Genomic DNA, 104,219 nt, shown 5'->3' with positions numbered 1-104,219 from the left:
GACCTCACAGGTATTTCAGGTTAAACAGATATGCAAATCTTCATGGGATTAAGTCCTCAGAGTCTGTAGGAACAACCTTTTGATCAACACCAGATGAGGAAAAATGCGGTCAAATATAAACCATCCATTCCAACATTAAAAACACGGCTCTTTTACAGTTGTACTGACAAATGTTGAATTAACTAAAAAATTACATAACAGTTCATTCATGAGTGATACAGCACAGGCACAACAAATGAAACCCAGAAAGGTCTATCTATGTTCTCAGGCTGATTCCAATAAAGGGAACAAGCCAAATGTCCTGCAAATACTCCATGCTGTCTTCAAAACCACTGTGCAGTGGATTCTGCACAGGAAGGAAGTGCTCCTAGACTCCGTGGCAGTACAACATTAGAAGTGAATAGAGTTGGGCTGAAAGGTACGTTAAAACCTCTCATTGCCTTGGGTCTGGAAAGCAATTACTTTGTTAAATTATGGTTCGTACCGTGTTGGGCACCCTGTCGAATAAACAAATACATACCCTCTCCAGCAGAAAGGCCGCGAGTCCAACGTGTCAACTTCTGGAGCGTTCCTCAACGGAAGCTGCAACGATCCTCATCTACCCCGCACCACCGGATCCATCCCCCAGGGCAGCCTCACCACTGGCGCTGGGTACGAGGCGGGGTGTCCCGGGAGCGAGCTCCCAGGATGCTGGTGAGCACGGCGGGAGCACGGCGCCATGGAGGTGTCACGCCGTCAGGCGAGTGCTGTGGCATGGTGGCGCCGAGGCGGGAGCACCGTGTCGTGGCCAGGCCCGCCAGAGAGCCTCGGCCTGCTGGAGTGTGAGGCGAGGCGAAGCGAGGTGAGGCGAGGCGAGGCCCACCGGGCCGCAGCGGGTCACCGCCACCAGCCGCCGACCACAGACCGGGCCTGGCAGCCATGCCACGAGGTCACGGGCCCTGTGGCCACCATGGGGCCACTCGAGGCCTGCCAAAACCCAGAGCGTCCCGGGGCGAGCCTTGCGCCTCCTGCCCCGAGCACGGCCCGGGGGTGCCGGTGCCGGTGCTGGGCCGCTCCCCGGGCCCCCCCCCCGGGCCCTGGCGCTCTGGGGGAGCCACCCAGCCTGGCCCTGAGGAGGCGCCCCCCCCACACACACACACTGCGCCTGCGCGGAGAGGAGGGAGGGGGGAGCCGGGAGGCGGGGACGCGCCGCCGTGCGCAGGCGCGCGGCGCATGCGCGCTGGGGCCCCGCGCTGGGCTTGTCGTTGCAGCTTTAAGAGGGCTCGCGGCCTGGCGGGTCCGACCCCCCCCCCGCCGCCCTGAGGGAGCCGCCGGGCCCCCCCCCCCCCCCCCCGCGTCAGCCCCCTCCTGCCGCAGCACGGCGCGGGGGCGGCCCCGGCACCCCGCCGACCCTCTCCCCGGCGCCCCCCGAAGGGGGGGGGGGGGGAAAGACTGAGAGGGAGTGACCCCCGGCCCCTCGCCCCGGGCTGGGACAGCTGAGGGGGGGGGGGCGCAACATGGCGGAGGCCAAGGAGGAGGGGCCCGGCCCCCGCGCCAGGGTGAGTGGGGGGGCGTGAGGGGAGGTCAAAGGGGAGGGGTCAGGGGGCGGGAGGGCGGGGGGGCCGGGGCGACCGGGGCATCGCCGCCGGCCGCGGGGATGCGGCGTGCGAGGCGCGGCGGCTGCCGCCGCTGTCCAGGGCCCTGACAGGCGGTCCAGGCGGTCCCCGGGCGCCGAACGGCCGGAGCCGGCGTGCGGGCCCCCCCCTCCAGCCCCGGGGCAGGCGGCCCCCGGCCGGTGCGTTGCAGCTGCCCGCTGGCTCCAGGCCGGAGAGCGGTGCTGGCCCTTCTGGCCTCGGAGCCACGCTGCCTCTCCGGGTTTCTTCAGTTTTCGCTTAGTTCTCCTTCAGGAGAGTGTCCGGGCGTCGTTCTCGTAAGCGTCTTGGCATCACTTAGGTAATAAACTCACTGCTAACTAGGGTTCGTCGTCGCCGTCCGTCTCCTTGTTTGAAACACAGTGTTCTTGCTGCTCTCTTGAAATTTATTTCAATTGTCCGTGTCAAACCATAGCGAGTCAAGATGGCAGTTTCATCCAGTTCTTAGGTACTCCGGCCGTAACCGCGGTGTGAGTACCATTAGCCACGCCAATCCTGAGACTTGGTCCTTCATTGTCACGGCTTGGTCTGTAAGTACACTGGGCACGCTCATCTACTTGAAGAAATACTTCGTCTTTTAAACGAGTGGAAGGTTTTTTGTGGACCACGCCTTGTAGCCTGCGAAGTAACTGAGGGAGAATAACTTTTTAAGCAGTGCTCAAAATAGTCTTGGAACAAGTCACGTCCTCTTTCCTGTGTGCGTGTCACTTTTGATGGAATGCTTTCTGATAGGAATGAGGTTAAGTCACATTTGCAGTTGTGTGGAAGAGTCCATAGTCCACTACAAGACTCTGAGCTGTCCAGTTCCCTTCTCCCAAAGACGAAGAAGTTTTCCCATTCTCCAGCCTTGAGAAAGACAAGAACACGAGGCTCAAGTTTTTCATGCCTATGTGTGAGAGAAGTTCAATTCGTTGAATTTATTTCAGGGAACATGAAACTTGTGATTGCGGTGGAACTAAGTGTTGCTAAAGAGAACAGTTGGCCTTCCAAGGTCTAATTGGAGGAGTTGTGCAGACGTTGTTTGACTGCTCTGCAGTTAGGAAAATGAACATCATCACTGAATTGTCTCAGACCCATGTCTTTCAGACACTTGCGCTTATTTACGAGCAAACTCAAGGAATTTTGCAGAATTGCTCACAGACTTTACATAAATGTGTAAGTCTTTGGGGGATCAAGATTTTGGCTATCTGCAAGAAGTTTAAAGTGAAGTGGCTGCATGTAGGACAACAGCTTAAGAAATCTTAAATTAAACTTCATTCCCAGTACTTGAAATGTTAGTGGACATAAGAAAATATGTTTGCACCATCCGGACAGTGAAGCATTGGAATAGGTTGCTCAGAGAGGTTGTGCAGTCTCTATCCTGGTGTGTAGTAGTCTCTTCATGCTCATTGCCTGGATATGCTCAATTTATCTGTCGAGTCACCTGGTATTACCAGCAGAAAAAAAAAGAAGATTGCCTTTTTTCTTCTTAAGCTTGCCAATTACCTGCTAAGGAATAACAAAAAAGTGTTGTCAAGTTAGTGTCATCTTCATTGGTCTCAGGAGAAATGATTTCTCTGTCGGTTGGCTAGTTATCCACTAGGTCGTAAGTCCAGAAGTCTCCCATCAATTATTGCTCCACATGTCCCTGTACATTATGGAAAGCCCCCCATGCTGTTGGCATTGACAACATTCTCCACTCCTGCAGAAGCAGAGAACTTGTTTGGTAAAATTTAGGGATGATCCAGGAAAGTGGAGTTGTCCGAGGCAAGTAAGTAAGGAAAGGGGAAACGCAACTTGCCAGTCTAGCTTGAAGGAAAATACCTTCCTGGTCCCAAGTCTGACAGCGAGGTTAATCTTAATTGTGCCAGAAAGGCTCCTGTGAGATTTTAAAAAGAAATAGTAGCACCAGTGCACTGCATTCTATCAGTTTGTAATCTTCCGAGCCTGAGAGGTGAATTTCTTCATCTCCCCTCCCATCCCAAAACCAGTTTATACACCAAGATGTTCTTGAGGAATGTGGAGAGAAGTGAATACCTCCTGGCTGCTGACTGATGGAACCTGTGAAGAATGAGATTAGCATACCATAAATACAGCACGCTTACATATCTTCCATTAAAGCCGTAATTAATGAGGTCTTGGAAGACCTGCATATCCCATTTCTCCTCCACACAGTGGTCCAGTTCCCATTTTACAGGAGGTCATGATGATGAACTCTTCCAAATCCTGTGCGTAAGGAATAATGAGCATTTCTTATAAAGACTTATTTTCCTTCGTATGGAAAAAAATAAAGACTAATTTAATAATTTCTTCAGAGAGGAACTTAGCAAGTGCTTGTGTATTCAGAATTGTTCTTTTCAATATTAAAATCTTTTGCAGATATTATTATTCCAGAAGCATATATACTGAAACTGGCATTTTGCAAAACCCATTGATAAGCAGTTGCCATCGTTTAGGTCAATCCATGATAATGAGCAGCAAACTAAAAAAGAAAGTTTTTGCCAGACTGACATAGAAGTTTGGCTAGTTTTGATTTTTAATAGTACCTGTAGAGTTTTTATGGCTAAACTGTTATTTTAGAGAAGGTTAATTTCTGCCCAAAATCAAACCTGTTGTATTTCCTAAGGAAAATGTATCAACATATTTAACTTTTCATACTTACTGAGTAGTATCAAGATCAAATTGAAAGGTGGCTGCTTGTATGTATTTTTAATTTAGTTTATAAAAAGATTTGTAGCAGTTCAACTTTAATTTATATATAATATCATTGTCTTGAACAGTTTATGTTTTGAATAGCATGTTCATTTATTTATGACAATACTCTCTCAACCCATTGAACTAGACAGGACAATTTGGGCTGTACAGTGCTAACTACTGAAATTTGACACTTGGGCTCTTGGAAATCAATTTGGTGTGAATAGGTGAACACTTGGGTGTCTACATCAATGAGACAGATGTTTGGAAAAGATTTTTAATTTTGCATGGCTTTAATTAAAAATTGAAGGAGATCGTCTCATTTAGAAAGTTTTGTTACTGAACTACTCTTGAATGGTACAAAGACGATGAAAACATTTTGCTGCAAAGGCTTGTGCACTTTTCAAAGGATGCTTTGATGTCATAATCTTTGAATTCACCATCTGAAAATAAGCATAATGGATCTCAGTCTTTTACATTAGGACTTTTCACGTTGTATAAAATACAGGAAAGTTAAGTAAGCTCTTTATGCCCACTTCAAGGCCCCTTGCATGATTAGGATAGTGGAAATTAGTTCTGAAATCACTCCCAATGTTCTTGAAGAGGTTATCTCAACTTTTCTCTCATTTAATGAGAGCTGTATCCTATCATTCCTTCCAGACATTCCAATTCACGTGGGCCTTTCCTTAAACAGGTCTTGTAGCAAGTTTCATCTAGTGAATTTTCTTCAAGGTTTTCTGTCAATGACTGACTCTGTTCAGGTGATTTCCATCATCCATTTTATAAGTGTTCTAACGGCTTAAAAGCAGTGCTGTTGTACCTCACTCCTGCTTTTGCTCCTAACACTTATTCTCTGCGATCATCTAAGCTCTTCAAAATAAGGCTTCTCCAGCAGTGAATATTTCATCAAAGGCATGTTAGCAGAATCGTGTGTGCTCTCAGTGTCTATCATCTTAGCCTATGTTCTGCCTTACGTTCTTTGATAGAAAAAGTTGTGTTTCCGCAGGGGCAAAAGAGGGAGGTGGGTAGAGCACACCCGCCAAAGTTGGTTTTTTTTAATTAGTTGTCCAGTGAAAACATAAAAAAGAGAGTGAGCAAGAGTCACTCTGGGAAAATAACTTGGGGATAAAATGAACTCTGTTATTGGAAAGGACCAGTAGAGTGTTTCATGAATACTGTAGGTGTGAGGCTGCGATAGACTAATCCTTGCGTGTTGCTGATCCCAGGGGCGGTTACTTTATTTCTAGAAGCTCATACCAGGCTGAAGCAAAAGCCACGTGACAGCTGAGTTCGAAAGAGATTGAAATCTGCTATCACGAGCTGCCCTTGAACCTTATCAGGAAAAGGGAGACCGATTTAAGTGTCGAGCAGGCTGCAGATTGGTGCTAACCTTATGACCTAGCATAGATGACCTGTATCGCCATACTCTTTTCCTTTAACTCTGACTCTGTGGAAGTGCTACTTAGAAATTTCAAGAGAAATAAAAAGTTTAAAAGACTGTAACTTTGCTTTACCAAGCTGGTACTGATCCAAAAATTGCATGATATATTCTGTTCTTTCTGTAAATACTGACTGAAGAATGATGGTAATGTATTTAGTTTTGGTTACCATATTTGCTGTCTGCTTTAGATATATCTGTTTAATTTTAAAAGTAGCTTGAAGTATTACAGGGCTTACATATGCATTATATAGTTTTTAAGTGTGCTGTGTCTAATACCTTTGAAGTTTTTATAAAAAATGTATGATATTCAATTACCATTATAACCAAAGTTTATTACGTCAGATTTTTGGTAACAAAACCAAAACTTAAATTTTATATTTGGTCCTTTCCCCTTTGGATAGGTGGTCCAGATTCAGAAAAATATTTGGAAGTCTTCTAAGAGCTTGGAGTAGTTTAGCATCAAAAATCTGAGTCTTGGTCCTGAGTTAGCTAAGTACTTGGATCTGAAAGCCATCAAGATTAGCAGTTACTTAAGACCCAGTCTTTACATCTTAGACTTCTGCTGTCCACAGTGGTGGTCAGAAAGCACAAACTCCCCCAGAGGGTGACACAGGAGAGCACAAGCAAGGTGCAAGAATCCTGGACTCTTCTGAACCAACAAACACTGTGAAGTTGCCTTTGTGTGTCAGTCTGCTGTGTCTGTGCTGAAATGGTCTTTGCAGACTGTGTCGTATAGTAGGTGAAAAATACAGGACAGATAGTTGTGATTAGTTGAGATTCTTGTTTTTACTTCCTTAGCAGTGTAAAGGAGAGTGTAGAAATAAATGTTTTCCATTTGCAATCTTTACACTATGAGCTGTACCCACAAAATAGTTATCTGTCTAGTCTCGCCCAGCTTCTCTGGACTCTTTCTGCCATCAGTGTTAAGAGATGGGAATCTCTGAAAGATCATCTGCCCAGTCCCAGGGCAGGATGAATTGCTGCTGCAGGAATCTCTTCATTTCCATTGGAAAGAGAGGAAACCTGAATCACTAGCCTAATAGACAAATGTTTAGTTGTCTAAATTTAGGTGAGAAGAACCTGAGATGGTATTAGCACATCTGTACAGAGTTTTTCCTAGAGGAGAAATTTTGGAGTACTTGCTTTCTTTTATTATTTTTTTAATAACTTATTTGTGTAGTTTTTGGAATCTTGATATTTGTTAAAGCAGGCTAAAAGTGGAAAGATTTCATCTTAATTAAATGGTGCTATTTGCTCAAGAAAGCTTTTATGAAATACAGTTTAGTTAATACAGGCTATTAACAGGTCTTTATTATGTTTAATATTGCCTGGTAGGAGTTGTTACAGTGCTTTATGAAAAAATTACACTTTTTTGTGTTTTTTGGCAAAATTTCTGCTAAGAAACTTAGCAAATTGATTGGTTAAATATGTTTTAAGAAAGTTTCATTGGGGGAAAGATGCCTATATAAGGCAAGTTTTACCTCCATCACTTATTTGCAGGCAGAAGAATCAAGCAGACATGGGTCAGTATTTTTTACTGTCTCACTGTGATAGTTGTTCCTGTCCTTGCAGGCGTTTTGTGCAGTCTTGTTTGTTCGTGTAACAGGGCAGTTCTCGAGTGCTCCATGAAGCAATCATAGGAGCTTTGCTGAGAGCTCTGATCACATAGTACTAGTGTTTTTTCTGCCTGTTTTTACAGGTGTTCAGGCATTTCATTCTGAAGAGCCTTGGATACTTATAATAATATCTGCAAAGAAGGTGGAACATCCAACTAAGCTGCCTGTTGTAAGAACCACTTCTTGATAGGAAAAGAAAAAGTAGAAGCCAACTGGAATTGTAGCCACCTGAAAGAGAGAGATACCAGTTTTTGTAAGAGCAGGAGGGGAGGAAATTGTAGAACTATACAGGAATGTGAAAGAGAAGTGGAACAGGCAAAAAGGAAGCCTGAGTTAGGAAGGCACTTTGAAGAATAAAGTAGATCACATGACTGCTTTTCTGTCTTTTAAGAACAGAAATACTGAAATAGAGAGAACTGAATATACATACAGGCTCCCCGGTTTTCACCACCGATTGTTGTTGTTGGCACCGAACTCTTATGAGAATGGAAAAGACTTGCAGTACCTAATGGTAGATGGCATGATTCACCAGTGTGGGCCTATTAACATATAAACCATTCTGTGAAGGAGGGCTGATAATCCCTGCTGTGTTTATCAACAAGCAGAAGGTGCTACATTTGTAAATTTTCCTGATTTGCATGCAAAGCCATCTTGTAGGCTTCTTATTTGAGAACAAATTATAATGAAAAGCAGATGACTTAGGTTTTATACATGTTTCACTTTCTTTAAAGATTAATTTACAGAGGGTTTTTTTTTCCTATTAGTAACATAACTAGTAGCAAGCAATTACTAACATGGTTAATTATCCTCTTGGGGGAGACATTGAGTAGAGGGATCTTTCTGAGGTTATAGTGCTGGTCCTCCACCCCAGATTGTTACCCTCATTGCTTCTTAGTTGTATTATATGGACTGGCTTTCCCTTAAAAGACATCGTGATGGCTCTCTCTTAATGAGCTACTCAGCTTCTGAGTTAAGTGGAATTAAGGGGATTGCATGATTTGCAGAACATAATGTCTAAACTCCTATACTTTTGAAAGCTTTGGCCAAAAGTACACATTTGTAATCTGGAAAATGCTATCTTTCTTTTGGGATGCTAAAATATGTAACTGAACTGGAATACTTGGTTTGGAATAATTGCTTGCTGAGTATCACAGCAGAAACATACATTGTTATGATAGGGACCCTGCTCTGATTTTGGTGATTTTTACACCCATGTAAGTTCAGTTTAGATTTTCTGACTTACGCTGTGTGAAATAGGAATTTTTGTGTTTTCAGCTGACTTACAGATTTAATGTAACCAAAATCCCACCGTCAACGGTTGTTTGTAGAGTGTCTTAACCAGTAATAGGAAAGTTCAGTGTGTAGCCAGGGGTGAGGTTTTGAGGGGAGAAGTTCTTGTTTTTAAAAGAAAGCCTTTATTGTGGATGTCTTGGTTTGTTTGCTTGATGTGTGTTCTGTGTCTGTGTGTGTCTCTTAATTTGCAAAGCCCACACGTCTAGCAGTCTTCAGATGAGCACATCAAACTGGTGTCTTTGCAAGTACCGTTGCAAGGTGAAGCCTTCCTGTGGGGAGCTGCTTCCTTCTCAAATCCACCTTTTTGTGGGCAGATGGGAGAAGGGCTTGGATCCCCCTCTGTCATTCGTTCAATCATTCAGAAAAAGTAAAGCACACTGTGACTTTCTGTGTGTTTGACAGTCTCATGTACTTGGCACCATATAGGTTGGTAGCAGTATGCAGCTTGTGTGTGTGTGTGTGTTTGGTGGATATAGAAACCATAAGGTCGACAGGGCCTTTGCTTGGAATCGACCTGTGAATATTCAGAAAACTTGGGAATGTCAGAAAAACCTGGGGACAGAAAGGGGCGATACGCCTACGTGCTGAACCGCTCCCCATGATTTCTAGTAAATCGTTCAGAATTCTAAAAATGCACAAATGAAGCGGCAGCAGCACGTTTCACTAAATCTTCTTTCTTGAAACTTAAAAATCGAAGATGTAGGTGAGATGCGAGGTAGAACCGTGTTTCTTGAACAGAAAGATAGGGAGCCACAAGAAGCTGGAAAATGCCTGCCTTTTGTCTTTTTACACGTACAGACGATTGTTTGGGATGTGCCTTTAAAAATACCCACCATACTATCCCTTTAATTACCCTTAGACTAGAACAGTGATAAAAGAGAATCTTTTGAAGTCTGGAGCGTGGCTTAGCCGCCCTCAAGGACATACCTCGCAAAATCTGCCAAGCTCACGCTCTCCCTCTCCCCACGCGCGCCTCTGAACTCATTCTCCCCTACGAAGAGCAACGCGCGGCCGCCCACCAGCGAACCGCAGGGGTTCCCGGGGTGCCAGGCCACTCGTTGGCCGAAGCGGGCGGCTGTCCGGCACGGAGGTCCGGCGCAGAGCCGGGGCGGCTAGGGGGCTCTGCAGGCCCAGCACCGCACACCAAGCTCTATGGCTCGCCTGACCCCGCCGGGTTCTCTTCCTGCCGCAGCGGTTCTTTTCCTGTAGCAGGTATCTGCAGCAGGCTGGCTCTTTGTTACCCTCTGCTCTTCCCTCCCCAGGTGCTCCGAAGGTATGAATCGATAGGTCTGTCTGTTTCGGTGGAAAGCAGCTCTGGGAGAGGCCCGCTGCTTAATTCTGCTCGTGCCGCGGAGTTTTCCCGTCGCAGAGGTGCAGCGCGGTTGGCTGGCTGCCTGGCATCCCTTCCAGGGATGTCATGTGTAAAAGGTCAGGGGATGCTTCCTGAGCTCCCCGCACCTGGTTCAAGAATAGAAATTACAATTTAAATTACTTCTTTTTTTTTAAAATGGTGTCTTCCTTATCAGTTTAATGAATTCTGAAGTGGGGGGTTATGCTGTGTATATAGGGACAAGGGAACTGTACAGACAAGAAACTGAGAATCATCTCTGACTATTTTTAATTGCAGTTTTCTTAGCATCTGCTTCCTTTCCACAGTTTGCTTATGGATGCAGTAAAACCTAGGATCAAACTTCAGAAGGCTTGTTAGAAAGATATGTGCCTGTATATGCAAAGTTGTTACATTGTTTTGTTTATTTTTTTAAAGAAATTCTCTATTTTGCATACAAAACAAGGTTGTAGCCATAGGCAGCTTCTCTCTTTATATTGCACAAAAATCATCTGTTAATTATTTGATTTATGGATGCTGTGGCAACTTTGAACGCCATTAAAGTATTGAACAGGTTTTTAGTTACTTCAGATTAGCACATTGTATTATAGTGTAAACAGCGTCCTTCCAGGTTAGCACTTAGGATGTAACACTGTTCCCCTGGAGTCTAACATGCAATTATAAAAAACCAGCCATATACCTAGTGGATTTTTTTTTTTTTTAATAAAAGCAGTACTGTCTTTATGTAAAGAGTAGTTAATTTAAAGCAAAACACATTGCTTCTAGGAATACCTAATTGTTTTGTCACCATTTCTGTATTCTTGTTTCATTTATGTATTTATTACAATCTGAGTAGACAGAGCATTGCTTTGTGTACAATGCTAGCCAATGAGACAGTCACTAAGAAAGATATATCCTAAAACATTTAATTTTGCTAATATCAAACTTAAACTGTTCTGTCTTAAACTCTTAGCTAACGTTCACTACTTAAAAGCACTGAGTATCATTAAGTTATTCTCTGGCAAAATATCAGCCAAAGTGATTGAGTGAAGGTGTTTTAAAATATGATATTTTTGAGGTTTGTTTTACAACTGCAAGTGCATTTTGAGGACTGTGTTGAGGAGTTGAAGCCGAGAGAATTTTAACAGAAAGCTTTCTGTTCCTGGTACTTTCCATTCTGTAGTTATCTAGGACTTAATCTGGGATATTGAGGTGCCTCTTCTTAGATCTGTCAAAAATGACCCATAGGAAATGCCATCTGATGAATCAGTTTCATGTTTGTTTCTAGAGTACTTTTGTTCCACTAATCACCAAATCTGAAAAAATCTGAGCAGAAGAAATAAAGGGAATTAAGAGTGATGACAGCTAATCAAAGGGGGAAGTATGAGGACTAGTGAGAGAGGGAATTGCCTTGCAGAAATGTAATAGAATAAAATAGATATAGTTAAGTTGGGCATTATTACTTACATTTCTGTGTGATACAAGACCATAATCCAGTGAAAGCCAATTTATATGACTGCTTAAGGTGATATGTTTTTATGTAACTGTTGATATACAAAATTTCCTCCTGAGATGGCATTAAACAAGACTGTAATAGGATTCAGGAAGGGAAAAGAAGCGTATATAATTGAGAGAATACCCCATGCTAATTCAGAAAAAAAGTACATGATCCCTCAGTTCAGGGCATAGTCCAGTTATAGATTGTTATGGAATTAGTGATTTATTGGGCATATATATGTATTTTTATATGTATGTAGATACATATGTATACACACACACAAGCATACAAACACTTCCCCTAGTTTTCTCTCTTTGGATTTACACCATGTGGGAGTTGTGGTGCTGTTCACCATCAGAAACTAGATGGTGGCTTAAATGAGACTGCTAGTATTATCAGATGCTGAAGTTCCTGTTTTATAAACATTTCCAATGGGAGCTTTCAACCACAAACACAGATCTTCCTCTGTACCCTAAAGCCTTTTAAAGGAAGAAAATACTCAAGATGATCTCTTATTTTGATAGCCTCACAAAAGAAAGAGAAAAGAAGTAGAGGGGTTTTTTTCCTAGGAAGACCTTGTACTTGAGAAGTGTCTTGGATTCCTTCCAGGTAGATTGTAAATGTTTTCCAACTTGTCCAAAATATTTATGGTAGTCCCTAATGCACTCTCACAGATGGCCCCTTGTGCTGACTTGCATGTTGTAATTTCTTTGAATGAAACAGTTAGAGAGGTCTAGACTGCAAAATGTATTCTCTTCCTAATAACAGCATTTCTGTTTCGGCACCCATTATTAAAAGATTTGTTATCACGAGAGGAGGAGGAATACCTAGGGTTTGGATGTATAAGGAAACCAGGATTGTGGTAGAACCCAGAATACTTTCCTACAGGTACTCTTGATCTCAAAAGAGTAAAAGAACTACTTTGATACAAACCTACTTTGAGAAAAGGATGGTCTAATGCTTTATCTCAACTGAAAATTTATCTCACCCGACCAGCAAATTGTCTGAGACATTTTTGGAGAAGAAAGAGCATTACTGACAGGAAGCAAGAAAAGGATCAAGGAAGGTCAGCATAGAGAAAAGGACCTAGTTCCTTTTCTCTAAAAATCCACTAGGTATATGGCTGGTTTTTTGTAATTGTATATTAGGCTGCAGGAGAACAGTGTTACATCCTAAGTGCTAACCTGGAAGGACACTGTTTACACTATAATACAATGTGCTAATTTGAAGTAACTATCGGTCTTGCCCCCCAAGGCTTCATACTCTGATATTACTGTCAAAGGGCAACAAGTTCCTTTTTCTGTTATTCTGTAAAAACTGTACACCACCGCTATCCTTGTCCTCAGCATCTGGTATCAGCACTAAGTATATCCAATATTTATGGGAATTAACTTTACACTAGTGTAAACCTAGTTGGCTACAAGTGGACTTCTAGATCAACATTAAACTTGAGACATTCCTAGGAGCATTAGAGCAGTAACAGAACTTGGGCCTTGAAAACCTTCCTGGAATGTGTTTCTGTACTCTTTTTTCCTCTAGAAAATTACAGTGAAGAGACTTGCATCAGCCTTGTGGAAAAGTGTAACTTTTTTTTTTCTTTTGGTTCTGTATTTCACTTTTCCAGCCTCAACTATCTGCTTAGAGAAGCTGGAAAGTTTTGGTGCAGTATCATTTGTCTTGATATTCATAGTGCTGGACAGGTCCTCACTATTCCATGTGTGTCAAATTAAGCTGAAGGAGCTAACTTGTCTTTGTAGATCGGCAAGTGATGCTGGAAACAGACTGATGGACTTTTTGCCATCAGATGAACCCTGGGACAGTATGTTGTCATCCTTTCCTGGAGCTGGCTGCTACTAAACTGATAGTTCCCACCACAGTCCTGTGGAATATCGGATTTATCAACTAAATGACTTGAGTTAAATGAAATTAGAGATCATCCCTTTGCTACCAAATCCCATTACTTTCCTTAAGATGGCTTAAGAATTGAAGTGTGAGCAGGATCTACCAGAAAAGGAAGCATAGGGCTGGAGACGTAGAGAAAGGAGAGATGACTTAAATGAATTGCTGTTATCTTTTAGGCAGAAAGGAAGGATGCTAATGAGTTGGACATTCCAAAGGAAACTTTAATTATGCTGAATGCACATACTTCTTCAGACAGCATTCAAGCATGCTGTCAACTTTAATGTCTGTCAGAGAATGCTTAATGTAAACAGATGTTTTGTACAGCACTCAGAGTCATCATCTGGTTCTTCTTTGGTTACGCTCATGCTGACACTCATTGTCTTGTTACTGTTAGGAAGCTAAGCATTACATTTCACTGTTCCTGGAAAGGGGACATTCCCTGTTAGAGAGGTGAAGCCTTTGGATCTGTGCAGCCCATGTCAGTGGAAGCTGTATATGCTGCTATTTTTCCATTTATAGCCTTCAGAGGAAATAAAGGCTCGTAGAGTGTCAAAGAGGGCAGAATCTATGACCTTGACCTGGTACAAGTATCTCACGTAGAAGTGAAAATTTTGACATTCCCTTCCCTCCCCTCTCTCCTCCACCTTCTCTGGGAAGCAGCGCTAATTCTAAATTGTCCTTGTGTGCTTTTTCTATATACTTCTGAACTTGTTAGGGTAAATGTGACTTCTCACTAATGAAACAGTCTTAATTTGTAGAACTTTGCTTGGGGCAAGAAGGGAAGGAGGAGGAATTATGACCCTTCTTGTTGGTTTTGGTTTTGATCGGATACTTTTTAGCAAAGTACATGGCAGCTGACCAAGATAATGATACAGTGCTTTCCTTTTTACAGTTTGAAGATAAATCTGATGCGGTATTTGATATTACAGAAAAATGTAAGTATTCTTATTTATTTATATAAGGCCATAATTTCACAAAACATTTCTTAGAAGTATCATTGCTGCTGAAAAAGACTATTTTGCCCTTCTCCTAGCCCTTGGTCCTCATTCCCTCCCTGCATTGCCTTCTCCACAAGTGTTACAAATGAGATCAATGGAAGTTAATGTTTTTTCTTTCTTTGGTTAGTTTTACTCAGGTTAGTTTTACTCAGTTTAACTACTGCTTCACTGCGTGGTGAGTGGGACAGAACTGTTTCTTACATCAGCAATGTTTTATCAGTAATGTTGGCCCAAGAAGACTTAGAGTATTCAAGGAACTAACTGCAGCATCAGACAGAATAGCAAAGGACACTTAACACTTGTCCTTTGTTACACATGAAGTTGGTGAATTTTCTGACTGGTTATGTTTTTTTTTCTCCTTAGGTGGTGAAATTCTGGATGCAGAAATGTCTGAGGACACTGACCACAACTTAACACCTGCCCTTGACGGCATATCTTATGGAATACAGAATCGAACAGGATCTGAAAACTCACTGCTGGATGACGATGATGACGATTATTTTCTGAACTCTGGGGATCTTGCAGGCATACCTGTTGTTGGGAGTGACAACGAAGATGATCAAAATTTCACTCCAAAAGACACTCTTTCTTCAGCGATTCATGATGAAGACCATCTGGAAGAGGGCAAGAGAGTTACAGAACATGAATTGGACAGTGAAAAAGAAATTCAGATTCAGAATGCAATCCAAAAGGATCTCGCTTCACCATTTGAGCAGGGCCCTGTATTTAAATCAATTCGAAAAGATTTTAGCATAACAAGAGATAATGGCAAAGAGACTTTTTCAGCAAAGGACAAGAATAGAGAAGGACATTTTCAAGAACGTGAAAAACGGTTGGAAAAAGTCCCTAAAGATATGGATTCTAGATTGAAAAGCAGTTTTCTTGACAAAGCAGGTAACTGTTGACATTGTAGACCTGGCTACGCAGCAAAGAGGAAGAAAGAACTAGACAGAAATTAGCAACAGGGCTAGTTATTAAAAACATCACCTTGTTGAAGAGAATATGCATAGCTGTACTTAGGGAAGCATTTTATAAAGAACCCTGAAATAAAATGAACTCTGTATTAGGACTAGGATTTGCAAAAGGCCCTGGCAGCATTAGGGGATGTCTCCTCCACAGCTTGTTTCAAAGCCTCAACATATCCTTTGTTGTTGTGGTTTACTAAACCAAGCTGGGTGACAATTCAAGCTTCCTTTTGTTTTTTCTCACTGTTTGTTATAGACCTTGGAACTCCTTAGAAGAAATGATGATGAAGTTTAGGTTAAGTTGATGACCAGGAAAGATTTTTTTGAGCAAAGTACCAATTCTTCATTAATGTATATGTATTTAAAGCAGTACACATTTGATAGTAACATTGTGGAAAGTCTTGCTAGAAATGTATTAGTGTCTGCAGGAAGTAAGCCAGAGAGTAATTTGAGATGTGCTTTTCCTGGGAGACTCCTCTCCTTCTTCCTCAGATACTTGTGTCTTGGACTTTGTCCAGCCAACATGGAGAGAACCAAAGATGCCTGTAATCCATTTCTCATTTGAGGGAGCCTGACAGTCACCAGTAGGTCTTGCTGCCCACACACTTGTTTTTGACTTCCCAAGCTCTGAAAATTACAGTAGAACAGTGAATGAAGGAAGTAAGAATAACCGGGCTGGAACATGCGATTTAATTTTATTCAGAAGACTGTATGGAGAGAGGGTTGGCCAGCAAGTGAGAGCCTCCTGGCTACTTGTTCAGATTCACAGCTTACAGTTCTGGTATTTAAACTTTGTATGTTTAGTAACAGCATCTTAAATCAGTGCTTCCAGGTTGCACAAATGATAGAGAAGCAATACAGGTGTTTTTGAAATAAAGAAGAGTTAAAGATGTATCTTTACTTTTACCTTCAGGTAGAAATCAAGTGAAGAACATTTCTGTGCAAAAGACATATTTCAGAAAATTGTAAATACTTAAAGTTATAAGATTGTGGCTGAAAGCTATGCAGCCTCAGGTAGAGTAGCCAGTAATTGAAACAGCAATAGTAAATGTTCACGGGCAGCATCCAGTATCCAGGAAAATCCAGAATTTTAAAAAGATACATGCTAAAAAAGCATAAGCTACTATCTCCTGAGAAGGGGGGAAAAGGCAAAAGACCAGAACAGCAAAGAAAAGGTTGAAGGTTGTTGCTCTGAAAAATATTTTCTGATTTAAATGTCAGAACATGGGAGAGTTCAGAACCCACTGGGGTATAGAAAATTCTGAATTAACAATTCACCTCAGAATTTTACAACCATTTTGCTGGAATGGGAAAATAATGACCCAATAGAATAACAAAAAGATGTCAATTCTGTTTAAGGATTACCATTTTATTTGCAGGGAGGAGAAAGGGAGTAGTTTAATACTTCTGAGGTGCTATTGGACTATGGGGTTGGGGATCAGTATGAGACTCTAGATAGTTTTAAAGGAAATGCGTTGGACTCTGTATTCATTTATATTTAATGTATATGTTTTCCTCAGTTCATAATCAAGTAGAAGAAACATTACGGACGCAGTTAGCGCCACAAACTCCAGAAACTAACTTCAGGGTAAGCTATAGATCTTTCAAACACTTTTGCAAGTGCAGCAATATACTGGAATAATTCAAAATACGTATTTTGTATTTGAGTGTAAATTTGAGTATCAAGAAAACTGATCTTCTGACTCTTAGACATCTTTGCTACTTAAACAGTGCATATAATTTTGTAAAATTTTGCTGACCCTCTCTTTGGATTGAGGATTCTTTTGATAGCCACTTTCATGTTCAGCATGGTCTGACTGACTGGTGAGCCGAATCTAGACCTGGATGCATCCATCTGACCTGCTGCCTTTTTTCCAGATGAGACAGGGAACAGCTGTATCAACAGGAGACACTGCCCAAACAACCGAATGCCCCTACTGACAACCAACTTAGAGAGCTGGGTGGCTTCTGCTTTGTCCAGAGGAGTGAAAAGGATTGGGGGTGGGATGGCAGAGGGTGCTGCAGGGACATAGAGGCAGCAGCTGCTGCCCATCATTTCTCCCACCTTCCAGTGGCAGGACCCATTTCTTTTGGTCTGCAACAGAAACTCCCCTTGGCAGCAGCCCAACTCCTAATGGCAGATGCAGGAGGGTGAATTCTTTTTCATATTATTGTTTCAGGAGTCTAGCTACCTATTTTCTAGTAAGGAATCTATTGGACAAGAGCTGGGGAATTCCTTTGCACCAAATATTAGAATTAAGGAGGAGCCTTTGGATGACGAATATGATAAAGCTATGGCCCCACAGCAGGGACTATTAGACAAAATTAAAGATGAACCTGATAATTCCGAGGTAAGTTTCCCATTGCATTTCTCATTTTGGTCTGACAGCTGACCGCATAAGCTGGACGTAAATTCAGCAGTTTATTTGGTTTGTTGACCGAAATTTAACTTGAAGAACATAGTTTAGTAGAAGGATTTTTCCCTCTTTTACTACCACGAAACCCAAACCCCCAACTTTTTGATGTCATATTACCATGTCACTGAAAATGTTCTGCTTTTCAGTTAGAGACAAAGCAAAGTGCTGTAAAACTTTCAATATTAAATCTGTGGCAATATAGACACTTTATCTCAGCTTGGTCTCACTAGGAAGTAAAATGTAAATCGTGTTTTACGGAATACTTTGTGAGTAGTCACAGTTAGAGATGTGTAGTTGAAACAGTGCTATTCCTGCTACTTCCCTCTTAAAGGTTATCTTTGCGAGTACAGTGGTTCGTTGTTTGTTCTTGTTTTAAATTAACACTTAGAGGTCTTATGTTAGCAAAATATTTAAATATGTACATGTCAGTGAAGTCAATTTAAGCATGTGTTAAAGTGACTTTCTCATTTGAGACTGACAGTTTTTATGATGATACAGGTAAAAGTTCAGTAATTGCAAAATGGAGAAAGTCTGACCTATGGATTGAGCAGTGCTGGGGCGAGGATTGCTGAGCTCTAACTGGTCTCCTTGCCACTGGTTTGCCATGTGACACCAGGGAAATGATCTGTGTTGCAATTCGTGTCTCCTCACTGCTAATATTTGGGTTACGTGCATTTGGGTTACATGCCAAACTTTACATGCAGTGAAAGGTGTGCAAAGCTTCCCAAGGTGATTCATCCCACTTGGAGCAACACAAGAGTGCTGGTGTTCTTATGCAGGCATTAGTTTTTCTAGCATCATTCTGTGTACTTGTGCTAAACCTCCTCTTCTCTCTGGGCCTCTCTTCCCAACAATTTTTCTTTTTTTTCCCAAAATACTGTTGGCTTAATAAAATAAAGAAGTAAACTAAGTGTTTGAAACTATTCAGATTTCACTGCCCTTCTGATTTGTTCAGTGTCCGTGAGATTGTTTGGTTTTATTTTTCCTTAAGCATATATAATGTCAAACCACGTGTAGGTTAGTTAAATCTGTCTGTTATTTTGTCCTCCCAAGATGGCATCTGCTGTGTGGATTTGTGTGGAATGCAATGCAAGATGTCTGTGGTTATCAAAGATCATATTAATAAATAAAAGTAAAGACTTGAAGAATTTAAATATCTAATATCGTATTGTTCAAAATATTAATTCTTGGAGTAAAATCCTGTAATTATCAACTCTGCCTGATACTGCAAAAGTATGAGAACTGATGAAGGTTCATTTTGTTTTGCTTTAGATTGGAATTAATGTGGGGGGTTTTTGTTTTTTTCACCCATCCTGAAAGATAAGAGCATTTCTTGCTGTAACCGATAGTGGGAGCCGAAGGTGCTTGGCTTTCAACACTGTTACACTGCTGTGAAACTATGCACAGTTGATGTCAGGATTTGCCTCCATTTCTCTTACTAGTATTGACAAAGGATGAAACTGCAGTTAAAATGCTTAAAAAACTGTATGTCTGCAAATAACTAGTTTTTAAATAGTTATATTTTTAAAAAATGGTGCTTTAAACCCCATCATCACAGCATGCCCATACACAGCTTAAAAGCTTCTCTTACTTGAGATTTGAATGCTTCAGTCTGATGGTTCATAGGATGAACAAATACCATTGCCTGTTCTCCTGGGAAACCTGTTGAGAAATAGTTCGGTTGTCTTAGTATAGAAACTTTTAATTTTGCCACAGGAGTAAGAGAAGTGTTAAGTTTAAGCATACATTATGTGGATGTTAGTGTGTGATTTTAAGAGATGGCTTAAGGTGAGGGAGCAGTTCACTGCCACTGAGAAGTAAGAGCTTAATTTTGCTTAGTGATTTTGAATTGGCTTACCTTGCAGCCAGACAGCAACTGTGAATTTAGCTCAATCATAACATGACATCATGCCCTCACTACTCTCAAATGACTGTAAGTAGGTTAAATCTTATCATCTCTGTAGTTCCAAGAGATTATGCTTTTCAGCCTACTAAGATTTACGTGTAGAGTGTTAGAAGCTGCTTTATGGTTCAGATTTCTAGGGAGAGCATGGGCAGGAAGCGTGGTGTCAAAGTATGAATAGCTGCTAGTAATTTATAGTAAGGTAGTAATTTATAGTATGTCAGCTATTCCACAAGCGACTGTCTGTAGGGATTTTCTCGTCCTGTAGAAAGTGTGAGGTTATTCCCCTCTCACTGAAGCCAGTCTAAGCAGGGACTGTGATGGTCTGGCTCTAGTAGTGCCAGCTTTGATCTGCTGCAAAGCTTCACCTTAGGCTCCTCCAAGGTACTTAACTCATGGTTAAGTACAGAATGCTTCTCACCATCTAGGTCCCAGTCTTTATTTCATTATTATCATCTATGAATGTGAAGATAAAGCTTGTTTCACGCAATTGGGACAAGGACTGCAAAGCACTTCTAGATGGAAAGTTTGTGTGAGAGGAAAGCAGAGATTTCTCTTAAACTTTGTCTGGCTGAATTCTGAGGTGTCTTGGAGTACAGCTGGAAAGGGGAATGCACCAGGCAGCTGCACTTTTCCATTTCTACATGACACCCTCCATTGTACTTTGCTGTCAACGTCTGACCAGGTTCTGTGTGTGGTGCTTATACAGCAACATCCGTAAACCTGGCTTTTGGAGCAGGCGTAGGAGACTCTCTCTTCCTTAAGATTCAATACAGCATTATGAAAGAATGGAAATCATGTAACCTGTTATTACATGTGTGTATTTGTTCTCCTTTTCCTTTCCCTTTGTTTTAGGAGTACGGCCAACAGCCAAAAACTCAGGAAGGGGAGCTGAAAATCAGTGCTGTATTTTCAGTCAGTGGCAGTCCTCTTGGTAAGGAATAGGCAAGACTAACTTTATTTAAATCTGTAAAATATATCACCTTTGCAAATAGTCTTGCAGTTTATTCTGCATTTTGTTTGCCATGTCTGACCCCAGTAGGAAAAAAATAGTCTGTTTTAGAGACAATGAAATTCAGAGATTGAAAAATAATTGTATTTTTGAGGCAAAGGAAAATTGAATATGAAAGGGACGTTAAAAGTGCATTCTCAGTCTTAAGAGTAGTTTAAACAATCTACTATGCAGAAAACCAGCACAGGGCATGTATTTGTGGCAAGTTCATCTGCTACTTAATTCTCCCTTAGACCCTGACAACCCAGTGAAGTCATAAGCTTTGTGCTTGCCCCCTGCACAGAAGTAAATTACGTATAATACATATATAACAGTTACTCTATGTTTTCTCTGTGGTTTTTTTTTTTTTTAGCTCCACAGCTGTCATCAGGTTTCCAGCCTGCTGTGGCATCCTCTGGCATGAGTAAAATGCTTCCTTCAGTTCCAACCACAGCTGTTCGGGTTTCCTGTTCTGGCTGTAAAAAAATCCTGCAGAAGGGGCAAACTGCATACCAGAGGAAAGGCTCTACCCAGCTCTTCTGCTCCACACTGTGCCTCACTGGATACACTGTTCCAGCTTCTCGCCCACCAGCTTCTACCAAGAAAACCTGCTCAAGCTGCTCAAAGTAGGACAGTGTTTTAATTTGTTCTAGTAATAATTGATATTCAAGCAGATAATGAAAGGCGCCAATTCTCTTTTTACACAACACGCTGTTTCTGTAATGTCCGCTTCTGTTATGCTTCCCTTCAAAAAATCGTGGCCGATACTGTTACTTGTTAATTGGTCTGTCCGCTTTCAGTTCCATTTCATTAATCAGATTTTACATTCACATAGATTTAAAAGCCTTAGTTGTGAAGTGTGCATCTTGTCTTTTTTTGATTTAAATGAGCCAAATATGAAAAACTGTATTTTAAAAGGTACTACATTTTTCTGCCATTTAAAAATGTCGTTGCACTCTCAGAACCACTAACGAGTACATTTAAAAAAAATATGTTATGTGTTATTACTTCTAGATGAAAATAGATTTACCGAATCCCTGAAATGAAATAAAACATAGGTAAAGTAATATATTTGAGGCAGGATATTTCCTTAGATTCTAAAAAAAAACCCTAACTTTTCAGTCTGGCTCCATTCTGTGCGCTTAGATTTCTGTAGGTCTTAGCTCTTCAGAATATGTCACTGCTGCTTTCATAAGATGTAGAGAGATTAAATTTATTAAGAATTGAGTTTTTTAGGTAGTTGGGGTTTCACCACCCCAATCAGTTACTTTCTACCTAGGCCTAGAGTGGAAAGGCGAGGTTTGCTTTTCTGAGCCTACTTATTTTGTGTTCATTTGTATTATTATGTCCCAATTAGCAAAAGGAGACCTTTGTGGCTGGGTCTTTAAGACGTCATATTACTATACCATTAACTTGAGGCAAATAACTTTGCAGACTGATTGTGCTGCAGTCTGTTTATAGAGGAGAATTATTCATATATATTATTTTTAGTTATTTAGAAAGTTACTTTGCAAAAGGAATGCTGCTTTGTTCATCATTTCTTCAACAACAAATTTATTACTTTCAGTTTTACAAGGTCAACTGACTTTAAACTTGAGACTTCAATTAATTATTCTTTTCACTTGCTGTCTCAGTGTGAAAAGGCCTTGTAAGAAAGTTTAGCAGTCTTGGCTGTAATTTGTATTTATTCTGTTGAAAAATGGTTTACCTCTGGCAAGACAAGTGAGAAGGAGGCATCCTTCCAACCAAGAAAATTATATAAATACTTCCTCCTATTTTTTTGACTTAAGGGCTTTGAAACTTTTCTGCGAGTGACTGTTTCAAAAGAGAGAAAATACAAGTAGAAAGTTCAGTTTGTTAAATCCGGCAACAAATAAACAAAACCGTAGATGGAGGTAACAGATGGAAAGTTACAATACTAGTCAGATCGTTTTGGACTGAACTACATAGGGATTAGAAATTGTGACCTTTCGTTTTTCCCTTTTTTTTCCCTACCCCATTCTGATCGGTATTTTCATTGTTGAAGGGAATTATTCCACATATCCTGCTTTCTAAATTTTTTTTTTAGTAAAGACTGTACAGAACAGTTATCTTTTCCCAGTTCCTTTTGAAAAGATTTAATGATACAGCTTGATGTATTTATAGGCCACTCCTAAGTCCAGGTGCGAAATGTTTCACAAAATATCTGCTTGAGAATTGTATTTCTTAACTATTTTCCTAATAGGAAAAGAAAAATGAAGTCAGGTACTTAGATCAGCAAAAAGAAAAGCTTTAAATTAAGTGAATCCACCCTCTTCTGGAGAATGTTTAGTCTGCAGAAAAAGAAAGGACAGCAAGTTGACATGAAACCAACATTAATTCTCTCTCTCTTTGTTTGTTTGTTTTTCTTTTTTGCATAGAGACATTCTAAATCCAAAGGATGTAATCACTGCCCAATTTGACAACACAAACTCCAGTAAGGATTTCTGCAGCCAGTCTTGTCTTTCTACGTATGAACTGAAAAGGAAACCTGTTGTTACTATTCATACTAACAGCATTTCAACCAAGTGCAGCATGTGCCAGAAGAATGCAGTGGTAATTGCCAACTGTCATTTGAATTTCCTTTATATCAGGACAACTTGCCATCTCAGAGATGAACATACATATTCTTTCTATTCTTGTTATATATTTTTTCTTTTCTTCCAGATTAGACACGAAGTGAATTACCAGAACGTTGTACACAAGCTCTGCAGCGATGCCTGCTTCTCCAAGTTCCGTTCGGCTAACAACTTGACCATGAATTGCTGTGAGAATTGCGGAGGGTACTGCTACAGTGGCTCTGGCCAATGTCACATGCTTCAGATAGAAGGACAGTCAAAAAAGTTCTGCAGTTCAACATGTGTGACAGCATACAAGCAGGTATATTTTGACTGAATATTAAAAATATGTCTTTGATTAGATTTTGGGTGTTTTAAGAAACACCCAATCTATTAGTTGATTATTTCAGTTACTCGCTTGGTCTAAGATAACTCCTTTTGCCGTTTGCTGCTTAATCTTTGCCCAAACACGTTGCTGTGTTTCCCTTACCACTGAAGTGGTTACCAGAGTATTCCAGTGTGAGAGAAGACACAGTGGGACCACTCAGCAGCAGTTCACTCACTTTTTTTCAGCCTTTGAGATGTCCCTGTTTGAGTATTCTCTATTAAATTATAGCATTAGAATTAAGTGGAGAAGAAAAGTAACAATTAGTTGATAATTTTGATTTTTATTTTTAAATTTTTAATATTTTAATTTTTATTATAATGGAGCCCCTTAAAGAGCTGAGCAGTTGAGAGAACCTTAATTTATTATAATAGCTCAATTATTTTTGACTGACTTATTTTAATGCAATTACTTTAGGAAAAATTTCCCTCTGATAAGACAGTGTAACTTCATTTTGTGACTTGCCTCTGCTGCCCCATTATTCAGTCCACTTAGGCCAAGAAAGGCCTAATGAATTAAAAAAAAAAATCTGGTTAAAGTATTTCATCCAGAAAATTATCTACAACATTAGGTGTCCTCTGAAACAAATCTGGAAATTAAATTAAATAACCTGGAAAGGAGAGGGATTTCATGCTGCTTTTGCATCTCTAATCAAAACCCCATATATGTCAGTCTTCCTGAAAATACAGGACGTTCAAAGCTTATAAGGTTAAGTCTAATCTATTTTTTATTGATTTTTAAACAGCATTCAACTCAATTGTCAGATACATTCTGATAATTTCTGGGGGCTTGTGGGTGTTTTTAAATCCTTAGAAACATATACTCTGTTCTGTCCTTCTGTGAAGATCTAGAATAGCTGTTGATAGAATAAAGTGCATTTTTAAGGCTGTCATAACAAAATGATCTGGTGCACTAGTTCTAAAAGTTTTTTCCAAACTTAAAGACCTTAAAAACCTTTCACTGTTGTAAACACAGGAAATGTGTCTATGTAAGGTAGGCTTCTTTTTGTGTCTCTTTTTAAAAGTAGTCTGCAGACCATAGGTTGAAAACTGTGATGACTACTAGGAGATACATCTCTCCCCTATTTTGCTACCAAATACATCTTCAGGGAACCTGCTTCTCTCTGTTTCTTGTTTTCTCATCTATTAAATAGGAATATTGCTTACATACATAGCTGATGTATTAAAAATCATAAGCAAAATGTTACTTCTCAGCAAAAATATTGAAGTCGTCTGATACAAGGTGCTTGATACGTGCTATTACAACACATAGTGTTGATTGCACTTGTAGGCCTTCGCCCTGACAGCCTGGGTACTGTTTAAACTGGCCTGCAAAGGTAGCGCTTACCCTGAATGAGAGATAGCCCAAGCCTCAGGTGGTCAAAGTGTGAATATAGCAAGCATACTGGAGAACTCAATTAAGTGTACCTGCATCATAAATACTACAGCTGTAAAATTAGTGGTGTTTCAAGTGCACTGGCAGTCACTTTTATACACATTTTATACGTTAGCAATTTATTTCCAGGTTAATAAAAATACTAAGTTTCAAATGAATGACCGGATTTCCATGTTTCCACAGAAGTCAGCTAAAATTACACCTTGCACACTGTGTAAATCTTTGAGATCTTCAGCTGAGATGATAGAGAGCACAAATAACTTGGGAAAAACTGAACTGTTTTGCTCTGTTAACTGCTTGTCAGCGTATAGAGTAAAAATGGTTACTTCTGCAGGTAAGTTTATCCTTTTACTTCTTTAGAACCATAATTTTATGAAGCTCATCTCCAGACCTAATTTGTCTTGAAAGTTAAGGCTGATACTCTCTTTTGGGAGGGTGGGAAGTGGCTTTATTTTTTAAAGGGAGGAGCTGAGATGGGAGCATAAGGACTTCCTACCATAGGTAAACCTAACAGTGACAGTACAGCCATTTCAGCTTTGTTTTTAGAGAGCTTAAACATGATAATAAACCTTAATCTATTTTCTGCTCTTGCAAGTGCAGCTGGTGGGTTTCCCAGCTAGACAAATCCACTTCTGTGGACATATGCCATACCACTGCTGTGACTATTCTGCCCGTTGTTCTCCAGGGTGATTAGCTTAGTTACCTCTGCCTAATGTTGTGTTGAGCTAGGCGAACATATTCTCAGCTATTTTTCTTGTAAAATAGAAGAATGCTTACTGACATCCTAGGGATACTGGGAGATTAATTAAAGGATCTGGCAAGCAACAGGCACCACAGCTGCAGTGTCTGCTTCTGAATCTGTAGAAACTTCCTCTTGGGCTTCTGTGTGTACCTTGGCTTGTCATTCAGATTCTCTGTTTTTGTATGCACAGTGCAAAATTATCTGCAATACAACTTGATGTTGCATAAATCACTTTTTCTTCTCTGTTTCACTCTCAGGTGTTCAAGTTCAGTGCAACAGCTGTAAAACTTCATCAAACCCTCAGTATCACTTGGCTATGTCAGATGGGAGCATACGCAATTTTTGCAGCTACAGTTGTGTAGTAGCTTTTCAGGTGTGACATCTAGGATTTCTTCTTAGCTGAATTAACAGAATAATAAATTGATGGTGTAAATATCTGGGATGTCGGGTAAAATATGTAATATTGTAAAATAAAGTCTATTCCTCAATTTGCTTTCCTGCAGAATTTGTTCAACAAGCCTGCAGGAATGAACTCCTCAGTGGTACCTCTGTCGCAAGGTCAAGTCATTGTAAGCATTCCCTCGGGGGCAACGGTATCGGCAGGTGGCACCACCTCGACTGTGTCCCCCAGCTCCATGAGCAGTTCAGCTGCAGCTGGTCTACAAAGGCTGGCTGCCCAGTCCCAGCAAGTCACTTTTGCCCGCCCTGTTGTAAAACTCAGGTGTCAGCACTGCAACAGATTGTTTGCAACCAAGCCAGAACTGCTTGACTACAAGGTAATAAAGGTTAGGGCTTTTCAAGCTCGTGTTTCTCAACAGAAACCCAAGAAATTGTAGCTTATATGCAATGGTCTGTCAGTACTGCTCTGTTGCTTACTATGACCTGCTATGGAGGAATTTGGAACTGATTTTGGTATCATTTACCCAGTATCAAAATTAATACTGATAGTAGCTCTTTGATCTTAAAAACAGAAAAAAAACCAAACTCAAAAAACCCCCAAACCCTATGATTGCCTGGCTGGGTAAGCGCATTCCTGATTCTTGGTCCCAGAGATGATCCTTTTAATTCCAGGACAAAGCACATGGGTGAGGGCTTTCTGCAGAAAATTGTGCTGTCTGTTATAAAGCTAAATGGGGAGACTTATTTGCTAGTGCTGTCTGTTGTTGAGTTCCAAGGGCATAAATACGCTTCTGAGTTTTTATTAACAATTAAAATGTATTATCTGGGATTTGAAACATTGAAACCAAAACGTTCTGGCTGTGTTGCAGGGTAAAACGTTCCAGTTCTGTGGGAAGACCTGCTGTGATGAATATAAGAAGAGGAGCAGTGTAATTGCGATGTGTGAATACTGCAAAATTGAGAAAATTATCAAGGAGACAGTGCGATTCTCAGGCATAGATAAACCATTCTGTAGTGAAGGTAAGAAAGGGCAAGACTGTTTCTCAGACAAATCAAGTCAGAAGTGTTTTCCCTTAAAATTACTGGTGATACTAAGAGAAACCTAATCTTTTTAGGTTAGAAAACTGGTTTTTAGGTTCAGAAAAACAAAACTTTGTTCACACTTTACATTTTAATGGTACGTTTCAACAAATTATTACAGACATAACTGAATACTAGAAGTGCTGAGCAAATGTCATTTTGATATTGAAGGATGTTTTTCGTTTTTTGCTATTTTCTCTTATTTTAGGTTGTAAACTGCTCTATAAACATGACTTGGCTAAGCGCTGGGGAAACCACTGTAAAATGTGCAGTTACTGTTTACAGGCTTCCCCCAAACTGGTCCAGAATCACTTTGGGGGGAAAATGGAGGAATTTTGCTCAGAGGAGTGCATGTCTAAATTCACAGTTTTGTTTTACCAGGTAAGCAATATTCTCACATAGCATCCTGTAGTACACAAATGTGTTAGCAAAAGAACCTTTGTACATTAGGAGCTATGTGAACTGCCTGTAGTTGACTTCCGTGTCCATGGAATATATTGCATATATGTGAGAGATGAGTAAATCCTTCTTTTTTGAGTACCAGTATTCTATATAGAGAAAACCTAATAAGGGTCATGGGAAAACAGACACTGAATGTTCTGCTGCTTTGTGTTACACTGCAAAAATGATGTGCCCTTACAGATTTCTTTATGCTGTATTTGCTGAGCAGGGTGCAAAGAGGTTTTTATACACATACTCTTTGTTGCTGTTTACAAGTGTGTTTAATTTCTCCCTCACTCTGTTTTCCTAGATGGCAAAGTGTGATGGTTGTAAGAGACAAGGTAAACTCAGTGAGTCCATGAAATGGCAAGGGGAGATCAAGCATTTTTGCAATCTGCTTTGTATTCTGTTGTTCTGTAATCAGCAAAGTGTTTCTGACCCTCCACCCCCAAACAACACAGGTAAAATAGGCTGGGAATAGTATTGCCTTTTGGTGTGCATGATAGTGATATGAACATTTATTTGGAAACTCGATTCAGTGAACTTTTTAAGATATATCTTCTACTGGGGGGCTTGCCTATTGCCATTGAATGGGTTCAGTTTTAGATCTCTCTCTTACTTCAGACAGTCTCAGAGTTCTGCAGGTATGAAATGAGATTGCTTCATGCACCAAACCTAGATTGTGGTTTTAAAGAAGATGAAACAAAAGCACTTGCTTTTCAATCACTTCCATAAAACAAAGGCCCATTTTATAGGGGTAAAATGTACTGGTATCTATTGAAGACATGTTAAATACCTAGCTTGTCTCCTGTACTTGATAACTCATAGCCAGATACGGTAGAATGTTAATGTTCATTTAACAAAAAAAATCAAGTAGTGAAATTAGTAGACTTACTGGTTGTAAATACAGACTTCCGAATATGCACTTAAAATAGCCCGTTCTGTGTAGTCTGTAGGCATACAAAGAGTTACCATTTCTATGTCATTGAGTGTTGATTCTTGAAGTATCAATGCCAAGATTAATGTGTGCTGTAGCTGTTTCCTTGCTCATTATTTTAGCAGCTGGAATGGGAAGGAGGGTGGGAATGAAGCCTACAGGAATAGGAACTGTGAGTTTCTGTAGGGAATGAAATGCAAAGGGAAGAAAGGAAGAAAGGCCCACAAAGACAGGAAGAGGAAACGAAACAAAGGGCAGAAATAGCACTGATCCTAAAGAGGGCCATAATCTCCCACTGAGTGATGGTGACTGCAACAGTAAGGTACACAACAAGCAATAAAGAATATTAACTGAAAGTTTATAGTATGCACCAGGCCATATTCAACTCTTCAACTTTGTGCACATCTGCTGCTTACATTGGTAGGAGCTGTTTTCCCTGATTAAGAGTAATACATAAGTAACTTCATACTTTCAGGCCATAACTATACCATGTGACATTCCTGGTCTCGTCAGCACATTTGGCTGTTGGTAAGGATAGCAAAATGTATGGTGGGCCTGCTTCTCCAGAAGTGTGCCTGCAACTTCAGCTGAGGCAAGTGCAACACCTTTGCAAAACTGGTCTCCAGGCATCTCTCTGAACTGGGGGCTGCCAGATTAATGGAGTGCCTCACAACAGTATTTTCTGATGAAATGTGGTAATTCATGGTGATGTGGTAAGGAATGGTGCTTTCAAATGGAAAGAACCTAAGAATTCCTCTAACTGTGAGCACCTCATAAAATCCACCTCATTCATTATTTGTCAGGATCTCAGCTGTCTCCTATACTACGTATGTTTGGTACCAAGCACAGTGAGGCATCCAGTCCTCTTGTCTCCTGAGTGCTGCTGTAATACATATACTGTTAGAAAGAGAAAGCTGCTTTTCATACTATGGTGAACTTGTGAAATGTTTCAGTGACTGGGAAACATCTTAAGTTTGCTTGTGGAACCAGCTCCTATTTAAACTGAAACGCTGCAGTTTGACACCTACATTCCCTTCTTGTACAGCAGGCTTTTTCATTTGAAGATAAATCTGGAGGGTGGGTGTTGTTTGAGAAATGCTGTTTTATAAATTATCTTATTACTTATTTTAGTTTTCTTCTGTTCACTCTGTCCAGCAAACCTTTCTATGGCACCAGCTTCCTCATCAGGCCCTCCTTCTTTGAGAAAGGACTCAACCCCTGTCATAGCAAATGTGGTGTCCCTTGCAAGCACCCCTGCTGCCCAGCCTACGGTTAACTCCAACAATGTTTTACAGGGTAAGACTGCTGAATATGATGCCTGTATTTTTAAATCTCTATTCCTGAACATTTATATTTGTTCAGGGATCTTTTCCACTGAGGACAACAGCCACTTCTTCATTATGCTTCACATCAGTGCAGATGGTTGCAGTTTTGTCCTTCCTTTTACATAGGTATAAATAATGACTTAAATTTATGTACGTACACCAGGGAATGAGGTTTAATGGGAATTCTTTTTATTGACCTTGGCAGAGTATGGGTTATGGTCCTTGATGATAAGTACACAGGCTATTGTATGGTTTTTTTCTTCACAGGTGCAGTCCCTACTGTGACAGCAAAAATAATAGGAGATGTAAGTTTTACGAGAGACTCTTTTTCTCACTTTCGTCCAGATTGTATCAATAACAAGTAAAGTATCCAAGAATTTTGCACCGTCATTTTGTAACTGCTTTTCCTGGTTGTGATTGGGATTTAAAATTCATCCAGCTTGCAGATTCTTTTTTTAAAATGAATAGAACTTGTGTGGTATAAAAGTCTTTTTGTGTCCACTGACAGATTGATAAGATGTTTTAAGGCAAAGCTTGTCAAATTGTAGCTCTTGAGATGGTTGTAGTTCTCAAGCAATTCATGTGTGGCTTCTGTACTTGAGGCTACTTTTTGTGCCCAGAAGTGGGATGTGATGTCAAAAGGACTAGCATGGGAGGAAAGGGACCAGCATGGGCTGCTGGGGCTGACGTGACCAAGCTCTTGCAGCTTAGCTTTCCTTCCCCACTCCCTAGTAGTGTGGTAGCAGAGCTGTGGGGAACCTGATTGTCACCACTTATCTGTGAATAACTCCTAGAGTTCCTATTCTTGAGCTCTTTGAGGTATGTGGTATACACGTTGCAACTCTCTTAAAATATGAAGATTTTATTATGTAGCTCTTAGGTTCTTGAAGACTGTCACCCTTGCTTTTAGCTGAACTGTCATTTATGGATTATGGTATGAATTTTCCCTAATGAAATAGATCCTGTTATTTGAATGCATGACTGAAAATTACAGTTAGCAGGACATGAAATTAGTACAAGCACAAATAGTCAGTCTGTGTGTAATCAGGAAGTGATACTGATACTGCCAGCATTTGTGTTCATTTTTTACTTTTATTTCCTTTCAGTGGTTTCACATCAGTTTACTAAGTTTTTTGGGTGTCTGTATCAGCCAGACTTTTAGTCATCAAAAGTATCTTAATGTAACTCCTCTTTATATCTTTGCCATAAGTAAGATTCCACGGTCAAAAGTTTATAGAGGTTATTTGACTACAGAACCAAACATTCTTGCAGATCTGTTCACTGCACTGTTAATAAAAAAAAAAAAAAAGCCTATTGTTTGATTAAAATAAATTGAGGTGAAGACCAGAAAGCACCAAATACATTAGCAAGCTGTTTTTGCAATAGTTTCTAAATGATCAGTTTTATCAGCAAGGAGAGTTTTAAATTGTTCAACCTCCCATAGCAGAGAACAAATACTAATCTTACGATATCCTTCAAACCAATACTGACTCTGCCCTCGTTTGTATTTTTCCAAACAGGCTAGTACTCAGACAGATGCCCTAAAGCTACCACCATCACAACCACCTAGGCTTCTAAAAAACAAAGCATTATTGTGCAAGCCAATCACACAGACTAAGGCCACCTCCTGCAAACCTCACACACAAAACAAAGAATGCCAGACAGGTATGTCTCTAATCTCCTACCCATTTTATAAAAGTCTATATTGCTGTTGAGAGAGTAATACATGATTTGTGTAACAGAGAATATTTTTTAATATATTTTAAAACCTTAAATAGTTTTCAGGTTATTGTATGGTATTTTCCAAGTAGCAGCTTGCCTTACAGATGTAAAATATTTGATATTCTTTGAAATCTGTAGAGCTTCATGTGTGATGAATCTTGAGATTTGCTTTAGATCATCTTTAGCATTCTGCAATCATCTTAACTATGGGGAATGAAGTGCAATGGTTAAGTGACATGCAAAAGGCTATGGAGGGAACTTGTCTTCCTGACGACAGAATTTGTGAGTTCTTAGCTCTCATAGCTCAAGCCACAAGAGCAGGCTCATTTTGATAAAGTGCATGATTTTTTCAAAGATTATTTCAACTCTCTCTTTCCTTTAGTTATTAGATACAGATACTAAGAATCTCTGAAAATTAAGTCCCTATTTCTAAGATCATTTCATTAGATTCATATTTGCTCTAAGCTCCCTCTGTGGGAGGGCTAGGAGGAAACAGAAACACCTTCAAAGGCTATTACATAGTCCAGATTGCCATTGAGGAGTGCTTTTTTCATCATTGTTACTATATAAAGAGCTTGGGGTATCTAGCCTTGATGTAAACCTCTTAGTGAGGAAAATGAAGTTAAGTGGGAAGATTGTAGTTGGTTTTTTAATGGTACCTTCTTGTGGTCTTGTAGTTAGTTGTGAGATAATTGCAATAACACGCCATTTACTTGGGTGCAGACCTTAGTATTTAATACTTACTTCCACTCTCTTCCTTTCCAGTATCGTGTATGTAGTCACAGTGCTGTTTATTTCCAAACTGTAGTATTAATACTTGGTACAACAGTGCTAAAGTGAAAGATGACTATGAAACAAGACACAATGCTGTGCACACTGAGTTACAAGCAGAAGTCCAAACAATTATCATGGACAATCTGGAGTGTACTGGATAGTCATACGGTTAAACATTTTTTGTTTTGTTCTATCTTTGGTATAACAGAAGAAGAAGAAGAAGTTCAACCCCATATCATTGTGGTACCTGTTCCTGTACCAGTGTTTGTGCCAGTGCCCCTTCACCTCTACACTCAATACACACCAGTTCCACTTGGAATGCCAGTACCTGTAAGTTCTACTTCAGTTCACTAGAGAAGTGGTTTACAGTCTTGTTTCTGAACAGGACGCAGGGCAGTGTCATTGGGTTTTGTCATGAGCCATGCAAGTGGTATTTGGAGTTGTTGAAGCCATTTCTTTCCTTATCGCATCATGTTTGGTTAAGCATCATCACACAAAACTACTAATTTGTAAGATTATTGCAGAAATGAAACAAGTTGTCCAGTCTGGAGTTACTTTAAAATTAAATTTAGTAGTCCTAAAATATATGTAAGGTTAAATGAGAGTAAATCTCCTTTGTGTATTTGCTGTTTCCCTTCACCCCCAAATATGCTCTAATCATGTGTTCTGTAGGTACCAGTTCCCATGCTCTTCCCAACTACCCTGGATAATGCTGATAAGATCATTGAAACTATTCAGGATATCAAGGAAAAGATTCCCACAAATCCATTTGAAGCTGATCTGCTTCAGATGGCAGAAATGATTGCTGAAGATGAGGAGAAAGAAAAAACACATTCTCACGGTGGTATGTGGTGTTTTTAAAAAGGAAACTAAATGCAGTGAGATGAAGGTCCTCTCATCATGGAAGATAGATAGAGAAATAGATGTAGGGCCTATATTGGCTACTTCCCAAGTATGCATACCAAGTTAAATGGTCCTGTTGTCTTACCAACATTTATTTTCCACAGTGAAAGTGTTCATGCAGGTAAAGTGCTAACCTAGACAGAACTATAATGCTTATGTCATGTGTTAGCAATTTTGATTACTTATTCTTTTAAAATGAGGAGGCCTTCTGAGAATTCAGCTGAACAGTATATTTGGAGATAATTTTGCCTCTGTGTACAATATTCTATTCTTTGTTTTGAAAACCTATTTTCTTTTAAGATTAATTCATTCTTCCTCCATCATTCCTGTCTCAGGTGCTGGTTATAGTTGCACCTTTCTGAAGCTTTTGTAATCTCACAGAGGTTTGAGCCAACATTCAGTAGAGCTGTGCTTAACATAGAACCCACATTAGATACTGAGCACTGACAGTGGTTTAAATGTCTGTGCGTTCCCTTTCCCTGATCCTAGGTGCTGATTTGACTTTTGTTGACAGTAACAGGTTACTAGAGGTGGTAATCTCCAGATCAGTACATTATGCATTAGCAGAAGGAGTCAAAATCAAGAAGACAGAGCAGCTGCTTTACAAGAATATTTTCCTATCAGGCTTTTTATGGTGGATTCTTGGAGGGTGTTGCAGGTTAGAGTGTGTTGGCTAGTGATCATCCCGTGTAATAAAAGTGAAACAAGCTGAAAAGAACAAAATATCTTACTTGTCTACCAATGACTCAAACACAGAGGGATGGAAACATTTGGAAAAGCAAACACGGGTTAGTTCTGCATTTCTGTTTCTCCCATAACAGCAGGACCAAGGTAGAAAGCTGTTAGGAGATCTCTAGTGGAGGAGAAGACATATCGCGTGTGTTAGTATTATGACCTAATACATAGGTTTTTGGTGTTCAAAGTATTTTATGTTAGTTATGTAAGCTGTCAGACATTTGTACATATGGATTTCCTCCTTTTTCTAAAGGATCTCAAACATCTGAGCATGAGCTCTTCCTGGATCCCAAGATATTTGAGAAAGGTCAGTTAGATTTTTTTTTTTTTTTTTTGCAAATGGATTTTGATCCTGCTGCATCTTTTCTTGCAAACTCCTCTTTTTTCTGCCCTTTTCTATAGCACATGGTATATCTGATCACTCTCATTACAGACCAAGGTAGCACTTACAGTGGAGATCTAGAATCAGAAGCAGTGTCCACTCCACACAGCTGGGAGGATGAATTAAATCACTATGCCTTACGATCAAATGCCCTGCCAGAACCAGATCCAGAACTGAAGCAGTTCTCCAAAGGTGATGTGGAACAGGACCTGGAGGCAGATTTTCCATCAGGTCTGTATAGTGTGAAGAAAAATGCATTGTTGTATAAAAGTACGCACAATTTTCTGACTAAGCATAGTACCAGCAGTCTGCTTATGAAGGGTATGTGTTTTCATTTAGTAAAACTGGATATTTAAAGCTGCAGTAATGTATCAGCTCTACTAAAAATTACTATTTTAAAAATATTATTGCTGTCTTTAAAGACAGCATTCTACAGAACCCCAGACAGGAGTAGCAGGTAGTCTTGCTTGACTCCTTTGAATTTATCGCTTCTGTGTCCCTAGGTATAATCCATGCGAGTGGTGCAGAAGAATGTAAGCTTGCCTGAATAAGTACAGCCACTGTTTGGGGCATAGGCTTTTTTCCTCTTCTGAGAATTTACTTTCTTTATACAGAAGGTATATATATTGCCTAATTATTCAAAGGTGAAGCATTATTTGAATATACAGGTGTGATTGCCAACTGTAAGGTATCCATGGTATCTAAGTGACACTTCTACCTGGGCTGTTAATTCATATAATTAAACTCTTAATGGTGTTGATTTGACTTCAGACTCATTTGACCCTCTCAGTAAAGGACTGGGTTTGCATTCACGTTCACGAGCAAGACGGAGACATAGAGATGGCTTCCCACAGCCAAAAAGACGGGTAAGAAAGTACTTCTGGAACACAAGTTCCTTGCATTTCAAATAACAACATTATGTGCATGCTTATTCTAAGAAGTAAAAAAATACTGCTCCAGGGTGAAAATGAGAATTCGATTTAACTACACTATATATTTTTTCCTGTTCTGCTATATGAGATAAGATTTTCTTTCGTGCCCCTCTGCAACTAGGTAGAATAAATGCTCTTTTTAGTGCAGAACATTTTTTAAATGTGTATCGTTTCAAAAAACTCCAAAAGAGATGTCTTTTAAGTAGTGTCATAATGTACAGGAAAGAATCTTTCCTTGTGTGGCTAGAGAGGAATATATTTCTGTGCATATTTATCACAGAGAGATTTATTGTATTTTATTGCACCTTTTCTGTAAAATGTGGTTAATATTTGTCTACGTATTAAAAATACATATATATCCACTCAGATTCTGTCATGGGAGTAGGATTTTGTTATCATGTCAGTATAATGGCCTTTTTATGTGAGATCAAGTTAAACACCCATAGATGAAGAGCTTATTAAATGTTTATTTGTTTGTTTGCCTGTAGGGACGGAAGAAGTCTGTAGTTTCTGTAGAGCCCCGGAACCTGATGCAGGGCTCCTACCCAGGATGCTCTGTTTCTGGGATGACCCTAAAGTATATGTACGGGGTAAACGCCTGGAAAAACTGGGTCCAATGGAAAAACGCACAGGAGGAACAAGGGGACCTGAAGTTTTCGGGTAATTTTTTTCTCTCTCAGGGGAAACAGAAATACTTAGTTGAAGAGCAATTGGCGTGATATGTTCAAATAAAAATTAGGATCAGATACTACTGAGTTTTAAAATATCCATGAGTGGAGAAAAGATTTTATGGAATACTGTCTTACATCTTTTCATGCATTTAAAAATCATAGCTATTACATTCTTAATTGATCTGTTACCTATAAAAACAGGCTCTAAAATACCAGATTTCTTTTCAACATTAGAAATGTTAGTCTTTTAACCTCCAGTTTGTGTTCATTTGCATGTAGTAATTCTTCATTTGTAGAAGAGATGCTTTATGCAGCTGCAGGGCCTTTACTGAGCTGTTATCAAGCCCGAATACTAAGTTGACAGCACTAACTTGGCCCCATCTTTTTTGTCTGTAGCTAACGCATTCACAAAGTATATGTTTGTCAGCATAACTGTTTGCTGTAAAAAAAATTGTGTGCTACAACATTAAAATCTTAACACCTTATTTCTAGGCTTCACAGCTGGAAAGAAACCTTCCAAAAGTCTACCCATTCTGTGCTGCACCCTGCCTGAAACTAGCCTTAGAAGTGTGATAGATAATAATGACAATATAAATGTCACTTTTGTTTGTTTTTCTAATTATGGATTGTTGGTGGTTTTTTTTTTTTTTTACAAAAACACAGCAGTCCTGGGATTTGGCAGTGTCTAAGTCCCCTTTTCCCTGGTCTCAAATCTGTCTTACATGCTTGCACTGAGAGTTTTGTGGGCAAATCTTCAGAGTCAAGCAGAGAATTTAAGTTAGGAATATAACTGAGCTTTTGGGGGATGGTGGGGAAGAGAGCAAACCATATTAAATACTTCTGCAATGTAAAGAAATAAGAGTGCCAGGGCTTATATAAGAAAGATCTCAAAGAGAAAAATTCTAGGTAGAACGAGATCTGCTTTTTCCTCTCTTATTTGGAATTTTTGTTGTCATTACATGAGAACAGCTGGCGTTTGTCTCCCGGAAGAAGAGTAATCACATGAGTTACTGTGTTTTGTTCTTGTGGCTAAGGAAGCAAATATTACAGTCAGTTCCAGGAAACTGTGTCTATCCCCAACCCCTCCCAGAAAGGTTCCCTGCTTAGTCCCAGGGAGGCACTTTTGTAAGGTGTGGAGCAGCCAAGCCTGGTAATTTCATTGCAGATCCTTTGATCGATCGATTCCCTGGTTGCTCTGCTTCCCTTTCCAAATCCCATGCATGTCCCATTAAACTCCTCATTCCTTCTCCCTTTAAGGAGTCAAATATGCTGTGCTCAGCTCATGTCCAGAACTATTAGGAAATACATGAGATCTTTCCCTCACTCAGGATTCCTCTGAGTCCAGCTATAGAGGTGAAACCTATTTACGAACCCAGCGCTGCCAGCCTTGAGTACACGCAGCCATTGCCATGCCACATCTTTGGGGTCAGCAGACTCCCTAACATTTAGATGTCTTAGCTTTAAATACCTGCAGCCTTATTACTCAGTTGCGGCGTTTGTACTGGTTGCACATGCAGGTGGTTTGTTTTTTATTGGCCAAATCCTCATTTAATTGTTAGCCAACAGGTAGGAAATAGTTCACAAGTTTAGTCATACAGGGTGCTTCATGTATGAGATAGAAGATTTAATATTTCTGCCTACATGAAATAATAAGGAATGTGTGAAGATTTAATCTGTTGAATTAAGTTAATTTTCTAATAATTTTCTTGGCCACAGTTCGTCCTGTGAAACTCAAGGAGGACATTCTCTCATGCACTTTTGCTGAGCTGAGTTTTGGCTTGTGCCAGTTTATTCAAGAGGTGCGGAGACCAAATGGAGAAAAATATGATCCTGACAGCATCTTATATTTGTGCCTTGGAATTCAGCAGGTAACTCAAGAGAATTAGGGCATTGCTGAGAACATACAAAACTTGCTCTTGTTATTTATGCTTTACATCCATAGTCCCATGTAGCTGTTTGGGTTTTGTAGAAGAGGCAAGAATGTATCTTTTTTTGTGCTTTATTCTTAGTCTGTCTTAATCACATGTTTGACTAATTTGTCTGGACCTTTTTATGATCAGAGTGAACAGGCTTGTTCTGTACTTGGGAGGAATATGGCATGGAGGGCTAGGTGTTTCTACCTAGACTCAAATCTTTGGGTTTGGTACCTTTTTGATCCTTTTTCATGTATAGGAATGATTTGCTCCTCAGAAATATTTGCTTTATGATGGAATGTTTTAGATCTAAAACAGTTGCACAATGCTCTTCTAATAGACAAGTTTACATGGAAGAGGTTACTCAGCAAAGTCTGAGCTCCTTCAGTGGCTAGACACATACCTGCTGTGTTGGCAATATTTACAGAAAAAATACAATGGGAATAATAACATTGTATTTAATGAATGCTAAGAGTAATGTATTAAGTCCTTGCTACCTGCCTTGTTACCTGCCTTGAAACTGTTGCAGTACAAGACTAGTATAGTATTAACTTCTGTTTAAATGTCAATGTTCAGTATATTTCTGTTAGGGGGGCTTTTTTTTTTCTTTTTAGCATAGCTTGCTTGTTCCTTTCCTTAAACAGTCATTTGGAGGTAAGGAATCAAAAGCTACAGAAGTAGCTGTCATTTGACTAGGCATGGAGTTATATATTTTTTTTTTTCTGGCTATGCTTGAAAAAAATGTAGAAAGGGTTAAAATTCACAGTGCCATTGATAAGTTCTAGGAGTATCAGCAATTCTTGTTTGTTCCAGTTTTGACTTATTTATTGATACACACACCTGACTTGTAGAAAACTTTTTGTAACTGCTGCTTTACAAGAATTTAAGGGACTTTTACACTGATGCTGTAAGTTGAGCTACTTCAGCAGCCTAGTGCTGGGCCTATATCTGTTGTCAGGAAGCATGTGAAGTTCTTTTCAACAGAAAAATACTCAATAACTCTTCTGCTTTTTATAGGCAGACTTTTTTTGATAATATTCAACGCTTAGAGGATGATGATTTTTCAGCAAACAGCTCTAGAGCTTGGAATATTAACAATAATTCTTGGCTAGATCTCTCATTTCATACTGGGGAGGTCCCAGTCCCTGCAGAAAAGTTTATTTGGTGTCTCACTGAAGATTTCAACAAAGTGTTTTGGACCATAAGACACTGGGACATAAGAAAGGAAAAGAATTGATGTCCTGTATCTTCTCTGCAGTGTTACATAATCACAAACTATGTCTTCATTTTTTTCTCTTGTAGTACCTGTTTGAGAATGGTAGAATAGATAACATTTTTACCGAGCCCTATTCCAGGTTTATGATTGAACTTACAAAACTTTTGAAAATCTGGGAACCTACAATTCTTCCAAACGGTAGGACAATTATTTTGTTTTGTGTAGCTGCATGAAAAAGCCGTATTATAAATATATTTTCTCAATGCCTTGAAGAAGAATGTGATCTGAGGCATTCACATTAGTCTCCTCTTTCTCCACCATGTAATTGTTTGTGGTAGACTAGCATCATGGATTTTATGTCTGTCTCTGCCAGTTACAGATTACACTTAAATATATTTTTGCCTCTGATCAATCGCTCAACTCCTTTGAAAGAAAGGCTTCCCATTCCAGTAGTCAACATGCTAGGTCTTCTCTTCCCTCAAGTTTTGGCTAATCTTTTTTGAATACAAGTAGCCAGAATTGTGTATAGTATTTGAGATGAGTTACTGCAAATACCATGTACAGTTGCACTGGTATTTCCCTATTAGTACTGGAAATACTCCTTCTGATAAATCCAAGGATCACATCAGCAAATCAATGGAATCTTGTCTCAGCTCCTCAATTCCACGTTCTTCTCACCTCAGTCACTTCCAAACAAAGAGTTCCCAAATTCTGCAGATATTTTTAATTGATCTTCAAGTATGATCCTGCAGTTTATAAAGCTGGACACCAGCTGTTTTAGTACGTAAAATCTTTTTCAGAATATCAGTGAAACTTGAGTGATGTTGGCAACTCCATGCATGTATCCATGACTAGCTTTTTGTTTAGAAAATGAACTTTTTATTTAATACAGAAATAATCCAATTACTTAGAGAGTGCTGCATACAGTGATGGTTTGGGTTGGTTTTTTTTTTTTTCACAACAAACCTCTTATAACCCCCCATATCTCCTTTTCCTAGCTGACTTATGATAATCACAATGGGGTATTTGTATATAAAGATGGTACGTTTTAAACTCATGCTCCATGTCTTAGGAATTACACATTTTTGCAGTTGGCTGACTGTGGTTTAATACAGTGAAATTAGAACTTAGTGAGATTCTGCTGGTGTCTGCAATCTTCCTTTATATCCTTCTCTCCATTCTTCAGGTATTGGAAGATCATGCTGTTCCACAGCTTGGTTCTCCATGCTCCCTCTTATGTTCGTGCATGCAATGTTTTTGGTTTTATTGGATTTAGAATTGCTTATGATGGGTACAAATTTGATCTGATATGCGGTTCATTAATATAGAAGGTTAGCTGAAAGAGGACTTACATGCATCTCTGGCAAAATCTGCCTACTTAATTTTACTCATTTCTGCCTTCCCACCCTGCTCATGTATGATGTTTTCATTGCTTTTGGAAAATTCTGAAAATCTGCTAGGTTAGATGCAGCCTGTAAAAGCTGTTCATTTGTAACTGAATGTGGAGACAGCCCTAAAATTGCATAAGTAACTGTATTTTTTCTTTGCCCATTGTTTCTAGGTTATATGTTCTCAAGAATTGAAGAGGAACACTTGTGGGAATGTAAACAGCTGGGTGCATATTCCCCTATTGTTTTATTGAACACACTTCTATTCTTCAACACCAAATACTTCCAACTAAAGAATGTCAGTGAGCACCTGAAACTATCCTTTGCCCATGTTAGGAGACGCACCCGAACTCTGAAGTATAATACTAAGATGACATATTTACGTTTTTTCCCACCCTTTCAAAAACAAGAGGTAGAATCAGGTAAGTGAGTGCTTTCTGATCATCTGAATTTTGGCAATCATATTTGTAGTGTCTCCTCCTTTTTTTAAAAAAGACTGGGGAGAAAAATATGTTCTGCAGTAAGCAGAGCGATGAATATGCTATTATCCTATACATTTTCAAAATTTTTTTCACTCCAGTAAGGTTTAAAGAGAAATTGTGCATGAGCCAAGGCATCCAGTCGAAACTTAGAAAAGAGGTGCCGCACATTCGGCTGCAAATTTGTTTAATAGTCTTTTATAACATCCTAGGCTTGCATAAAGCTTCACTAACTACTGCATGAGTTAAGGCCTTTTCTGAAGTCCTTTTCTCAGGACTTCATATTCTTGAGGTCCAGACCCTTGTCGTGCCCTTTTAATTCCCAGATTTATCCCAGGTCTGTGCAGTGAATAAACAAGGCACCCCAAATGGAGAACAGCAGTTTAGATGAAGCTAGGGGCTTGCACATGAGTAGGGACTATCCTCTTGACCTCAGAGGCAAAGACAGACAGATTTTTGTTTGCAGTTATTTTCTGGTATTTGGAAGAGGGAAGTCTTTGATCCTATCGACTTCTTCGGTTAATAGTTCCATTGTGTTACGTGAACTCTGCTTTATTAAGAAAAATTATATCCTCCCTATTTTTCTGCTAGATACTGGTTCTTGTTGGCTTTCTAAAAGAGGAATGGGCTGTGGACAGCCTGTAGCCTATGCAATCTTTTGCCCAGCCAGCAGAGCAAACCAGTTGACTTGCATCTGACATAATCAGTTCAAGTAGTGTCTTTCCGTGTGATGCAAAGTCCCGTCGCTAGATGCTAGGCTAGGTGACTAGGGCTTATTCTTGAAGGCACTGTTTTTCGCTGAACTTCTGTGATGCCATTTTTGTGTATCCAGATAAATTATCTGTAGGCAAAAGGAAACGCAGTGAAGATGAGGAGATTCCAACAGCAGTGGAAATGGCTGAAAATACGGATAATCCCCTGCGATGTCCAGTCCGACTTTATGAATTTTACTTATCAAAATGGTAAGTGGCAGAACTTGATTTTTGATCTGTATGTAGACTGGAACAGGCATTTGAGCAAGGATCCCACTCAGACCTTTTGTGCCTGTGCTGTGGGCTCCTCTCTCCAGTTCCTGGTCCCTCAGTGTGAATGGAACCATGCTGATAGGAATTCCAGCATCAGCACTGCTGTTAAACTCAGCAAATAGGTAGTATTTGTTACTGAGTCAAGAGTAGAGTTACAGAGAGAGATGTATTCTTTAAACGTCTGTTTACACATCCCCAGGGTGTAAATATGAACAGAGAGCATTACTACAGTGACCATGGCATTCTCATCTCCCTTAATTCCTGTACAGGATCCTTCTTTTGAGAAGATTATAACTAATACCCTGACATCATGTTCCTTGTGAAAGAGGGTGGGAAAAGTGTGAATTAGGTAAAACTGCTGATGGCTTTTGCCTGCTGAGATGTGAGATTAACTTATATTTGGGAGTTAGAAAGGAGACTATATAGCAAGGACATAGATATAAATCATTTTGTCTCTCCTGTTTCTATATAAACTTTAGTTAGATCATTGAGCAGGTGGAATGTGATGTTCTTCTCTCTTCAAAGAAAATACACATGCAAAATGAAACAGCATCTCATTAGTGTCAGCTAAAACTCAAATAAATCACCCTCAAAAATGCACCTACTGAGCTTACTACAAATAGCCCCATTACTTAGGCAAAGGTGTGTGTAGCAGCTGTCCTGACTCTGTCTCCCTCTTCATACCTTCCTTGTCTTCAATTGCTTATCATTAGAAGCTTTTAGCTGTCCTTGGGCTGGGAAAACATTTTCATGCTCCTCATCATATATCATAGCTGAGCCCCTGCGGTGGTGCAAGCAGCAGTAAAAATTCACTTTGCTGTTTTAATGTGAATATTCCAAAGCCGGGCAGGAGGGATCCTTGCTCTAGAGGGCTTTGTGTCTTCCTACCAGAGCCTGAAAGCTGCCTCAGAGTCAGACGGTCAGTCTTTCAAGCAGATGGGCTTACCATTCTGCACCATGAGCAGGCAAGCTAGAATTTAGTTTTGCTAGCTCTTGAACATTCCTTGTGCCAAAGTGCACAGCAATTCTGGAACACTAGGACCAGTTTCATTCAGAGATTGAATGTTAAATGCATCTATCAATCATATCAAGATGTTAGTACCATTAATTGGATGATATTATGACGGAAGAACCATATCTGTAAAGAAGTCACTCTAATTTTCTTTATAAGCCACTAATGTTAAGTGACCTGGAAATAACTTAACTGTTCCCTAAGTTGAAGGGGGGAAACCAAGTCACTAAAAAAATATTTGAATTATGCTGTTTAAATTACAGTGGTGTTGTCTCAATGTAACTTTCATTTTCTTTGCTGTTTCTCCTTAATGTTTTTGTGAGTAGGGATGTTAACACTGCCTTCCGATAATGTGCTCTTCTTTTCTTTACGTTGACAGTTCTGAAAGCGTGAAGCAGAGAAGTGATGTATTTTACCTTCAACCTGAGCGCTCCTGTGTACCCAATAGCCCCATGTGGTATTCCACATTGCCCATAGACCCAGGAACCTTGGACATCATGTTAACTCGTATTCTTATGGTGAGGGAGGTACACGAAGAACTTGCCAAAGTCAAATCAGAAGACTCTGATATTGAGTTATCAGACTAACTGAAGTGGGGTATTTTCCTTTGAATACACATCAGAAGCACCAAACTGTGAATACGTCCAGCCTTTGGAAAATGTGTATCAAATAAGCCAAGATAGAGTCACCTACAGGCATATGTTGAACCACAGTGGATGTACAAACTGGAACTGGAAGGAAGCAAGCTGTGTAAGCTGCAAAAAACAACGTCCTGTGGCACCGATAAATCCTCTGAACAAATTCAAGATGAACTAACCTATTTGAGTGGTGCATAAATCCTTTATCTGTTTAGGATTTTAAAAAGTTGTGAGATATTTTTAAAGAAAATGGTTATGTAAAATCTACCATAACAATGTTGGGCATGGAGAGCTAGACTGTGGCTCACGTGACTTCTCAGCCTGATGGCTGGCAGTCCTTGCTGCCAAAGAACATGTGGAGATCCTAGAGCTCTTCACGAGGACAGGAGAGAAAGTGGTGGTATTTAGACAAAGACGCCTTCCGTTATAAATATACGTACACATATGCTTTTATAATTTTTTTGAAACTGGGATCAAATGTTAGGAAGGCAGAAGCCGCTGGCATGTCTGCCAGGGAAGCTATCTAAATGGACAACTGTCTGGCTGCTGTTAAATGGTCACACGATGCCAGAATCTAGCTCTCGGTCCAGGCTGATACCAACTCTAGCTCTGTTCCGTCTTCAGTGTGGAAGAGGTGCTGTAGGTCAAACTTCAGAGCGATTATGTTACGGGATGAACATTTCTGGGGTATGTACAGGAGAGTGACTGTCCTGGGGTATGTGCAGAAAATCCCTTACCTAGCCCAGTAGCTCTGCAGTCTGTCGATATAATCTAGCAAATACTGTGGTGCGCGGAAATTTTTTTTCCCTTAAGGCAGCTTTCCTTTCTCCTCTTTCCCTACTCCTATGTTTTTGGTTATTTTATAAGGCAAATCTGGAGGGCCTTGTCATTTCAAATGAAAGATCCATGCACTCTTTCTCTTTCCACCTTTGCAACGCGTGCAGTGTTGTACAAAGGATGCAGTATTACTTTTGACAACAGAACTGTGGTAGAAAATTACCATGTGTGTTTTTTTCCCACCCCACCCAAAGAGATATAGTCATAGTGCTGGAAATTGAAAGAGATTTTTTTAAGGCTTGGCTGTTACTGCGTCTTTTTGAAGAGAAAAGCTCCCACTTTGTGTTTAGAGGACAGGACATTATCAGATACTGTCTGTATCTCCGTTTTCTCAAGCTATAGATGTGTGTTTCTGATGACCAGTGGTCACAAATTCATTGGAAACCCAAACTATTTTTAAAGAAGAGAATTGTATGGTTTTTATCTAGCTCTGGTCAGTTATCCATCTTCTGTAACAGGGGTCTGATATTTGATCTTGTCACTAAAATTTCAAGAGATGAAAATCAACAGCCTTGAATTATATTTCCTTTTTTTGTTTTGTTTTGTTTGTTTTCATTTTTTAATTATTTTTTTAGCAGTAACAAAAGTAATTTAACAAAAATAAAATCAGAAAGTAGTCTATTGACGTTGTGTACTCGGTAGTCCTGTCCCTGCCTGTAACAGATTTCACTGATGTATTTTTTAATACAGAAAACTATGTGAAAAGTAAACCTGCCCCTGATTCTGTCTGATCAAAGCCCATCTGTGTCTGTCATTTCTGATCAAAGATACTGCTTTCTCCATGTCCTGGCCTAGCACTCCCGGGGGAGATGTTTCGGCCATAATACGTACCCTGCCAGGAAACTACCCGGCACTTGGAGGCTCAGGGATGCTTCTCTAGGCTGATTTCTTGTTCTGTGAACACTAACCTGTCCCTCCCCATAGTTATACTAAATAGTGAAGTAGCAGGCACGGTATTTTGGATTGGGATGGTTGATAGAACATTTCAGGGAAAATAAAATCCTTTTGGAAAGATTAGTGTGTAGGTCTGTAAAGGGTAGAAGAAGTCCAAGCGGTGTCTGTTGCACGCAGGTGTGCCCAGAACCTCGATGTCAGTAGGAGAGGGGAAGGATCCAGGAATTTCTGTATTTCCTGGGCATCCCCTGCAAGAGTGCAGCTGTTCTTGGCTGCAGCAGGCTGCCTTTGCCTGCTCCCTCCTTCCCTGACCACCCCCAGGGAAAAAGCAAGGCAGCAGTTAGGACAAGCTGTTGGGAGGGCAGGCTTTCATTATGTGGGGGTCATCTAAAAAATAATACCACATCTGAGTTTTCCCTTAATAGACATTAACAGAAATATTCCCATTTAATAAAGTAGTATATTTATATCTTATGAGTAATGTACTCTTTTTTTTTTTTTTTTTTTTTTTTCTCTGAAGACCCTCACTCGTTCTTGTCTGTGAACACTTTCACATACGTTAATCTTTTCCAGGTACTTGGAATGAAGGATATTTGCTTTTCATATTCTCTCAGCAGGGAAAGTTAAATTGCTTTAAGCTTGACTGGCTGAAAGTAAAGTTGTGGTAAGTCCTTTTACTTAGTGACTCTGAGATGAGAAAGGTTTCAGTGCAGTTCAATGATACAATTAACAGAACAAGTAGTTTTAGTTTCAGTTTCTCTGATCAGATACCTTCTGCTTGGAGGCCCTTTGGCAAGGCTGTGCGTTGTCCGGAGTGTGCCTGGGCTATCTTTGCCTCTCAAGGTGTTTCTAGTCAGCCTGGCTAGAGTTCACACTGACTTACAAGATGGATTACCTTGAATGCTTAAAATCTATTTATAGACTATACACATAGGATCGAAGTTCTGAACACTTAGACAAAGTTGTTTATAATAAACTTACCTGAATCATTTGCTGACCATGCAACAATGTTTATTACTTGAAATATTCTTTTAAGGAGAAGGCTGTAGTCTCATTGTGGACAGAGAAACGACAAAGACCAGTGTGAGAAAGAAAAATAGAAGATGATGCTTCCTGGTAACAGGGTTTCTATCGCTTGCTATGCCTTCCCACTGCTAGACACATGTTGTTTAACTCCCCTTCATTTTCAGTGTGCAGGGGCGATGCCATAGCTCTGCAGACCCGTGTGAGAGCTTGGAAGTGAGTGTGTCGCGTTACTCGTTACCCAGTATTCACAGTTCTGGCTGCTAACACAAGTCTTTGGATTTTGCAGAGATTTTTGTTTAAAATGCTTCTGGAATGTGGCTATTACCTGCACAGCGCTGACAGTTTCCCGGCAGTTCTCACTGTGAGAGGTGCTCGGTGCAAACCTGCTGCTCTCTCCTGGCTTTGTTTGACTAAGGAATGAAACCAGGGGCATGTTGAATGCCACAGAATTAGGTGCAAAAAGAAGTTAATGTATCTGTCTTATGAATTATTCTGCCAACTACTGATCTAGAAGAAACCCCTGGACTTCTCTGGCAGTAGTCTCCATCTGAGTGATGGCTCCTCAGAGACTTGAAATAAAACGGCAGCAAAGTCAGTCATTTCACGTTTCCCCAGGGTGTGCTCCCACAACAGCAAGGCTCCACTGGTGCCGGTTTAGTACTAGGGTCACAGGAGTGACTCTGAATGTGCAATAAAGTCTTTGTTTTTTGGTAACAATCTCAGTAACGCTTCTCAGTCCCTTGAGCAATAGTTTCACTGTTGCCTTAAAAGAAGAAAACAGAACAAATGCTCGTGTATAAAATCCTTATGTTGCTCTTCTCAAGCCACCAGCACCGTGTTCACTGTCTATGTTGGACTTTTTTGCTCCCGTCAGCACAACAGGTTCTTTTTCTTTCATTTGTCATCCATTTTAAACATTCCTAACAGAGCAGAGGCAAAATTAAGATTTGCTGTCTTCTATTAAACAGCTGCTCATCTGCAGCATGTCCCCTGTAGCATCATCAGCCTTGCAAGATTTAAAGAAATAACAAGCTTTGAGCAGTTGAGCTACTGAGCAGTTGTTCCTTTCTCTTGTGAGAGAAACTATCCAGTTTTGAGGACGGTGTTTTGTAACCAAGTACGAGCACCAAAAATGTGTAAAAATCATGGTCCATTGCTGAGGAGAAAGTCTAGAAGGAGTTTTAGGAGCAATGAAGCTGAACAAGAGTGTACTCTGCTCTTAGAGTTGCAGGTCTTGCCTCACTGAGGGTTGATATGAGTGGAGCCAGTGTGAGCCACTGCTTTTCATCCCCTCATCCTTGGGAGATGAAATGGCAAGACTAGTCCCTACACAATCACCTCCTTTCTTGTCTTATGGTGGTCAGCTGCTTGAGAGAAATCTCTTTCACCCAGCGTGATGGCTGCAGATTTGTTGGGCAGGTAGGACTAACTCTCCTTTTATATCTTCCCCAGGAGGAAACAATTGGCTTGAAAGGAGGGGGGGGGGGGTGGGGGGGGGGGGGGGGCAGGTAGAGTGGTTTTGCATAATATTATTGTATTTGTTAAGAAGTTGACTCCAGCCCTTTTTTTAGAAGGTGGATTTTTTTAAACTAAGGGGGAAATTACACATTTAGTCTGACCACTGGCATGAACAGATCCCCTCTAACTTCATCCCATGGCTCCCATGTCAAGCCCATAGCACCTGGCTGAGCTGTAAGATCTTGCATTTTTATCTTCAGTTTCCTCCCCCCACCAATTCCAAGAAGCGTTCGATAACTTTTCTTTTGTGTCGTGCTTTATAAGGAAACTGTTTTGGATGTGCCAGAAAAAGTGAGTAGTAACGGAGCAAGCAGTGGCAGAGGAGCCGTTGCAGGGTGCCAGGAAGGGTGCTTTGGGCAGGTGGGTGATTGTATGCGGCAAGAAACTAATATGAATAATTAAGTAAGTGTCTAGGTTTCATCATTTTATATTCCAGGCATCTCAGTTGGATGCTATTAAGAAAAACTAGCAAATCTGGGCATGGATCACAGATGGGGCAAACTTAGAGACCTGAATTTGAAAGCATTTCAGTTCCTGCACCTAGCGTGCTAGCTCTTCTGCTGTCTCATGGCAAATTGCAAAATCTGCGACAGCTTTTTTATTTTTCAATTTTTATCAATAGATGCTGCTGCCGTGGAGGTCATTAGCACTCAGTCAATGGCATCAGTGCTAGCTCTGGTCCAGGGAGTGTTTCAGAGTTGTAGAATGGTTTGTAGAGTCATAAAGGCTCAAAAGAACTCGGGCATCTTGAATTCTTCTAGCCACAGAACTTAAATTTCCATTGGACGTAACATTCACTAAGCTAAGGGTTTTTCGGCCGAGATACAGTTTTTATTAAAGAAACAAAACCCAAAATATCTTAGATTATCACCTGCTTGGAGGGAAAGAGGGAATTTATTACAATTAAACAGTCAAGCTAAACAAAGCATCAAACACCAAATCTCAGAAGGCATCCCAAGTGCACAATTTTAACACAAGTCCAGTCCAACTTCCTGGTGTTCAGACTTACGGATGCAGGCTGCAACAGCCACATGAACTGTGGCTTGCTTAATTCTGTGGTTCATAGTCGACTATTGGATACACCAACGAATGGCATCCCTAGGGTCTTAGGTCTACAAGTCTTGGACTTCTTATTCTCTTTTCTACATATTTATAACACAAAAAGCCAGAACCATTTGAAAAGGTCTTTCCAACCTGCTGGGAGCCAGGCTTCTTCCTTTAAGAGAAGGGTGTGGGTGACAACTCTTGACTTTGTCCCATTAAGCCACTGACTCATTATATAGCCCAGGATCCAGCGTACACGTCACGTCACTACTGTTGTATCGATGATGCCTCATGTTTTGTCCCTTGCCAATCTGTAGCTCAGTTGTACCCATTTGTAAATTGGCCAGACTTTCCTACCTCGTTTGGGCATTATGAGGCTAAATTCTGTAGGATGCTTTGCAGCCCCGTGATGAAAGGTGCTATATAACTGCAAAGTGTTACTTCAAAAGATTTAAATAGGTCACCAGTGCATCATAACCTATATTAAAAAGACTTTTTCTTATATGAGAATTTATAGAGTTCAATGTATGGTATTAATAAGTGAATTATTGAGACCCCAAAAATAGTTTTTGTTTGAATCGTATCTGTATTCTGGAAAAGTGATTAAAAACCTTTAACCTTAATAAAAGAGTACATCCTCATTTCCTGTATGATGTTGGAATCTAAGTTTAAAAGCAGAATCTCACAGATTTGGGGGGGGGGGGGGGGGGTAGTTGTTTTTCAGCCAGCATTAAAATAGCAGCTTAATAGCTTCAGAGCAAGGCTTAGTCTTTCCCACATGGCTGTACAGCAGCTCACACTGAGTTTTGCTCCTCTTCAAAGCCTCTGGGAGCGGCTGTAATTAGATCAATCACCAGCAGAGTTTTTTAGACGCCTCCCCCCAACCCAAATGCAGGGGAACCCGTGGCTGCTCGAGCAGTGCCCGACGCTGTCAGCGAGCAGGAGAGTCCTCGGGACCGAACATGGCCTTTGCTCTGTTGCCCTGAAATGCCAGAATCGCCCAAGAGCTACAGTAACACGGAAACACCATCGCTCACCTGAGCGCCTCATTGTACAGCACTTGGTCTGGCTTCCAGTAAGGGCAGGGAAAGTCTCGTGGGTTTCTGAGTGAGGTCCCTAAGGCTCTTCTGTGTTGGGAGCCACCAGACCTTTACTCAGTGCAGTTTTTAATGTCCTGATCATGCAGCTGGTTTACACTTATTTTGAACTGTGCTGGCGCACCCACAGCCAGGTGAGTGCCTGTGAAGCCAGTGTAGCCTTTGGGTTTTAAAGAAGCTGCTGAGGAAACAGATACAGGCAATCACAAGCAAAAAAAATTTACATGAGTGCTGATTAAATGTTCCCAGCAGCCTGAACAATGAGCATCCAAAATTACGCACACGCCGGTGCAGCCACGATCACCAGCAGGCATTGTGGATGCATCGTATGAGTGTCTGGGGGTGCAAGGGAGAGTATTTGTTTTAATGGAGTCATTATTATTATTATTATTATTATTATTATGCAGCTGACACTTTCATACCATCATTTGAGGCGAGCTGGGCTTGCACAGGGATAGCTGGTATTCACTTCAGGAGACAAGGAAAATTGGAAATACAATTAAGAATGATGGTGTGTGAAGTGCAGAACTGGTAGGGAAATACCGTGTCTGCTTGTTGACTAACGCTATCGCTTAACGCATTTATTTTAGGTAATTATTATAGACAGTATAGTAACTGAAACCCAGCTGATTGTCAGGGAGAGCCTTGTACACCCATGCTTGGGACACAGTATGGGACACGTGCCACATGTCAGTCCAGTCTGTCATCCGTCACCAGGCACAATGCGAATTAAACACAGTTTATAACAAACCTGTCAGCAGCCTTGCCAGCGTCTCAGCTTTTCAGGGGAAGAGAGTGCAGGACTGAAAACACTGCAAGTTTGGGTCTGTTCCCGGACCACTGTGAATCCAGAGGTACTTGGTGGATACCTGGGCCCCGACCGCATACCAGCCACCACAACACTCCCACCTGCAAACCACCTTTATTGGTTTCAATGCACTCATTGCTCAAGTCGATCCACAGATCTTAAAAGGGCGGCCGAGTAGCTGGGGGGTCTGCAGGGGCTTCCCAGCGCCTGCCACGCTGCCTGGCAGAAACCTCGGGCTCAGGCACCTTCTTGGCTTCACTTGCGTTTGTCACCTGGAGTTGTCTTCCCCTTGAACAGCTTGGCACCAGCTGCAGCACCGAGCGGCCCCAGGGTGGTCGTCAGCCCAATTTTGGAACCAAGAGAGAAACCTGCAGCCCCTGCAAAGACAGAAAGAGGCCTGATGCCCCGGGAGCATCGGTGCTGCCTGCTGAGGGGACTGAGCACCGGGCAGAGGTAGCCAAGGACCTCTCCTGAGTGTGCCGGGGAGCGGGCTCTGCTCCCCGAGCACAGCCAGCCCCTTTCTGCTGTCCCTTTCTGGCTCCGGCCAGCACTGCCGACGAATGCAGGCGTTGTTCTTGCCAGAAGAGCAGACGCCCACCTGCACGTTCCCCTGATGTCCCCAGCCTTGGTGCCCTACCCCAGCGAGTCCTGACTCTTCCTACCACATCGTGGATTTAGGGTGTTTGGGGTGATTCAGACCAACGATGGGTTAAAGGGCTGGTTTGGCCCTACAGCAAGCCGAGTGTATAACCCTGTGCAACCCTCCGGGGATGGACCCAGCGCAGCTCAGCTCCCCTGCCCTCCCCGCTCACCGACGGACTGCAGCACCGACACCATGCTGCCGGCAGCCACTCCTCCGTTGTTGGCAATGGCAGCCGCTGACATCATCTTGGCAGCCATGGACCCAGCGGCGATGCCAGTTCCCGTAAACCCCAGCGCCCAGATGCCCGCCGGGATGCCAACGAGTGCCACTCCTGCAGGCAGGACACTGGGGTGTTAGGGTGGTCTCTGCGACCCACATCCCCCCTGCCACCAGTGCGCCGGATCCGGCCTCCCAGAAAGGACAGACGTGTCAGAGTGGGGAGCAAGGGCAGTGGGGTGCAGGGATGGGAACACCCCATCCTCGGGGAGGAGAGGAGAGGCGAGGCGAGGCATGCAGGGCCGCAGCGGTGGATGCAGACAGATTTCCAGGGCCGCAGCAGTGGGTGCAGACAGATTTCCAGGGCTGCAGACAGACAGATTTCCAGGGCCGCAGCAGTGGATGCAGACAGATTTCCAGCGCTGCCCCCTCCCTCGCAGCAGCACCCGAAGTCTCCCCGGCACTCGCAGCCCCCCCCCAGCCCGGCCAGGTCCCCCACTACCAGCCTGGGAATGGGACCGGGCAGCGAACCCGAGCGCTGCTCACCCAACGCCAGACCCTCACCTACTCCCACAGCGGCTCCCACGGCTGCTCTTTTGACCGTGTTTTCCATCGCTAAGAAAGAAAAAGGCAGGCAGGAGGGCGGGCAGGCAGGAAACCTTCCCTCCGGCGGGGCCGGCAGCAGCTCCCCCAGCCCGCAACCCCCCCCCCCGGCCCCGGTTTCAGCCCCCCCCCCCCCTCCCCGGGAGGCGGCCAAGCGACGGGAGCGGCCCCGCTGCTCCCGGGCCGAGGGGAGAGGGGAGAAGGGGGGAACCCCGGGGGCACCCCCCCCCCCCCCGTGGCCACCGTGCCTACCTCCCTGCCCGCCGACCCGGACCGGTACCGGAGCTGAAGCCGGAGCTGGGGCCGCCCCGTCCCGCCCCGTCCCCGCCCCGGGGCCGCCCCCGCCCGGTGCATCACGACCCGGAGGAGGAGGAGGAGATCTGCCTTGGGGAGTCTTTATTTGGGGGTCAGGGACAGCGGGGAGGGGAGAGATGCAGGGGGTCGCAGCGGGGGCGGGGGGAGTGTCAGGGCAGACATCAGTGAGGGTCCCGGTGGAGATCCGGGGGGGTCACAGCAGGGCTGTCACAGCAAGCCCGATGGCCGCCCCGATGGCTAACAGGGCAACCTTCACGGCTGTGGGGACTCCTGCTGCCCCTGAGGAAGAGGAGGAGAAATCAGCCCGAGCCCCCCCCCCCCGCCCAGACCCAACCCCAGCCCCAGCATGGGGCCCCCACTGTGCCCCATTAGCCTGGGGGAGCACCCCGAGGAGGAGCAGCCCCCCCCCAGACCTCACCTCCCTGCCGCCAGGCCAGCACAGCCAGCGGGGCCACCCCAGAGCAGGTGGGATCCCGGCGGGGGGGGTCCCCGCTCCCGCGACCACCCCAGGTTCTCGCCACGCTGCTGGTACTGCCCAGGGAGGCCAAAACACGGGGCCCCCCGTGGTGACCCCACGGGCACCCCACTGCGAGCACTCACCGAGCGACTGCGCTATGGCCACCAGGCTCTCGGCGGCCACCCCCCCGCCATTGGCCCTGGCAGCCAGAGACATCATTCTGGCGGCCACGGATCCGACTGTAATTCCTGCTTTGGTGAAGCCCAGAGCGTACAGGGCTGCCGGCACCACAACCACGGAGAGTCCTGCATCGGAGAGCAGCGGCGGTGACACTCCTGCAGGCACGCAGGCTGCAAAACCCTCAGCCCTGGGTCGCTCCTCAGCCACGCGTGTCCTCCTGCCCCGAAACGGGGGGTGTGTGGAGGCAGAGCTCCAGCTCGCCTGGGACAGCCGGGAGCAGAGCGGCTGGTGCAGGGTCCTGGGGCCAGACCTCCCTAGCTGGGGCATCGATGGGGTCCTGCACTCGGGCTTCCTGGGACAGGCCAAGACGCAGCTTTTTGGGGAGGGGGCGGCACCCCCCGAGAGGGGTCTGTGTGTGCAAAGCAGCAGTATGAAGCCCTGGGAAAGTGATTTATTTCCACGTGGTGTCAGCCATCCCTGTGCCCACCAGTGCCTTACCGATCCCTGCGGTCGCCCCGATGGCAGAGCCAACAAAACCTGTAACAAAGGAGAGATCGAGGGCGGTCAGGCGGCAGGGCTGAAAGCGAAGGCGAGCTGCTGCCCTCGCTCTGGGCAGCACGGCAAGGGGCTCCTCCATCCCCTGCCCGCACCCCCAGGCCCCCTCCTGCCCACTGGAGCAGCATGTGCCCCGTGCCGGGAGCATCCCGGCACCTCACACCACCGGGACAGTGGCTGCATCCTCTCCAAAATGCCGGGGAAGCGAGTCCTTGCCGGCACAGCCCTGATGCCCGTGGCCAGCCCTGGCCCCGTCCCACGAGAGCCCTGAGCCCCCCTGTGCCTTCGCTCACAAGCAAAGGGAGGTTTGCTGTGCACCCAGGGGCCGGTGCCCCGTGTCCCCCACGCTGTCCCGCTGCGGGGCCCGTGCCCCTGACCCCATGAGCTTACCCATGGTGGGCTGGCCTGGGGGGCAGCTGCCGGAGCAAGAGGTGTGCTGGGTCCAGTCTGAGCCTGGTCCTTCAGGGAGCAAGAACAAAAGTTTCTTCTTAGAGTGGTGCAGGTGGTGAGCAGGGCCAGTGGGGTCTTGTTCTCCTGCCCGGGTGTCCGCAGCCACCCCCCTCCCACCCCATCCTGCCCGCAAGAGCCCCCAGCCACCCCACAACAGCAGAGACCCACCAGACCCTGTGTTTCTTTCCCAGCCCAGGGCTCCCTAGCCACTCTGCCAGCCCAGCGGGTTGAGCAGCCCCCCCTGCTTTTGTCCCCCCCCGCCTTGGAAAAGGGGTGCTGTCCCCAAACCCCCATCGTGGGATCCCAGCACCCCAAACCCCCATCGTGGGACCCCGGCACCTTGCACTACCAACCTGTCTGTCTGCCACCGACGAAGAGGGCAGTGCTGCCTGCCGCTGTTAGCAGGGGCCCCGGGTGACGTCAGGACAGCAAATTTCCAAGAAACCGCTCTGCTGGGTTTCGGTTTCCCGAATTCTTGGTCCATCTTGGTGTTTACTCTTGGTATGCCTGGTTCTGCTAGAGCAGGAGGCGGCCGGGCAGCGGGGCTGTGGCTCCCCAGTCCCTGGGGGTCGGACCCTGGGGCTGCCCCCCGCGGGGAGCCCTCTCTCCCCTCGACCCCCTCACGGGGACGTGGGGACGGGAGGTGCCGGGGCTGCGGTGGGGAGGACGTGCTGGGCGGGGGGAGGCTCCTCACGCCTGTGCCGTGGTGGCTGGGGCCTTATGGGGCATTTCCCGGCCAGGTTTGGGACCAGTGAAGCTCTGTGGTTTTTGACGAGGACTACGGGCAGCCTGGGCAGCGCAATTTCCACCGGCCAGCAGCGGAGGTGCAGCCCCTCTGGCTGCCTCCCCTCCACCCGCGCAACCTCAAAAACCAGCCAAAATCCCATTTTGCAAACCTCCTTTTCCCCCGCTCCCTGCACCCACTCCAAGCCCCGAGCCCCCTCGGGGCAGGACGCATCCAGCCCACCCGGCGGCAGCCCCTCCAGGCCGGGGCGGCGAGGGCGCAGCGGGTGCCGTAGCGCATGCGCCGCTGCAGCTGGTTGAAGGGGACCAAATCCAGTTGCAAGTTGATCTGGTTCCTTTTTACCAGCCCCAGGGACGCACCGTTTCTCCAGAGGCGCCGCCTGGGCCAGTGCTGGTGGGTCCCGGCGTGGGGGTCCCAGCCCAAAAATACATACTTCTTAACATTCCATAACGCCGGCCGACTCCATATGGGCATATGAAGAAGTATGTAGGGTTGGGAGGGAGAGGCGGGTGGCGTGGGGCTGGGCACGGGGGGCTGCGTTCCCACAGGGTGGGAACCTGGAAGGAGTCGGTGGCCGCGGTGAAGCCCGAGGCTGGGCAGGGGCTGTGGGGAGCACCTCCTGCCCACCCCCGGACCCGGCCTCTGCCTGCACCCGGTCCCGGGTGCATCCCGGCGGTGGCACTGCCCGTACGGTCCCGTAGTGCCCGCGGCCGTGCCAGAGCGAGGTTCCCGCGTGTTTGGAGAGCTAGACAGTGCCGCAGCCAACGCGCGTGCCTGGGACCCGTAGTCTCTGCACCGGCCCCAGGGTGCTCAGGCTGGTAATGCACCCGCCGCCCCGTATTTTGGCCGGTGGGTGCCCTTCGCGGGCGGTGGGACACCTCAGGATGCGTCCGAGGCTCGGCAGTTTGGGCCGTGGGGTGCCGGGGGGGGCTGCACCTCCAAGGAGACGGGGCCACGGCCAAGTGCCGTGTCCCGTGAGCCCGCACGGGCCAGCTCGGATGGCGGAGGTGCGTGCCCGCGCCCGGAGCCAGGGGCTCCTCCGTTGGCCCTGGCTCTTGGCAGAGGTCCCCACTGTTGCTGCTGCGCTGGTTTAGGATGCACCAGCTGCACCCCCCACACACCCCCCACGCTGCCCCAAGACCCTGCAGCACCCCAGCACCCCCCCGGGATCCCCCTGCACCCCACACCCCCCTGTCCCCCTCCCTTGCTGCAGCCCGTGTGCCAGAGCAGTGGTTGCAGCTCGGTGCAGCTGTGGCCAGCGCTGGGGGGGACGACACCCACCTCCCACACCCCCGCTCGTCCTGCCTGGCTCGTTTGCAAGGCTGGGAGAAGGACCTGGGGGTCCGGGCGCCCCGCACGCCCTCCCCACGCCACAGATCTGGGCAGGGGAGGCCAGAGACGCCTTTGTCCAGGGGAGGGGGGGTTCAGCTGACATCTCAGGGGCTTGAGACCATAACAGGGTGGCGGGGGGACTCCCCAGCCCCGGCACAGCGTGGCCAGGGCAGGGCGACTGAGGGGGGCGAGTGTCACCGCAGCCCATCCGTGCCTTGACCCCAGTGACCTTCCTACCCCTAAATTCGCGGCTGGAGCGGTGCGATGGCGGGTGCAGGGAGCCCTCGCGGGGGTCCCGGTCCTGCCCCCCTCCCAGGATTGGGGGGCGAGGGGTGCACGGGGGGGCCCGGCCATGGGCAGGAGGGACGCGGCGCTGGCCAGGCCCGGCGCGGCCGTGACTCAGCGCCGGGAGCTGTGGCCACACGCGCTGCAGCTCTCTGCAAGGAGCCGGTGGGTGCCAAGTACACGCTCACCGCACCGGCCCCGCTCGTGGCACCCCCAGGCAGCGGAGACGCTGCTCGGTGGCCCCCCCCCCCCAAGCCACCAGCCATCGCTGCGGGGTGCAGCGCTGCTGCCAGCATGGCCACAGTCCCCCCCAGGATGCTCCACCAGCACCCCAGGGCCTCCCGCATGGCCGGTCCCCAGGGACCCGGTGCTGGGGACCCCAGAGACACAGCTCCCGGGATCTAAGTCCCCAGCCCAGCAGTAGTGGTAGGGCAGAGCATGTCTGGCTGGACCAGCACCCCCGTTCCCCCCCAAAAAGCAGACTGAGCGGGTGTCCCGAGGCCAGAGGTTGCAGAGATGCACCCGCTTAACCCTTCAGGCTCCGCTGGCCCTGCAGCACAGTGGGTCGCTGCCGCACAGTTTTGCTGTAGGGGTGCAGGGGACCCCAGACACCGGCGGGGCTGTCGGGGCGCAGCGGGAGCTGAAAGCCGGCGGCTGTGCCCACCCTGAACCCCCAGAGCCAGGGCACAGGGTCGGGGCTCTCGCATCCCAGCCCAGTTCAGCTCCAGCCGCCTCGGCTGACCTTGGGCAGCCTCCCAGGACTGCGGTACCAGGAGTAGCCCAGGCTGGGGGGGGGGCCCACACAGCCCCATCCCACGGCACGGTCCCCGCAGCCCTCGGCCGGGCTCTCCCAGTGACCTTGGAGGGCCTCCCCCAGCGCCGCAGGATGCTCGCCGCAGCCGGGGTGCCTCATCTCCCCCAACCCTAGCCCAGGCCACCCCTGCTCGCTCCCACCACCCCGCCTTACCCCTTCCCTGCCCCGTGGCCCGTCCCTGCGCCCAGATGCTCCAGGTCATCAGCGCAAAGCCCCTCTGCAGCCCTGAGGGTGCCCCCACTGCCGCAGGCAGCCCCCAGCCCTCCCCGGCCCCAGCACTGCCCTTGTCGCCCCAGCCGAAGCCTTCCAGGGAGCTCTGCCCCGGGGCAGCCCCTCTCGTATGGCTCCTCCGTACCCCGAGACCGGCTGGGAGCCCCCAACCTGGGCAGCCCCCTGGTCCACCTCCTGCCCCGAGAGCAGCTCCCTGCTCCAGGCAGGGTGGCTTGTGGGCACCGGGGGCAAACAGCCTTGCAGCGGAGAGGCGGAGGAGCCGGGGGGGGGGGCTGCTGGGGCTGGCTGTGGTGGCACCCACACACTTGCACAGCACCCAACAGCCCCAGCCTGTCTATAAAAGGAAGCGTCTTTTTTCCCTGCTCCCCCCCAGCACTGCGTGCCCGGCCGTGCTCTGCAGTCGCTGCCTCGCAGGGGCCTTTCCAAGTTTTACTATTCAGGGCTGCCCCCCCCAGCCGGCTCCCCCCCGGCTCATCCATCCCTGGCAAACCCACTGCAGCAGCCACTCCAGCCACTGAGCGGCTTAAAAAAATACCAAGAGGCCCAGTGAGGAGGAGGGAGGTGGGTGCAAGGAGAGCGCTGGCAGAGGGTGCCTGGGGGAGCACCCCGGCCCCCGTCCTGCCGCCCCTTCGCCTGTGGGCATTGCCCGTTTCGGGGCTGCGGGCATGTGGCCCGAGGAGCCCTGGTGCACCCGGCCGCGGTGGTCAGTGCTTCCCCCCATGCGTGTCCAAAATACGACGCCGAGATGCCCGGGAGTTGGGCTTCCCTTCCCGCCCCATCCCACCGGCGTGGGGCATCCCCTCTTTGCGCGGCCGAGGGCACCCCGGCTCCCCGGGGAGGGGGTGACCAGCCCCGTTGCAGGGGGTCACCCGCAGGCAGATGGGCCGGGCTCTGCCCCGCTGCACTGCCCGTGGACCCAAGCACCCAGCACCCACCACCCCACTGCAACTGGGACCTGCCGGGGGTACCCCATTGCCCCCCCCCCCCCGCAACCCCACAGAGAGTTTGCTGCTGCCCCCGCTCCTCCGCCTCCACCAGGGCTGGCCAAAAGCGGTGGGGGGCTGCGGTGACCCCCAGCCCTGGGTCTGCCCCCTCCCTGCCCACGCCGACCCGCTGCCAGGAGCCAAACGTGGGGCTGCGAGAGCGGCGGCAGCATCCCCAGCCCGAGCGGGGCTCGGCACCAGCCGGGCTCGCTGAAGGTTAAACGCCGGCAGCGGGGAAAGCCCCGCTGCCTCCCGCAGACCCCGAACCTCTCGTCCCGCATGGCCACTTACGGTCTTGGAGGTGACACCGGCCGGGTGCGAGCTTGGTTGGCGGCAGCGGGCTGCGGTGACACCCGGCACGAGCACGCCGCTTCCCCGCTCGCCTTGACTTTGCCACAGGACTCCTCCGGCTCGTCCGCAGGAGCTTGCAGCATCCTCCAGTTCAGCGGGAGAAGTTCCTCGCCAGGGAGGGAGGGAGGGAGGGATTTAAGGCAGACTCTGACTGGGATGCGGACGTCTCCGGGCACAGGTGAAGACCCTCCGCTCGCTGGGGACCCCGCGGCCCCCTCCTCGTACATCCCATCCCGGGCTCGGTGTCCCGGCACACGGCTCGCGGTGTGCCCAGCTCCAGGGATGCTGCGTGGGTGATCTCTGCTGAAGAAACCCTCTCCCTCCTGGATGAGAGCTGCCACCGGCACGCGGCCAGCCACCTCTGCCCTCCGCCGCCTGCCCCGCGTCCCGTGGGTGCCCGGTGGGGGTCCCAGAGCAACGCCGTGGGGAGAGCCGACATGCGTTACTGGGCCCAGCAGCAGCCCGGGGCAGCTCGGAGGGCGAAGCGGAGTCTGTGGGGCGACCGGGAGGGTGAAACCTGTCGCCGCTGCAGCCACAGGGGCTCCCCTAGGCCGGGGGGGGGAACCCCACGGGGATGGGGATCCCCGGGCTGTCCCAGGCCACCCGGGTCTGGGTGTCCCCGACACCCACGGGGCGGCTGTTCTAGCGTCCGGAGCAGCAAACCCCAGGGGTACGGGGCTGCTCTGCCCACCCTGGGACCCCGCCGCCCCCGGGCTCCTGCCCGTCCTACCTCTGCCTGCGGAGAGCTGGCGGGGCGAGGGGGACCCCCCGCTCGGGGCTGTGGCGGGGGCAGAATGCCGGGAGACACCTTATTGTGGTTCCCAAGGGGAAAAGCCAGAAAAAGCAGCGCGGCGTCCCTCCCGCGGCGGTCCCGGCGGCTCCCTGCCTGCCACGACGCCCTCCCCACCCCGGGTGCGCTCTGTTTGCCTGCTATTTTTGGCAGCCTCCTAAGAGCTCCTCTCAGGCTATTAATAATGAGAGTGCGAAATTCGTTTGGCCTCTCCTATATAAGGAAAGGTAGAGGCTTAGAGGCAGCTAAATATACTGGCGCGTGCGGGAGCAAGCGGGGAGGCTTTGGCACCGAGTGTGGAAAAGAGATTGTTTGAACAATGGAAAGACGGACTCACTCGGCGCACGGGGCCCTGCACGGACGGACGGATGGACGGAGGGTGATGGTACCCATGGGCCTGCACCACAGCACCCGCATCGCGCCCCGATGCCGCCGGGGCCCTGCTTCTGCAGGACAAGCGATGGGAGAGGGGAGGAGGTGCCTGCAGCAGGGATGCTGTGCAAAGCCACCGTCCCGAGCCAGCCGTGCTCTCCCCAAAATGCCTATAACTAACTCACTGGGCCAGCGGTGACCCAGGGACAATCGCTGGGTCTGTGCCCAGCCAGGAGGGATGTGCAGGGTGCCTTTGGTGGGGAGCAGGGTGGGCTGTGGCAGGGCGACCAGTTCGCACTGGGACACAGCCAGCACAGGGTCGCTCCTCCAGCTGAGCCCCTGCAAATCCCGGCGTCAGGGCAGCGACCGAACGCTCCTGCCCCGGCTCTGCCGCCCTGGCACGGCCCCGGGGGCAGCTCCCGCGGTCAGGGGCCATGCTGGGGTGCCAGCAGTGCCACAGTGTCCCCAGGAGCCACCAGCATCCCTGCAGTGCCCTTTGCTTGCAGGGGCTGCCCACACCCATCATCACAGGGATGCTTAACGAGCACATATCGTTACCGTGACCGTGTCACTCCTGCGGCTGCAGGGGCCCCAGGCGAGGTGTGGGAGCTCCTGTCAGTGCGGCCACGGAGGCTGGGGAGAGCCCAGCTGGAAGAGGTAAAGCAGCAGCAATTCAGGGAATCCTAATGACAGGAAGGCACTGGGGAGCAGTGCCAAATCCACATGGTCGGAGCAAGGACAGCGCAAGCAGAGGGGTGAGAACATGTGCAGAGAGAAAAAAACGTGCTCTCTCCCAAGGCTCCAGCAAGAGCCTTTTTCTTTTTTAACTCCTCCTAGCCACAGGCGCTGCTTAAGGAGGGAGAAGCAGAGCCAGGGAGCTCGGTGTCGTATTTGCAATTACACTGAGCTCCCTGGCTCGGTCGCGGTCTCAGCCTCAGCCGGCTGCAGCACCGCAGTGCCAGTGGCCGCATCCACGCACCCCCTTCCCCGAGGGGCCCCGGGGCTTCCCCGGGCTGCCGAGCCACTGAAATGCCGGGACAGCCACGGCAGTGGTAGGCAGAGTCCTTAAGCTGCCATCACCGCTGCTCTGCCCGTCCCTGCCCTCCCTCAGCCAGGCAGGGACCTCCTGCCACGCACATCCCCCTGCCTCAGTTTCTCAAGCTGTGACATTCCTGCAACCAAATCCGTTTCTCTGGGATTTCTCTCAAATAACCATCCTGGAGTTGCTCTGAGGGTCCAGACCAGACCCAGATCCCCCCCCGAGGAGGTGACCCAGCTGTAGGCAGGAGCAGCTGTTTGCCCTCAGGGCAGTGGGAAATCCTGGCTCTTCTCTCCCCACCCTGCCCTGGGGCTGGTGCAAGCTTTCCCCCCCCAGAAGCAGAGCCTCGAGAGCCACAGCTGGGGGACATGGGGGTCCCTCAGCCATGGCCACCACCTCTGTCCTTCGCCCCGAGTAAGCACTTGCTGGGTTTCCTCCCGCACCTCTGCAAGGAGCCAGCAAATGTTAAGTGATGCTGAGCAGACAGCAAATGGAAAGGGCAGCCCTTCAGAGAGCTTCCCGCAGGGACAGTGAGCGAGAAGGAAAAAAAGAAATAGCAGAGGAGGGTGACACAAACCAGAGAGCATGAACACAAAGGGAAGGGACCCAGCTGAGCACCGATGGTGAAGGGGCAGCAGGCAGGAGCCTTCTGCTGCTTCAGATTTCCAGAGACAAGGGCTGCTCCCAGCCAGGTTTCTGTTGGGGGACAGTGTGGGGCTACACCTGCCCTGATGCCAGGGAGAGGTGTGCTGCAGCATCAGCAGCTGTTTGATGCCCAGAAAGGGTTGAGGTGGCTTTATTTTGAAGGCAGCTGCTGCCATGCTTGTGGGCAGAGGCAGTAGGCTGGGGAGCCCAGCAGATTTGGCTTCTCGTGTCCTTAGGTGACATTGAGCAGCATGAACTCCAAGGGCTCCAGCACAACCCATAGACCACGTGAGATGCGAATGGACAGAAGGGCAGCTCTGAAGGTGAGTCTCCTCCCCTCTCTGAAAAATCCATGTCCCGTGGTGCCATCAGGTCCCTTCTGGCTGCCGTGGTGCTAAAGTGTGTTCCCTACAGCAGCCAGACACAGTGACAGCTGGGCAGCCTTCTTAATCTCCTTCAAGGACTCCACTAATTAATAAGTGTTCCTCTGCTGCATTAGGAGGTACAGTTATCCCAGGCGTGGGTGAAGCTTGAGCCCCAACACTGCTGCTATTTTGCTTTCCAGTGAAATCAACAGTCAGCTCCTGCCTCAGCGGTCAGGGAACAGCCCTGGGCAGGTCAGGGAACTCCGTACCTGGTCAGCAGAAGACGAGGCACAAGAGCCCTTGGGGGATTAGGCTGAAAGTTGACTTCAAGTAGCAGAAGCTAATTATGGTTGTTCTAAAGCAGGGGCAGACAAACAAACCAGGGGTCAAAAGACAAGCACAGGGCCTGTAGCATGAGGCTTGGCATCTCATGGAGGTTGCTGCACCGGTCGCTGAGCAAGGAGCGGACTTGGCTGTCTGTCAAGCAAGCTCTTGGCAGCCCCGTTAGCTGCGCAGGCAGTAGAGCCCCACCGCACACTACAGTGGCTGGAGCAAAGGCAGTTCCTTGTCCAGCAGCACCCGCTGAGACCCCGCTGCCAGGCCCTGGGTGAGAGGAACGAGAGAGGACTTCCAATTCTTACACAAAGAGCACAGTAGTCGTAGGAGGAACTGTCCCACAGCTGAAACTGGAGAAAGAAGCAAGCTGAGCAGCAGCAAAACATCTTCCCTGTTTATTTGCAAGAAACATTTCATTTAAAAAAATTACTTTTAGTCTTGATCCAAGTAACACTGCAATCAACAAACATTGTTAAACCAAAGTTCAGACAGGTTGGGCAGCCCCCGCTACAGAGAAGAACGAAGAAAAGATTTAAGAGCAAACTATTTTAAAACTAGAATGCAACATTTGCCTCAAACATCTTAACCAGTGTTTGAATGTTAAAGAAGAAAACAAAATCAAGTGAAGCTGATGGTTCATATAACAGATGTCTCAGCTTTTAACTTCCACACATGGGTAACTTGTAGCCAGTGTCTCTAATTGTGAAATCATAATGCATAGCAATGCAGAAACCTTCCCGAGCAAGGTCAGCCCCGCTCATGGTGCTCGGGCAACAAACCAGCAGCGATATTAGTGATGCCACGGGGGAGGAGGAAACAGTGGCAAGGGATTTCAAAATAACGCGTTTGCTCTATGTGCACACACCTTGGGAGAGCTCTGCATCAATGGTGCACTAAAGCAGACAGTCTGGGTCGGGGGGTTCCTACGCCGGGCCAAGAGTTACTGCCTGGGAGGGTCTCCTCGCCTCCGTCAGCTTCACAGGCCCTCGTGCTCCCATGAGGCCGGGGTCCGGGTGCTGCGTGTCCCCGTTTCTTGCAGCCCTGCGAGGGCTCAGCGGCACCAAGGGTTAACACGTGGAGCGAGGAAGAACGCTGCACAGCCAGGGAATACTAATGGGAGCCAGAAGTCTAACGGGAGCTTGCGCTATGCTCTGTCACAAACCTGCACTCAGCGATGACAAATGACTAACGAGCCATCCTAACCGAGCCGCTCGGCGCAGAGGGAACGCCACAGCCCACCGCAAAACCCAGCCTTCGCAGGCACTGCTGCCAGCTGACTAAAGCACCCCAACCCAAATGTTTGCTAACCCTCAGTGAAATGTAAGGATAAAATTACCCCAGCTAAACAAGGGTGGGGTAACAGCTGCACAGATTTTAATTCCCTCTTCCGTAACAAGAAGCCAGGCTTGCCTGAAAGCACGCTCTGCATCTCCTGAGAGGGGTGCCGATCTCTGCAGCAATGAACGCCCGATGGCTGAACCACCGCACCCAGCCCCTATCTACTGCAAGGGAGACTTCCCCGGGACAGGCAGGAGCAAGAGGCTCAAAAAGCACAAGTCCCAGGGACCAGAATCAGCGAGAGTCCAACAGCTCTCCTCTAACAGCACAAACCGCTTTCAGGCACAGTCCCACGACCACGTCTGATCCATCCCTGCAGCTTCAAAACCTCATTTTCTTGTAGTCTGCTCATCTTACATCCAAACGAAGGGAAACGCATCAGAGGGTGGCGTCACCCAAGAGTTAAGTGTCCGGCCATCATACAGCTCCCAACAGCAGCTGCAGCCAGCACCGGGCTCTGCCCCTTTGAGGCACAACACGGGGAACATCCTGCTGTCAGCCCTTCCCGTCCCAGTGTGTGGTCCCAGGCCGGCTTGGAGGGAAGGAGCCGTTGGGAGAGCGGGTGCAGGAGCAGCCCGGGAAGGGGAAGCCTGGCTCGGAACAGCGGCTGTGCACGAGACAGACAAGCCGGAGGGTGGCCTGTGCTGTGACGCAGGCAAGCAAGAGGCAAGCCCCGTGCCTGCCACGGAGTCGGGAGGGCATGAGGGTAATGCCTCAGTACTCAGGAGAGCAGCAGGCTCCAGTGCTGGTGCCTGAGGAAGACAGCTGATTGCCCAGAAAAATAAACTTAGCAGCAGCCATGACTACATTCAGCGAGGGAACATTCCCTCGCATTCAATAGTGTTTAATCTTCATCTAGCTCAACACAAATCAGTAGTGCAGCAATATAAATACAACCAAGGAAGTTAAAGCCTTTTGGCTTTCATAGCTCAAAAAAAAAGCCAATGAAACAAGTTTCCAGTTTTTAAATTAAACACCAAGAAAGGCAATAAACTGCCCACCCATCCACAGAGGAGCAGTGGCATCCTTCATGCCAGCAAGCGGCTGATTTCTGCCCAAGGACAGGGGTGCAATTTATGAAAGCAGCACAAGTGAGGTAAAGAAGCAGGTATGGGAAAGGACCACCACACACCTGCCTCCCTGAGCCCAGGCAGCAGAGACACACGGCCGCTTGCTGCTGGCACTCACCATGTGATGCCCTCGGGTACCGAGAGTTCCCTTTTCCACCGACTAAAGAACACCAAGTGTGTACTTCGCACTGCGTTAGGAGCAGGCAGGGCTCTTCAGCCGTAACAAGAGGCCACTAAGCTGCCAGCCAGAGGGAGCAGCCAGCTGCTGGGAACTGAAGGTATCAACCCCTGTTTGCCCAGTTTGTGCAAATTTTAGGGAAAAAAAAAAAAAAACAAACCCACAGTATATAGCATTCCATAACTGAGATATGGTTAATGTCCAGACTCACGGACGGCTTGGCGACCAACAGAAGGTGCTGGGGCCACTGAACAACATCTCACAGCTTTGGAATTAAGCCAGACATTAGACACAGGTACCAAAGGTGGGTGTCCCCTCCCGGCTCTGGTACCCAGCAGAAGAGCTTGCTGCAGGAGGGGGTCTCCTAGCCCAGCCAATTACCACAGACAGGTCAGCTTTTCACATCTGAACAGGCACCATGTCATCAACACTCCCAGGGAGAAGAGCCTGACAGTAATTTAGAATAGCTACAAAACCCTCTCCTACCTGCAAGCTGATGGAGTGTGACCACAGTGTTTAGATTCCCCCTCCTCTACACTCCAAAAGCAGCCAAGTGCATGTGAGAGGACAAGTCTAAATTAAAATAGTGCTTAAACCATTAGGGAAGGTGGGAGTAAAAGAGAAGAAAGCTGTTCGACAGCAAAAGTAGCCCGTGGTAGGCTACTGGAGCCTGAAGGGAGCTCAGAGCACAGCTCAAAGCATAGCCTTGACCTTCCTTCTCTGAGGAGCTCCCAAGGCAAGTGAGCTGCAGGTCCATAGGTGTTTCCTCCACTGCAGTCTGAGGTGGGCTAGGAGGGTCCTGCACATTCACAGTTGCTTCAAGTGGTTCTGTCCTGCCGCTCTCCAGATGCCAGCTCTGTCCTCTTCTGATGCTTCGCCTGGGGTTCACAGTTGCCTTCTCCTCCCTTTGATTTCCCTTGAAGTTCAAATTCAAGTACAACCAGTTTTAACTGAATGAAAAGAAACCCACAAAACCAAAGTTATTTTCTGTGAAACGAGTTAGCAGCGTTGTCCTAATCAAACTGGCCTCCAAAGGCCTTTGTAGGATAGGGACGGGAGTGGCCTTTCCCACTGAGCTCCAGCAAAAGGCCACCTGAGGGGAGCTATAGGATTTCCTCCCTCTGATTCTTGGGTTTGAGCATCACTTGTCCATTGCGCAAGGAGCCATTCTGGCTACGGAGCAGTTTCCCTTTTTCACGGTCAGGCCACGTGAAGATGGCTTCATCGCTGTCCAGTTCAGACTCCGAGTGCATCAGGCTAGTGTTGAGGACCTGGGCTTTCTGTCTGCCACCTTTGGAGGAGAGAGATTCCCAGGTTAAAAATACTTTTAATACTGGTCAACCACCTCACCTTACTCCATTCCCTCTTTAAGTTTCCTTTTCCTATCATGTCAAAGGGGCAGCCTCATCAGACTTTCCTGTGTCTGTCACTTATTCCTTCAAATGCTGAAGCCAAAGTGATCCTGTTTCAGATACTCTGGCATGACAGAGGTCACACAGACACTTCAAGTAGCGCAAAGCAAAACGAACAGGTAGGAAAGCAAATTATGTTACCAGAAGGGGCTGTGAGTATACATGGGAGCTTTGTCTCCCTGACCTTGCTCAGAGCATTGCCTAGAAAGCTCTCTGAGGGCTAACGGCTGTAGTAAAGAGAATATGCAGGTGCGAGGGGGAAGATAGCCGTGTTCTTACTACCCTCCCTACTCCCATCTCTGCTTCTCTTGCCTGCAAGGGAAGAGAGATAAATTAGCGGGCTGAATTTAGATTAATGCACAAGGACAGGAGAGACACATTTACTGATATTGTCAGCAAAGGAAATATTTAAATTTAGCTTTTCCTTAATGGAGAAATGCAACATTTCCTCTGTTAGCAGAATGCTCACTGGACATATCTAGCAGGGAAAAAGACTTTAGTCAGCAGCCAGCCTCAGAAGAAGCAAGATGAGTTTAGTTACCAGAGAGCAAATGGTTGAGGCACATTTGCTACAGACTGCAGAACAATGAACCCTTTCTTTAACAGTGGGGCTCTTCTGCTCGAGGTGACAGATGGTCAGATTAAAGCAGAGTTGGGTGCTGAGGGAGGAAAACACACCCGGTTTTTCTTCAAGGGTATCTGTATTTGTGCAGTTGGGATGGCTGGGTTCTCAGAGGAATTGTCTGATCAGCTCTGTTGCTGCAATGCCCTCCAATGCTGCTGTTAGGCACTGTTCACTTTGCTGGAACACCATTAAATGGGATAATACTAGGATGAGCAGTTATTTTCCACTAGCAAACAAGGATCAGGGACTATTTTCCACACACAGTTAAAATAACCCCTCCTCTAAACAAAACCAGGATGCACACTCTTATTTGAAACATGTATTTCAGCAGCTGAAGTGCTCCCTGGCATTTGGTGGGGCTGTGCTTTGCACATACATTCCCACATTTCCCTCCTTTCTGGTCAGTCAGCAGGTGAGCACAGCTCAGTTCAGGTATCAGATACAATCGCAGCAAAAATGCTCCAGCCTGAAATAACTCAACGATCTTTCCAAATCACCTGACAAGCACTCTCCAGGACAGCAATGCAGGAAAATGCTGGCTAAGAACACTGAAGACAAACGACTGCCTTTCTGGAATGGGCCAACAGGCCTGTAGCCACACAGAGCACTGAAGACTTCATGGGTCTCCCTCCTAAGATAAGCATCTGCTTCCTGGAAAAATTAGACTATGAGCTAAAGCGTGAAACTTTCAGAGCCTGATGCTCACAAGGGCAAAAATGAATAAATTTAGGAACAAATCACATGGCGTGGGAGAGCAGGGGGGCAGAAATAAACATCGCGCTCTCCAGTCCACGAGTATTTTCAGGTTGCTTTCAGGTGCCCCTTTGCTTACCAGCCAAAGTCGATCAGTTTAGTGAAATGCTTAGTGACACTGAATTCATGCTTTGCTGTAGAGCATGGCCAAGGAATTGCATGTTGGCAAGAAGCAAACTACCTGAACCCGGTGGAAAAAACTTTAGAGCAAGAGAAATTATAGTAAAGACCCAGTTTGGGGCTTCCTGGATCATACCGGTCTCTGCATAGCTTACACGCATCCACTTACTACTTCTGTGATACTAAGTGGAGACATCAGGACCAGGCCAGTTTCACTCCCAACTTCTAAACCAAAGCAGTTAGATAACTTGACTAAATACCCTGTATACAGATCTGAAACAAGCTCTTAGATCTTCTGAGACTCGTCTGTCAGTGCCTAACACCACGTTTGTTTCACTCTGTGATTTTAAGTCCACTGAGGAAGAGTATTCTTAGTCAGCATTCTGGAAACGCTGAGCTCTTCCCTCTCATGTTTTACCTGCTTTGGGATTTGGTTTTAACTCCAGGCTTTCTTGATCCGTTGCATCCAAAATCTTGTATTTGCTTTTTCTTTTGGATTTTCCTTTTCGTCTAAAGAGGAAGAAAAGGAATTAAGAGGCAGTCCATTTCTAAAAAAGCCAGAAGAAAAAACAACTCTGATCTTCAAAGCTAGAGTACTTATTTCAGATTATGTTCATATCACAAAGCAAAACATTAAAAACATTGCTTTAGTTGCACATTTATAGGCTAATCCAAATCTTGCTTCTTAACTAAACCCAGAGTTCTAGGACTTCAATGTTTCACTTGAAACACCAAGTGACAAAAACTAACATCCCAGGGCTAAGCAGATGACCTGCTGGGATGACGGGTTTGAATCTTTCACCTCCTAATGCAGCTACTTGGCTCTGAAGCACTGATACAGTGGGGGTTATGGCCTCAGTCCCACCTCTTGCAACAGCAGATCACCATCCAGGATAAGATTCCAAAGGCAACCACAATGACGAAAGATGCAATGATCACATACAGCACACTCCACTCTGAAAGCAAAACACCCCAGAGATAAAGACGTTTTGGCACCTCATACAGTTGACAGTGTGCGCTTTAGATGACTATTCTTGGGGAAGAAAAAGGCAGGCCTGACCCTTTGCAGAATTAGAGGCTAGTATCCATCACTGACAGGACCACTAACTCACCTACAGAAGCCAGAGGCTTGAGATCCAGCATGCAGACTCGCTGCACAATAGCATTTTTCAATGTGTGTTGATTTATAAAATTTGCTTTCCTGTGGCAGGAAAGACTCTGTAGAGGCATGACAGAAAAGAGGTGTGATTTATACACTAAGAATGGACTCAACTCTTTGTGAGTGTTCACTGAGAGGATCTGAAAAGGAGTCGCTCCCCTATCAAATATCGCCTGCCTAGAAGGTACGTGTAGCGAGACCAGGGCAGGGACTATCTCCTTGCGTGAGCATCACGTCAGAGATACTGGGAGAAAGCAGGTACCTGTTACTCTGCCTACCCTGGGTTTCAAACACTGCTTTCTTTCCGAAGATGAACAATCCCAGGGAGGTTGCACGTACCACAGTTGCTTTCGCCGTCCCCCATCTGCACCCTGATGAAGTTCTCCATCCAGAAGGGGTCACAGATGCAACGCTTGGTGAAGGAGTCACAGCGCCCATGCTCAGAGCAGTTCAGCTGACACGCTAGGGACCAAAATCAGCAAGGTGAACTAAATAACTCGCATGTGAGGCAAAAATGGGATAGTATAGTTCAATACAGCCAACCCCCCGTAGGCTCTAACTTGAATCTAGTCACTCTGTAGTTCATCCATAGCTTAGCCATAATTGCAAGCAGTAAGAAGTGCAAATGTAAGCACCTAGGCCTCACGCCAAACTAAGAAGCCCCACCTCACTAAGAATGTAACACACAACATGCTAAGAAAAAACATGATTTATTAGGCAAAATTTAATATAGAAGTTATGGTATTTGTGTATTTGTTAAGTAAACATTTTAAAATAAGGTTTTGATTTTCAAATTCAAACCCAGCCAGGGAGACAGACAAGAAACAAACAGATCCTTTAGAGGGACCAAACAGAACCAAAGAGTGGCTTTTGAAGGCCACAAAATTGTAAGATCAGGAAGTCATTTAAATAATAACGTAATTCTAGTTTAGAATATCTAGCTGATCAGCAAATATTCCTCACAGGATGGAGCTCATAGAAGAAAAACAGTGCTAATGTAAAATTGTAAAAAAAATGATAGAAGGGAAACATTTCCTTCACTTATGCACGTGCTGCAGAGAAAACAAGTATGTTCGCAGCTACCAAGACCTGTAGTTTTATTCTTTTCAGTATGACAGTCATTTCATTGGCTGTATTGCATTAACACTATATTTTAGTGTCTTAAGTATCAATCTTCTTTTGATTTTGTGAATTCTTATCTTCCCAGCAACATTACAAGTAACCATTTATACGAAGCTGAATAGTGAACAGACAGAATCAATTAGTAAATAACTGATTAATGTATAGTCCAACAGACTTATTTTTCTGTATCCCATTTACTAACATATGAAAGCTACTGGAGTGAGTGTATGTGTGTGTGCATGCAGGTGTTTTTAAGCACACATGAAGGTCCTTATTCTGGGAGGCATCTGAGAAGGGAAAAGATGTTAGCTTGTATCACAGACTCTTACTTACTGACTGTATTAATTTCTAATGCTCGGAAGATGAGGAAGTCTGACTGTTGTTTCCGTAGTTCGTTTTTTAGCGTCCAGGCTACCTCTCGTCCTTTGAATATCTGATGTGGAGGCTGGTTCTGCACAAAAAACACCATCTTCGTGCTGGAAGTCAGACAAAAATGATTATCTGCTGCTTCTCCAAACATCAGGTAGAGAGCCGTTTTCCCCAGTCTGTCATTAGAGGGACTTATTTAGAATCCCAAATTTATTCTAAGATTAGACTTCTGGCTCCATCTTGAAAGCAATAAAGGTAGACCCAGTCATACAGTAGAAAACCGCTTCAGGACATCTGATCCGTCCATATTTTCAAAGCTAGGGCTGGACTGTTCTTGAGCTTGCTAATGGTTTGCTAATATCAAGCACATCTTTGAACATTCATGCTAAGCATACAAATCTCCAAACTTTAAGGTACCACCATTTTCATAATCTCCTCCCTCCCTCACTGTGGGATCCTTAGACCTTACTACACATGGAACTTGGGGGTTCATTTAACTGCTCACCACAGACCTCCAGCATCAGAGAAGTCAGTGAGGGTTTACTGCCTTTTGCAAAGCTTAGTTTGAATGCGCAAAGTGTTAGAGCCAGAAAAAAGCACAGGTGTAGAGGATACTGTATTCTGCATCTTTTATTGCATTAACTTTATGATAGAAGAACTTGCTCCCCTAGGCTTGCTAGCCTTGCAGAGCTCTGTGTATCCTTCAGATGCACAAAAGGATGCATGGATGTTTCAGATTTATTATTACCAGTGAGCCTATGAGTCAACAGGATATTAGTGAAGCCCTCAGAGTATGTGGAAAAAAACAGCAGTTGGGGGAAAAAGATCTTTTTTAAACAGTACAAGTTACTTTGATAGTTGAGGCAAAAATGGGATCTTAAAGCCATCTGTCAGAAAATAATCTCTGCTCTTTTATAACACTTCCCACTCTTTTGTCTACTTAATAAACATATAAACAGATGAAGCATTAATTACAAAAATCCTTTACTTGCCTTACTCAGTGAAGAACAGTGGCAACTGGGCTGGCCATGGCAGAGATAGAAAGGTATTACAACAGAAAGTGCTGGCTCTTCTGTTCTGAGCTCTTTAGGTTTGCACGGACAATGAATTCTGATTTTACTGCTACAGCAGGCAACATGGACATGAAGGAATCGATACATTACTGAACTCAGGGAAGTCTAAAGTATAACTGCAGATTTATTGCTGACTTGCTGCCTGACTTAAAGCACGGAAAAAGATTTAAGGGACATGCTTAATCTACCTTAAAACTACTCCACTTTTAGTAAAAATTAAGTGCAATATTGCACTTATTTCAACAGATTACCACTCTGCCCTTGGGAAGCTTCATGCTATGCCACTCACATGCACGTTCAGGCATCCTCAAACACACCTACAGTAACGATGGACTGCTGTTAGTATGGAGATATGTGCAGCTGTTGCTGTGACAACGCTACAGCACCAGTCGCTGAAGTTTTCTGCAGAACAGTGAATTTCCCAGACCAGCCATTTCTGCAGAGGTGGAAAGCTGAACTTGATCAGGTAGTTTCACGACAAAGCAGCATGGCCAGGATCCAGCTGGGCTGAACCATCCCTTGTATGACTTACTGATTGCTGTACTTGGAGCTGAGCAACATTGTCCAGGCAGGCAACATGACCCTGGCCTACAGCCCTTCCTATAAGCAAACTTCCACTTGTTTAGAAGAGACCAGCTAAATAGCAATCAAACCCAAGTTCTCCTCATCTCTTCAAACAAAAATTACATTGGTTTTCAACATTTTATTTTACATTAAATTGAAGCAGTTGTGCAGGCAGTAAAGCTAATGTAAAACTACAAAGCTGGCATGCAGGGCTACTGCTAAGGGGATTGTTATACCACCACCTCTGGTGTGGCATCAGTGTTTTACCAAACTACTCCTGTACCAAGCCCCATTATTTCTCCAGTTATAAATGACAGCTGTATAACATCCTTCAGATAGTCTTCACAATTTTCAAAAACAAGTAAGATTAGTTCTTATTTCACAGATTTGGGGGGCAAAAACATTTGCAGCAGCAAACGGCTTTTGAGGACAATGCACCATCTCCAGAGGGGAAAGATACCCAAGACCTGCTTGGCAACACACCTTCACCTACCCGAGCAAGCAGGAATATCAATTTTAAGCAACATCTCCACACATTCCGATTATCCAATCTGCTTCCCAAAAGAAAACAGCCCTTGGTTTACTAAAGCCTCAAGCAATCCCCCTCCATGTACACTCACAGAAGAACCCTACCTTTGTTCAGTGTATGGCTGGATCTTCTGCACAGTAATGTCCGAGTCGAGGACCCCCAACAGAACGCCTATTTGTCGGATGAACATACCCTTCTGCCTCTCAGTCAGCTGGCTGACATTAACATCCAGAATTATCTCCACAAGGTTATTTTTCCTAGGATCTAGTGAGAATGTAGATAATGCAGATCTTTAGCAATTCTTTTTAACAGTCTGGGTACAATTCAGGTTTCTAGTATCCTTCCAGAACGTTTCTGCTTTGAACACAAAATTACAGAATCTCAATGTAGGAAGGGATACAAGTCTATGACTTTCACAGGTAATGGCAAGCAGTAAGAGTCAGCCCCCCAGAACCACACGAAAACACAATCACATCCCCCAAAACCTTTGACCTTTTATAGTTCTGAGCTGGACTAGACTACACACTTTATCTCAGTACACTGTATCCAGACGAACAGAGGGCTTGCTAGTGCACTGTAGGCGAATGTGGTACAGCACAGAACCCAGCCTCACCAGGTTTGACTTCCACTGTGGTCCTTTCCACATCACTCTCTCCTTTGGCATCTGTTACTCTGAGGTGGAATGTGTAGGTCCCTTCTACCAGATTGGACAGGAGAAGTACAGGATGATGGTCTGAATTATTTAAGACTTCCTGGAATGCAGAGCAAAATAAATATCAGGAAACAAAAGGATCAAACTAGCACGATATATCATCATACTTAAGGATATCACTAAAAGATAACAGGTGCAATGATCAGCTTTACATTTCCTCAGGAGCTGACAATGCTACCTCTCACTGATTTTTGTGAAGCTGCAGACTACCATTTAAAAAAGAAACCTCACCCCAGCTGCAGGGCTCCCCTCATCCCGGGTCCACAAGTAGCTGACAATTCCCTTATCATCAGAGGACTTCGATCCATCCAACTCAGCTGTATTTGTGGGCAAGGTGATTACAACATTACCAGCAATCTTTGCAACTGGTGGCTTGTTTATCTCTAATTAAACAGAAAGAAAGCAGTTGGAGAAAAATCTGGTAACACCCAATCAAAACCTACTGCATTAGGTCTCCAATGTAACCCAGAAATCCCTATCTAACCCTGGGGGAAGAGAAGGGAAATCACATACTGTGGGATTCAGCTGAAGATACTGTTTCCCCAGAAAAGGTTAAACCCCCGACTTAAGGAAGGCCATTTTGGTGCTCTCGACATTATTTTTCACCCATTCCTTACTCTTATTGTGCCTCTGAACACAGGTTTTGCTGAACTGCTCAGAGATAACCTGTGTCTCAGGCCGCTCTGCTCATGGCTGGACATACCTTCTTTGACAATGACGTTGACCGAGCTTTGGCTCTGCAAGTTCCTTTCATCTTTAACTGTTAGAGTAAACTCGTATGTCCCAACTTGAAGGCCTGTTACAGTGGCAATGCTGCTGTTGGCATTCTCCAGCTTGACACCATCTGGGCCCCTAACCAAAGCACAAGAGGATCAGTTTAAACTTTGCATAGACCATGGGAGCTAGCCTCACACCAAACAGGAGGCTCAAGCTCAAGCAGAGTTTACGGGGATGCAAACAGACAGGTGCCTGGAAATACAGAGTCCATGACAAAATGCAAAATTTTTTTCATAGAATTATAGAATGGTTTGGGTTGGAAGGGACCTTAAAGATTGTAATTTTCTCCAGTTACAGCAAGATAATCAGAAAAGGAAGTGCAACATCCAGAACAAAAAGCATAATTTCTGGTGGTTTAATATTTTGGTTATTTTTAAACCAGGGGAGCACCGATACCAGCATTTAAGTAGGGTTTACAAAAAGTGGTACTTTCAGCAAAATTGGCTCGTGAACTGCACAATAAGACAATTTTTTTAAGAACAGGTATACAGCAAAAATAGTTCCTTCATTTATAAGAGCTTTGCACAGACTTTGCATTAGCAAACAGAAAAAGCTACTGCAAGTTGCTCATAGGCTTTTTCCTGAATTCCCTAAAGCACTTCAGGGAATTTAGAATCTGAAGGGAAGCATGACAATGAGAAGAACACTGCCTCATTCAAACATACTGAAAAAACATCAAGTTAGAAGACCCTGCTGTTGTTTGATTACAAGAGTCACTCTCTTCATAAGACCAAGACCACATGTGAATCAAACATGGTTGGTCTCCTTTACAAGCCACAACCATGCTGAGAATGGGAATCAGGCCTAGAGATGAAGGCAAAGCTATTTCTAATGCTCAAACAAAACTCCACGCCTCCCCAATAAATCATAAATCCTTGTCTCATTCTAGTCACTGGTAAAGCTTATCAGGCCCAATGTGACCAGGATTTAACACAAGGGAGGTACGTGGGTGTGTGTATTGTTTTAAATGAAAGACCCAGATACTTGCATAAGAACAGTCCGGAAGATGCTACACACCGTGTTTTTTCCCAAAGAAAAGAGACTATCTTCTGGTCATCTGAGCTCTTGCTGCCATCTAGAGTGGTGCTGTCCACAGGAAGAGTTAACTCTTTATCTGGCCCAGCATCTGCCTTTGGGGGCTTATTGTTCTCTGAAAAAGGATGCAATATTTTTTCATACACATGCCATAAAAGGTTGAGCTTAAAACCCCAGCATTAAGAATTTTCCCCATGGTCCCTAGTATATTTCTTGCCCACTGTCTCAACCTTGTACTCAGAGAAAGTGAGGTTAAAAGCAGTTAAGAGTTCAGATCAGTGTTTCATTCAGACATCTGCAATAAAATGAGAATGAAATCTAGAAGTTCTGATTTTTGCTCTTGTTCTCTAAGTACTACTCCACTTTTCCTGCTCCTGTCCCAGGACCTAGCACTGTGGGTAGAGACAGCTGCTTGGAAATACAATCCTGCCATTATGGTGAGATAACATCAGTTAGACTACATTGTGTAAAATAAGAGAACAGCCTAGAAAGGTAATATGCCTAGAAACTTTCTTTTGTTCATTTATCAGTAATATACCAGCCCAGAATGGTCCTAAGTTAGAGCAGCTTTTCTGAAAGCAGCACAAAGCTACCATAAGGGCTAGAGTATGTCAACAGATTGATGCTCGCCTCTAACCCCTGGAATAGAAGTGGCAAAAGCAGCTAAAGGCAGCTTACCTGGCTGGACTATCACAGTGACCTCTGCAGTGGACTGGTGCCCAGCAGAATCAGTCACTATTAGCTGGTAAGTGTAATCACCTTCTTGCATTGCAGAGAGCTGCAAGACTGGTGTCCTCACCCCCTTAGAGAAAAACATATTCATGTATTAAAAACCATCCTTACACAGATGATGATAAACCAGAAGACTCTGCTTCTAAAACAACTATAATCAGCAGATTCTAGGGGCTTATTACTAACTCCTGCTATGGGGCCAGAAGTCTGTGCCACTTAAGCATGCAAGACACTTAGAGCTAAATTTATGCACAGCAACAAGGACGCTGTTATGGAACGTAACAAGCGTAATGCCATATAGGTGTTCAGACCTTCTGAGATTCAATAATTAGCAACTCAAGCAAAACCTCTGGGAAACCCTGTGCAAACCATATAGATTGTGAACGTGATTCATGGCCTTTCTTATTCCATAAATGCGACAGTAGTAATAATCTTTAAAAGAAAGCACGTTCCAGGTTTTACTGTTTAGGACTGAGGTGTGTTTGGCCAGTATCAAAGTTTAGACTCCAAGGTTCAACTCAAAAGATCCAGTCCATTGTGTCTGCCCAGCTTAGGAAATGCACAACCTGGCACAATGGGTTATCCTGTGCATCTAAATGCCATCCTGACTGATAGTTACCTAAAAGATCACACAGTCTGGCTTCCATACCTGCTGATAGCACTTAAGCATCCCTACTACATCATCATCGATTTAGCTATCACTGATGTTCTGAGAAGTCAGCAACTGAACAGAGAAAGAACACACTTCCCTAGCAGCCACATAAGTTAAAGTGAGATACATGGGTGTGACCACGTTGTGCTGAGACCTGTTGTGTGGGACATCAGAACCCAAAGCCATCAAGTTCCCACCTCTCTCAATCATCCGTTCTTCAGCAATATTTAAAACTGCATTGCTCAAGAAAGGAAACAGGATGCCAGTGAAAACCTATGGATAGATTGGTGCACCAGCTCAGCCACTAAGCCAATACCAGCTTCATGTGGATTTAGTTGTAAGTATATATTTAATTATTGCATGCTTGCTCTGTACGATTATAAGCAACATTTGCTAACAGTCAATTAAAAATCGTTTGATTATAGAAAAAAAATAGCTAGAGAGTAATCCAGGTTAAGTACCAGCCACCTGCACTGACCTGCATCTCCATCACCTTCCCTTTGCTGTTGGGGCTGAGCAGCCACTCATAGCTGACGATGCTGTGATCATCAGTGCTCTGATTCCCGTAGAGGGTGATGGAGTTCTGAGGCAGGGTGATCACTTGGTTTGGGCCCGCGTTTGCCACTGGAGGATAATCCACTGCTTTGTTCACAGTCAAGTTTGCAGTGGTTGAGTTGCTGGCACCGTCTGAGTCCACTACTGTTAGACTGAAGAAGGGAAAAAAAAAAAAAGTGAAAGCAGTGAAGAGTCATGATTATCAGAGCTGAATACAAAACACTGGCTGGAGTTAACTGAAATGCAAAAGAAGAGTTAGAAAATTAAGACACTTTTAAGGACAGGATAGTATTTTTTTTCCAGAATGAAACACACCTATGGTTTGAGGCAACTGTCCTTTTTCTGAATAGAATCTCCCCCCAAATGCCCAATTATCAGCCTCAAAGCAATGCAAGAAATTGAATAGTCACATCCACCTACCAACTAGTTCCAAGATAAAACTAGTGAAAGATCATCAGCTTTCACATACACAGTTGTGATGGAAAAGACCTCCCTGAGTATGACACTGCCTCCCAATAGGAGGCGTTCATTAGCATGGACACAGAAGTTCATTACTAATCCACAAATGGCCTGAACACAGTATGCCTCCTCAGGTAGGCTAGTACCACAAAATAGAACTGCTTTTTGCTAAATCTAGATCTGAAGATTGATCAGATTAGTTCATATACCAACTGCTTAAGATGAAAACTGTTCAGTTATAGGTACTCAGGTTCATTTTATTTTAAATAGATCTGCTGATGCAGTGCATGGACATCACACCAAAAGGCATACAAAAGGAAAAACACAGAAGTAACATGAAAGTAAAATGAGCTACTATCTACTACTCAGGTATGTGCGTAAAACCATTAGGCCTCATTCACTTATCTGGGACAAACACATTGCATTTAAAAACTGGATTTAAAGACTGCATTTCTTCCTAAGCCTTTACCCAAACAGTTTAGATTTGACATTTCAAGAGACATTTTGTAGCGCTGGCAGACCATTTGTTCCCTTCCACCATCATCTTAAACCAGTGCTACAACTTAAGAATAAAAAGTGGCTTGATAGCTTATCTCTTCTGAAGTGAAAAGCTATGAAACTACCTGAAAGTGTAGGAGTGGAGAGAAAGAGCATATCACAAAATAAGAGTTCTCTCCCTGTTGTTTGTTTTTGTTTGGTTTGTGTTTTGTTGTTGTTTTTTTAAAACCAGACTAACACTTCAGGAATCCAGAAATCTTGTACATTTTACTCTTAATGGATGAGAACTGATCAACTCCTCCAGATGTAACCTACCTGAATGTGTAATTCCCAGGTACCAGGTTGGTCAGCGTCAATATGGCAGTATCGCTAGAAACCTTCTCCTCCCGCAAAGGACCCTTCAGTTCTTCCCAGTGATAGCTGACAATTTTATCATCATCAGTGCTTTCTGTTTCAATCACACAAGAAAATGAACATACAAGGAGTTAGAAAATGCTGCTTCACAAGCCCCAGACGTTCAGTCCCCTACTTCAGTACTGGGCTTAGTGGGTAAAGGCATTTTTGGTCCAAGCCCAGAGGTCTCCACCATGCTCAGATACACAAACTGTATGCTCTCTTCTACCCTGTTCATAAGCATACTCAAACACCCTTAATCCCAGGTTTGTAGTGTGCTGGGGGAAGACAAAACAACCCCAAAACAAAACACTAACAAAATAATACTAGTTGGGAGTAAGACAACCTGAACATATTTAAAGAAACTCCTGAAAAACTCTAGTGCAGGCCAGGATCAGTAAAGGTGGTGTGTTAGCTAACTAATACATTTGAAGCTTAACGCAAGAGGCCAGTAATTTTGACTGACAGTAATTTTTTTTATTCTAAGCAGCAACCTCTAGAGCTTTTCCTTTTTTAGGAGATTGGCTCAGGCCAGTGCCCTTCAGAAGGAAACATGGAGAGGTGCTGTCATGTGCATATTCCCCTCTCCTGGCAAGAGAGGCTGATTCTTTTCACTGAAGTGTGTTTGACAGCATCACAGCCAGTTCCTCTTAAACTTTATCCAAAGGGCCAGCCCAGAACCAAACACACAGAAACCAGGCTTGCTAGACTACTGCATTTAAAACTGCAGGTACTCACGGCTGCCATCAATAACAGTTGAAATGGTTGGCAGTGAAATCTCCTGGAACTGTGGGGACACGATGGCAACAGGAGGCTGATTCACCCGAGGCTCTGCGACAATAACCGAGCTGTTACAATGACATCTACAGGCAGATCACGATAAAAAGCCCTGGCCAAGGAACTCTGCAAAACTACTCTGCCTTTGTGCGCCTGGAGTAGCAAACAGAATACATATTGCACATCCTCTTCCCAGCCCTACCTACACCCTCAGTCCTGCAGTCAGCAAGTCCAGGAGAGGAGTCCAAAGTGTGGAATTGCTGTGCCACACAGCTCCAAGACAGCCACCGATCAGACTGACTGCAGAGAACTGCACAGTCAACAACAGTGATCCATGCTTTCAGCAAGTTATGCACCAATTTGGGGAAACAGTGCTAACCAAAGGGATTTAAAAAAGAAAGAAGGTGAACTGCCACCACACTTGTACTCTGGAAACGGCTGCACTGCATCAGTTGTCCCATACTGGGTCAAGCATTCAAGCACAGACCATTCTAACAGAGCAGCACCTACAGCTTCTTGCCGAAGTTTGGCTGCTGCTCTGAAAAATGAATGATTTTGATGCATGCTGCCAGCTGCAGATTCACTGCTTATAAGGAAATGATCGGCAACAGCATCCAGAAGGCCAGCCACACACCCTTGCTAATTTAAGGAGCGCAAGAGCACTTCTTTGCCCACAAAGGTTGTGGAAAGAGTCTTGCTGAAGTATGCAAAATAAAGGGGTTTTTGCATAAAAGGAAATGCAGAACCTGCGGTTGCCTCTTTATACAGGGCATCTAAAAAGTCAAGCACAAGCTACTGTATCTACACCAGCTCATCTGCAAACCCTGTCTTACAGTAAGGAATGAGATTTGATTTTACCTGCCTGTGGTTGGGAATGATATTCTTTACTGGACAGGGAAGAAAAGAACCTCTAAAGGAGCTTCAAAGCCCTGGCTTCCTTTCATTTTTTGCTCATGCTGCTATAAGCATTTTACCAGGTTACAGCTAGTTTTTATTGAAGCAGTGGCCTTCCAGGGTGAGGCATTTGCCAAGCACTTTTGTATCAGCATTCCAGCTCTTTTATTGAGTGGTTGGCCTGTATGCAGTATAGCAGAAATAGCTATGTGTATTAGCAATAGTTTCACATCTCAGGAAATGACTTAATACACATACATATATACCGAGTTCACAGCACAACAAATTTTCACTACGTAAAACCAAGGTCCAGTCAAATAAGCAAAACACCATGATACAGGTATCATGGCTTGTCAGAGACAGATGAAGTTAAGAAAAGATAATTCCACCAACTCACTTGGATTCACTGTTACGTTCACGTAACCCTCTCCATGTGCATTTTCCCCATCAACGACGACTTTGAATTCATACAGACCAACAGTAAGCTGGAAGTAAACACAAAAGATTTACCTTCAGGATGGTAGCACCTTGTCAGGAGCTATTAGAAGGTCAAGTTACCATGCTTTGGCACAGTAGCACATTAGCAGCATAAAACACAGGCAATTATGCTTCAACCTACGCATACACAGCAAAGGAGGGTTTCCATGACAAAATGGTATTACATATCTTTTAGTTTACAATGGCTATGCAGAAACCAAAGACTAATATTTCTTTCTACCACAGGATTGTCAGTCTAGCTTTATTTTCTAGCAACAATAGGCAAACAGAAGAGAGATAACAGAGATTAGTTCAGGTTGTCTGGCCACAGGAATCTGTACTAGCAGATTGCATTTGAGATGAGAAAGGCTGCGTGTAAGAGAAGAAAAATATCTTCTTGTGTGTTTTTACAAAGGAAAGTATTTCTTCTCTTCCTTCTAGGTGACATGAGTCAGGCAGCCACCCCCTCATCATTCAGTGCTGAGCCAAGATGAGAGGGCTAAGGACTAGGTGCTGGACAACAATCATGATATCCAAAAGGCTGAAACCCTGACAGAGATAGACACACTCCTTTCGAAGGGCTTTTCTCTGCATGATATCATGACTAAAGCCTGTAGATTTTTTCCAAGTGCAGCAGAATCCAAGATGCTCAGAGGAATGTCTCAAATACAAACTGTATATTCACGCAATATTTAAAGCCATTTCCTTGTTAAGAATCCCCATGTGCAGAAACTGGCAATTCTTTCACTGTTAGAGCTTGTCTAAAAGCAGCAGGCCAGGGACATGCTCCAAGGTACTCCACAGCTCTCATTAATGGAATCAGCAAGTCCCTTTTTCTGTGAGTAGTAGAAGGCTTCAGACCTAAACAGACCACCACACTGTTTCAGTAGCAGAAATATTCACAACCCATTGTTAGTGTTAAATTGTGCCATTTGTATGGCTTGACACACTGCTTGTAGGCAGCTTTTAGATCCTGAAATCAATTTCTTCTTTCCCTCACGCCAGATCAATCTCCTTCTTATAAGAGACTTAGAAGAGGGCTTGCAGTCAAATGTTGGCTGCCTGCCCATCATGCAATTTCCTATTCATCCTGAAATCACATACAAGTCTTTCCTGGCTGCCAGGGTCCCCGTCTTCTCCACTTGGCATTTAACACAACAGGATACGAAGCAGCAAAAGTTTTACCTTAGATAACTTAAGGGTCTGGGAGTGTTTCCCTTCCATTTCTCCACTGTAGTCTTTTGGATGAGTAATCAATTCCCACTCATAGGAATAAGTGGTTCCTTTAAAAAAAAAAAAAAAAGTTCAGACATTTGTTTTTAGAAGACTGCCTTTCTGTCATGCTAAAGAAAAGCAAAGGTATTAAACATTTACAAGGCACATTCTGCTGCACTATGGAGAAATGAGACAGCTTGGAATTTGGGCTGCAGCTTTTTGGGAATATACCCAGGAAGAGAGACAATCTGTGCTTCTAAATACATTTACTCTGGAGCCAAAACCCATCCTTCAACCTCTAAGGCATTAAAGAGCTTTGGAACAATCACAGCTCCAGGATAATAATAGAGAAAAGTCTTATCATGCCCTCAAATCCTGCAGACACAACATAATGCCAGTTTTTGAACAGGAATGCATCTATCCTTGTTGCTGCATAACATGTAACATGGTTGTCTCTCCTCTGCAGTCTCCCACTACCATTGTGGACAGAGCTATAGATAAAAACTTTACAAACACCTGAGAACAATTTGCATGATGAAACAAGGAGTGTATAGAAATGTGTTCCTCAGCATGTCAACCCCCCAAATCAGATTTCAATCCACCAAATGAGAGATCACTTGCTAAGACAGCTCGTCACCTATCAGCAAATACCACGAATAGATGCTGAAGATCCACTGCTTCCTCAGATACCACTTTGAGAATACGCCATCTCCCAATTCTAATGACTTTGTAGCACTTTTGATGTTTTTTGTGTCTTGCTATTTTCTCTGAGAGGCAGCATGAAGTAATGGCATAGGATGAAAAATTTCTACAGGAAAGTGTTCTGTGACAAAAGACATTTTCAAGATTGTCCTTATTTAATGCAATGTATGTCTATTTGCCATTTCACCATCACACAAGCCCTTAGCAAAAATCCCAGGGAAGCCTTACGAGGTGGTGGTTCAGGAAGCACAAACGCATTCAGCTGAACTTCATTCTTTGGCAGGGTCACTTCGACGCTGTCTCCAGCAGAAACTACCAGCTCCTTCATAACTGAGAGGGAGAAACACAGAATCGAAAGAGGAACAGAAAAAAAAGTTATATACGTACATAAAAACCACCTTGGTTTCAGAGTCTGTTGACTAAAAACCAGCTATAAATGGCTGTATTTTGTAAACATACCATCACTCAATATAGCTCCCATTTCAGGTTTCGCTCTCATTATTAATGCAAAAGCACTAATGGGGTTTTACAATTTTAAGGCAAGCCCAAAATCATTCAGTCACCTCTTTGGAGGTACTATGCAGCTCCTACTCCTTTTCTGAAGAGCTGAAAAGTGACCCTCAGGCCCTGTACAGGGGAATTTATTCATCCAGGTCCAGCAGGATGGGAAGGGTTTTACCTGACATGTATTCGGCAGAGAACCCAGCTGCAGTCTCATGGCACAGCAAGACAAACACTGTTATTTACCAAACTGCAATTCCAGATCTTCACAAATATATGAAGAATCTGCGGTATTTCTTTTTGAAAAACTGCCTGGGGGCTAAGAGATTTTTTTTTTTTTAAAAAACACATAGCTACCACACTGAGTATGGAAACTCAAAATACAAACCTGTTCCTTCTATTTATATTTTCTTTTCAACCCCTGCTTAAGAATTTTCTTGCCACTCCATTTCATATAAATTGACAGGTAGTTTGTTGTTAAAGACTACAGGGTAAAGACTTGAAAACTATGGCCGGTGACTTTTTTTTCTGCTTGTTATTAGCATTAAGGTAACCAGAAAGTTGACCACATTTCTTAAGAGTACCTCTCAGCCTCCTCATCTTCCTCTTCCCTTCTCATTTGCTTTATTTTTGTCTTTTTACTATTGGGCTTGGGAATTATGCATAGAAAACAAGAAGTAAAGTTGCTTCACCCTAGTTTGACCCTGTCAAAGACAATGTTTCAGAGATATGTGCAAAAAATCCCAAGTTAAAAAACATGGGAAAATACCGTTAAACATTTAGCCTTTCTTCCATCTGTTGATTAGCTACTGGAATTAACCAGTTAACTAAAAGAAAACAAATTCATCAATTTTTTTTTCCCCCTCAATTACTGCTGATCTTGGGATATTATAACTCCATCAGTCTTTCAGCTGCAAAGAGTTCCAAGGCAAAAAGAGATCTGATCTCAGTAGGGAAAAAAAAAAAAACAAAAAAGCAAAAACCAAAACCAAACAGACAAAAACACAAAACGCTACTTGGAAAAACTTCCCTTCACATCATCTTTGTATTATTTAGCAAAACGAGGAGGCCCTGACTATGTTACTTTTCTAACACAAGCCACTGAAGATGTTTAAAATATATTTTCCAGTTTTAGCTGGGGTAAGCCCTTAAAAAGAATACTAGCTTGTTAGCACAAGCATCCAATGAACTTCCTGCAAAAAATGTCTTTGGATGCAGCATTTCCTTTACACTTCCCATTTGTTCCCTTGTAAGGGAAAGGAACCCTAAATTCAAAAGAAATTCAGCTGTGAATTCTTCAGCAAACTGGATTAACTGAATTCTGAGACATCACACAACCAGTATACACCATTCACTGTACATACACATCCTTACAGGGTGAGCTAATGGCCTGGGTGAGTTAACAGAGCTGTCCAAAGTGCATTTTGGCTTTTATACATTTTCAATAGTTTGTTTTAAGAAATACCAGTGTGAACAGAAACATCTTTTTACTGCAAAACAAAGCATGGGCTAACAGCCAAGTACACTGCTCTCCGTGGTCGAATTGTGCATTGACATTTCAGGGACAGAAAAGAAAAAAAACCAAACAGTTACACCCCATTTTGAGCAGACATTAAGATTTCTGCTCAACTTGATAGACAGCAGTGTGTCAAGACTACTGAAAGAATGCTTCATGGGATTATGCCTTACATCACATCTCAACTTTCACTTTGGGAATTAAGATACCACCATTACTTTCAAGCTGTTCTTGGAAATAGATCCAATAGTCACATGCAGATTTATGATGCCAAAGTCCCATTTTCAGACCTCATGAGTTAATGGGGTCCAACCGGTATGTGTGCTGAAGCATGTATCTTAGCATTTTTTCAAGGGTACCACAATTTCTGAAATTATCTCATATTTTTCAATGCTGCAATGGCTTGTCACCAAAACCTGAATAGATGGCATTTGCTGGAGCATTGCATGCTCTCACCTGGTGTGGTGGCAGTAGTACTTGGTGATGCAGCAGTGTTGGTCTGGATTGTAGAAACACTGCCATTTGTGGGAACTCCACTTGGCACAGAAGTAGCTGTCTGCATCTTCATTGTGCTTTTCGCCAGCATAGGGCTGACTGTGGGCAACACATCTGAGGAGTGAGGATGGACCAAAGCATCATCTGGCTGCCCAGACTTCTCAGTCTTCCCTGTGGCTGTCAAGCCCTGTGCCACAGGACTGGAGAATGTAGCCAACACTGATGGTTCTGGTGCAGATGTTCCTGTGTGGATCTGTAAAGGAAAAAGTTGTCTTAGTTTGACTTGAATACTGAATGTCAGTTTTGTTTTACTGTGTTTAAGTTGCACTTCACATCCTCCAGTTTGGGAGGCTGAAAAGTCCCTGGTTTGTTTTTCCCAGAAGCAGGACATTTTACTGCTTCCTGTTCTCTCTTCTGAATTGTTTCTCCATGTTCTTCCTCCACAGCAGACAGGCCATTTCTAGCTCAGTTGAACACTGGTTAAGACCATAGATTTAACTACAGCATCTTAAGTACCATAGCTGTTGATGTGGCAAACATGACAGACAACCTAGGTTCAAAGTTGCAGTGAGCAGAGCCAAAAGAACTGAGAGGTGGGATAAGACAGAAGCAAAAAAAACAGGTACCAGGAACTAGGGTTCATTTGGGCCATTTATTTTGGCCACATATTCCTTTTTCTAAAGCCATGCAGTTGGCAAGCACAAAACAGGAGGATTGCAATGGCATTTTTATGTAATAATCAAATCATTGCAGCAAGAGGAAATTTATTTCAGAATCACTCTTCAAAGCAAGGTGACGTGACACAAACAGTTCCCTGCGTGCATGCCACAGGAGATGCTGCTGGGGCAGGGAGCTGAGCTTGCGGGCAGAAAGTTTGCTCACATCCATGTAGGATGAGCTACTTTATTGAAAATAATCAAAGTGGCAAGAACAATTTCCTTTCTTTCATCAGAAAATTCCTTTTACAGTACCTAGCCCCATTCCAGTTCTTAGCCTGCCAAGCAATACTCTTGACAATTTACCTTCCACCGTGAAGTACATATGTGTAGCACATTTTGTTGAGCTAAGTCTATTTTGAGAACACCTGCTAAATATTTAAAATGGAGCAATTTACCATCTTTGACTTGGAGCTGAAATGCCCACCACTACTCCCCACCAGAGGAGCTGATCAAAAGCTCATATGGGAGGAAATATTCTCAAGCTTTTACACTATGCTGTCAGCATTCAGTCCAGGAAACAGAACTGGAAAAACACTCTAGACCACAGTGGGCAACATCCTAGTCAGTAAATGGGCTGGGCTTCAGAAAACATTGAATGCCAGTTGTAAAAATAAAGCCATCCTGCACGTACTGCAACAGCCAGCCAGGCCAGGAGTAGCAATGAAGGCATCGAAGGCTCCTCTCCAAGAAGGCTTTTTTGCAATCTTGGGCAAATCATTTCCTCTCTGCATATCTCAGCTAACTTTCCCTCAATCCCAGAATGTAAAACATCTCAATTCATTTGTATGTTTGATTAACATCTGAGCTTTATGGACCAAAGAACCAAGCGCTATTTGTTACTGTTACAGACATAAGCTGGTTTTCCTCTATTTGCTTGCTTGTTGATGGGCTCCCTTTATCTTTAACAAAACTACAGATTCTTTGGAACAAAGATGCAGGCAAAATCTGGCATACTGCTCTGTGCTGCTCTTCATCGGTGGCCTCAGGACAGCTGGCTGTCCCAGGCAGTATCATCTTACACCCATTCATAACTCTGGTCAACTCAAGATACTGACTTCCTTTTACCAAGTATGCCAATAAGATAAAGTTAGAAATGCTGGCACAACGAGAGGGGAACAGCTAGGCAGGAACTCAGACACTTGAGACAGACTTTTTAGGAAAGGCATAGGAGCAGAAAGTCTCTGTGACTTCATATCACGATGGGAAACCACTTTTTGCTTAGCAAAAAATCAACCCAGACAGGTCACAGGAACAGCTGTCACAAACAACATGCAGGAGACCAGCATCTGCCCGCTGGGCACAGCAGCCGAGCCTCCACTTTGCTTGGTGATATTTTCAGTGAGACAGATGCTTCCTTGACTCCCTTTTTAATGCCTAAAAAAACCCTTTACAGTTAAGAGAGATCCTCTTCCTCCCAGAAGTCTTCAGGATGAATTGACAGCCAAATGTCTGTGGAGAGCTTGAATTAGATAAGCTTTGCCTGAGGCAACATAACAGTCAAAAATGCCTCTAATGCTTGCAAGCTGAGACATTTCTTATCTTTACTCCATAACCCTGAATTCTTTAAAGAACAGAAGATTTCATTCTTGGGGATAAACGAGGAGGAGACTAGAAGTTTGCCAGCTGTCCTATCTGATTAGTTTAGAAAATAGAGAGAAGTGGCATATTGGCCTGAGTGAATGTAGGAGTGTCAGACACTTTTGATTCCAACCCCTAACCGCCTTTGGCCTGGGACAAGTGACCTAGTCTCCCTGTCTGAGAGTCCTATGTCTGTAAGATGGAACTAGAACAGCTATGTGCATCAGAATCTGCACTGAACCTAAGTTACTTCAAAGAAAAATACCTGTGTTCTTGAATTTCCTTTTATTTTTTAATTTAAATGGGCCCTACTTTGCTAAGCCTGGTCTGAATTTACAAAATAGGCTCTTTTCAGCTTAGACTGTGTCCTCAGTTCTTCGCACTACATGCCACATCTGTCAAGATCCTTAAGACACAAAAATGTGGGTAATGTCACAAACCACTGCAGAGTTAGTGCTGGCTGTGAAGAAAGACCTTTCCTCCCTCCTCATCGGGTAAAAAGCACCCAGCGCTGCCAGGAAGCATGACAGCAAGAGTCAGACACTGGGCTTGCTAGGGCCGACAGTAGCCAGAATTGTGAGTGCAGGAATGAGGTCTCTGGCTCTGTTGTAACAACTCCACTTTAAAGGCTGCAGCCTTTTCCAGTCTGCCTGCAGAGCTCCTGCAGTGCTGCAGCAGCCCTTCTCATCAGCAGTGCTGCGCTTAAATACTTCTCCTGATTGGCTATTAAATGCATTGCTAGATTTTAAAATTGACAAGTATTTCTACAGCAAGGCAGAAAAAAATTGGTGCCTGGAAAATGTCACCCACTTTAATGGAAAAGCACAAATTGCTCTTCTTTAGGTGAGGACTGATGAGCAGGGTGCACTGTGGTTTATCCTGGTACACTCTCCTTCACCCATCTCTGGTTCCATAGCATGGATACAGTAAAACCACAAATTAATGCTAGCTGCACATTAGCAAATGACATTGCAGATGGCTATGGAGCTATCAGAACTGCAAGAGGAAAATTAAAACTCAGTGAGGCAATGTTTTCCTAAAACTGTCACTTGACTTCTCCCTGAGTCTCTAGGAGCAAAGGAAAAGATTGCCTCCCACACATTCAATGCTCATCAACAGAAGAGGAGAATAGGCACATTAATTTCTTTCTCCCCTTTTAGAAAGGAGTTAAGAGCCACTTTGACCTCAGACATCCTTTCCTACTTCAGATGTTTGACGGTCCCAGTATGAACTGCTTTGTATGCAGTAATGATCCAGTATTCTCCCCACCTTCCAGCCCACCTGCCAAACCTTCTTAAGGAATACAGTATTAAATGTACAGCATTCACCTGCTGAAGCCACAGGCTCCAGGTACTGGACCAAATCTAGCCCAGGTGAAATTCTACTGATTTCAGCTTGTGTGTAACTTTACCTATTTTTGGCCCATAACCAACCCAACTTGGAAAATTCCCTGCTTTAGCATCTCCCTCCTGGAAAGGCTGGCCATGTCTCAAGTACACAGCCTTGAATGTTATATCCTTGGCCTAAATTAAACTGCTCTAAGATCAGAAATGCAAGGACAGCTGCATAGCTTGCCTTATATTTTGCAGGTGAAAGTTGGATGGTTCAATAATCAAGGAATTAGCCTAGGGCTGGTAGAATCAGCTTCAGCTCAATACTCCTGTTAAGGTGGATTTTTAATTCTTTCTCCTCCACAAAACTCTATCCTAAACCTCAAAAATGTGACTGTCAGGAATTCGATCACAGCCAATATATTTAGTAGGAAGTTTTTATTTTGCATTTTGTCAAGAGATACTGACTTTCTTACCAGCAAAAACCAGTAAGGAAAAGAAAAACCTTTCCCCAGCACACATCCAACAGTGTACCTTAACGACAATGGGAGCACTTCCTAAAGATGGGAAATCCTGAATACTCAGCAATATTCAGAAGCTGATTAATCCATGGAATTTAATACTTGCAACCAGTTTACTGGACAGGCACTGAACAGTAATAATATGACAACTCAGAATGCAATGCTGCAAACTGAGCAAGCAGGGAGATACAACAACTATTACCCAAGAACAACAGAAGACATTTAAGACTGGCTGCAAAGACGTCTCCCCAGACACTGCATGCATAACAACTGAGAGAATGGGGTCACTGTATAAATCTCAAATATTAGGAGGAGGAAAGAACAGGCAGGGTGGAAACGTTGCAATACTGCAGGGAAGAGAGAAAGCTAAGATCTTGAGTCAGCCCTGAATGCTGTGGGGTTGTGGAAAAATCAAACATTTGTAAAGTTTTAGTGCATGATTTCACACACCACCCGGGCTGCCCTAGAGCTCTCAGCAGTGTCCCTTGGCTGCTCTCCACATCCTGCTCTGCAGGGTGGTGGCTCAGACCAGTCACAGCCCTACCTGGAACCAAGATTTGAATACAAGGGAGAGAAACAAATTCAGTCAAGTTTCCAGAACAAGAACATAACTACAGGAAAAGGCATCAGGCTTCAACAGTGCCAAATCCCAGAAACAAGGCAAAAGGTATTTAACGAACAATTTCACCAAGTAGAATTCTTTCTATTTCACCATCACAAGTGCATGGGCTTTTTTGTATGATAAGGCTCAAAAAACTACTTGCAGATTTAAAAATACAAACATCATTTAACAATTCAAATGTGCCAATTTCTCTTTAACACCTAGATTTACTAGCTTAACATTGTACGTGTTTGGAGTAGAGACTAAACTGGTTTCATTCAACCAATGCCAATGTAAGCTTTTGTGGATTTGAGAAACTGAAGCAGTCTTCAAAAACAGAACAAAAAAGCTGGCATTAGGGTGCCAACTCAAGCAAGCAGGCTGACCTGAAAGTACACTGGAAAACTCTATGCATGAGTCTATAAAATAATGTATTTAACTGCCTCAATTCAGCACCCAAAGGAAAACAGCTTATTTTCTTTTGTGGCTCTAAAGGTACTTTTACAGGTAACAGTTTTCAACTCCCAGGCACTTCCCACTGACATCACATCTCACCTTTCCTTCTCATCTGGCAAGTACATTGTGTGATTATACAGAGGATAAGCATTATCATGACCTCCATCTCCCCTCACCTTCCCAAAGACAGTTTATCCCAGCTAGGAAGAGGAGGGAAAAAACGCTACCCCCCAAAGAACAAACAAAAAACCCAACCCTTGGCCTTGCCTTGTCAACAGGAGGCTGAAAACAGGCATCCAGAAAGGTATCCTATCACTTAGGCAGTTTTCAGTCAAAGTCTACATAAAACAAGATTGAGCAGGAGTGTGACAGCTGTCCAAGGCAGCCCATGTCAGTCCCAGCAATCACACTTACCTGTGACAAGTCAACACCATCTGCATCACTTGATCTGTTCACATTATTGCTTTCAGGAGGGAACAGGCTTTTGGTTTTCTGCTCTCTTGGATTCTGTTCATTTTTCAGTGAGTCTTTCTTTTGATTTGGATGGCCTTCAGGAACAGGCCTGTCAGCCACTAAGAGCCTCAGTACTTGATCCTTCAAGCGCTCTGTTTCTCTTCGGCTGCTTCTAGATTTGCTGTCTGATGCTCTGGCTGCAGCCTCACCACTGGGGCTCGCTGCTATACCCCTTTTCAGGAGTTCCACCTTGTTACCTGCCAAGCTCCACTTCTGGAATGACCTCCGCAGTCTTTTTTTCCTCTGGACAGGGATGCCCCAGTCCAACCACTTGTGAAACCAGGTCTTCATGTCACCTTCCACTTGAAACTTTAAGTGCTCTGTGCTACTTGATTTCTTTAAAAACACCAAAACAGAGTCAGAAAAGCCAGTCCTGTTTGCCTGACACATGCGAGGCATAGTGCAGTTCACCTGGATGCACCTATTTTTCAAGAACCAAAAAGCATCACAGGTGGGGCTCTGGCAGCAGGCAGTCTGACAGGACTGTAGCGTATGAAATCCTTCCAGAAGCTGTAAATGGTGATCTTCCCACGATCTCAAACGGCCACCAAATAGGATCTTCCCCGGCTCGCATTTAGATCCGTTCCAGTTTGCATCTGGAAAAGGGGAGGAAGACAAATAAAGACAATTCTCAATCCTTTAAAGCAGTGGACAATAGATCCTCATCACTATTGTCAAGATGAATTTAGGGCACAGGAGTAATGTGGGAGAGAGTGTACAGGACAGTAAAATGGGGGCTTCTCAGACTCTATACCTGGCCTCGGTATCCAGTACTTACACAAGATTTTTAGCAACGATCTGCACCTCCTACCAAAGGGACCACCATTCTTTTTGATAGTAATGGAGCTAAAGCCATCTACAACAAAATAAGTGAAAACAGAAATGCTCCTGTTTCAGAAAAGACTAAGGCACAGACCAAACAGTGAGGCAAAGGTTACACAGCAAGTTAAGAGCCAGAAATTGAGCCCAGGAATCCTGAGTGCAGCTTCTTACTCTAACCAGTAAACAGCATTGCCTCTCTGCCCATAGTTTGCCTTGAAGGAGAATTCTGGAAACAGTGACACTGGCTTGGTTCATAGTACAAAGGCATTTTTCCTCTTCCAAACTGATGTCTGAGGTCAGTCACTTATTTTGACTGAAACTGCTCTGCTTAAGAAGTTGTTACATCTTCTAGAACAGAGGTTTGGAACGCCTGTCCTCGCCACCCACTCCACTGTAGTGCTTTCTATAACAGAAATTGTGTCAAATGTGGGGTTTTTTGTTTTTGTTTTTTTTTTAAGAGTCAAGTTACTTCAGATCTCAGATCAGCAGTGAAGCAGCAACTGCTCTGCATATGGATTTTTTTTTTTTTTTCCTAGCATGAAAAATTAGAGTGCTTGCAGGGATCAATGGATTAAAGGCTTCCAAAATTCAGAGCTCTGCAGATTAAGGACTCCCTAAAAATAGACTAATGACCTATGGGACTGTTACACTGTGCTGTGTTCAGCATCCAAGGGATAATAGGTCACTGGAAGATAACTTTATAAACTATGTCGCTGGACTCTGAGTAGTCCAGCTGGAGAATATGCTCCAGATCTGGCTTCCTGTGTGTCAAGAATGCAGTTCTTGAACACAACACAAATGGGAAACTTTTTTCTACATTAAAATAAAGAAGTCTGAATTTAAATTATAATACCCTGATCCCCGTTTCTTGACAGCATATAAAAAAAAAGTTCAGTAACATATTACTATTCCAGTAACTCTAAATGAATACAGACTTCATGTTGCATTATACCCACATTCACTACAGTGGGAACTAAAATTAATAAGCACGGATGTAGAGGCTACTGGTCCGTCTTATCTGTCTCCCCTGGGAAGAATTCTCACACCACTTCTCCTGTCACTTCCAAGTTACAAACACATTGAAGACGGAATATGTTGAAGCACAGGAAAAAGACCACACAGATCTCCATGTCTCATCCACCAAATAAAAGTAATTTGGTGATGGCACGGCAGCGCGTTTTACGATTCTTGGAAGAAGTCATGCGAGGTCCCCACTGCCCAGCACAACTCCAACAGCCCTGCTGAGCCACAGCAGGCTCACATAGCTGCAGGAAGCTTTCCAAGTGCCAACCATGACACAGTGCAGAGGGCGAGGTATTTTTCTGATCAAGTCTGGAGCTCACAAGCAGTGGTCAGGCTCAACATCCTGAAGCACCACCAATCCTGGAAAACTGTGAGACTAGAACAGTACAGGCAGATGCAGGTGTCTTCCACTCTGGCTGTTTTAGGCTACTTGAAGCATTTGACTTCGGGACTTTAAACTCCTGCCACAAAGACACTTAACCTCACACTACTGAGATGGCAAGGAACTCCGACCCTCTGAATCACAGCTAATACGCAAGGTTAGTGATATCAAAGTGCTGTGATTTTCCCCCTCCTCCTGCACCATCCCCCTGGTGCAGGAGGAAGGGGAAAATCATAGCACTTCTATAACCTTGTATGACCAAAGAAAGCAAGTGGGGAAGATGGAGAACATATTTTGTTGTAATTCAGTTATTCCAAACAGCACAGTAGGTGTAACAGCTTTATTACTCCTGATCATTAAAGGTATCCACATATGATTATTTTCTCACTCAGAATGGATTACCCACTCGTTTAAAATGAAGGACGATGGCCATATTCACGCGCCTTTTGTGTGGAATCTCTTGCTACACCAAAAATTTCAATCCAAAACGGGAACTCACACCATCACAAGGAAAGGTTTGTTTTTGAGACATCAAAAAGTGGGAAGCAAAGGTGTTATTTATAGCTTATTGTGAAACAAGCACAGCAAAGGCAGTTTGAAGTTGAGGCTCCAGAAAGCTAGCCTCAGCTGCAACAGAAAGCACTCAAGATCTGTGACCAAGCCACAGGGGACCAGAGCTCCCTGTGGGTGTCTGAACCCACAACTGTGCAGAAGGTGAAGAAGCTCTTCACTTGAGCAATGTCCAACTGTAACGTGTAAATGAAACTTTGCATATGTTCAACAGAGAGAGAAGTTGACATCAGCACCTTTAAAATCATCACCATCCTTGTCACACTTCATCAACACATGGCACTTCCTTCGAGAGCAAGCAGACGGGCAGCCTGTCTGCCCGGGGCAACAACCGACCTCATTACACTCCGAAGTGCTTGGACTGACAGTCACCCTGACACGACTGTGCACACAAGCAGGGACAAGCACCTGGCACTAACCTGATGGGCCTGGAATTAGGACAGAGTATGCGGTGCAGCAGGTATATACACACAAAAGGTGCACATATGTACACACACACACTCTCCAGACTTAGAGAAACAAGTAACAAATGGAAGAATAACGCTACTGCTGTGAATTTCAAGAGAGTCTTATCCATTCGGGCTCAGTTTAGCCTAAAAAAAAAAAATTAACTTTATGTTAAAGGTGAAGCACTGTCCCCAATATATCCTGTGCAAAAGGGAAACATGCTGCTTCCCACATCCCTAAAATCCCTCCTCCTCCTCGACCAGTGCTCATCTACCTCTCCTCAGATGTCAGCCCTGGCTCATACATACCACTCAAATTAAGTCTTGATACAGGACACAGTGAAATTCAGCAGCAACTTTCTAGTAACAGGCTTAGAACTGGGGCACAAACAGAATGGGGCATATTTAAGAGAAAAGTGTTCGCAGGGAAGATATCCCTTGTGAAAAATCACTACATAACACAAGTATTACATTTATTTATCTAAAATGTAAAACCTGAATCCCCATAAGCACCTCCTAGGTATGACAGAGCCATGACTTAGCCCAGATGACACAACACTACCATGCTGAGAGCATTCTGCTTCCCTTTTAACCCACTGCTAAACCAAGATGCAGAGATCTGAATTACATTTTGGCCAGATTTCATTTCCAGAACTCTGCTAATGCCCACCTAGGACATGTTTATTTGAAATTAGCTAATATGGTTTCTGAATTGCTGTACATGAATAGCTTAAAACTTGGTTAACATTCAGGAATGATAGCATACAGGCAACTCAACATGCCAGCCCAGCATTCTAGACGTACATTTTCCACAGAACCATACTGATTTTCATCTAAGTAAGTTCCCTGGTCTTTGGTGGACATCACACATTCAGACAACTTTTAAGTGCCATGGCAGAAAGCAGAGCTCCTCAGTCTACACTTGCATTTCATCTCTGGAAAGAGGAAAGATTTTCTGCCAGGAAAAATCCACCCGGCCTGTTCATAAAACACTTCCTTCCCGCAAGTCCTGCAGGAACACACTATGGGCCAAACGAATTGTTGTGATGAGAAGCCACGTGTTGCTATTTGCAGTCTTGCAAATGGGGACCTCCACAGAATCTGGTGCAGCACCTGCACTAGGTGGACACGGACCTGCACCAAACGAGAGAAGGCAGCTGTGAGTACCAGCAGAGCTACTAACTCCTGCTTTCTGGGAGAGCAGCCTGTTCAGTCCCTTCCAGTTCCTTGTGCTGGACCCTACGCAACCACATGCAGCAGTCGCATACAGGAACTTGTAGGTGGGTCAGACCAGCAGGCCAGTAGATCTGGTCACTGATAGCATCAATGCCAGCAGTTTCAGAGAAAAGCACGAGAAACCCGTCAGCAGGAACGTCCCCGAGGACGAGTTCTCTCCTAAGCCCCAGCAGCCCATCCAGCCTAGCACAACACAAATCACAAGACACCTGCACAGTGGGTGTGCTTAGTCACTTCTCAATATTGTTTTTGTCATATTTTTCTTCCCTAGTATATCAGTATAAAAAACACTGCTCTTCTTAGGAGTTCCTGTCCCAGCCATACAGCTCACAGCTTTGCTGAACAGCAGGGGAATGGAAGGGAAGGGACAAGAACAGTTTCTATTAATAAGCTCAGGTTCACAGACTTGCTCAGGCAGTTAATCCCTCCTGATATCAGATTAATGATTAAAGACTTGACTCTATAGACTTTTAAAACCTCTCACATGTAAGCAATTATGTCAACATAGTTCCTCTTACGTAACTCCGCACGATCACACTAATTTCTAGACAGCTGTAATTCCTCCTCAGTTTAACAAACTGCTGCCTAAGTGACACAAACAAGACCAGAAGAACAAAAACTCTACAATGGAAAAAGCGTCCACATCAGGATAACTATGTCACATATAATTATTTCCGCACATGCATCAGCCTTTGTGGTTTTAACTCTCCCAAGCAGACCAGCCCTCAAACATGGCAGCACTGCCCAGAACACCCTCCAAGAGCAACATAGGATTCACAGCACCAGCTCTAGACTCTAAGATATTACTAAAGAAAGGAAACACCATGCAGGAAGCCCAGTCTACAAGAAAACACGCGATCTACCTGACACGCCATCCAAACACACAGTGCTGAGAACCCTTTGCTAGGACTAAGAATACAAATATGTCTTTCCAGGTTCTAAATTAGCTGATTAAGGTCACAGAGCTCGTTAGCTTAATCAAATCTGTCATTCAGTAAGTGTCCAGAAAGGCCCGTGAAACAACAGAGATGCTGCAGCAGCCTAGAGAACATGTCCACATAACCGAGAAACAAAGCAAAACAACCCCCTTCTCGAATCTCGCTACCATTAAGGCATAGCAACCTTCCAGCAGAAAGCAAGCTGCTGGCAGCTGTCACACGGGTTGATATATACTGAGGTCACCACTGCCTCGAACCTATAATTTACTGCAACTTGAACAAAGAGGGGGGAAAAAAGGCACATAAACTTTCTTAACTAGGATCTGGTGAAAGCTACATGCATGCATGGGAAAAGTACCACCTCTTGGTGAAGATGTGGCCTCAAAACACTCAGAGGAACTTAACAAGTCTCTCTGAAAAGTCAGAATCTGAACTTTAAAAAAAAAAACAAACCAAACCAAAAAAACCACCCACACAATCCATTACATGAAAACTTCCATACAAACACCTAACTTGGTTATTTCCTTGAGCAGGAGGTTGGTTACTCAAGTTTGAACAGGAAATAAAAAAAACAAACATAACAATTGCCTGTAGGCAAATACAGATTATTGACATACCACATTTGGGGAGAGTGTTAAACATCCGAGGGCTAAAAACACATCCCTGCCTTCCCAACTTGCTTTGAGTATTCTTTAGATGAAATTATTTTCCAGATTATCACTTGTTCCTTTTGCAAAAAAAAAAAAAAAAGATTCTCAGCTCAGAGAAGGCTCTCTATGAGATACAGGCAAGTGCCTAAAAGCCAGCACCGCCTGTGAAGATGCACAACAGTAGCTGTGGGACAGACAGACACCCTGCTGCTGACCACTTCCTTACTCAAAATAGCAGCTGGTTATCAGAGCAATACAGTGTTATAAGAAGGGACCCCCTCGTGCCCCACATCCCTCCTACCCTTTTGACAGCTCATTTAGTAACTATTAAAAGGTGAGGGTTTGTTTGTTTTTTAAACCAGCTACAATGTCTAGCAGCAAATAATTTCACATTCTTCTCAGAATATTTTAAACAAGCGAGGGGGATAAATATCATAAAAAAATACAGACACAGTCCCAGAGAGAACCGAAGAATCACCTGCTGAGGAGCACAAGGCACAAAGGCAAGCGCACAGGTAGAACAGCTGCAGACTTCTCAGCTCTCTTGCAGGTTTTCCCAGGCAGTATCGTGACAGAAATCGGGCGCTAATGCTGAACTTGGCTTCCAACCTCTTCTCCATGGCCTTTGTGGGCAGCAGCGGGGTTCTAGAAACATATAAGATATGAAACACAAAACATCCACAGGCAGTTGATAGGTTCTTGCATGGATTCAGTTGACGTTATGAAGAGCATGGAGCATTTGTGGAGGAAAAGGAATGTCTTATCTGCTGTGACTTAGTCCAGCTGCTGCTAAGTAACTATGGATATATGATACTGAAGTGAAACCTGTAGTAACAAAGTTTCCAGTGCTGTTTCCCATCACCCTTGTGATTTCCTCCTCCAGACCCCACCACTTTCAGTGGCAAAGTATCTAATACCAGAGTCTTCTGGATTCCAAAGAAGCGTTTGGGGAAATTTCAGTTTCAAGTATGCCGCAGGGAAGGGACACCCAGCCAGCATAACGAGCATAACACTGGCACTGATAAGCCCAGCACATCTGCCTGGCGATGTCATTGCTTACATGTTGGTGCTGGCTGGTACCAGCCAGAAACAAAGAGAAACAAGAATACAACAATGCTGAGAAATGTGTAGCTAAAGATCCATTTTTGCCTCATGTTTTGCTCCGTGGGGCGGAGATCACGAAAGCACCGATGCTCCTTCTCAGCCTTTCTAATGCCAAAGGCTCTTTTACAGCCTCACGTGTTACTGAAATCTAAATTAGCTCTAGGTGATATGAGATAATTAATGTTTTCATAGCACAAGTAATAAATACTATCTATTTTCAAAGAGTAATGAAGCACCATCAGGCACAGGAAGTTAAACCTGCCATTTCTGAAGAATCAAAAGGGAATATCGTCACAGATCTGTCTGACCTAAACCTGGTGGGGATTCCACGCGACCCCCCCCTCCCCGGGCAGCCAAGACCCCGAGCCGCAGGAGCACGGGAAGGGATTGGCGCAGGAGGTCAGCTGGACGGCGGCAGATGTAAAAAGGCGGCTCTTCACCCCGCAGGTCCTTAAGGAAACTTTTCCGTCCCCTCCGGGTCTCCGCTCCGCCGCTCCCTCGCTCCCACGGGGGGGGGGGGCCGTCCCCGCGGGACGAGGATCGGCCTCGCTCCACGCTGACCGCCGTGACTCGGGGCCGGGCCGTGGGCGCCGACCGGCCGGGCTCTGCCCGCACCTGCCCGGCTCGGCAGAGGAGACACCGAGGGCGCAGGCCCCGGCGCGGAGCGGCCCGCAGCCCGTCAGTGCCCCCGGGGCCGGGAGAGGGCCCCGGCGGGCCGGGCGGCAGAGGCGGCGGGCCGCCGGCCGGTACCTACCAGGGGCTCATGGCGAGGCGAGCTCGGCGGCTCCTGGGCGGCCTCAGGCGGGCGGCGGGGCCGGGCCGGGCCTCCAGCGCGGCGGGGCGGGGGGCAGCGCGGCCTCCTGCCCCGCGGCCATGGCGGCGGCGGCGGCGGCGCCTCGGCGGGCAGCCGCTCACCCCTCACCCGGAAGCTGAACAACCGGCCTCACCGGAACCGGGACCGGGACCGGAACCGGGACCGGGACCGGCCTCTGCGGGCACCCTCCGGTCAGTGCCGGGGCTCCGGAGCCGGCTGTCCCGGATCACGGCGGGGCGGGGAGGGGCGGCACCGCCCTCCCCGCAACCGGCGGAGCGAGGAGGCTTCGCAGCCACAGGTGATTTGCCCATAAAGCCGCGCGGAGGCGGTGGCTTCGGGGACTTCCCAACAAGGCGGCACGCTATTGGCTGTGCGGCGCGGTGGCGGCTCGCTGATTGGTTGAGAGGCCACCCCGGGCGGAACGGCGGTGAGGGGAAGGGGGCTGAGAGAACCCGAGGTGGGTGCCGAGGGGTCTGTCCGCCAAACCGACCCGCCCGGCCATGGCCTCGGACTCCGGAGACAGAAACCCGACGCTGAAGAAGTGCCTCGCCGTCCTCAGAGAGGCGAGAAACGACAGCGAGCAGTTCGCAGCCCTGCTCCTGGTAAGGAACGGCTACGGGATGGAGCCGCGGGCGCCATCGCCTCAGGAACGGGCCGGGGAGGGGGAAGGCCAGACCCGCCTCTGGAAAGGAGAGAGCCCGAGCGGCGTTTGTAGCTGGGCTGGCTGGCGTTGGGAGCTTCGGGGCAAGGTGCTGCGATGCCTCGGTGTTCCCGTCAGCAAATGGAGGGAGCCTGGCCTTGGCTCGGGTGTGCTGAGGGTTAGTCGGCGTTGTCGCACGCTTGAAGCACTCTGGTAAAGCTCTGGATTAGCACTTAGACCGAGTGTCCAGCTCAGTGGTCAGGGGTTCGCTTTTCCGTACTAATGGAAGTTGTTTAGGCTTCTGATTTTCCCCGTGCCATCCTGTAAATTTAGCAAAGCCCCTTGCTGTGCTGTGCGCTCACCCCTGGTTTGCCTTACAGGTGACCAAAGCGGTCAGAGCCGGGGAGGTAGACGCCAAGACCCGTCGCCAGATCTTTGACGCAATTGGATTCACGTTTCCGAATCGCCTGCTCACCTCCAGGCAGCCCCCAGTGGGCTGCCCCGAGCACACCTTCCGGGCGCTGGGCCTTACTCTGTTGGCATGTTTCTGCACCGATCCAGAGTTAGCTGGTCACTCCCAGATCTTGAACAAGATCCCAACCTTCAATGACATCCTGGTTTCCCCCTGCAGTCCAGACAGCACGTCCATGATCGATGATGTATACCAGTGCCTGAGTGCTGTCATGGCCACTGCCAGGGGCCCCAGAGAGTTGGTGACCAAAGGGACGGTGTCTGCCCTGTGCCAGGCCTACATGAATTGCAGTTACGGCTCTGACCGTGCCTTGACGCTGCTCTTGGGGCTGTTGGCCATAGCAGAGGTGAAGTGCTGGCAGAGAGACACTCCACACCTCCTGGCCGTGCTGAGCAAGCTCTCTGATGATTTTCTCAAGGCTGAAGACATGACCAAATTTGAGTTGTGTGAGGTTCTGCCTCGCTTCATCCCCCTGTCGCCACCGCTCGCACAGGACTCACAGGGCTCTGAGTGCCTCCGTAAACTTTACAAAGGGCTGGCAAACATCTTGGGCAGTAAACTCGGCCAGTCGCAGCGGGACCCTGCTCTGAAGCTTGCTGCCTGCCTCGTGCAGGCCTGTGGGTCAGAGTGGATCCCAGCAGGGAGTGCTGGAAGTAAGTTCCTGGCCTTGCTGGTGAACTTGGCTTGTGTGGAGGTCCGCCTGACCCTAGAGGAGCCAGACCCCTTGGAGGTGGAGGGGAAGAAAGAAGTGGTAACAGCCTGCTATGTCCTTATTGAGATGGGCATCCAGGAGTGCCTGAGAGAAGAGAAACCGCTGCTAGAAGAGGTGCAGAAAATGCAGCTCATGAGGATCATGGAGGAGGCATTTGGAGCTGTAATATTCTACTTGAGACAGGTAATGCAGGGCTTTCAAGCAAAGAGCATGCTTTTGTGGATTTCTCTGGGAGACTTTGATTGCTATTCACTGGGACGCTTCATGGGTGCTCAGCAGCTCATGGCCATAGCTGTGTAGAGCAACATGTGCCTCTTGGCCCACTGTGGTTTTCATACCTGCAGTAGCTCGATAGGACAGCAGCCCTAACGTGTCATTTTCTGTCTGCTTTCTTATTCATGCAGGTTAAACAGGAGGAGCTACAAGATCCTTTCATATTTGCTTCTGTTCGAGTCCTTGGAGCCTGGATGGCAGAAGAGACATCCTCCCTCAAGCAGGAAATCTGTGAGCTTTTGCCTTTCCTTGTTCATTATGCCAAGAACCTTTTCAAAGAGGGTAGCCCAGCTGCGAGCCTTCCCCAGCCAGAGCTGGTCAGCACCGAGGACTCTGGCGTACCCCAGGATGCCCTGAGGTGTGTATTTTAAGCACAGAGTTGATTAATTTTAGCGCAAACCTGCTCAAATCTTTTTCTATTTTCTGTTCTCCCTGCAGTGTCAATTCTGTGACTCTTCCCCCCCCCCCCCCCCGCCCAGTTGGATGTAAATGCAGGGCTTAGACCCATTCTGCTTCATGTTCCCAATTTCTTTCCCCTTCCAGATTTCTGCTACCTGGCTTTTGCCATTTAACAGCAGAGGACAGGCCCCGGGACATCCTCATCTCAGAAGGGGCACCAGCACTGCTGTCTGAGTACTTCCTCTATCAGTGGGAGGTGCTGACCTCCAAGCCCGGGTCCCTGACTCCGCTGACAAACACTGAAATGAGTCTACAGACTGCGTGTGGGATTTTCCTTAACCTGGTCGTGACTGCACCGGACCTCATCAGGTAACAGAGCTGCAGGAGCTTGCTTTAAGATTGTCAGTGGGAAGAAAGAGGGCGCATTGTGCAATGAGCTTGCAGGATCTTTTAAGACGCTGTGCTGAAAAAGGGATATCCCTTTTTCGACACCAGTTACGTTACATTTTTGGTGCTACATTTAACCTTGACATTTTCAGGTGCTTCTGACTCTGCTCAGGAAACGTGTCTCAGGGTTTGCTTTCTCTCTAGGCGAGACAAAACCTTTTTGTCCTTGATGGACATGTTGCTGAAGTCTCTTCCGCTTCTGCTGCCCCAGAAAGATCACCTGGTTCTAGCAGCCAACATTGCCACTCTGGGCCTGATGATGGCCAGGATCCTTGCAAGTTCGGCAGGTAAGAAGAGTTCCCACTGGCAAAGTTGCACATTGCTCTGCATGGGCAGAGACCGAGGTCTGCGTGGTTGGGCTGGAGAAAGCAAACGCAAGGGAAACAGGTCCAGTTTCTGTCATTGGAAAAGTGACCAAACCAAAAACCTGGAGGAGCAAGGAATATGCAGCAAATTCAGCAGGCCGATGTGCTGGGATTAAGAGATTTCTAGGGTGGGAGGATGGTATTCTGTTCTCCCTGATAGCCCTGCTGCAGACAGGCCCACTGAAGGGTCCTTCCTTTGGCCGAGTGAGCTCTGTATCGAGTCATTCATTTCGTTTTTCTTCCAGCTCTTCAGGGGACGCAGTCTGCCAAGGAGTTTTTCGGAGCTGCCATTTGCTTCCTATCACAGGCCCACACTGCCCAAGCAAACCCTGGTAGGGACGGCTTGGCCGCGGCCGTGTCACCTGCCTACGCGAGTGCCTGGGCTGACATCAGTGAGCTCTGGTTCCTGGGGATGCAGGCCTTGGCCGGCTGTGTGCCGCTTTTTCCCTGGCTGCCGCAAGCTGTCCTCCAGGCACGGTGGCTGGAAGGCCTCTCGGAGTTACTGGCTCGCGTCGCTCCGGCCTCAGTGGATTTTGAGCTCATCGCTGCTTTCCAGGGCTTGTTAGTAGAGCTGGCCAGAGCCAGCAAGCCGTGCAGGGACGTGATCCTGTCACACCACGGCAGGGAGTGGGCCAACCTTTATGGTATGGCAGCTTTGGAACAGTGTCTGTCTGAGCAGTGAAGAGCTAGCGGCACCCTGATGTGGGAAATGAAGCCAGACTCCTGCACAAGATCTGTTCAACATTTCTTACGAGCCCTTTGGTCCCAGGTGGGGACAAAAAGCATTTGAATGACCAAACTTTATAAAACTGGAGTGATGCAGCAGAGCTAAGCGGAATTTGAACTGTCCACAACCTGATGTGCAGAACTGTTGCTGCCTCAGAACATTTCAATGTGCACCTGCTTGACCTTCTGTCAGTATTTCTTTTTAAAACCAGACTGTTTTATTATTAAAGACGTTTTCTGTTGCTTTGTTTTTCAAACTTCTGGGGTGTTGGGATTTATTTCTGCCCAGGGCCCTGAGAGGTTGCCTGCTTCTCCCTTTAACATGGTCTCCCAATTTTGTCACAGTAAGCCCTTTACGATGTCACCTTATTTTATGTCAGAGACCTGCACGTGTTAGTAAAGTAACTTGGCACTACACGTAGAAGCCTGCAAAAAGCAGGAATGGGAAAAGCTTTAATATTTACCGATAGCAGCGAGAATAACTCTGTAACTTGGCACAGACCTGTCCCCTTCTGCTGTGAAGATACACAAAGGCCCTTTTGCCATGCTGTGGGACGACCCCCCCCACTCATATCCACGACTGATACCATCATCCCAAATTCATGCCTGGAAATCCATCACAGCACCGATTGCTGTTGCCTGTTTTGCCCTGTGACTCACCTGCACAAGGCACAGCCACCGGGATTTTTATTTGCTCGGGCTCCCTCTCGCTGCAGGTATGGGATGTACGCGGGGGGGGGGGAGTTCTCCACTATTGCAAGGCGAGGGGTTCAACCTGCAAAGGCCTGGGCTCTTTAGAGCCTTCAGGTACAGATTGTGAAAGCAGAAACAAGTGCATTACACCTCACTGACTCCCTGCAGACTGAGTAGTTTGCTTTACGGAAGAGAAAGGCCACACGTACAGTGGGAGTAAATCACTTGTACCACTGGCTTTGCAGCCTGGGCTGCCAGCTCTCAGGTATCCTGTGAGCCTGAGCCTAAAAACTCCCACAAAGAGCAGCCGGGACAGGGTGGTATTTCGGAGTTTTTCTGACGGAGGATGGCTGCGGCCGGAGCAGAGCTCCCTGCTCGGGCTGCAGCCGGGCCCGGGAAGGGTTTTCCACCAGGTGTCAGCCGAGGAGCT

The 104,219-nt window shown here is 45.3% G+C and overlaps 5 protein-coding genes across 9 annotated transcripts; 2 read left to right on the top strand and 3 right to left on the bottom strand.

Moving 5' to 3' along the window:
- The first annotated feature begins 1,199 nt into the window (after positions 1-1,199).
- On the top strand, positions 1,200-45,293 carry LOC115351630 (zinc finger MYM-type protein 4-like). 5 transcript variants are annotated; one of them, XM_030038549.2, is made up of 29 exons: positions 1,202-1,538; positions 14,274-14,316; positions 14,743-15,273; positions 16,865-16,932; positions 17,525-17,695; positions 20,520-20,598; positions 21,029-21,281; positions 23,055-23,229; positions 23,341-23,553; positions 25,195-25,345; positions 26,011-26,126; positions 26,257-26,529; positions 27,022-27,172; positions 27,441-27,613; positions 27,984-28,134; positions 29,766-29,906; positions 30,203-30,240; positions 31,456-31,600; positions 32,643-32,761; positions 33,104-33,275; positions 34,323-34,376; positions 34,503-34,682; positions 35,223-35,317; positions 35,872-36,043; positions 37,771-37,922; positions 39,270-39,381; positions 40,745-40,993; positions 41,883-42,012; positions 43,467-45,293. In XM_030038549.2, exons 1-29 carry the CDS (start codon positions 1,497-1,499, stop codon positions 43,672-43,674), a joined length of 4,557 nt encoding a protein of 1,518 aa, XP_029894409.1. In that variant the 5' UTR covers positions 1,202-1,496; the 3' UTR covers positions 43,675-45,293. The 5 variants fall into 5 exon arrangements, 4 of the variants coding, with proteins under 4 accessions (XP_029894409.1, XP_029894408.1, XP_029894411.1 ...); XM_030038548.2 differs by having other exon boundaries at positions 32,640-32,761; XM_030038551.2 differs by having other exon boundaries at positions 1,205-1,538; positions 25,198-25,345; positions 32,640-32,761.
- A 5,754-nt stretch (positions 45,294-51,047) lies between these two features.
- On the bottom strand, positions 51,048-52,725 carry LOC115351631 (interferon alpha-inducible protein 27-like protein 2A). The gene is made up of 4 exons (XM_030038554.2): positions 52,664-52,725; positions 52,373-52,423; positions 51,762-51,923; positions 51,048-51,326 (listed from the first exon to the last, which is right to left on the bottom strand). Exons 2-4 carry the CDS (start codon positions 52,419-52,421, stop codon positions 51,205-51,207), a joined length of 333 nt encoding a protein of 110 aa, XP_029894414.1. The 5' UTR covers positions 52,422-52,423; positions 52,664-52,725; the 3' UTR covers positions 51,048-51,204.
- A 65-nt stretch (positions 52,726-52,790) lies between these two features.
- Positions 52,791-54,857, bottom strand: LOC115351632 (interferon alpha-inducible protein 27-like protein 2A). The gene is made up of 5 exons (XM_041129070.1): positions 54,722-54,857; positions 54,309-54,377; positions 53,862-53,900; positions 53,327-53,488; positions 52,791-53,005 (listed from the first exon to the last, which is right to left on the bottom strand). The coding sequence occupies exons 2-5, from the start codon at positions 54,310-54,312 to the stop codon at positions 52,920-52,922; spliced, it is 291 nt and encodes a 96-aa protein (XP_040985004.1). The 5' UTR covers positions 54,313-54,377; positions 54,722-54,857; the 3' UTR covers positions 52,791-52,919.
- An 8,180-nt stretch (positions 54,858-63,037) lies between these two features.
- KIAA0319L (KIAA0319 like) lies at positions 63,038-99,120 on the bottom strand. The gene is made up of 21 exons (XM_030038632.2): positions 99,003-99,120; positions 97,623-97,789; positions 90,979-91,673; positions 85,320-85,611; positions 83,075-83,176; positions 82,115-82,212; positions 80,850-80,937; positions 79,520-79,612; positions 78,704-78,836; positions 77,355-77,583; positions 76,171-76,294; positions 75,475-75,607; positions 74,384-74,532; positions 73,912-74,063; positions 73,582-73,720; positions 73,073-73,232; positions 70,767-70,909; positions 69,651-69,773; positions 69,018-69,108; positions 68,571-68,662; positions 63,038-66,533 (listed from the first exon to the last, which is right to left on the bottom strand). Exons 2-21 carry the CDS (start codon positions 97,762-97,764, stop codon positions 66,346-66,348), a joined length of 3,366 nt encoding a protein of 1,121 aa, XP_029894492.1. The 5' UTR covers positions 97,765-97,789; positions 99,003-99,120; the 3' UTR covers positions 63,038-66,345.
- Positions 99,121-99,457: 337 nt separating this feature from the next.
- Positions 99,458-103,353, top strand: NCDN (neurochondrin). Its single transcript, XM_030038634.1, has 6 exons — positions 99,458-99,664; positions 100,083-101,069; positions 101,291-101,517; positions 101,703-101,927; positions 102,150-102,292; positions 102,616-103,353. The coding sequence occupies exons 1-6, from the start codon at positions 99,563-99,565 to the stop codon at positions 103,050-103,052; spliced, it is 2,121 nt and encodes a 706-aa protein (XP_029894494.1). The 5' UTR covers positions 99,458-99,562; the 3' UTR covers positions 103,053-103,353.
- Positions 103,354-104,219: the final 866 nt, after the last annotated feature.

This window comes from Aquila chrysaetos, chromosome 16, assembly GCF_900496995.4.
Source record: "Aquila chrysaetos chrysaetos chromosome 16, bAquChr1.4, whole genome shotgun sequence".
In the NCBI taxonomy this organism is placed as follows: domain Eukaryota; kingdom Metazoa; phylum Chordata; class Aves; order Accipitriformes; family Accipitridae; genus Aquila; species Aquila chrysaetos.
Note: the sequence above shows the minus strand (reverse complement) of the source record. Positions and strands in the feature narration are given on the sequence as shown.

Excerpts from the sequence above, each read along its gene's own strand:
- LOC115351630 (XM_030038548.2), top strand. The coding sequence starts at position 1,497 with ATGGCGGAGGCCAAGGAGGAGGGGCCCGGCCCCCGCGCCAGG. Across the intron at positions 23,230-23,340 it reads TGTGCCAGAAGAATGCAGTG|ATTAGACACGAAGTGAATTA; the intron begins GTAATTGCCAAC and ends CTTTTCTTCCAG. Across the intron at positions 34,377-34,502 it reads TCCCAAGATATTTGAGAAAG|ACCAAGGTAGCACTTACAGT; the intron begins GTCAGTTAGATT and ends CTCTCATTACAG.
- LOC115351631 (XM_030038554.2), bottom strand. The coding sequence starts at position 52,421 with ATGGAAAACACGGTCAAAAGAGCAGCCGTGGGAGCCGCTGTGGGAGTA. Across the intron at positions 51,924-52,372 it reads GGGAGCCGCTGTGGGAGTAG|GAGTGGCACTCGTTGGCATC; the intron begins GTGAGGGTCTGG and ends TCCTGCCTGCAG. Across the intron at positions 51,327-51,761 it reads GTCGGTGCTGCAGTCCGTCG|GGGCTGCAGGTTTCTCTCTT; the intron begins GTGAGCGGGGAG and ends CTGTCTTTGCAG.
- LOC115351632 (XM_041129070.1), bottom strand. Across the intron at positions 53,489-53,861 it reads CGGGGCGACCGCAGGGATCG|GACTCTCCGTGGTTGTGGTG; the intron begins GTAAGGCACTGG and ends TCTCCGATGCAG. Across the intron at positions 53,006-53,326 it reads GGCCATAGCGCAGTCGCTCG|GGGCAGCAGGAGTCCCCACA; the intron begins GTGAGTGCTCGC and ends CCTCTTCCTCAG.
- KIAA0319L (XM_030038632.2), bottom strand. The coding sequence starts at position 97,764 with ATGGAGAAGAGGTTGGAAGCCAAGTTCAGCATTAGCGCCCGATTTCTG. Across the intron at positions 80,938-82,114 it reads AGACCCTTAAGTTATCTAAG|CTTACTGTTGGTCTGTATGA; the intron begins GTAAAACTTTTG and ends GTTTACTTCCAG. Across the intron at positions 73,721-73,911 it reads AGGGGAGCCCTGCAGCTGGG|GAAGTCTTAAATAATTCAGA; the intron begins GTGAGGTTTCTT and ends TCTGCATTCCAG.
- NCDN (XM_030038634.1), top strand. The coding sequence starts at position 99,563 with ATGGCCTCGGACTCCGGAGACAGAAACCCGACGCTGAAGAAGTGCCTC. Across the intron at positions 101,518-101,702 it reads GTACCCCAGGATGCCCTGAG|ATTTCTGCTACCTGGCTTTT; the intron begins GTGTGTATTTTA and ends TTCCCCTTCCAG. Across the intron at positions 102,293-102,615 it reads GATCCTTGCAAGTTCGGCAG|CTCTTCAGGGGACGCAGTCT; the intron begins GTAAGAAGAGTT and ends TTTTTCTTCCAG.